Source organism: Parasteatoda tepidariorum, chromosome 10 (assembly GCF_043381705.1).
Source record: "Parasteatoda tepidariorum isolate YZ-2023 chromosome 10, CAS_Ptep_4.0, whole genome shotgun sequence".
Lineage (NCBI taxonomy): Eukaryota > Metazoa > Arthropoda > Arachnida > Araneae > Theridiidae > Parasteatoda > Parasteatoda tepidariorum.
The window spans coordinates 1140008-1263830 of record NC_092213.1 but is presented as its reverse complement, the minus strand read 5'-3'; the positions used below and the strand labels follow the sequence as shown (position 1 = coordinate 1263830).

At 28.1% G+C, this 123823-nt stretch overlaps 1 protein-coding gene and 1 long non-coding RNA gene across 7 annotated transcripts; one reads left to right on the top strand and one right to left on the bottom strand.

The window, feature by feature from the left end:
• Positions 1–17716: 17716 nt before the first annotated feature.
• On the top strand, positions 17717–85691 carry LOC107439050 (adenylate cyclase type 5). Of its 6 annotated transcripts, none has more exons than XM_043049398.2 (19): positions 17717–17905; positions 20621–20732; positions 25747–26511; positions 28106–28255; positions 28855–28976; positions 30749–30988; positions 35133–35291; positions 38145–38384; positions 39632–39773; positions 40437–40534; positions 46748–46832; positions 48810–48938; positions 49817–49933; positions 51575–51738; positions 56487–56733; positions 62245–62391; positions 65463–65667; positions 68112–68236; positions 72345–85691. In XM_043049398.2, the coding sequence occupies exons 3-19, from the start codon at positions 25882–25884 to the stop codon at positions 72507–72509; spliced, it is 3165 nt and encodes a 1054-aa protein (XP_042905332.1). In that variant the 5' UTR covers positions 17717–17905; positions 20621–20732; positions 25747–25881; the 3' UTR covers positions 72510–85691. The 6 variants fall into 6 exon arrangements, with proteins under 6 accessions (XP_042905332.1, XP_042905325.1, XP_071043210.1 ...); XM_043049391.2 differs by having other exon boundaries at positions 39626–39773; XM_071187109.1 differs by having other exon boundaries at positions 17717–18034.
• A 15098-nt stretch (positions 85692–100789) lies between these two features.
• LOC139426934 (uncharacterized) lies at positions 100790–103533 on the bottom strand. Its single transcript, XR_011638058.1, has 2 exons — positions 103187–103533; positions 100790–101287 (listed from the first exon to the last, which is right to left on the bottom strand). It is a non-coding gene; the product is annotated as an uncharacterized lncRNA (long non-coding RNA).
• Positions 103534–123823: the final 20290 nt, after the last annotated feature.

Genomic DNA, 123823 nt, shown 5'->3' with positions numbered 1-123823 from the left:
TATAGAGCAAAGGATGTAAAATAAATATATATATATATACATAGATAGATAGATACAGTCAAACCCCGCTATAGTGGACCGTGTGTGGACCCAACAATATGTCCACTGTAAGCGATAGTTCACTATAAGCAAAGTTTTTGAAATATTTTTTTTGCATATGATAATTGAATTTTTGAAAAAAGGGATTTTGATTTTACGTAATTTGTTTTTAAAAAAAAGTATTAACAAATTAAATTAATAAAAAATCAATCTTCAAAGAGATTACTTAGCTAAAAATTATGAATTATATTTTGAGAAAGAAATTAATAATAAGCTAATTTTACATTGAACATTATATGATTTTGAAAAGAGTTCATCTACTTTATTATCTGCAATATGAAAAAAATCGAAGATTTTCTGATTTATATTTTCAATAGAGAAAAAATATATTATTTAAGGTATATTTATATTTTAAAATAATAATAAATAAGTGAACAATTTTTCTTCTTCAGATTTTCAGTCATTTCCAAGAAGTTCCCCTTATTTGTTGGAGCATGTTTTTGTTTTTGACTGGAATACATTGAATACTAGATATCAATTCTTTAAGAAATTATTTCCTTTTTCTAAAAGAGCACTCTAGTTTTACTACAAGTATCCCCACTTACCAACTACTTTAAATATCGTCATTTGCATTGTTCCCTATGAAACAATTTTGATTCAAAAGATGTTCCAATTTTCCTTCTTTCATCCGGTGTTGTTTCTCAAGAGCTGATTTCCATCTATCTGATGCCCTTGTTTAACAGTAAAAGACAGTTTTTAAAATCCTTAAAACTGTTGTATCTGGAAGTCGAATTAACAAAAATATTATAAAAGAATCTTAATGTTAACATTTGCGTTGTGTTAGTTTTTACAATTAATGTATCTTCATTTACCAGTCACAACAAAGTAAATAAGACTTATAAGCTAAATTAAAATAACTAATACAATTACTATTCTTGATAAAACAAATTGTAATTGACTGAAAAGTAAACATAGTTTAAAATGAAGGACTCACAGCCACTATGCATATTCCAGATTAAATACATTTATTTTAAAGAAATTAAACATAACTCAAATTAGATTACATTTAAATGAATGGTAGTTGCTGCCAAACAATTTCACATTTCAAGTCTAATAATTAATCCCAAAATTCACATTATTAAATATTATAATATAAATTTATGGATTATGACACATTAAAAAAAAGAAAGAGAAAAAAAAACTTATCCTAATCAGACCATGGTTCGAGCGCCTGGCCGGCCACCCTCGACCCTACATGTAGCTATTCTCCTCACCAGCTACAAACTCGACAGTCAAGCAGGGAATGCCAAAAGAAAAGAATGCATCTGTTTTTCCCGCTCATGTATTCCTCCGCTCTAAAAGGCGGCGCTGCAATTGTCCACCAATTCACACCTGTGAGATGATCCACTTTCAAGTAGGGGAAGCATTTAGATGGGGTTATTGAGCATAGTAAAAATGAAAATTAATTAAAATAAGGAATGAAATTATTAAAATTAGAAACATGGTGCCCAAAAGAAAAATAAATTGTGCCCATAACTAATTAACAGAAGTAATACAACCTTTAGTAATAAATCATGTTAAAAAGACATACAAACATAACAAAAAAAATTTTTAAATCTTGTTCAATATATCGTATTTTTGGTCTTACTCTAGCTCCGTAATGCTTGGCCGTAAAATTCTTTTCGATTTTTCTGTTTTCTTTCTTTCTGTATTTTAATGAATTTCAGAACATCTGGTTCTTTATAGTTCTATTGCAAGTATGAAGTCCTTCTTCTAAGCCAAATATCATCATTCCTTTAAGAATATTTCCCCTTCAAAAATGGCTTCATCTTTTTAAGTCTATGTAGTACATGTTTCGGAAGCATAAATTAGTATAAATTGGAACATTTATGAAGTATTTACTTAGTTTTGCTGTTGATCAAGTCCGATCTACATATTTCTTTAAGTCATAAAAACATGTATTCGATGCAATAGTTCTTTTTCGCATCTCTTCCAATTTTTATTTTGGGCAATTTACTTCGTACATTTAGTTATAGATAACTTTTATCAACTCGAATTAAAGCATTAATTCAGTAATCATTTATAAAGCTTATTGTTTATTTTCAAGAGGAAATATAAGACATTCTACGTGAGAAAAAAAAAAGATTTTTTTTTCCAATTCTCTTTTTTCAAAATCATTCTAAATATACGATTTTCCGTCGTAACTACAGCCGAACCGAAAGAATAAAAAATCTTATTCGAAATAATAATTAATTATATGCAAATATAATTCATGAAATGTCCCGGAGATAATCTTTAACTCCTTTGATGTTCGATAAATAAAAACCAGCGAAATCTTCGACTCTATTTTACATATTTTTTAAAGCTTAAGGATAAACCCTTCAAAAAAATTATTTGCAATATTCCGTCTCCTCAGAGGATCCATTCTTAAAAACCTCATAAAATAGAGAAATCGATTATAATATTTGAATATATTAACTTTTATGAAGCGTGTCAAAAGTTAACAATTCTCTCCAGAATTTAATTTTAATTCTTTGTAAGAATAGACAGAATTCCTGGTATTTAAAATCCTTTTCCACTGAAACTCTGTTATTGAATTTTTAAGTGGGCAGAAGAATTCTAATGTGAATCATTGTTCATTGTGAAAAATGTTAAAATCGTTGTTTGAGGATAAAAAAAAAATAACTTAAGCATTTTAGTGGAAGCGAAGCTAGTTATTTTTGCTTTGTTTTTTCACGTACTTTGAATAAAATTTTTTATTTTACATCCCTTTAATTGTCTAAAAAACTAAAGAGTGGATTGTCATAAAACTGATGAAATTTCTTTCCTCACGTTATCAACAAGGCACTGAATCAAACTGAGCTATAAGTTGGTCAGAAATGAAAGGTTCAATATATATANTATTTATATAAAAATTATATATATATATATTATAGTTAATGTATATGAGTTAAATTGATGAATTAATGGAATTTATAAAATTCTTTATAATAATTTTATTTTTTAGTTCTATGAAAAGCTTAAATGTTAATTAATGAAGTATGCCGTTTGTTAATGAAGACAAAAATGCATTTTGCAAATTAGATTACGATTTATTTTAAATATTTTAATGACTCTCTATTTTTTTGTTCTTAAATTAATTTCAATATTGAGTATAATACGTATAACCGTATTGACGTGAATGACATGCAATAATCCTTATCCTTTTAAACTAATTGACGAATAAAATTCGAAACAGCTTTAATAATGTCGATTTCTTTTATTTTCTCTGTTTAAAATAGAATTTATTATATGAGAGAGTGAAACAAACAAGTAAATAAAAGCTTAACAAAAATGCTTTTTACGTATTATAGAGCAAAGGATGTAAAATAAAAGATTTGGATTTGATTCGAAAATTTCACTTTTCTACATAAATGCAAGATATGAAAGAATTTCGGTACACTAACATGAGTTTACTTAATATAATAAATTTGTATTCAAATGAAGCATAAAAACTCAAAACAATAAATCACTAATTATTATTCATTCATACAAAAAATATAATCATACGAAAGTAAATAATTGAACAAAGACACTACATAATATTCCATTGAGTGTCAGCTATTCACATCTACTGATTCTACTAACTATTTTCGTTTAAGTGTTGCTAGAAGGGTGCAGGTGGGGCCGGGAGAGAAACGTGTCGTTATGACGCCAAAGTGAATAGAGTCCTTAAATATGGTTCAAAATGAACCATTCATATGAACTAAGACACTGTTTTATGTTTTTGTTTTAATTAAGCTTATAAATTTAGGCAAATTGCATAATAATTGAGAGCTAGATTTTAGTTTTAATGGTGCTTAATAAGTAACGCATGAGAGAGTTGTATTCAATCAAAGAAGATGAATCAGAAATATTTCACTGATTTAACCCAAATTCTCTTTTAACTCCTATATACTACCTTCATCTCCAACCACTTCATTACAATGCTTTCCCTTTTCTTTGGTTTTTATACATTTTAAGAGAACATTATATATTTTACATTTATACATTGTGTTTATTAGAATAAACGTAAAACTTTTTATGTCTAAAAAAAAAAAATTTTAATAATAGTAAAATTCTTTAAATTATTTATCTCCAAAAGAAATTTTCACGTAGCATTGAATACATTGCAAATGATTTTATCCAGACAAGAACATTTTTCTGTTGAACTGATTTTATTGGTGAATAAATATTTATGTCTCGATCGGTTGAATCTAAAAATATGCAAATTTAACAATACAAAAACGTTAAAATTTTGTGAAGTAATAAATACATAATTTGAGTGATATTCTTACATTTTTGGCTCATTTTACACATAATAGAATTTCGGTCCAATTTCGAAAATTCTAAATCTGTGGGTAAAAAAAGATTGTAAATTTATCCAATAGTGAATAATGTTTCTGTTATGTTTTTCTTCATCCAATATATAATTTTTTAGACCGTCGTTTCTGAACTGATTTCTTCGGAATTAGTTTTCTTTTTGAGATTCATTCAGAATGAACGAAGAAGGTTTTTTTTTTTTTTTTAATTAATTTATCTTTCAGGCCTACTTTGAAATCTCTTAAAATTTTTTTTTTTTTTTTTTTTAATAAGTGACCCCAATATTTTATTTAATTATATTAGAATAGTGATGAAGAATAACTTGGAAAATAAAATATTCGCAAGCACTTATTTTGGACAGTAAAATGTTCCTTAATTAGCTTTCAATGCAAATTGTTTTATTAGGTTAAAATATAATAGTTATGAGAATAGTTATAATTAAAAAATAAAGTTTTAATCAGCTGCCATTAAAACAAAATGTGAGTTTGGTTATTATCCCAATGGCAATATCTTTCAATATATTTCAGTATAGAAAGTAAATTAATTTGTATATAGGACAAAATATTTCTTTTGGTGGCATGGATAAACTATATGAGTAACTGTTTACGTTACAGTTACTGTTTTAACTTGTAATAGTACTTTATGAAACTCATTTATACAAAATATATTTCAAGTAAAAAATTACTTTTTTATAAATATTTATAATTTTTATCTCATAATTTACTAATGATTGGAGAAAAAAATTATAGTAAGGCATATATAAATGTTTATACCAATTTAATTTACATAATTTTAAAAGACAAAATCTGATAATTGAAGTAAATCAATCGAATGATTCCCGAAAACTTAGAAGAAAAAACTAAAAAAAAACTTAATATGACAACTTGATGGAGTGACACACAGACAAGGAAATTTACGTTAAAGTAGCCACATGCTCAACCGCTTTTCTGCCTAAAACTATTGGAACCCTATTTTCCCAAGAGCTGCTATCCACCATTTTTTGAGGGTCGTTGAAGAAAATATATGTTTATTTTAGGCCAGTAGTTAAGGTTTCAACGAGGAAAAAGTTGCCAGAAAGGTTTTTTTTTTTAAACCGCTTCGGTAATATCTCAATATGCCAATCGTTAATTGTTCCCCCTCCGATAAAGGGAAGAACAAAACGGTAAAGTAGCAAGTTCTCTGCAGAGATTAGAAGAAGGGTTTAGTAAGAGCTTTATCAATTTACGGTCAGCAGCACGCGATTGCAGGAAGTCAAGTTCGGAGTTTAAGGAATAAGAGCAAAAATTTTCTGATAATTAGGGTGATTAGAAATAACATGAGGGGGCAAAGAGATGGCAAAACGATAAACAGAGGAGAAAAAATGATCAAAGTATTTCCCATTTGCTATAAAATTACTGATATCCTCTCCCGTGCCGATTTTTAGTACTTTGTAGGCCTGTTAACAAAATCAAATCTCTTAAAGATCCTATTAGCTTTGGTAATATACCACATTCCTTGTCAAGTACTACATCGGCTTCAGGAACACGATGGATATGTCCGTTACCAGAAAATCCTCAATTGCTGCACATAGTTGAAATCTTGGGCATAAATTAAATGTCAAAATCACATCATCATCAATTACTTAAATCACATCAGCTCAACTTGAATCTTACCCTGTAATCTTGTTTTATTCTTATAAATGCTGATTCCCTTGTTAGCGACATTACTTCCTCTCTTCCGTGTGGAAATACATTTTACCCTGATTTGCCCTTCTCGGCCACTGTAGTTTTTCTTGTTCTGATTTTCACCTTTTTTTTTCCCTTTCTCTTTCGGCTACTGTGGTTTTTCTAGCTTTTCCTCTCACCTTTATTTTTTCCTTTTTCAATGGCAACTCTACGTTTTTTATTTCAAATTACTTTTGTTTCTTCTCATTTACTTTTAGCAAGTCTTGAAAATGGGCTTCAATTTTGGAGCACTTGACACATGTCGACTATTATTTCCTATTCATGTAATTTTGAAGCGAATGAAGTTTTTTATCGAATAATAATTTAAACTCTTCTCTCCTGTTACCGATTTCTTACTGTTCAGAAAAAAAAGGGGAAAAAAAACATAAATCTTATCCTGTTTGTGTTTATTGCAATGTCATTATACGGGTGTGCTATTTTTCTTATGAGATGTGTGTTTGTGTTAAAATACAGTTGTTTTTGTACCAAAAGGTTTTATTTTGGGAATCCTTCATTAATTTGACACTGCAAAAAATTTGTCAGTATGCCTAGTGTCTTTCTCATACATTCATGATGCGAGATTTTAAAATCATTTTCGTCAATTCCCTAAAATGTCCTTTTTTATTTGTTGAATACTGCTGGTCATTCTATCATAGCTCTTTAATTTTATCTTTTTGTTCCACCTTAGACTAAATTTCAGCGGTACCTATCTGTTCAATGTCAACCTGACCATTTAACCTATGCTTAGTTTTGTCTTACCGCATTCCTTAAGCGTTTTCCGTAACTTTCATTAATTATGTACTTTAGTTTTTATCTTCTTTTATTATTATTTTTTATATTAGTTTTTATTTTCTACATATTACTTCTTTAATTAACTTTTAACAATAGGACTAGCAATTTTTTTTCTAGATTTATGGGGGGGAAATAATACTATTTGAAATGAGAATTTTTTTGCAGTTGTATAAAATGAAAGGAAATAAAAGAGAAGACGAATATTCAACATAAAATGGGAAAAAATTCCCAACACAAAATGTTTATTATGAGAGAAAATTATTATTTCTTTTAATCTAAATTTTGCTATGAGTGAAAATTTTTATTTATTTTTTATCAATTTGAATATGATAGTCACTAAATCGCAAATGCGAAAAAATATGGGAAAAAGAATAAAAGTATGAACCAGCCATTTAAAATTTTTCAACCGTTGGAACAGATTCAGGCAGATCGTTTCTCATAATATAATGAACTATGTTTGGGAATTTGAGTAGGTGTTTGAAACTTTCGTAAATGTTTTCATTAATTTTAAACCTTCACGTTCTATTAATTAAAGACTGGCGACGTAATTACGAAAGGCACTTTTTTTATTATCAGGATCAGAAATTTCATTTAACAAGTTCATTAATCCTACGAAACTTGGTGAATAAAGTGAAATTTTGTCTCACTTTATATTAATGGAAGGCATTCGCGTATATGGAAATTACTCCGATGGGATAACATTTCCCAGAATACATTATATATTGCGTACATGAAATTATATAATAAATCTATGCCAAAAGATACGCAGTAAAGTTGTTACATAGATTAAAATGTTGTTGATTACTAGTAATGAAAACAAAGACTTAATTCATTTCAATCATAATTACAACAATCAAATTTAGGGTTATTATATCAATCGTAGTCGGATGTAATCTACGATTATATTCTACGATTAATCATTCTATTATACTACATTCGTAATAAGTCATACTAATAATAAGTCATTTTTGATAGTGACAGAGAACCACGGGGGGTAATAATTCCTTTGTGGGAGTCAGCGTTCCCACAAAGGAATTATTTTCTGGGGTCGATGGGTGATAATTATTGAAAATAGGCACCTCTAGAATGTTCCAGGGATATCCTATAAGCACCATCTGTTAAAACGAATTGAAATGGTTAAATTTTCCAGTCTGGATGACGTACTATTACGTTGAGAAAGATCTTGCAACCCACTCTCTCTTGGAATCTGTGTATAAAAGACAGGACCCATTTTTCATGGTGTATATGCTAGTAAAACTACGGCCCGATTGGCCAAGTCCCAAAACCCCCGGTGGAAACCGGACTGAAGAAATCTCTTCCTTAAAGAATTTGCAATAAGATGTTGAAAAAAAATGAAAAGAAACCAATTTGTTTGCCGTCCATAGATATGACTTATTTTTTCTACAACTGAGATCTCTTAATCTTATCTTTGATACTGTTTGTTTTCGGGGTTTCAAAATGAATTTTAAAATAAATTTCGTTCAATAAGAAGAAGGGACGATTGAAAAGAAAACGTTTTCTCTCTGCTGATAGAGGGAGCAAGTGAGTAGATTATTGAACTTGTTATTCCCTTGGATGCGATGAGAAGCAAGAAGATACATTTTATTTCACTTCCATGAGACGCAAATAGAAAAAGATGCAAGTACAATACTACTGTCTGAAAATTCGATTTATCAGTAACTATTCGACTGATTTCGCTCAAATTTTGTATTTTTCCAAGTCAAATTACATTCTTTAAAATGATATAAAAAATTTTGCGATTAATACTAAATATTTAATAAACGTTATTTTTCGCGTGGAATCATCTTCGGATAAACGAATTCTATAATTCTGTGCAAACATTTTTCAATTAGTTGAAAAAGTTCTCGAGATATGGCGAAATACACAAAAAGTGAAATTAACGTTAAGAGGTCCAAATTTCGGACCGTTTTCCTGACGTAACTATGGCGACCCTATTTCAAGGATTGCCCGGCTACTCTCTATATTTTGAGGGTCAGAAATCTGAATCAGTAGAACAAAAGATATGTTTATTCCGAGAAAATACGTTTTTGTGTCTCATTTCGTTACTTAAAATATCGTCTGCACAAATTAATTAGCATATTTGAGCTCACCCTCTCGAGCAGGTTTCGCAAAGATGGGAATTGCTGCAAAATTTTTAATTGTAAGAAAATGCCTCGCTTTGCTAATTATAATCATAAAATGCAATCATTTCAATACACAGGGGTTGGACAAAATAATAGAAACACTTCTATACTATCACATGTTTTGATCTTTCTTAAAAAATACTTAGATAACTGTTTTATAAATCTAGAAGTATTTAGGTTAAGTGATTTCTCAGAATCATCAATGAATTTTTAACTTTTAGAGGTTTGAGGGATCGACAATAAGCTACCAACGGAAAAAAGGTGTTTTTGAACACCCTGTGCCAAAAAATGTCACAATAAATTTGCAACTTGTATCAATTATGTTCGTTATTAAATTCAATAATTGAGCTAAATTTCGTATACCTAGCTTAAATACTTGCGGAGATATGGACATTTTCATCAACAAAAAGAACTAATTTTTTAGTCTTTACTTTTTCTATTTTTTTTTTTTTTTTTTTTTTGCTATAACTTTAAAAATGTTCAATAAAATTAAACAAAATTTTTTGAGCAATTTGAACTTAAATACAAAATTATTGCTGTAAAATTTGAGAAATTTCTTTTTAAAAAAAAACTGTGCGATCAATTAAAATAATTCTTTTATAATGCACATGAGCGGGAAAAGTTTGAATTTTTTTTTTAAATTTTATAGTGAACTATATTTGGCCACGAATGAAAAAAAGTCCGATTTGAATATCTTAAAAATTAAAAATTCTTATGCAGTTTTCGTATTTATTAACAGAAAGCTCAAAATGATTAAGGGTTACCATAAAATAAGATTTATTAAATATGACACACCAGCATTGTTATGGATCATACCCAATAAAAACACCTCTTCTTTCTCGTATTTTCTTTTCTTATACAATCATATTTCGGCGTATGAACGTTTATTGTAAGATTTTATCATGTTTTTATTTAATTTTCTCTAATGACATGAAATAATTTATGTAGAAAACCCCTTATCATTTCGAGCTTTTTCTTAAAAAGTACGAAACCTACTCAGAAAATTATTTGAAACTTTTTAAATTTTTTAAGATATTCAAATCAAGCTTTTTTCATTGGTTGTCTAATACGTTTCACTACAAAATTATGAAGGATAAAAAAAAAGTTTCCACGCATGTGCATCACAAAAGAACTATTTTAATCACGTATATATTGCACAATTTTCTACGAATTTTTTTTTTAAATTTTAAAGCAAAAATTTTGCAATTAATATTAAATTTCTCTAAAAATTTTGTTTAAATTTATTGAATATTTTAATAGCAAAAAAAATTTAATACAAGAAAAATAGGTTTTTTTTAAATAAAAACGTCCATATCTCCGTAAATATTTCAGCTAGGCTTATAAAATATCGCGCAATCTTTGCATATAATAACCAAAGTAATTGTTACAAATTAGTAATTTATTGCTACATGTTTTGGCATAGAATGTTCAAGCACACTATTTTCCGTTTTTAATTTATTGTCGGTCTCTCAAACCTCTAAGTTTTAAACTTTAAAGCTTTAAACCTAAAAGCTTTAAATTTTATTGATATGTATGAGAAATCGCATGACCGATCGATGTGTATGAGAATCGTATGAGAAATAGCACTTATGAAGTTATAAAATTATTCTTTAAGTATTTCTGGAGAAATAAGAAAGAGTGGATTAGTATAGAAGTGTTTCCATTATTTTGTCCACCCCCTGTACTTTGATAGATATTATTTTAACACATAGGAAAACATTTTTAAAATCAAAAAAAAAATTTTCGTTAAGAGAAATTTTAACAAAATACAGACTTTGCTTTCTAAAAATATTTTGAAAAAGTTAATTTTGAAATAAAAAAAAAGGAAAAAAAAAATTTTCAGCCCCTATTTTAGATATTAGGCCCTTAGAATTTTCCGAACCTCTGATAAACCCATCAGGATTTGTTAAAATACATCAAAGATACATATTGTATACATATCCCATATTTCAAAATGAATATTATGATATTTTTAAAGGTAGAATGCGAAAATAAATGCTTCAGTTAAGAAAACTTGTCCGTAATGAGTATTTTAAAAGTATCAACCAAAATATCTTCATTTTATTTAAAGGTTTCTATTATAGACTGACCTCTTTCCATCTACTGTATCCTTTCGAAAAAAAAGTACATATTTGAAAATAAATTTTAGAACATTAAGCCCATAATCTATCATTTAGAATACCAGTTGAAAGCCAAAATACAATACCAGTTATACTTTCATGACTAGAAGGAATACATTTTCTGATTTGAGATGAGTTCAGTTCAAACTGTGTGAACTGACTGAATAGTAGAAATAGTTTCTATTCAAACAATTCAATGAAAAGAAATAAAAAGAGACTTTCTAATATTTTAAATTTAATAAAATTGTCACTTGAAGTTATATTTTACATTTTAAGGAGAACCAAAAATGTGTTTCATTTAATACTTGCTTATTATTAAGTAAAAATTTTGTTTCATATAAAAGAAGGTTGCTTCAATTACGCAGTGAACATATACTGAAATTAATTATTTATCCACGGAATCTGAATGAATATTGTAGGTTTGTCATCTGCGAAAAATTCATATCCTTGCTGACATTTGTACGGAATTCAGCTAAATTTTAGCGATTACGATGGCTCAATTAAGTCAATCAAAAGCCCGTATTTTTGTAAACATACCGCATTTTGTGACGCGTAAAAAAAAAAAACAAGCTTTTGATTGGCCAAATTTATCCACCGTAATTGCGAAAATTTAGCTGAGTTACGCCCTAGAAAGCCACAGATTTATGAAAAATAGATTTTTTTGTGTGTGTGTTCATTCGATAGATTAATGAGGAAGCTAACATAAAACTGACGGATTTTACACTGTACTGATATTTTGCTTTAAAAAAATTTTTAATAAAGAAAGAAACCAAAAATAAACTCTCCGTTCGATTCAGGGGCCCCCTCTGATGTGGGGTCCGGGGCAACTGCCCCGTAAGCCCTTGCCTTAGTCAGGCTCAGTCCATAACATATTATACTTTGTATTTAACAAAAAATCATTTCAGTAGCTTTATCATTCTGCATTTAGAAGGCAGGAAATAAAAATATTATTTTCTTTTATTAATCTCTTTGGTTATAATCAAGCAATATTTTTGGTCTGTTTGTATATATTTAGTGTATATAAGTATGCATTTAGAATTTTAAAAGAAATCTTTTTATATCTGTGTAAAATTTGATCGATTCATGAAAAAACTAAATTATTCCCGTGCAAATTTGGGGGTTTTCATGAAGAAAAAAAAAATCCATTCGTGCAGGGTTTTTTGCGAATCTTGCCCTCGAACCATTAAGATTGAGCCCCCTAAAACGTAAAGATACGATCATTAGATCAAAAATTATTAAAAATGATCCTCTTCTCTTTTTAACATACTATTCCTTGAATTTTATTTAGTTTCAAAACATGAAAACAAGCATTAAAGCATTATTCTTCTCCACAAATAAACAAATATTTATAAATAGAATCCTTTATCAGTTTGAAAATATTATGGATTGTTTGCTTACTTATGGTTATAACATAACTATTAACATGAATCTCAGGTGTATTAATTTTTATTAAAATGCTGCAGTGAGATTTCAGCTTAGGAAAATATAACTATGCTATGCTATATTACAATACTATATTAGTATGTATTCAATTGAAACGAAACTAATCTTTTTGGAACTACGAGCTGTGTAAGGAAATTTATTTTTTCGGTAGAATTCAGAGTAAAAATTATTTATTTAAACTGCATTCCCTCCCTAATTTATGAAATAAAACTATTTTGTAACAAGTCACTGAGAGAGTATTAAGACGAATTCGATTTAGGCTCAATAGGACAGATATAGATAATAAATATTGTGAAATTATTTAAGCATTATCCAGAGATATGTATACAAATTAATTATTTTTATCACGCAGATAAAAATGCCTGACGCAGGTTTTGAAGATTGCAGATCCTTGACTTTCGGTGCTTGATTATCAATAATCTAAAACTGGCAATGGACGATTTCCTAAAGCTCACTAAAATTAGAATTTTCGGAATCGAAAGTAATTCAAGAAAGGTGTGAATGAGTGTGAGCTTGGTGTGAAGAATTCTCCGTTATTGGTGTTCGGATTTAACTACACCATTTAATGTGTATATGAGAGCTTGGTTTAATGTAAACTTGAAATAAACATTTGTCTTGTTAGCATTTATCTGAAAGTTTCGTGCGCGATTTTGTAGTGGTGTTCAATACTGATGCTTTTTTCTCCCCGTACGAAGAACAGCTATAGTTGATTATAAAACGCACCCCATTCATAAACTTGGTTTCGTGTAAGACAGAATCTTGCAATCGAACTTCCGCTGACGCCTAAATCTCTTTGTTTGGATGACAATGAAATCGTTACAATCTGAATTTCTGGTAATATTTTCGACGATTCGAATGAATCGTTAATCACAATTTTAAAAAATTTTTGACAATCTAGTTTGTTTAAATTTTAATTAGAACATTGAACTGGATGCGATGGAAATTTTAATCGTTTCTTCACTGCTTCAAGCAGAATTTATATCACCATTTCATCATCGAATAGAATTCATCTGAATTCAATATTTCGTCCACTTTCAGACTTGTTCGAGTGCTGAAATTTTGATTTGTGTGAATAATGCCACTGCAAATACAATTACTTCCTAACAGTACGAGCAAAATATATCGACATTTTATCACTGAATGAAATTTCGCTCACTTTCCAAACTCAACAAACTAACAAAACAAAAAAATGAATAAACAAAAATTAAAAAAATTAAAGTTTTTTAAGTGGAATAAAAAAAAGAGGAAATAATTCTATTTTTGTGGCACTTAAAATTAAAAACGCATCGTTTCATTAAAAAACTTAAATCATCAAAGAAAATTTCCACACACCTCTTACAACGTCTGTCGTTTTTCCCCAAATGGATTTTGCAGCAGACGTTTTTTCTGTCTAGCTGCTAGTCAGCCTTCCAACATTCTGCTAATTGCAAGTTTCCATTGTTTCATAGTCAATAAAATTTATTTTTATTTTATCGCCAAAGTAGATTTATAGTAAGTCAAAATTTTGACCGTTCTTCATTTGCATATACTTTAATTGGAACTCAGATAAGGGGACATTATTTTGATAGCTTCCTAACCTCTAAAAGCTGTCATTTTATCGCCAATCGAAATTTCGACCTCTTTCCGACTATCTAGTATGATCAACCATAGCTTTGTGCCTGCTGACAATACAAGTTTAATCCACTTTTTGACCACTACAAGCAGAATTTGTAATTACATACTTATTTTGAAATTGTTTTTCCTTTTATTTTTCTTCGAATAAATTTAATTGAAGAATTTTGAGCAATACAGCGATGAATCTTATTTTTTTCCAAAGCTTACATTTTTACATCAAACTTTACCTTAATGTTGTTCACAGGTAGGTACTTAACAAGCTCCTAAAATTTCTACTAAAAATGCACAAAAACATTTTTTTCTTGTAAGGAAATCGTGTTTTTTTTTTATCTTAATAATGTCCACCTGCACAATTTGAAAATGCAGCTTATTTTAAAAATGTGGCTCATCCTCAAGCATTTTAAATAACAATATTTTGCTTATAAAATTGTTGTAGTAATTATAACTAACTTATTTTCATCTGCACGAATATTAGCAAAATTATGTTGTTAATATGAATTCAGACTATGATAATATGCATGACTATCAATAAATTGCCAAAAGCAATTCAGTAACAGTGGATCAAATTTTTTGGTGTACAAAATATTTGTAATATGTTCAAATTGTTCTTGTAAGTAATTTAGGTGATATCATTAGGAATATTGAATAAATTAAAATTCAAAATAATGCTATCTATATGAATTAAGCATAAGTACGAAATAATATTATTAATGTAAATTCAATATTAGTGCAAAGCTAAAGTGATTGTCCCTTTTCGTAAAAGCATTTCACTTTTTATCGATCAAGTAATATGTCTACATTTTTTTTTTCTCCCGAGAATATACGCATATAGAATTTCCGAAGCAACATAGCTTTTGGGTGCTCTAAAATTAGAAAGCTATATTTAGCTTTGTTTCTTACAGAAAATATCCATTTAAAATATATATTGCCAAATTTAAAGGTTAAATGTAAAGAAATACCTTTGAAAACGATCACCCTTAGCAACGCAAAGCATTTATTATCTAGGTTTTGTCCCTTCATTTAAGAGACCCGCTTTCTAACCAAAATCTGCTTCTTTAAAAAAAAAATTTTAAATTACAACAATAAGATTTCAAAGTATTGAGGTTACTAAAATTAAGGTCTCGACGTTTCCAATAATCTTTTTTAAAGAATTACTCTTTAACAAAAAAAAAACATTCAAAACAAATGTAGTTCAATGATTTCTTTTAAAATTGATGTTTGTATAAATGCATTATAAAACAGTACATTAATTTTTCCATAGAGAAAGTTGAATATCTGATATAATTTAATTTTATTAAAGAAAAAAGTGCATTTTTCAATTAATATATTATTCGAAGATTTTGTTATTTAATTAAGTTCTTATTCCACTAACGTAAGGAATAATTAAGTTATCATCAACAAATAAAAACTCAAAGAATAAAATTCGTTACCAAAAAGCCAGAATTTCTGCTGAAAAAGGTTCTGCCTTTTTTTGCAAGGAAAAAAGTCGGTTTATCTTATAAGAGCCGTTCATTAAATATTACGTAAGGTCTCCTACTTTGTAAGAAGAAATTACACTTTCCTTCCCATGCTTACGTAAAAAAAGTCGCAGCACTCATTTTGTAAAATTTTGGCTCGCATATTCTTTAGAAAATTTTTGTGTGATCTTTCTGTGGTTAAAGCTTTTGGCCTATAAAATTTCTTGAACTTTTTTAACTTTTTGATTCCTCAAATGTAACTTTTATTTCAAATGGGAATATCTGAATTTAATCTGAATTTAATTAATTTTAATTTTTAATTCACATTAAATTAATTTTATATCTGAATTTAATTTTCTTCGAATTATTTGGTACTTTTTTTTATTATTTTTACTTTGGTGGCCGCAATCTGGGAAATAACGGTTCCAATAGTTGAGTTAGAAAAGCGATCGACAGTTAATTTCACTTTCGACATGACTCGGAAAGGCTTTAAATTAATCAAAAACTTTTGCCCGCAATTGCAAAATTTATTTATCGAAATATAATTTTATATAAAAAATAGATTTTAATAATTATTTATCAAATTTTTTATTACTTTAATGAAAAAAAGGTTCTAAACATTGTTGAATTGTAAGGTAAGCAAATTTTTACTTCATATTAAATTTTGTAATAAATACTAAATGACAAAATACAAAATTTGATCAAAATCGTTCACTTTTTCTGAGTGAATGAAAAATGAAGGTTAAAAAAGGAGCAGATTTCAAATTTTATAACTCAGAAACTATTCGGCCGATTTTGCTTAAATTTTGTATTCTGTCATTTAAAATGCCATAGTTTAAAATAATGTAAAATTTTGCATACCTTACAATTTTTAATTTTTTTCTACCCCATGACATAAAAGGAATAATAAATAATTGTTTTATTTTCAAGATATTATCCTTGAATAAACGAATTTTATAATTGAGTGCAAAATTTATTTGATTCGCTTAAAAAGTTCTCGATATATGGTGAAATACGCGAAAACTAAAATTAACTTCAAACGGCCTAAATTTTTGAGACCCAATTTTTCAGCTAATCTCATATTTTGATAGTCATACATTCAAATCAGTCGATAAAAAATTAAGTTATTTCAGAGGAAGTACGTTTTTGTGTCTGATTCCGTAACTTAATTAGTAGTTAGTTAATTGGTAGTTAGTTATTTAGTAGTTAGTTAATTAGTGGCTAGATAATTAGTGTAATTAAGGTCACCGCTTTTCACCATTAAGATCGGGGGGGGGGGGAATATGACAATCTAAAGTTCCATGATAAATCATCAAGAAAAAAATCCTTATAAAAGTCATTAAGACTTGTCCATCATCTGCGGGAACACATTGCCTCACCAAAGGGCACATATGCCCCACAACGCGCTGTCTCCATCTCTTCCCTAAATTATCCAGTTTATTTATTTTTTGTTGATGAAAATAGGACATAAGTCTAAAAAGTCATTAAAAATTATCTACCATAGGAGAGTACACATTTCCCTTCAAGAGAGCAAAGGCCCTTATAAAAAAAAACCAACTATCTCTACACCCCCCCCCCTCCTAACACACATTTTCACATGATTAAAATCCAATCTACATAGCCTATTTTTTTTCTTCTTAAAATTATTATTTTCTTATAAAAAGTCACTAAAATGATCTATCATGTGAATAAGGCATTTCTACACCAATCAAAAAAATAAATGTCCCCTAAAAAAACCACTAGGTCTACCTCAACCCCCCCCCCCCNCCAGACAAGACTGAAACTAAAAATCCAAGCTATCCAGCAGCTTAATTTTTTCATTAATATAATCTTTTTTTTTTCTGATAAAAAACAATAAAAATACTCCTTCCTAGGAAGACATACGCTCTCATTCCCTTTCAATGCACCCTCCCCTCAAAGCCACCTGTTGTCTTCGCTCCTGACCCTCCCACTCTTTCACTGACGTAAGTTAAAGTCCAAGCTATATCATTTAGCAGTGGCGACAACTCCGTGAATCTGCGGATCCGAAGCAAAATGAATTCTGTAATGCGACATCTGTCGAAGTTCACAAAACTACCGCAAGAGGAGCTCCATCTATTAGATTGATAGTTGCGCGCAACGAGATCCAATAGGATAAGCAAACGATAAGAACAGTTCACAGTGTCGGAGTTATCAGGTGGTTGGTCGGTTTCGCCGAAACGGGAAAAAAAGGAGAATGTTTATCGTGGTTAGCCTATCGGATATTCAGTGTGGTGTGTAGCAACTGGTCATTTATTGGGGAGGGGGGGAAATTGCATTTTAATGTTTTTTTGTTATGTAAACAAACTATTTCTTCTCGATTTTCCTTTCAAGCATGATAAATCGGGAGTGCAAATCCTTTGGTAAAGCTTACTTATTATTTGAGGAAAGTCATTCATAAAATTATTAACACATGTGGATTGTGCATAATAATATCAAAATATTTCGCGGAAGGAAATCTTCCGTGTTGACTTAATTCTGAATAATATTATTGAAGTTTTGTTTTATTTTATAATGAAGACGATCAATATCATTTTATTATTCATAATTTAATTAGAGCCGTTATTATTTATTTACACGTTGTTTTTTGAAGTGGCGACTGCTCTCCGGACATTATTTTTAACTGATATAATTTTAAAGGCACTTTAAATACGAAAAGAATTATTAAAAAAGCGGTTTGTTAACACACTCATTAATGCAGTAAATGTATGAATAATTAAACAATCTCACTTATTAATGTAGAAGGTACATATGCACTGTTTTTTCAGTCTTTTATTATCCTGTGCTCTATGCATGTTTTGTTCCTGGTTTCTTGATGATTTTTTAAAAATTGTACATTTTGTAGTGTAGACAAGCTCAAGTTTTTATGCAACATATACTTATCATTAGTGTTATGAATAAAATAAATTCTTAAATTTATTTTCTAGAAGGCTTTTAATTTACAGTTAGTTATTTTCTTTCCTGTTGTAAAAACTCTAAATTTTTCAAAATCATTATTTTATCATTGTTTAAATCTTTTAGTGAAACTAAAAAATAGCTGCATAGAACAAAAGTATATATACAAGAGAAAAAAAATTATTAAAATTTTACTAAAATAAAAATAAAAAAAAACTTCTTTTTTACCCCCTTTTACTTACTTCTTCCTTTTATTTAAAAAGATATAATAAAGATTCTAGTAAAACTTGAAATATGTGCTTGTATATGCCATTGTAATGTTTATCTGAAAAAAAGAAAAGCATAGTTTTCTGAAGGATATTTAATTTTTTTTTTTTTTTTTTTAATTAATTGAAAATTATGAGAATGGGTTGTTTTTTTTTTTAAATATAACTTTTAGCGTCAATATCAATATAAATCATTTTTGAATTATTTAATCCTTTTAAAAAATTTCTTATTTTAGAAAATTGTAAGAATTTTATAGCATTCTTCGATTAAGACTTTAGGTAAAGGCTTTGAATTTTTATTGTTTTATAGTAATGAGTGAGTATTGTTCTTGAGGTAATATAATGAGGATTTAGACAATTATAGTATTTAATACTTTAAATTTAATAGTGTTTCTCACAATTAGTAAGTATTTCAAACACTTAAAATTTTATTAGTAAACATGTCATCACTTTAACAAACTTGCTTACAAAGTTAAACATCAAAAACAAATTTTGAAATTTAGTAAAGGTAAATAGAAATAACATTCTTTAATGAAATATAATCTGTAGTATAATGTGTTTTAAATTTGTTGATTATGAGTTATTTGCAAAATTCACTTTTTGGCATAGAAATTTGATTAAAAAAATTCTAGCTGGATTATTGTCTATTGACTTTTTGTCATAACATTAGAAATAACTCTTAATTGATGATTAAATTTTAATATTGTGTTCAATAAAAAATATTAGGTGAATTACTATTTGTTTACTTTTGGACATGGAAAAAAAATTTTAAATTGAGGAAATTTTAATGTTATAACTAAAAGGCAATTATAGACGATTTGCTATTTATTGATTTTTGACAATAATTACCAAATCATCAAAGTTAATAATGAAATTATAATATTGCACTTAATAGGCGATTTTACGTAGTTGTTGCCATGAAAAAAGAAATAATGAAGTTTTAACATAAAGGTTAGTTGGAAGACGAATTACTGTTTGTTACATATACCCAATAGTTTGAATTAAAATAAACTCTGCTCTATGAACTATGTTGCTAGAGTGGTTCTGAAAAAGATGTTAGTATTGTTATTTTAATTATTAGCTTATTATGTAATTATAATATGAATTTGGTTGTTCAAGGAGAAGTGAATTTCATTAGTTTTGTTTGTTCAACATCCGGAAATTGTTATTTTTTAGAGTAACAATTTATAAAGCCATCAAAATATTAAAATAAATCAAAATATCAATTTATCTCCTTTTTTTTCCCTACATAGTTTTGAAAATTTTGTATTATTGAGTAAACATACATTTTGGATGTATGCTAAAATTGTCATAAAGTTTTGGTCACAACCAGGTTTTAACAGAGAAGGCATTTTTTTTTTCTTTCTAAAAATAAATAAACAACTTTGAAGACTGAGTGCATAAACCGAGGAGTTTCTGTTTAAAATTTTTTGTTGTTTGACACAGGCAGGCACACATGAAAAGTGTGTGCAAAAACTGGTGTTCAGTTTGTACACATTTTTATCAGTTCTCAAAATTTTAAAAAAGTTAATTGCCTGAAAATTTAAATATCCAATATTTTTACATCTTGAGTTTATTTTAAAATAAAAACATTACTTCTTAAATTAATGGATATATTTTAGGTTTTCATGTTAAAATTAACTTTAAACCATACAATTATAAGCCACACTATTACTCATGGTAAAATTTTTTGTATCCAATTTTTATTGTTTTAGAAATTAATAACATGAAGTAGTTTGTGCAGACATCATTATTATGTCATCATAATTTATTTATTGACATTTTCAGTGATTTTCTTCTGAATTGGAAAGATATGTGGCATATCATAAAAAAGACAATTGTGGTAATCTGACATCTTAGAACAACAATAGACTAGAAAGGAAAGAAATGAATATAAAATGTAAGCTTTATTTGTTTATAATTATTTATAGTTTTCGATATCGGAACTTTTAAAATAAGAACTATCAATTTTTCTACTAAGCAATCAAAAAGAGGTCTGTATCAATGTTTATTGAATGAACATTGATTGTTTTTGGAAACATAGTTTATGTATCTTCTATAATTATCTAATTGACACACTTGTAGCAGAACTGTCCTTTCTGCATCAATTTAAATATCTAATAAATTGAACTAAAAAAATTAGTTAGTGATGTAAGTCTAAATAGTATCTTTTATTAAATATCATGACTATTAATATGACTATTAATATTATACTTTAGCGTAGCATTAATAGCTTTTTTTAAAATCACTCTCTTACATACTGTCAAAAATTCATTCTGACAATAAGTTTAAATTCCAGATACAGGTAAAACATCTGCCCATTTTTATCTCTTTTTTTGGCCTTGCTTTAAATTGTAATTTTGTTTGTTAACAATAACTATGTGATAATCAAGTTTGAGATTTTCTCCAGAAGAAAAGATTTCTTCCAGGCCACCTGAAACTAAGAATAACTTATATTAATTTTTTGGCCTTGAATATTAAAAGAGATTAATATATTACCAGAAAGTTGAAAGTTTTTCGTATCTACTTAAAAAAAATAATAATAAGTACTTTAGTGTAATTGTTTTAGTTTTATGCAGAATTTTAAAATCTGTATGTAATATGCTGTAAAAGTTTGTGCATTCATACTTAATACTATATATATGATTTGTTGGTTTGATTATATTATTAAAATTAGGTTTCACTATGCGCTTTTTTTTATAAAACAGTGAAAGAAACTACAATTGTTTTAATTTCTCAAGAAATTTATGAAATTTATATTTCTTTTGGATTGTTGCTTTTTGATTTTCTTTTATTTAAAAATGTTCTGTTAAATAGCTTACTTTTATTATTCAAACTCTTAATTATGTATATATATATATATACAGTATTTATTTTTCANTCATTTTCAAACATATATATATATATTGTAGAGAAAACATGGAAAAATTACTGAACAATGAAGAAAGAGAATAAGAAAAATAATATAAAAAATCCGGGAGAAAAAACTGGTAAAGGGAAAGAAAAATTAATTTTCTAAATTCTGGGAAATAGACGATATAATCTTTACATCAGCTCATGCAATTATATCTGCAGAAAGGAGTGCTTTCTAATACTGTATCAATGTAGCCAAAGCAAAATATATCAATACAATAGTGTGAGGAGCACTCAAAAAAATTTACAGCAAATAAAATAGAACACATTAAGTAAAAATATGACGTAAAAGCAGAAAATAAAATATAAGGATATAAAATATAAGGGCATAAAAATGTTTTAGACCCGTATAACATGCCATAATGTTTACAAACGAACTAAAACACTTCACAAATGCATCATTTTTAAGAAATGATGCAAGAACAAATTTAAACACATTTTGATTGCCCCAAAACTCAAATAAAGCATTTTTTAACTATGCGTAATTAAAAAAAGAAAATCATTTGAGATGCTAACCAAATGTAATCCTCAAATAATAAACTAATCATCAAAACGATGGAAGTTAATTAAAATAATTAAACTAAATAAACATAAAGGCATAACAAATATAAACAAAAATCAAAAGATAAGAATTATTTTGTCAAATTAAACAGTTATTAAAACATCTTTCAATGCCCTACCTAAATTTACCTAAAATTTTCATTGGAACGTAGAAAAATAGATTTCAGTTCCCTTTTTAAGTTTTTTTGATGATAAACTATTCTAATTATTGGTGTTTTCATGATAATCAATTACTATTTGTAGAAAAAAAAATGCACACTTTATACAATAGAGTATATTTATTTTAAAAAGTATATAAGTTGATGTTGTTTATTCTTAGCTTTTTTTAATACAATTTATAAAAAGTTAGTTTCATGTGGGCCCCATGAGTGCCTGGGGCCCACGGGCACTGCCCGGGTGTGCCCATGCATATAGTACTGCCAGTAGCGAATTCAAATGAACTTACATGAACGAGAAATTTTTCAAGAATGATTTTAAATATTTTCGTAACAAGATTGCCAGATTACAAAATATGAAAACAGAAGTGCAAATTGAGGTAAAAGCGTCAATAGAGGAGTTTTGTTTTATAATGCGATCTTACTGCAGTAGGGAAGGGCGTTTCATTTGTTAGTTACCAAGGATGGTCCCGAAAATGGATGTGCGCTAGGTAATATTATACTGGATAATTTAAAGAAGTTGACAATTAATAATTTTAGAAAATCAACTTTTATTAAGAGTAAAATAAAATAGAAAAAGAAAGAAACATGAATTCCCTGTTTTGCACATGATTTTAGCCATAGATTTGCCCGAAATAAATTTGCACATGGTAAAAATTATATAAATTAGCAAAGAGGTTTTTTAGTACATTTATTTACAATAATATACTATTAACTCAATGATTTTATATGTTATATAATTACTTTTGTTGGGTATCTATTGTTTTTTATCAAATTTTGAATGAGTTTGTCGATTTGTTTTTTGGATAAATAAACATTACTACATATTCTTTTGATTCTATTCATTTGATTAAAAATGGTATTTAAATAAATGATATTAGAATCATTAGAATTCCAAGTAATTAGTTTATTTATAATAAAATTAAAATAATTTCTTTTATCGTTTAAATCTACAAAGCAGATATTTTGAACTTTTATAATACCCAAATCCAAAAAATTGTAATTAATATTATCATCATGATTATGAAGCAAGACTAATTCCTCGGGGTAAATATTATTTAATAAAATAGTATAATCTTGAAAAAATTAAAGAGAATTAAATCATCAATAAATCTAAAAACAAATTTAATATTAAGAGTATAATTTTTTTCATAATGCAAAAATAGGTTAGCTAAGCGAGATGAAAAATTAGATCCTTGTGGTATTCCATCAATTTGAAGAAAAATATCTTTTCCATTGTAAGGATAATTATTAAAAAGACAAAAATTCATTAGAATTTCCCAATAATCAAAGTCGCAATTAAGGACATTTTTAAAATCCTAGTAATTAATTGTATTTATTTATTGTGCTATATATATATATGTGAAATAATTTTCTATTAATATTTTTTTAATTATACCCATTTAGTTTATGTGTGTTTAAATACAAGTGTAATAAACCACTCTAGCCTCAGTTATTTTAACATTTTAATTACGAAAAATAATACAAAAACAACACAAAACAAACATCACTTTTATACATCCACTCAAATTAAACGTTCGAGATAAAGTGCATAGAGGATCATGGGTGAAGTTTATCACTAGCGCAGTCTTGCAGACAAACCAGGCATTACACAAGTGCTTTTAAAACATATTAAATTTGTAGTTAGTGTATGTCAAAAGAAGGAAAACTTGTTCAACTCGAGTAAATTAAAATAATTGTTTATTTATTTTTCAGCAATGTTTTCTAGTATAAACTTCATTGGATATCTAATTGACAAATTGCCTTCCTGTTTTTAAAAATAATCAATAAAATGCATAAAAATAACTACGATTTTATTTATTAAAAAATTGCTTTAAAACATGGCATGAAAATCATTTATTTAGTTAAATTTACTTTTCAGTTTTGTTTTTTACTATCTGTATGGTAATAAGAAATATAATATTCCATATTTTTTGATTTTATTACTGTTGGATTTTTCGTACTAGAATTGTTATTTGCAAGCAGTAAAGTAATTTTACCAGAATTTTTTTTTTCTCTGTGCTCTGCATGTAAGGAACAGGATGTGCTAACTCTGCTTTTACAATCACATTGGAACTAAACAGTTGTTCAGAATATATATATATACAGGGTTATTCATAATTCCCTCTGGGGTTTCGAAGCGTTATAGTAAAAAAAAAAAAAAAATGAAGAAGACGAATATGAATAAGTGAAAGATATGAAATTATTCCGAAACTATTAAAGTTTTACTTACATACATTACAGGTGTTCTATGTGTGAACCCTTGGTCACACGGCATGCATCAAAGCGATAGTCTAGTTCCTGCCCAGAGGGAATTATGAATAACCCTGTGTATATATATATGGGGGGTTGTACAAAATAATGGAAACACTTCTATACTAAATATTTTTTTCATATATTTTCAAGAAATTTTTAGAGAATAATTTTAAAACTTTATAAATGTTTAAGTCATGCAATTTCTCATACATACCAATAAAATGTAAAGCTTTTAGACGTTTGATTTGGTAATAAATTGTGATTGAAAAAGAATGTTTTTGAACACTCTACTCCAAAAATATACAGTGATAAGCTTGTAAAAAAATAAGAAATTACTCTAAAAATTTTTTTTTTAAATAACAATTATTTTTTTAAATTATTGCTTTTTAAAATAAAATTTAAAGAAAAATATGAATGAATATTTTCTTTCATTTTCAAACTTCCTAAGTGCATAAACTTGTAATCTCTTTTTGCCAGGAACTTTCTAACAATTCTAAGTTAAATGATTTATAATTTAAAATTTGCTGAAAAGATTACTAACAAATTTCACAAAAATTGGAAGAAGGTGTATGCTCTTCTTCTTTCTATGATTTTGCTCTACATGTTTCATTAGTTATAAATGGTTGACATAAAAGGAGCAATAAATTGTCCTAATGTTGTTCACAGGCTAAGTCGTAGAAAGTCATCAGAGGCTTCAAGATGAGGGGGGTTATACTTAAGCAAGTGCGAGGGATGAAATGATGATGCCACATAATTTTAACCATTTTAGTACGTAATATTTGCTATTTTAGTTATAAAAATAAATTAAGTATTACTACTGCATTTTATTCCTACTTTCATTAGTAAATATAAAAAATTAAACTTGAATTTAAATTTCTAAAAATCCAATTTAAACCAAATAAATCTGATTTTTTTAAAATCATGTTTTCTAACCTTAATTGCCTAGTGCCTTAAACAAATTACAAATGGTTAAACTTCATCAAATAAATATCACTATTAATTCTTAATAAAATGTATTTTTACTTGCAGAGCCTCAGAATGATTGCAACTGCAAACCTACTCCATCAACTAGGGTGTGTTTTAAAGAAGGAATTCCAGAACCAGAATAAGCCTAAATATTACTTAAAATGAAAAAAATAGTTCTTCCAAGCCTTGCTCTATGGGATGACATTTAGTTCATCGAACCATAACAAAATGGCTTCATCTGGCAGTTCTGTCAGTGAGGTATCGGTGAAAGGGAGCCGACTCTCCAACCAGAAACGACTCTCCATGTGGAACTGCCACAGATACTGTATCAGTGCTTTTCGACTGCCTCGCTTCAAGAATCTTGAAGTAGAAATCTTGTATCAGCGATACTTCCTCCACCTCAACCAAAGAAACTTGACTGCTCTTTTAGGAATCGTGTGTGCAATTGGCTGCATCATGCTGATATTTAACTATATTTTAAGTGACCATCGATCTCTCACCCACGGGATAACATTTGGAGTTATAGTGACATTAAATCTGATAATGGCCATTTTAAGTACTCAGTCATTTTTTAACCAAATTTACTTATTCACATTCTCATACACGGTTATGCTTTCGTTTTTCATCACCATCATATTAGTCGTCATTGACTCTCCGGTTCCCAGTGCCATGTCAAGTATTTGGTGTACTGTACTTTTTGTTTATTTTGGTTACACCTTACTCCCTGTCCGTATGCCTGAATGTTTGTTGAGTGGAATCATGTTGTCTATGGTGCAACTTATATCATATACAATGGTAAATGATACAGACCCATTTATATGGAAGCAGGTAAGATCTTTAGTTTTTTCTTGTCTTCTTTTGAAATGCCCACATCTATTACTGATTTTCTATGGTATCTATAGATTTTTCTATGATATTTATGAATTTTCTATGTATTTTCTGTTATTTCTATAGATTTTCTGTAATTTTTAAAAGTTTTTACAATTTTAAGATTTTAAAAATAGTTGAAAGGTGTGAAATTTCCTACTTTACAAGCTAAGTAGAATAAAATTACATTTGGTGAATAAGATGGAGAAACCCATTTTGTCATACTTTTCTCAAACAAAAATATCCTGAATAACTTATTTTTATATCACTTTTCTTTCTGAAAAAAGTCGCAAATTGGAATTTTCTTAGATCACAAGTCAAATACTTAGCTGTTTTGGATTAATTCCATTCTATGGGTGACTTTTCAAAAATTTTATCCTTTTTGAATTCCTCTAATCGTATTACCGATAATGGAGGTATTATAGTAATTGCAATCAATTAAGAAATTTAAAATACTCAAGAAAGCTAATATTAGACTATCTTCTTGCATTTAATTTTGAGTGACAGCAAATGCCATATTTAATACAATTTTAAAATTTTATGCAAATTTTTATTTTTAAAATTTATTGCATTTTTGAAACACTCCCTATTTTCATATATAATGCTATAAAGTAATGTTTTATTATGTTTTTATTTATTTTTGAAAATGAAGAAGACTATATGAGATTTAATTTTATTTTGGGAAATGTTACTTGTTGAATGTCAATCAAATGTTTCATTTTGGATTTCAGTACTATTCACTTCACTACTATATACTTTTGTTAAGTGTTTTTTCAAAAATCATTGACATTAATTTTATTTATACTTTGAAACTTCGAAAAAAGTTCAGTTTGCAGAAATTAAATTCTGTTATAATTTTTAATTTTACAAATTAAACAGGGCTCGTAGTTGTCCTGATATTCTTGATAAAGATTTTTCTTCTTCCAATTTTTGCCCTGATAATATGGATTTTTGTGTGTGCTTAGAACACACCAATTTCTAAGAATACACATGCAAATTTACAAGAAATGGTTTGAAGAATTAAAGGATTTGGATTTTCAATCCAATATCTTTTTATTTAATTGATAATTTTAGTAGGTATCGCAAAATTGAATTGTTCTAATTTGGGGACCTTCTACTGATAATACACGTGATTCAAGGGGCGGATCATATGTATTAACACAATTGATCACAAACATGGTAAAAGGAAAATTCAAGCAGCCCTGAAGAAATTTTTGGTTCAATATAAAGCAAAAAATTTTTAGTAAATTTTTTATTGTAGAAAAAAATTTTGTTTTCAAAATTTTTCAATGTAATCAAACTGTTAGTGAAATAAAAAAAAAATCAAGTAAATAAAAAGTCCCGATATTTTTAATATAATATTATGACTTGGATATTGAGTATTTATTAAAGAATATCTGATAAAATTTGTATCTTTAAAAAAAAGTTAAAGATAGAAAATTTTGGATTAAAATTTAGTCAAATTTCTTATGATTTTACTCTAAAACTAACATTTCTTTTTAAGGTATTGGCATATTAAAATAAATGTTTCATTAGTTTTCGTTTATTTTTCCAGTTAATAGCAAGTTTAATACTGTTTGTGGCTGTCAATGTAGCAGGTATATTTTCGCATTTTCCAAGCAAATCTTCCCAAAGAGAAGCTTTTATGGAAACAAGACAATGTGTCGAGGCTCGGCTGAACATTCAAAGAGAAAATCAGCAACAGGTGAAAATTTTATTTTAAAAAATATAATTTTGTTGTATCTAAATTAGCAACACTTGACTTGTACTTAAGGGGATTAATCTGTTCTTTCTTGTACTGTTTTATTTTTTTAGATACTCTTGTTTCATAAATTATGTAAAATACAGATTTGAACTTCATAGTATTCCATTTAATCCTAATTTAAGTTTGGTAATTAATTTTAATTTTTTTTTTTTTTTTTTTTTTTTTTTTTTTNCTAATTTAAGTTTGGTAATTAATTTTAATTTTTTTTTTTTTTTTTTGATTATTTGACTTTTATTTTTTTTAAATATTTTGAAGTGTTAGATTGTAGGATAAAAATGTAGTGACAAAACTAGATTCAAACGTCCAAAACTAGATCCAAACATGCAAATGAAATGCATTTGAATAAACATAAGTATTTATTTTGATCTCTAAAACAGACTTAAATAACGCATATAAATATTATCCCGCCTTATGGTATCAAAGTAATATTAATTGTTCTTTACATGTGTATCATCATTCTTAAGGACTTTATTTGATATGTTTATTAAAAAAGTATAACTGTCAGTTTTAATTGTTTTTCTCATTATTTTTATTTTTAGGAGCGACTACTGTTATCTGTGTTGCCACGTCATGTTGCTATGGAAATGAAAGCTGATATAGCCAAGAAACCTGAAGACACCATGTTCCATAAAATATACATTCAGAGACATGAAAATGTTAGGTAACAACTGTAATAAATAATTTATATTTTGTTGTTGTTGAATTTTTAACTTTGAGAATGATTGAATGTTTTCATAGCCATATTAAGATTAAAATTTTGAACCCTATGGTATTACAGTCTAGAATGGATGTCAACCGTAGGGTGAATTTTTTTCTTCAAATATGTGTTTCTTCTATTCATGCAAAAATAAAAAATAGCATAAATTGTTTTTAAGTTTTGCAACTCAATTCAATATTGTCTTTTATTTTCTAAAGAAGTCATTATTTTCTATCTAAATCTTTTACTGTTTTTAAAACTAGAAAAAAATCATTCTAACAACAACATATGAAACAAGGAATGTATAAGATAAATTTTAATTTCGTATACAATAATGATTTAACTTAATAGTTACCTAAAGTTCTTTTTTAAAAAAAAAAGAATGAAAGATGGTTTAAAAAGTAAAGAAGGACTCTTGCTAAATGCTCAATTCTTGAATTAAATTTATTGAAAAATGCTGAATTCTGGCCTGTTGCACATAAATAATTAAACAAAAAGGTTTCTTTTAATGTAAAGTTATATTAAATTGAAGATATTGCAGTTAATTTAACTTTATAGTTGCTAGTATTTAGTAATGTAGTTTTTAAATTTTACTGACCATAAAATTTTCTGCATCTTTAACCCTTTCGTGACGGGAAGCGTGAAAGCTTTACCGCTGAGTCTGGCAGTCTCTCTCGCGTGTGTCGGAGAGACACACGCGAGAGGGCCGGAGGGTTTTTGCTGTTAAGCCTAATTCCATGAAATTACCGAAATATCAACGCGTTGTTTAATATTGTTATTGAGTATTTAAATGACATATGCTTTATCTATATTTCTATGGATACTTTATTTACTTAAGTTATTTCTTGTTTAAATATATATTTTACACATTTTATTTTCATTATGTACTTATCATTTAATAACATCATTAATAATGTTAATTACTATTATTATTATTTTTTTTTTTTATATTTTGGCAAATATTCATTTTATTGCATTTAAATGTATTGAAATAAAGGTGAAAAAAATTTTACTCATCAGTAAACAAGTTCAGGGAGAATATTCCGGTTAAAAAAATTTATATTCTAAAATGTTTACTGCGCTTAAAATTTCTGATGTGCCTCAAACGCTAAGTAATCAAAGTAAATAATAAAGTTGCATTTACCAGTATTTAATAAGAACAAAATTTTTATATAAAGTTGCTTTTATTTAATTTCATGAGGTTTGTAAAATTTTTAATATTAAATGAGATTATTTTTCTTTATAACTCTGTTTTATATAGCCTGGTAAGCAAGGAAACCAATCTAAGAGCAAATAATTATGTTCAAGCAATAAAAAAAAATGGAATTCACTCACTCTTTATTTGAATAAAGACTCTTTTAAAGATATTACAACTTCTCTTACTGTTAAACTTTGACAAAAACATATCCCTTTTTGCGCATAAGTATCTGATGGTACAAAAAAAAGTTGTTTTTTTTTTTTTAAATTCTACTTCATATTTATTTAAGTTGATTATGTTAAAAGCATTGACATTCCAATAACTGCAATATTGTTTCTTTGAATATTGAAAGTGTATAAAATCTTCTGCAATTTAAAAAATGGGGGTAAATTTTCAATTTTCATTGTTCATTCTGTTTCAATTTTCATTGATTTAATTTTTAGATACATTTAAAAAAATTCTATTTAACATGCTTGGTAAAGCATGTTTTTACATTTTATAAAATATTATATGTTTATTGTATTTGATTGTTTTTCAGTATTTTGTTTGCTGATATTTGTGGCTTTACTAGTCTTTCATCTCAATGTACAGCAGAGGAAGTTGTAAAAATATTAAATGAGCTTTTTGCACGGTTTGACAAACTTGCTTCAGAGAATCATTGCTTGAGAATCAAACTTCTGGGAGACTGTTACTACTGCGTAAGTGGGCTTCCGGAACCTCGTCCTGACCATGCTCAATGCTGTGTGGAAATGGGCCTCGACATGATTGAAGCTATAGCGTATGAAAACTCCTTCATTTTGCTAAATGCGCACAATCTTGAAAATTGAAATAAATTTCTAATGGCACTTGCACTGTAAAAAATTTTTTTAATTCATCTTTACACTGAAAATGGTGGCTACTTATTTGTACCAAAAATGCAACTAGAGTGTTCAAATACTAAGGGCAGGTCTTGGTGTCTCAAGGGAATGTTCCTTTATCATATTTTTGTACTTACTTTTGGTGTAAAGTAGTTTCCACTATTTTCGGTGTCCTGTATCACCGAAATTGATAATAACAATAAGATGGTACACATTAAGAATCTGTTTATTAACTCGTTTTTAACATGTGAAGTAAGAACAGTTACTTAAGGACGCCAATACACACTGTAATAAAATTAATTTGTAAATCTAGGGACAGTATTGGCTTTACAAAACAGAAGTAGATGAAAGTTATTTAGTGCAATTGACTTATGTGTTTCATGTGACTTTATTAGGAATTCAATCCAATTCGATACCAATCTGTGAAAGTTTCCACTCTATAGCTATAGTTTTATTTATTTCCTTGAGGAGGTTTATATCGAGCTGAATTTAGTTTAACAGCTTAGTTTTAAAACATTGGTTTTCTGTGATTGCTTGAATTGCAGAAATGGAGTCTACCAAAATGACATATAAAACATAATTGCGACATTGACATAGCAATTGACATGTAAAACATAATTAAGCATACATGAAACATTTGTAACAGTAAGCTTTTGTTTCTGTAAATGTGCAAAATAACAACAAACTCACGCTTTCTTCTCTTGAGGGTAAACAATCTGCTGCGGATACCCAAATTACACAAAATTTGAAGTTTTTGGAAGCAAAAATAATTTACGAATGGTGTGAATGTGTTTGACTTTGGTGTGAGCATTTTCCATTGCTGGTGTTTAAATTTAACTATACCTTCTTTTGAAAGTATATTTATGATTGCTGTATTCGGTGTTGACTTGAAATCAAATGTTTCTTTACCCTCTTTTTTGTGTTCTTCATTGCCAAATATGGATAAATATTACAACACATTGCTTATAGTGTAGAAATATTTAAGGATTTTTTTTTGAGGCCATGTAAAATAGGTAAAATTTTTGAAAAAGAAAAGAATTAATCCAAATTTTTATTTTTAAATTATCCATAATTTATGTGTTTTAAGTTTTTTGAAATCAAATGTTAACAAAACCAGTATTACTGTCACAAAAACAGGCTTGTTGAAATGTATACTTCTTAATTTCTTTAGCTAACAACTGCAATTTTTGATTTATAAAATTTTGGAACATAAAATTTTAAATAACACAAGCCTGCGAGGTTGAAGTTTTTGAAAAATACAAGAGAAGTTATTGTTGATTCATATGTTATTTTATGTGCTGATTTCGAAAATGACCTTCATTTTCCCCCATCACGTCAGGATTTTTTGTAAAATTGATATAGATGTCTTTACTGAAATCCTATTTGGAAAGGAATTCTCTCAAGCAATTTTGCATGTACTATCTAGTAACTGTTGTCTTTAGTCATTTTGATCAATGTAAAATTGTATCTTGTGAAGGTAAATTGATTTTTGAGCGATCGGCTAATTTCTTATAGGTTAATAACACTGTTGCCAGATAGCACAAGTCACCTCTTTTCGATAGAAAAACAACAAGTTCCTTGAGTTTAAGCTTTTTACATCAGTTTCTAGAAGAAAATCACCAACATACAATTTTAATTTATTTTTATTAGGGTAACTTACGTAAAATTGACCGAGATTAGCAAATATTGTCATATTAATCGCAAAATCTTTATCCTTCATGAGTTTGTGGATATCTGGACCATTAAAGATTCCCTCCTTCAACTTGGCTTGGGATAAACATGGAAACTTTTTGCACAGCTGTTTGAAACAATCACCATCTTTAGAAACTGCCTTGACAAACTGCTTCATTACACAGAATTTTATATGTAACAATTCTTTTTTTGGATTAACTAAGCTGTTTTGAATAGCATTCTTGGTGCCTGGGTCAAGATTTTGTCTTTTTAGCCATTCTTTTTTGACCCAATCTTGAGTCTTGTCACAGCTGTCCCACTCACAAATGAAACATGGGAACTTTGTAAATCTACCTTTTTGACCAAGAAGCATGGAGATAACTTTCAAATCATAGTAAATGGTCCAACTGTGGTCGACATATTTTATTTTGTCCAAGACGAGAGTCAGGTTTTCATAGCATTCTTTTAAATATACCGAGTGACCAACTGCTACAGATGCATACTAGCTCCCATGATGAAGAACTGCAGCTTTGAGGCTTATTTTAGATGAAACTGTAAACGGCCTCCACTCATCTTTATCGTAGATGACACTAAATTTCATCAATCCAGGAACATCAGAACAATATACCAAGTTCTCCTCTTCATCAAAGTACTTAATAAATTCTTTTTTTCAAAAGATGTTCCTTTGGGCAATTAGTCAGTTTCTTTCAGTCTGGGGCCTAACAATTCAGCTGCCGCTTTCAAAAGGCCCAGATCTCTAGTCAGATGATTAAGTTCAACCTGAGAGAAGGGCTAAGGTGAACCAGGTACAGATGGCATTTATTCGATATTAGAGCCTTGAACTTCTGAATGTTCTGAGTCTGAAGAGATGGCTGGCAATTCAGTTTCTAGGCACTTCTGGTCCATAAGGATGGGGGCGTATGACCTATGGAATGTTATCAGGATAAGATATTAGCCTTTAATTTTTCCGGTTATACCCAAGAACATGTCAGGAATGAAAATAACAATCATCAAAGTGGTTTATAGGTTTCCTTCATGTCATGGGAATTCCAAATCATAAAGTACTTTTCTTTCCTCAGAGCCATAAGCGTAGATTATTGAGACACTGTGCACAAACTTTATGAGAAGCCCGCGATTTGTCCTGATCTTCGAGTTTCATAGCAAAATACGCAGGATAAAGTTGTCTTACATAGTCTGTAATGCTCCTCATGGGATTTTTAATGAAACTATATTAGCCATCGTGTTTCACGAAACACAGAGAAAAGCAGGCGTTAAAAATGCTTCCGAAAAAATTTACCCTGATTATGCTTGCTATTGTTCCTGAGACGTCAGCAAAGCGAGATTCTCTCGACGCTATCGTTAGATAGATATTGCGACCGAGGGAGGAACGGTGGCAGGAAGATGTCATAGAGGGGTACTTTTATTAGATTTAACCAAAGTAGAATGCTGGTCAGGCAAAAAGGGAAGAAATTCAAAAACTAAAAAAAAAAATTTTGGTAAATGTTCATAAAAATTCCAGTAAAATTTAATTTTTCAAGAAAACGGGACGTGATAGAAATTTTTCATTCCAGCACATATTTCACTCATTTGATCCCTTAATGGTATAAAGTTCTTGAGATATATATATTTCTTTGCATATTTCTTGGGAGCATTTTAAGAAAATTAAAAAATTTTTACAGATACTTGAATAATTTATTTAACCAACGATCCCAATGTTAAAGAAAATCTGTATGAATTATTGATTTTAGTTAATAATTGAAAAAAATTTTATTTTATGGTACACAAATTTTTTCATTGTTTTTCACATATGTAATTTTAAATAACAACTCTTGAGGTTCAATTGACTAATTTTTAAAAATTTTAAATAGTTAAAAAATATTAGTTTTTGGAAATTTTATTACTAGTTATATTTATAACTAGATTGATAGTTCATTTTTTGCTGAGATGTGGAAAAAACAATAGTAAAATTAACTCAATGGATAGTATTTGGTGGGCTGAATGCTTAAGTGTTTGAATATTCAAACAAAATCTCATGCATCCTTGTTCAAATATATATATATACCACATAGCAAACAGAAAAATATGGTACCTATTAAACTAGTGATAAAAGTTTTTTTATTGCTTAAAGATTAAAAAGTTTTTCAAAATGCATTTCTCTCTTGGAGGTTTATCTTCCTCATGATTTCTGCAATCCTAATGTTGCCTTATAATTTTTTCCAATACTTCTAAACTTTTCAAAATACCACCATTTTTATGTAAACAGTTTGTAATAACATATAAACATTAAAATGAGTTACCTATTAAATTACATCTATAAACAGTTTATTGTTTTCATGCGTTATATAATGTGTTAGGAAAGCTTAAAAATTGATTACTGTGTTTTTTGCTGCTTAGATTAGTGCGTGAAGTGACTGGTGTTGATGTAAATATGCGAGTAGGAATTCATACCGGTAGAGTCCACTGTGGTGTTTTGGGGTTAAGGAAATGGCAGTTCGATGTATGGTCTAATGATGTCACGCTAGCTAACTATATGGAGGCTGGAGGAATTCCAGGGTAATTTATTTCTTGCATTGTTTAATACTGAATTTTTGAGTGATTATTAAATTTAGTTTTAAAAAAGTTCCCTATTGTACTCATTGAAAACATTTTAAACGACTGAAAATCATCCTTGTATATTTTTCACCTTTGTAATTTATAAATCTAAAAATCTCTTAAATTTTTATTTTCAAATATTTCTAACAGCATTGAATATGTTTTTCTATGAAGTCTTCTTCACATTTTAGCAGGGTTCGTTGATTTAAATCAGCTTGATTTAAATCACGATTTTAATCATAATTTAAATCAAATGATTTTTTTTTTTAAAAATCATTGATTAAAATCAACTAATTTTTTTAATATATATTGATTTTAAAAGTTAGAAAACAGTGTTTTAAATTATTGATACTTTTATTATTTTCTTTTCTTAGTTTTAATATTTATTTTAAATAAATTGTTGCATTAATTCATTTTAGTTAACGAAATTACTTTCTTTCTTGGTGTGTGTTAAATTCCAACACATTTGAAATTAAATTTTTAAAAATCTTTTGATTCTTGAGATTGAAAGTACAGATTAAAGTAAACATTTATAGATGTCTTAATATAGACTTGCATAGCTGTAGAAAGTAATTAATAAACATTAATTTTTTTCAAAAAATAATGTTAATTAAAATTCTACCTTTTGAATGAAAAAGCGTGGAATTAAAATCTACATTAAATTTTATAGGTGGAAAAGGTATATTTCTAAAGCTTGAGGTTATATTAAAGAGAAATTACCCTAATATGCCAACAATCGAAAGAAGAAAAAAAAAAGACTGATGAATTCAGATATTTTTTTCCTGATATAGTGTCATTCTTCCCTTTCAAACTCTTTCAAAGTCTATTTGAAACAGTAGGGTTATTAACTGTTTTTTTTTTCTCGTAATATGTTTACAAGTATCTTTGACATAATCTGATTTTCTATAAAGAAATTTTGTGAAAAACAATTCCGATGAGTACATAGATTTTTTTAAAAATTTTTTTAAAACTTAACTTATCTATTTTGATATAGAATTCAAATGGAATATTTTAATACAAAAATATGTAGATTAAATATTTATTTATTTTTTGATGAATGACTACATTTATAAACACCATCTGTTAGATTTATTTTGTCATTATAAAAATCAACAGGGTAAAAAAAATCAAAATTTTAAATTTAAATTATGGTTTGTTAATTGAAACTTTGTTTTAATGGTTAAAGTTACAGGGGTCTGTCCAAGCCAAATTTACTACCGTTTAGCGGTACCTTCACAAATTCAACTTGAGGAAAAACGGTAGAATAATTTCACAAAACTCTTTTTTCCTAATTTTTTTTTTTTGTGTGTCTCGTAAGAAATGATAAATCCATATTTTTACCATATTTGTGTTGATTTTTTAATCTAATTTTTACAAATTATTTATTAATTAATTATTAATTCTGAGAGGTACCCTCTCAGAAAAATCTAGACAGACCCCTGAAGTATTCTTTAAATTATCTATTTCATCTAGTCTTTAAATTTCAATCATGCATTTGTTTCAAAATGGTTGCTATGCATTCAAAGCTATGCATTATAATGAAAAATTATTTTAGTAAGTTATAGCTTCTAAAATATTATTATAATATAGTTTTAATATTAATTTAATTTTGATTAAACATTTATAAAGTTTTTTTAATCATAAATTAAAGCTCTTACAGTGTATTTGAATTTTAAAAAAAAAGTCTGATTTGTTTGATTTATTTTTAAAAAATGAAAAAATCACGAACCCTGCATTTTAGCCAATAAATATATGTCCGACTTAATTTAACATATTCTGATACTTCCCTTTCAGCAGCTCAATTTCAATTTAAGAGTCTCTTATTGTTACTTTTTCATGTACGTGAAACTAAAAGATCAGTGCAATTATATTACGTAACTTTTAATCAAAAAAAAAAAAGTGTTTCTAAAATTTTGAAATATATTTATTCCAGTTTGTCACTTTTATGATATAAAGATATTGTTTCTTATAAAGTTAGGTAAAAAAAAAGAAAATCATGTATGCTCTATCATTTTTGAGATTTTCTATAAAGACCATTGGTGCAGATATTTCACCACTCAAAGGGGGATTTTTGTATTCAATGTGTGTACTGACAGGTTCTATTTGCTGTTTTGGGAACATTTCAGGTTTCCTGGGCTACATAACTTCTGATTACTGAGGAATTGCTTTTCTATAGATTGGATTTGAAAACACAACTACAGTTAAGTGCCGATTCGCCATTCACTTTTAAATAAAATACAAGTTTCTAATATATATTTAATTTTTGTAAGTCAAAAAGTTTCTTGTACCTTTGACCAGTCTCTGTGTTGTGCCTTGAATCAGTCCAAGTTATATGTAATGGGTTCCGCTTGCACAAGCAAATTTTCCTTTGAACTTTCCTTCATACAATAAGTAAAAAATTTTATGTTCTTAGTTAAACTGTAAATTTGTAAACATTTGAATAAAATATTCTTTGCAATCCCATTTATGATTCACTTGGTTGATTTTAAATTATTTTGATTACTTTAAATAAAAAGTTTTAATTGCATGATTATCCAAATTCAATCAAGAAACTAGTTTTAAAGAGAAAACCTCAAAATGAACATTATCTAAAGAATAACTCTCATAGGCTCAACTTACAGTACCTTAAACCAGTTTAAAAAAGAAATCCGAAATATCTGATTATGCTCTATCATTATGTTTTTCCTGCAAGATTTCTATATTATTGCTTTCTGCACGGAAAATTGAATCAAGGTCAAAAATAGAAAACTTTCTCCTTTTTTCTATTCTTAATATAAATGTATTGTGATTACATTTCTTTTGTGTTTATCACAGGCATGTGCACATCACAGGAGAAACACTGAAATTTCTGAACAATGACTATGAAGTGGACCCTGGCTGTGGAGGGGAACGCCATAAGTATTTGAGGGATCACAACATCGAAACATACCTAATCATCCCCGATGAAAAGAAGCGTATAAGCTCTGTTCGCCCTCCTCAATACACAACACCTAATAATGTCTCCAAAGAAATGCGGATGATGGGACATTCTGACATGCACAAATTTGACAGCAGGTTAAGTTTTTTTTAATTTTTTTTACCTCTTTATATAAAATTATTTTAGAGTGCACAGTTTCTTTCTTTTTCTGTAATACAAATGCTGTGAACAGAGCCAATATAAAATAGTGAGTTCCCAACCTTTTTTGGACTTCATGGTGGATCAAAAAAGTTTCAACACCCCTTACATAAGAAAAGGAATAAATTGTCTCATTTTAAACCTTTTAATATTTTTGCTATAATGAATGCACTTCAATAGTAATGTCCTTAAGTTATTAAAAAAATACTTTATTCCCTAATATTAAATTATTTTAAAAATTTAGGAAGCACCTAAATTATGCAAATAAATAAGCTTAAAAATATGTTTTCAAAGCATTTTTATGAGAAGACTATTGAATGAGAGAAAAGTTAGTGGAAACTTAAATACTTTTAAAGTTCTCAAATAATGAATGTAGGACACTTTTTTAGCAAAAAAATTATCTTTAATTTTAGTTAAAGATCATATTATTCTTTCAAATGAAATTAACTGAAGCCGCAAAGGCACAAATATTTTAAATTCATCTGGAAATCGTTGTGCCATTCGATTTTAAAATTTGTGAGGTAGGTATTATAGTATTTTGTGTGCTTTAAAAAAGTGTTTTAATTACAAATATATATGCTAAAATAGAAATCTAAGGTACCAAACTTTATAAATTTATGAATTTTAATGTGTACTCAATAATAAATTCTTACTTACTTTATAAACAACCCACTAAATTAAGTTTTTGAAAGATATTACTTTAGGAGCCGCATGATTCCTCTATTTATATAAGGTCTTAAGATGAAAGATTTGCTCTTAAAATATTGCCATGGATTTAGAGCAAATGCTTCAGTCACCAACTAGGAACCACAAAATTCATGCAAATGAAGGACAGTGTTTCTGGTATCAGTACACACACAGTGAACAAAATCATTGAAAACCAAAATTTCAAACTTTAAGAAGGTATGAAAATAATTAGGTATTAGTGCTAAAACAATAAGTTGTACTTCTTTGAAATTTTTATGTAATGTAACTCAACTTCAATACTTATTGTACTTTTCTTTAATTCAAATTTCTGATAAATTCAACACTTTGTATTTCCTCTTAGTTTGAATAAAAAAGTATTGATACACTTACAAAAAAATATTTCATAGTTTGCATCTAAATATAAATTTAAATAAAATATAATTAATATAAATGTAAGTAAAAAATCAATGTCATAAATATTAAATATTTTCAGCTACAGACGTAGAGAATATAAAAATCCTCAAGAAGAAGTGAATGACTATTTGTCCCGTGCCATTGATGCTCGCAGCATTGACCGATTGAGGGATGAGCACTGTCGACCTTTTACCAACTCATTTCATAAGAAGGATATCGAAGAAAAAGTGAGTATACTTATACAGTTTCAACTGTATAAGGGTGCGTTTTCTATTTTTTATTACTATAAATAAAAATATGCTACGTGATTTAATTATTTTTGTTTTTGGAGAAATATTTATAAGGTCCACAAATTTTGTAAATTTAAAACCTTTTTTTTTTTTTAGAATACAATTGATTTTTTAATCACTAGTTATCATTTCCTGAATTTCCATCTTTAATTTTGTACCTCTTGAATTCATATTTAACTATGAAACTAAAGTTTTTTATTTCAAGTGTAACTTAGCTTTTAAGTTATTAAAATTTTTATAAATACAATCTTATAAAAGATTTTTAATAATATATATATTTGTTTTTTACAAATTTTAAGAAATAGTGGGAAAGTACTTTTCTTTCTGTTAAGAATAGAGTTATTTTAATTTTATGTTATTATTTCAGTGTTTAAACTAAACTTTGTTCAGAGAATATATTAGAAAGTACACTCTGAAAAGTGGTGAAATTATTTGAAAGTCATGTTGCAAACATGAGTGTACAAATTTAAGTATTTGTTAAAGTTATAGGATATATATTTTTAAAGACAAGGTGGTACTATCCAGCTTGCAAATTTTTATCTTTTGGTTATTTTCTGATGATTTTTCATTGTTTCCCTTTACCCCTTTTTTTTTTTGCAGTATATGAAGGAGGGAGATAAAATGTTGTCAACATATTTCATTTGTTCAGGATTCATGCAGCTTTTTATTATTATAATTCAACTAATCATTTTACCAATGTGAGTATATGCATTCTCTTTCTTTTAATCCTTCAATATAAAGGCAGAAAGAAATTTACAGTAGCTATTTTAAGAAATAATGTTATAATACATATAACTGTTAATTAGGGCTCGAAATATCTTAACATTTTTGTTCGGCCATGTAAGAGTGCTTTGTAGACCAACGTGTGCTACTGGCCATAATCTGCAAAATATTTGCCTGACTGAAACTTGTACCTGGCAGAATATTTTTTACCATTATATATTAATAAAAAGATAGGAATTATCTATGTAAAAAAATGACATAAACAGTAGTATATCTTCATCAGCAAATACTATCTTCATCCTGTTACTTAAAAACTATACTAACTTTTATTTCTAATATTTTCTTATCTACAAAAAATTGGGGTTAACATTTTTTTAATGCATCTTTTTCCTTGGTGACTTTTTTCACCTCAATCTGACATCTCAAAATTTCAACTGCTGTTAATTGATATTTTATGATATTTCTAATTGAATATACATAACGGCGCACCAGAATATAAGGGTAAAAAATTCCGGTTTGATCAAAATTTTTATATGCTTTGCTTTAAACTCTTTTCAATATTTATTAATGTTTTATTTTAATGAACTGATTTACTATTTGGGTAGTCTTATACAAAAATTTATTAATTCAAATATTAGATATCTAAGCATCTGATGGTACAAAAAAGGGATTTTTATTCTATTTTGTATTTATTTAAGTTGATTATTTTAAAACATTGACATTCCAATAACAATGTTGAACTTATTTACTGCTTGGGTAGTTTTATACAAAAATTTCCTTGCCAAGCAAGCACCCATTGAATAGCATGGGTGAAAACCAGTTTTTGTTGTGCAAGAAAACAACTTAGTAGTACCCCAACCGAGTTGTGAGTTGATAGTTAATAGGTTAAAATAACAGTTTTTCCTATTTCTCAAATCTCTAAATTCTAATTTTTACTGACTTGAGAAATGCAGGTACTTTATTTTCACATAGTACTTGATTATGAAGAAATAAACAAAATACGAACATGACTAGAAAAAAAATCGTAAATTAGGTAAAAATAAGAATTCAAATGTTTTTGTGTGCAGGTCTTCACCGAACCAAACATTGGCGTCGTAAGATAAAATTTATTGGAGGGGACCACCCTACACTGCCATTATATATATATACTTTCCATACCTGAAAGTTGAAGGAACGCTAAAAAAAAAATTTGAGAAAGCGAGTTTTCAAGATAAAAAATCAGAATTAAACATGTTCTAAAAAGTAGAAAAATATATTCTAAAAGATTACACTAAAAAGTACAGTCATGAAACATGAAAATAACTACTGATAAGTATGTAAGTAATGATAGTTGACTATATATAATTCTAAGCACAATAATTATAATTTTATTTTTAAAAGTAAGGCAAAACTAATTATACATTGTAGAAAAAAATTGGTTTATAATAAATTTACATTGTGATTTTTCCAAAAAAATTCATTTTCTATTTGAAAAATTCAACGTAGCGAGGTTTTGAGAAGAAACTCTTTGACATTGTAATTCAAATTAACATTAAGTGGATGTATAACACCAAAGGGAGGAATATTTTTTCGACATAATAAGTTTTTTAAGATATTGTGAGTATACCATATATACAGTTTTTTGCGAAATATGCTATTGTTAAAAAAAAAAATTCAAGGGATACTAATCTTTTGTTGTTTTTTTTAAAAAAAAATCACATATATGTATTCCTAACAGCTATACAAAAATTAGTATTTTTTAAATTTTTCTGGGAAGATAACATAGCTGTATGGTTTTTTTTTTCCAAAAAGAATTTATTAGATTAAAGAATGCCATAGTAACATTTACTTAAATTTGATAGAGTAAGAATTTTGAGGGATGTGATTCCCTGCGGATTTCCGCTTTTTTTTCTGATTTTTCCCGCTAATTTCCGCGAAAAAATTTTTTAGAACAAGTTCAAATATTTTATGAAGAATTTAATTTTCCACGGAGCGAAAGTATTGAAGTCCTCATTCCTCCCACTGAAGCTTCTCTAAAAATCATTTCCTTGGAAAAAACCGGTTTACCTTTATACAGGGATGAGATTTTTTCGCTTTTGCCTTTCGAATTTCAGCCTTTTTTATCCAAAAATCCCGATTCTCTAGAAGGTTCGTTTATTTATAAATATCCCGCTTTTTTTTTTTTTTTTTTTGTAGAATTCAGACGTTTAAATAAAATAATTGTATTATTTACGATTTTCAAAGGTAAACAGAAAATTCAAACTACGTCCTAGCTGCTAACCCTTCCGCATTTTTACCTATTTTAGCTATTTTCTCCCCTTTTACACACAGAAAATGAGATTTTTCGTATTTTTATTTGTCCGCCCGACAGCTCATATTTTCGCAATTCAAACAATTGACCCTGTTGTCTAGCATGAAGGCAAACGATAACATAAAATTAAAAAAATAGAGGTGGATATGCGGTGAAAATATTTATTTGCTTATTCAATTAATCTTGTAAATGTTTATTTATTATGTCTAAACAAAAACAATACAAACAAGCCTTTTAGAAATCCCAAGTCCAGAATCTGCAAATATCTCAATTCTTATCCACGCGATTTTAATATCAATCATCGATTTTCGTATTTCCCTGATTTAAAAGTTGCGCATTGCGATTCTTATTCAGGCGGCTTAAATATTGTATATTGCGATTCTTATTTACGAGATTTAAAAATCCAATATCGCGATTTCTATTTACGTGCTTTTAAAACCCTATGTAGCGATTCGTATTCACGCCAGCTTAAAATCCAATGTCGTGATTCGTTTGTGCGGTTGTAATATCAAACTTCGATTTTCGTATTTATACGTGCTTTAAAAATTAGACATTGTGATTTGTATTCGCGCGATTTAAAAATTATGCATCATGATTCCTATTTACGTGATCTAAAAATTACGCTTCATGATTTGTATTTTCGCATTTTTTAAAATTCGATATAGAGTTTCATATTCACGTGATTTAAAAGCCTCATATCGAGATTNAAAATTTTCGATTTTAATTAAAGACTCTGACTAATGAAGGTAAATCCAATTATAATTTTACATACACAATCGCTTTGTAAGGGTATACTAACAGAAAAATAATCAAAACATATTATTTTTTAAGTGATGAAATTGCACCAAATATTGTTCAACAAATTAGATGCTCAGTTCCAGGAGGATATACATTTGATATCTAAAACTTGATCATTCTATTGCAAAATAACTAAAATCTAACTTTAATGCATCAGAAAATGTTAAAAATAACATCTTCATATTTAAGGTTGATCTTAGTATAGAGTAACTGGTATTCAATAAGGCCTATGAATTTTAAGAATGGGACAGCAGGAGTGGAAATGCTTTAATTAAGATATTTAATATGGTGAACTTAGAAAAAATATTCCTATTTATCTTATCAAAATTTTATTTCAGTCTATTATTTGAAAAAAAAAAAAGAAAGTTATTTCAATAATATTTATTAGCCCCTTATTTAACCTGGGCTTTGAACATGTCATTTCTTGCTAGTTAAAGTTGAAAATCAGTAAGAAAAGCAATCTATTTCTATCCCAAACTTTCATATGACAAGAATAAGGCGAAATTAATAATATCAACAAAAAGAAACTTCCAAAGTTACTGAGTGTTTAAAAAAAGTTAACAATGAAAGTTCCAAATGGAGTGGCTTGTTCGTATATCCGGGTTTGCTTTTAATTTTTCTTCTAATATATCAGTTTTAAGAATTTTTAATCTGAGCGAGTAGTTAAAAAAAGTGACACTATTATAATAAAAAGTTACATATGCTTCACTATTTAGGGCAAAAATCCTTTATTAAAACAAATATAAAAAACAGGATATAAGACATTTGAATGAAAAACATGCACATAATATGAAATTGAGCTAATTCAATGACTAGTTTCCTTGTTGTGATGAGAACACGCCGTCGACATATGAGTTACAGCAATAGGAAATCAAGAATATTATTTCTTGACACTGAAGAAGAAAAAAATTTTTAAAATTATAAACATTTTAGAAAAAAAAATTACCCATGTAAAAATGGCAATTTTAAGTTAAATTCTGCAGAAGTAAAATATTTTAATAAAAAACTGCAGTTCTATAGTGTGAAAGAGAACATTTTCAAGATAAAAAGACCCCTATCAATCATATCAGTGATAAAATAATGCATAAAATATAAAAATGGTTAGAAGAGTAACGATTATTGTTTTTTCTGAAACAAATTGAAAACTAAACTGATCATTACAACTGCATTGTGAGCCTTCAAAGGCTAATATTATGACTTCTGAAAAATAACCATGTGTGTATATATATATATATATATATTTATTCTCGGATTTCCTCTTTTTTACTTTCTGACTACTCTCATCCCTGGAATTTTAAAAGTTTCTTCATGCGGTCTACACAAACTAGTGTTTCGTTTGAGAAAAATAACCAATTTTAATGATTTTTGTTCTACTGTAAAAATAATCAGCTGAAATAAATTCTTAGCTTTTTTTTTGCACATTTCACATATTTAAACTCAAATTAGTAGTCGTTTGTATCATATATTATAAAAGTGGTTAAAATATAAAATTCAAACTGTTACCTAATATTAACATCTAAATTTTTAAGATTTCCAATTTAAATCTTTATCAATATAAAATTCAAAATTTGTTCTATAATATTAGCCGATTTTTCAATTAAGAATTTCCAGTTTTGAATATTTCGTAAAAAAGTCAGAAATGAATCAACTCAAATTTCTTATTTTCAGTGGTAATCCATTAACCACTGAGATTTGGAAAATGATCTGTGTAAGCAATTCTGGAGTTGGCCAGCATAATGCAGAGTCATTTAAATTTATAAATGCCAAAAGGCTTGTATGTTGATGATATCTTTTTCTTAAAATATGACATAAATAAATACATATGCCTCTAAATCAAAATTATTTCCTAACAGAAGCATTCAATGCATAGTTACAAAAAATTTAAACATCTTGATGTATCTTCATCTGTAAGGTAAAGGGTGGAAAGATAAAGCAAACTATGTCTGACACACAAATAAAAAAAGTTATAACTGGGCAATCTTTTAATCGTCCGCCTCGAGAATACTTAAAGAAGGGAAGTCGCCAAAATTATAGACCAGTGTGTTGCATTCTTGAGAGAAAAAAGTCTTATATGTGAAATTTCAATTCTTGGGAACTATTTGACCTATTCAATTAAAATTTTGTATTTTATAACTTACTATTACTACTTTAAGATTATGTAAAAATTTTATCCCTTACAATTCTAAATAGTTTTACTAATATCGTATAAATAATAAAATGTAACAAAGAATAATTTTAAATTATTATGTATGAGGAATTATCTTCAGAAAATTCAGAATCAGTAAATGTTATATTTGCTTCAAAATACGCAAAAAATAATAATAAAATTAATAAGAGGCCCGAACTTTTGTCTGCTTTTCTGACTAAACTGTTTGGGTTTTTTTTTTTTTTTGGTTTTTTTTCACATTGCAATTACCTCTCCTATTTTGATAAATTTGATTTCATTTATTGCTCATTTGAGAAAAAAGGTTAAAGTGGCATTAACAATTATATTATTTATTGTAGACATTTATTTAGTTATTTTTTGATGCAGTTAATTTTTTTTGACATGTATTTTCTTTTTACAAGTATTTTTGCTTTTTTTTATACAGTAAATATTTTTATACAATATTTTTTATGTAAAAAAAAAAAAAATCATTTTTTAATGGAAAGTAAAACAGATGTAATTTTTTTTTCAAAATGTCGGGTTCTAACTCCCTAAATATTGCGGGGGTCTGGACCCTCCCTCCCGGTTGCAACATCCATGAAACCAAATGTGAGTAGTCACATTATAATAAGTGGTAATGCAAAATTGGTTCAAAGGAATGCTATGTTTTCAGATATGTACGTAGGCACCATTCTCATGTTCATAGATTTAAGTTAGAAATAGGAATGTGTGTTTTTGTTCTTTTTTTATCTCTAATTAGAGGAATATTTATTTATAAAAACTGTTTTTTTATTTTAAATGACACATTCAGTGGGATAATCTAGTTGCTTTCTGCAACATTAAACTGGTTTTCAATGCTTGGTATGAAACTTTGTATTAAATTGGCCTTAGAAAAGCAGTTTGAAGAGAATTAACTAAGAAAACGCTATTATTTAGCAGTATTCTATTTTTCAGACATTGGTTGCAGTTGATGTTTGAGTTTTGTTGCGGAATCCTATTACTTTTTATTATCATCACCATTGAAGCTCCCAAAAGTTCTGTAAGTTCTTTTTTCATGTTCAGTTTAATAAATGTAATGCTTACTTAATTGGTATTAAAAACATTAGTAAATTAATGCTTTTGCAAATATAGTTGTGACATAAATTCTCCTTATAATTATGCATTCATTGTGCATTATTTGTAATCTAGTTTTTGTAAATCATAATTAATCAAATTCTTTTTCTTTAGGAGAGAATGTGTTTTTTTTTTCAGTTCAATCTCTAATCTTCTATTAAATCTGGTTCTCGATGTAACTATACATTCTTCATTAAAAGCCAAATTGCGCAGGCATTAATTATTTGATCTTTTGTAAATAGCACTTGGTCATAACTCAGGCTAGCTTCCTCTTTAATTCTTCGACAAAATTATTGTATGAAAAAAATTTTTTTTAAAGGATAATAGTAAAATATATTAAAAAGAAATGTACATTTTCTTGTGTCTTTTTTACGTACAGACTTATTTATTTGTGTACAGTGCACCACAACAAAATTGAATCACCCTGAATATTTTTAGATCTAATGATCGGATCTTCACATTCTAGGACTCAATGGTTCAAGGGATTATCCTCAAATATGCTAATTAATTAGTGCAGACAATATTTTAAGTTACGAATTCAGACACACATACGTACTTTCTCTGAATAATCATACCTTTTTTTTCTTCGTACGGATTTGGATTTCTGACCACCAAAATATTGGTAGCCGCAGTCCGGGAAATAGGGTTCACATACTTCGGTCAGAAGAGCGATCCAAAGTTTGGAGCTCATAATGTTAATTTTATTTTTTGTGTATTTTGTCATATTTCAGGAACTTTTTAAGTGAATTGAGAAATTTTTGTGCACAGTTAAAAAATTTATCTATCTAAAGATAAGTCTATGCCAAAAATGACAATCATTAGATCAGAAGTTATTAAGAGTGGTCTGTTTTTTTTTGTTTTTTTTAAATTTTTTTCTCCTCCTTGTACATTTTTAGAATTGCCGTATAACTGATTTTCCATTATTTCTTCAACTTTACTTCAGGCTTGAAATACAGATGATATTTGGAAAACTATGAAATATTAAAACAAAAGTAATTCAAATTTTCCCCTTGTATGTTTCTTTTTAATTTATGAGCAAATGGCTTGTCTTAAGTAATTTTTCCATAAATTGGACCTGAATCTTCTTTTTTTATTATAAAAGTACACTATTGAAAGTTGTTAAAAGTTCATTTTTTGATATTTTTAATTAACAAAGTATTTTAATTAACAAAGTACTCCTTAATTTTAAAAAGTGCTCCAACAATATTATGTAAACACAATAAGGAAATCAAACAGCATTATAAACTGAGTCAAACAAAATAATAAGGGAAAGTCCATAACCGTGTCTGAGGATCATGCATCCTGTGTTTCCATATAGAATTTTTTTTAGTGGTATTATTATTATTATTATTGTAAATAATTTTGTTTCATAAATTTTAACTTAACAAAATTCTTTAATAATGTTTTTAAATTTCAACGTAGTTTTGTGTTCCCTTTGCCTAATGTGAGGTTCGCTTAGAATTGTGTAAGGTTCTAATAATGTCGATTATACTTTTTATTTTTATTTAAATGCAAAAGTTATTATAAATATTTATATTTTAGGTAAAATTATTATAACATTTTTTTATTATTTAATATTAGAATATAGTTGAAACTCAGAACTATCAATAAAAAATTATGAAAAATCCTGGAAATGTTTATTATTATTAGACATTCATTTGGACATTCAATAGGTACTGCCCGTCTCTGCATCTTTAGAGTGTCTCTCTCTCTGAACCAACAATTCTCATTTTCTCTCTCTGTGAAAAATGAGCTACCCTAAAAAAATTCAATCTGTGTCAGCATCCTTGTGTTTAGTCATGCTGATATCACTTTAAGCAAAATTAATTTTGTAATAAGATCTGATTTAATTTTGAATGAAAAAATGTATTAATGCAATTACAAAAATTTCATTTCATTTTAGGTGGCAAAGCAAATCCTCCCTCTATCTTGCCTGCAAGTAATTGAGAAAGTCACGAAAAATAGATATAATAGCCAAATTCTAGCCATAGTTGTTGTTGTTATCATATTTACAAGTACTTTTGTACCTTTAGTAAGTAGGAATTTGATTTTTTAAATTAATTTAGCTATTATCTTTTGATGCAACCGAAATCAGTTAATAAAATGTTATATTTTTGATATATTCTGTTTAAAGTTATGGCTAAATCTATTTAATAATTTTTCTGTGACCGTTTTTTGTAGATTTATTAGCATATATAATTCTGTAAGTAGACGTGTAGCAAAATATCCTGTTAAAGTTATGACCAGAACATGTTATTCCTTAGATAAAAATGCTCATTCTTCTAATATTAAAATGAAAACAAATTTTTTTTAGAAAAATTTCTTTTAAATAACTTTATGTGATTCTATATGAGCAAAAGGTGCTTGATTCTTACATCAAAACTTAAATGCTTCATCATAAACCTTTTCTGTATGAGAAAAGTTCCTAAGCTTCTAATGAATTTTTGAATATCTCTCTTTCTTATACCTTGAAACTTCAGCAAGGCTCTTCTTGCCTAGAATGTTGCTGAGATCGCTTATATCGTTGCCAAGTTGGCCACAGTCTCACGCCCGATGAGAGAACCTTTTCCTTGCCTGTAATTTGTTATTATAGGCTTTTAAATTGTCTAAAGATTCCAAGCTAAAATTTAGATTTTAGGGAAAATGGTGCATTGTAAACAAACAAAAGAAAATATCTGCAGATTTGGTTATTTTCATAGTTAGAAACATAGATTTTCATCTAAAGAACGTTTTTTGTGCTGCACTGAGTAATCTAATTTAAAATAATGTGCTTGCGGTATACTAGAATTATAAAAACATTTCATTTATTAAAAATTACGTACAACTTCAAAGTCCATTTGGTTTTTTTTTTTTTTTTTTTTTATGCATACATCTTTATTCTGGAAATTTAGATTTGATGTTATTTTGCAGGCTGCTCTTGATGCGACAGAAACTACTAAATGCTGGTCATCATATCTTAATCTTACCATGAATTTTACCATTCATCCTGATATTTGCCAAAATACAGTCTTAGATGCATTCCCATATGTAAGTACACACTTCTGAAATCACAAAAATTTTTATCTAGGCAAATACAATATTTCAAAAGTATAGTTGTTACTAATGTTTTAAATATTAATAATATTAAATTGTATTTCTTTATTTTATTTATTAAACAAGTCCTCAAATATTAGGATTCGAAAATAATTCTCTCAGCTCTTGGAGGGATCAATACCGATATTCTGACTTCATGAAAAATATTTTAAAAATTAACTTTTATCATTTTTAAAAGAGCATTTTAAGGTGGAATGCCCTCATGCCAATTTCACCTATTATAAAACAAACTCTGATGAAACAGTTCATAGCTTGGACAAATTCCTGAAGTGAATTCTGCTTCAAACAGAAATTGTTCTGTATCATACGCCACAGTTTTGAGTGTTTTTCATTCAACAAATTGAACAGTATATTTCACTGCATAATAATGAAACATAACGCAATGCATACAGGGTTGCGTTCGCCCTACATTTTCTATTTTTGAAAAAATTTTCATGAAGTATCCTATATTTGCCCTGTACTTAAAAAAAAACAGTGTTTTGTCCTATATTTTATTTCTAATATAAAGTTTCTTTCGGCATTTATTTATTTTGATTTTCTGGTTGTGAGAAATATTTTGAATCAATATTCGTAATGTTTTATATTAACTCAAACTAACTACTCCCACGTTTTCCCCCCAGTGTTAAGTACTTTTTCACTAAATGCTGTTTTTGTTCATTTTTCAGTTTATCATATTTTTTTTATTTCTGTAATTTTTCATATTCATTAAAAATTTATTAAAAAAACAAAGATCTGTGTAGAGTATCATATTTTGACTCACACGAAATAACAAAGCTAACTGCCATGGATATACAAAAGCAAAATAATTACATTGAAACATAAAATTAGTACAGTTAGTAAATTGACTAAAACTGCCTCTATAGTATTTTTATTGATTTTTCTTTTTACCTTTTCTTAAACTGCTTACTTGAATGTAATATTAAAAGGTGTGACTCCTGCTTCCATAAAATGGCCCCCATGTCAAAACAGTTCCCCACCACTGAGACAGGAAATCAAGTTGGGTTTTATTGACTGCATAATTTGAAAATATTTCTCTTGTGTATTTTTACATTTTTTATCCAATGTGCACTTTTGATTCAATTCTTGAAAATTAGTTCAGCCCCTGTTAAGTTATCAGTTAGTTAGCCCCCATATCAAAACAGTTCCCCACCACTGAGACAGGAGATCAGGTTGGGTTTTATTGACTGCATAATTAGAAAATATTTCTCTTGTGTATTTTTGCATTTTTTATCCAATGTGCACTTTTGATTCAATTCTTGAAAATTAGTTCAGCCCCTGTTAAGTTATCAGTTAGTTAGCCCCCATATCAAAACAGTTCTCCACCACTGAGACAGAAGATCAGGTTGAGTTTTATTGACTGCATAATTAGAAAATATTTCTCTTGTGTATTTTTGCATTTTTTATCAATTCTTCACTCAATTTATCACTTTTGATTCAATTCTTGAGATTTCAGACACTGTATAGTAACCAAGGATATAATTCCTTTATCTAACTGAAAACAAAAACATTTAATTGAAATTTGAAATTTTTTTAATTGTTAGACAATTATCTAATTTATTGAATTGATTTCTACAGAACATAACTTTCTGCATGATGCTCGTGATGTCTTCATGCGGTGCCTTTCTCGTCCTATCGACCGTTCAGAAACTTGTCACTTTATTATCCGCTTCATTTGTCTTCTGCATACTCGTCCTCCTCACTCATGTCGAGCTTATCGATCTTTTCGACTTAGTGCACAGGTAAATCATTTTCTCAGTCAGTACAGATCAAAGAAATATATTAAAGCTATAGATTTGACAAAATGCATCACTAAGTTTAAGAAGGATCTTGTCTTAAGATTTTAATTTTAGAGGGGTCAAAAGATAATACCAAAAAAAAATTGGAGAATGAATTGTATTTCATGTTATTGAAAACTAGCATTTTGTTTCAAAAAGTTTGCATAAATTCAATTTTTAAAAACAGCATTTTTTTTATTAAAAATAATTTTGTATTTATATTTGGAGAGAACTGAACCCCTAATACTTATTTTTCGTTTTTATTTTATTTGTGTTTTTTATTATTATTATTTATTCAGTATCACCTATGAAGATCTACATTTTAAAAGATGTTTATGCATTTTAGCACTTTTTTTTTTCTTAAAAAGAACTTTTAAATTAAGTCTACAATAAATTCTGTTTGCTTATTAGAGATAAAAAATATTTGTATTTAAAAAAAAAGTTTCCTTTTTTTTTTGTTGAAAATTTTAACCTTTGATCTAGTATATTAATAGATAGTGGAAAAAATAAGCTTCAGGGCTGTGAAAAAATGACACTAATATAATTTAATAATGTTAAAGGATTATATGAACGATTCCCATTCTAAAGAAGTTAGATTCTTTTTCATTGACATAAAAATTGTTGGACAATCTAGTCCTATAACATCTGAAATAAAAATGTTAGTAAGTAGGAAAAAATAGTTATAAAAGTAATTGATAAGACTAGAAACATAAAGAATACAGCTTTAATTTAAAACATAGGAAACCTCAATACATATTAACTTTGCTTAGTAATAAATATGTTACCGTGCATGACGGAAATCAAGAGAATGCCGACTTTCACCAGTGAATGTCAACAATCACATTGTCGCTTTCGTGAATGTCCAAAATATTTGTTACATCGAATTTGATATTAATTTATTTTTTGATATTATTATTAATATTTTAATCTGCATTGTCGCTGAGGATAGATTTGGAGAAACATCAGTGTTTGGAGTACCGGTTAAACGCATACTTGGCAGTGGCACTTGACTTTAAAAAAACATTGATGTAGGGCAGTGGCACTGAACCTTAAAAAAACATTGTTGTAGGGCATACCGGGCAAATGTATGCCAGTCAGTGGCACTTAACTTGACCTAGTATATATTTCGGACATTTACCACAGTGACATATATATATATATATTAAAATAATCTACTTACAAGTGTTCAGATAATTACAAATACATTCTGTTTTGTGTTCCAATAGTAGTTAGATTTAGAATATCAAAATATAAACTTTTAAATGTAATACTGAATAGCTAAAAAGAATTTTTTTTAAAGTTTTAACTGTGTTTTTATTTATTTAAAATTTTAAATTGGAAGTTTATTTGGCCTTTTTGTATACCCTTTTAACTCTTATTAAGAATTGAATAATTTAGAATAACTGCCTAATTGCATTAAGTTATAATTTTAAGAATTGCCTTAAGTTATAATTTTAATAAGTGAATTTTGTAATTTTGATTTTTTTTGTCAATTTTTATTTATAAAATTGCGAGTAATAAGAGCTTGGTTACTTAACAAAATAAAAAGCAATTTTTAAGCATTATAGAAATTTGCAATTTCAGTTTTGACATCTCTTACTTTTCGAATCATTGTATAAATATAGTAGTTGATAAAAAGAAGTTCAACAATAAAACTTCTTCCCCAGTTAAAAGTTGAACTGAAATTTTACTGATCTGTTTGGATGAAAAGCGGTCGCATGCACAAGATATGCGAATATGGAAATTATGTGGCATTTAAAAAATGCCCCCAAGGCCACTTTCTACCTATTTCTAAAACATGCACAATTTAGATGAAATGTACAAATCATATTTTAAAAAATATAAAATGAACAATATTTTTTTTATCACTAAAGCAATATATATATATATATATATATATATATATAATATGGAGAATTTTCTCAAAACATTAGCTTTTGACTAAAACAATTACAAAAATATAATTAACTTAATGTTGTTAGTTTTCATTTGTTATCTCATAAAAAATGTTGTCACTGCTTCCTTTCTTGAATGCTTTAAAAGCACATAAAGAAAGTATTCAATCTTTTTCTCTGAACTCAGAATTAATAAGTTAAGATAAGAAAACATATTAAATAATATTTAATTGAAAACTTATTTATTTATTTTTTAAAAAAAATAGATCTTGAATTTTTAAAAATATACTAAGAATTTGCATAAAAATATCTTTGTATCACTTATATTTTTATATTACCTTTAGTAAGACCACATTTTGTAAGCTAACACATAATTTAAAACCAAACTCTTGTTTATTTTTTTAAAATGTGTTTTTGCGTAGGGGGCAGTAACTACAATAAAAGGACAGTGTCAGTAATAACAATAAACAGGAAAAACACACCTTTTTTCTGTAAAAAAAAAAGGAAAAAAATCAAAATATATTTTTTAACTACACCTGATGTTCTATGATGGAAAAATATCAATATTGTTTATTTTGCATTTTAAAATATGATTTGTATATTTCATCTGAATTGTGTATGTTTTAGAAATGGGTAGAAAAAATTATGTGCCATTTAAAAAATGGCTTGGTGGCATCTTTTAAATGCCACATAATTTCAATATTCGCATATCTTGTGCGTGCAACTGCTTTTCCTCCTAACAGACCAGTAAAATTTCTGTTAACTTTTTACTGGGGAAGAAGTTTTATTGTAGATCTTCTTTTTATCAACTATATTTATACAATGATTCGAAAATTAAGAGACGTCAAAACTGAAATTGCAAATTTCTATAATACTTAAAAATTGCTTTTTATTTTTTAAGTAAACAAATAAACTTCCAATTTAAAATTTTAAGTAAATAAATAAATAAAAATGTAGTTGAAACTTTTAAAAAAAATTCTTTTTAGCTATTCAGTTTTACATTTTAAAGTTTATATTTGGATATTCTAAATCTAACTACTGTTGGAACACAAAACATAATGTATTTGTAATTATCTGAACACTTGTAAGTAGATTATTTTAACTTAATCTCAATAATATTCCTAACAGTTTGCTCTTAAGTATTAAAATTTTGTATTCTTCTTTTTACTAATACTATTCTTTTTGTTAGATAATAATATTCCTTTATTATTGTTTGGAATCTGACCAAAAATTAACTAAATATGTAATAATATAACCAAATGAATCAAACATAATAAAAGTTTTTCGAATAGTTAAGTGATTATAGACCCTTAGATAATTACTATAATCTTGAGAGCTACCTTGCAAAAAAAGGGATTATTTCAAGTTTTGTTTGAGACAGGCTCAGTGTGACCCCCTAAAGTACACGACACACTTCTAGTTGGTTATCCATTTCCTCTAAATCATGCTCATTGATAGAGGCTGTGATACACCATTTAAGCTCCTCTAGATAAACAGGGTGGGGGAAGACCTTGTTTTTTACATACCCCTGCTGGAAGAATTCACAAAATGTTAGGACAGGACTTCTGGATGGCCATTGAGTAAGTGGTAATCCGTGGTTTGTCCAATTCTTCGATGAGGGAGATATTCATCAATGTAACTCGCAGATAGGCTGACTAGTGTGGTTGTGCACCATCAAATCGTTATTCTACCACAGTGGCATCAGCCAAAGTGTTAAGGTGTTGAAAAAAAGTAGCTTCCGTGACACTTTCCTCTTGAAAAAAAAAGGGGGCAAGCACTTTTTCTGGGCATTGCACAGAACATATTTACCTCAGGGGATTCTCTGTCCTCAAATGTGGGCGTTTTGCTTGTTTATCTTCCCGCTGACGTGAAATGTTGCGTCATCGGTAAAAACTATGCAGAATTAATCACTCTGGATGGATTTGATTCAGATACCTTAACACTCATTTGGGGGAAACAGATTGCCGGCGAGATATGTATCATATGCCTGAAGGGTCACCTATCAGCAACTGTTTCTTACAAAACTCTAAATAATCTCATATAATTTTGTTGCAGGTAGCATATTATATCTTACATTGTTCTTGATTTATAGTGTATTGAAACTGTATACTTCTTAATGAATCACCCTGTATACAAACTTGGTCAAAAACTGAGATCTTAGTTAAGTGTAATCATGAAATTTTGCGCATGAACTTTAGAAGCCATTACCTTTATAGATTGTGTTTAATGTGCAAAAGTAAACGTAAAAATGTCTTTTAACTCAATACTACAGTACAGAACCCGTTATCGGGAAATCAGAAAACCGGAAAACCAAAAAACCGTAACGAAATTCAATAAGTTTTCCCGCCATTTTTTTAAAAAAAAATTTTATTCCTCATAAGATTTTAGGATTTTTCTTTCTTTTTTGAAAGATGTTCCCCTTACCATCATTTTGGAAATAATGATTAGTGTATTACTTAATCGTTTTTTCTTCTTTTTAAGATTATTTCAAAAAAAAAAATTTTTTTTTTGTTGGGTTTAACAATAAAAAAACGGTTTTTTGTAGCGACTCAGAAAACCGGAAAAATCAGTTATCCGGCAGTTCCCGATCATTCCGGATAATCAGTTCCCTACTGTATATATTTCTGTTTATAAAGTTACACAAACTTATTGTTGCTTTTTTTATCAAATTACATTTTTTAACAGCTGTTATTGATTTTTTTTAAGCCGATGAGTAAACAGTTAGCTCTTGTACAGTTTAACTAAACTTCCAATTCAGTGCAAATTTTGTTCTTGTGCAAGAACTAAATATTACATTTTAATGCTTCTCAAAATTAGTCCTGAAGGTACTGGAGTACCATCCAAATACTGCCTCACCATAATGCTGTTGCTGTTTGTGGGTGCTCTTGTTGTTCATGGTCATCAAGCAGAAGCTACTTCACGCCTGGATTTCTTGTGGAAACTTCAGGCTCTGGAAGAGAAGGAAGATATGGAACACCTACAAGCATACAACCGAAAGCTTCTTGCCAACATACTTCCGGCTCATGTTGCTGAATATTTTTTAACTGGCGATCGGAAAAATGAGGTAACTGCACATTTCATAAACACTTCAGGGGGTTGTCATTTGTTTATTTTTGTTGATTGGGTGAGCAGAAGAGCATGACTAATTCTTGCATAAGATTCTAAAATCTCCTTATTTTCAAATTTTATTTTTAAAAAATTTTTTTAAAACTATTTATAAATTTGAAATAAAAATTTAATTTTTTAGAAAGTGGAAAGAAATTTCTTTAAAGAGTTTCACAATTTTATAAAATTACATTTTTCAAACATAATCCTATAATTTCAAAAGTAAATTACTTCAGTAAAAATCAAAATTGATGCAAAAAAATGAGGGGAATGTTAAGACTTTCTTGCAAAAGCATGGGACAGGGTTCTAAGTTTTACAAATTTAAAAAATAAATAAATATGCCTTTCTTTCTTAAAATATAAATTATCAAAGGACAAAATTATTATTAGTGTGTATCATATTAATTTTAAAAAAAGTTTGAAGTACTGAGTTTTTGTGAAATTGCTGATAAACAATGAAAGAAAGGCTTTAATTTTCATCAAACTATTTATATTCAGGGCATCCAGCCAATCTAGATATTGTTTAATTTCCACTAATTTCTAAAAAATGTCTACAAAGGTCGGGGGTAAAAAAATATGGGTTTAAACTGGGTTATTTAAAACAATATGTTAAACGATATTTTGAGCCTTTAGCTAAACTATTCCAAAGTATTTCATTTAACTACATAATCTATTAAACTATTAATTAATATTTTGAATAAAAATTTTAAAAAATTCACTTTTGCTCCTTAAATATGCTAATATAATTATAAAAAAAAAAACTTAAAAATATGCTTTTATGTCACTTTACAACTCCACTTAACATGCAAATAATCATTTACATTTTGTTTTAGACTGAATTGCCCCTTGCTTATCTGCAATACTACAATACTTCTGTATTATTTATTTGGTGTCAATATTTAGCTGTATGCAATTTATAATTATAATATTAATTAAATTTTATGAAATGTATATTTCTTGTTTTTTTTCTTTTCATTCCTTTAAGTCAATAAAATTTAGTAGTATTTAACAGGATGCATGGAATTTTTAAAAAGTTCTTAAAAGTGCTTATTTTCGATTTTCATTTTTTAAAGCCCTTAACGGTGCATTTTTAATTGGGTCTTTTTGAAAAGTGCTTAATTTTCCCTTTTCCAAAATGAAATTTTTCTTTTACCCTGTTGAATTTCGCTACGAATTATGCTAAAAGACATTGTTCTATTCAACGTTTTCACAATTAATTCAACCCCAATCTATTTCGGCGTATCGTCAGTCCGTAGCGCATTAAAACACCATTCAATTTACATGATTCAAAAAATTTGACAATTATAAAAAACAATGCCGATTTTTTTTTTTTTTTTACATGACGGTTAAAACTAGGTAAAACCGTCAATTGTCAAAAACTCAAAGTGCTTAAAAATAATATTTGAGTGCTTAAAAGGTGCTTATTTTTTGTTGAATAATTTGGCTACTCACCCTGTTTAATATATTTAAGGCAATAGTATTTTAACATATTTAAGGCAATGTATAATATACACAGGGTTCATACGCACCTGAAATATAGGGAAAACTGGGAATTGTCAGAGAAAACGAGATGCGGAAGAAAAAGTCAGGAGGGAAAGTAATTTTACCGCAAAACCTTGAATCTTCAGGAAATTTAAGCAGACAATAAAAACCTAAAGGCAGACAATTATTTCATGAAACAGATTGCAAATTTCTTTTTTTACGAGTGATACATTTCTAATTCTGTTAAAATTTTGTTTGCAATAAATTTTGTACTCAATAAGTTAGTTCTTATTCATAAGTTTTAAGACAAAAATATTTTTTTGAATTCAGTAGTTCTTAATATATCTCTGGGTTTTAATATTTATATTAGTGCTTCTTTTAACTATCACTTTCGTGTGATTTTATTAAGTGTATTCTTGGTTAATAAGTTTTCCTTATGCTTTATCATTTTCTTTTTTTCCTTATAATTAGGTATAAAATATATTGTTTTTTAATCATTACTGTGGTTTTATTTATTTTATTATAATTTTGCTTAATTTCAATTAATGAATAACTTTAATTAACTTAAAAATTTGTTACTTCATTTTTTGATTTATTATTTGGCATTATTAAAAAAAATTTATTAATTTTACAATTTTAATTTATATTTTCTATCTGTATACCCATCTTATTTATGGTTTCACTTTTTTTTAAATAAAAAATCTTAGCACGTTGCATTTTTATAGTTTTTTCCTCTTCTATTTTTAAAAATGTTCTTGATTAAATATGATTTATTTTCAATCAAATGCAGGTTATTTGTATATATATATATTTTAGAATGACTTAGTTGTTGAAAAAATGTTTTTGTTATTTTATTGGTTAATAAGTTCTACTCAGTGTTTTCATCATAGAAAAGAAATGGGTGAGAATTTTTGACCCTTTCTCAAAATCATGGTGAGATTTCAGAAAGTTAAGTGAGATTTCTAAAAACTAAAAAAAACACAAATAGAATTGAAAAAGAAAATCATTTCTCTTATAATAATACATTTTTAACGTCTTCTATATTTTAAAGCATTGAATATTTTTGCTGCATCATCATAGAAGATTTTGCCTTTACTAGGTATTTGTCCATCTTACATTAGTGCATAAAAAATTTGAATGTCTTACATGAGAAAACCTTACCTGAGGTAAACACGTGGTTGCAGAGAAATGTGTTCTGAAAAGGGTTGTGTTCCTTTGTTCGAAAGGGTTCTGAACAATACTGGTAAATAGGGAAGCTAGATAATGGGACAAATGTTGAAAATAATGAAAGATCCAGGAAGAAAAATTAAACGGATTTTATTCTCAATAGCGTAATTCGAAGCTTTTTTCAAAATGCGTGAAATTCGTGAATTTTGAAATTGATTTATAGAATGCGTGAATTTCTCGCGGTAATTTTTTAATTGAGAAAAGAAAAAAATATGCGAGATTCTCGCGCTGTAGTGAAAACACTGTCTACTTTAATTTTTTTGTTTTCTGGCAGTTTTGTTTCATATTTTACGATAATTTGATAATCTACATAATAGCTAAGGATTATAAATGTTACGTTCTTATGGTTGATTTATTATTTTGTTCGTCTCTTGATAAAAAGCATTATTTTTCAGTTATTCTAATTGACTTAATATGATAACTATCGATTAATTTTAATTAGTCCTTTTTAGAATGGTTTTATAATTGAAGTTTAAAAATTTTTTTTTGTTTTCTTTTTAAATGAGTATCTCTCAGTTAAATTTTACAATCTTATTGATCTTTCTCATACAATAAATTTTTTATTGATGCTAATATATTGGGTTTGGGTATATATATTTTTTTTCTTTAGCCCACTAATATGTCTGCAATTTGCTTATCAACATCAGCATTAAATAAAATTAATTATTGTAAATGATTTTTTGTTAAAATTGTTTTTTTAATACAAAAAAATTGAGTTTTTAAGTATTACAAAAAAGAATAAAATCATAATTTAATACGAATTTGTTTTCACTGATTTAAAAAATGTAACAGAAAAGGTTTTAAACATAAACCAAAAAGTGAAGCATTAATTATAGACAGGCACATCATTGCAATTTATGCTTTTGATAGTAACAAGTCAAATGTGTCTTAAAAAAGATATGAAAAATTTCTATAACTTTTTATTTCATTTGTTTAATAATTACATTATTTAACTCATTTGAAAATAATGCAAAAATGAATTTGTTTGTGTTGTGTTTTACTTTTATGGGTGTTTTTGCGGGAAATCTATAATATATAAAGATTTAAAAATTATGTATTTATATTTATTTAAAAAGAAATGCAGATTTCCATTAGTTTTTGAACTTAAAAGTTGAAGATTTTTATAAAAAAATTTAATATTTCCGCATTAAGTTCTATTCCAACAAAAACTATTTTATATAGATAATAAAAATTAAACTTTTAAAAAGAATCCATTTTGTTTAAACCACATTGGTTTAAATCAGCCTATCCTGACAGAGGTGTTAACTATGGTATCTTTGATTCATTTTTATAGATAAGATATATTTTAATACTAATGAAAAATACAATTTTCCTACTGTTTTTTACACTTAATTTTTTTAATAACAAGTTACTTTTATTTAATAATATCCTGGTTATCATAAATTAAGAAAAATCACCAAAAATGTATGTAACTCAAAAAGTTATGCATAGAATTTTATGATTTGGTACACATAATAATGTATAAATTATGTATGAAATCATATGTGTCAGTTTTGAGTAGAAAAGTACCTTCAGTATGAAGTGTGATCCCCTCTACCAGCAATAAAACATAACTTTCAAATATGTGGTCTGCTAGTTCTGTTAGAAGTGTGATCCATTATTCTTGCAAAGCAGTTGCAAAAGTTTAAGGAGAAGGGTTGAGACTCATCTTCCTAAAGTATCGATAAAGTTCGAGTCTTGTAATCGAGCTGTCCAGTCGATGCGCTGAATCCCTTCCTGCTGAAGATTGTGAGCCCTGTGTGATTTTGCAGTATTGTTTTGTAGCACAAAATCATCACCTATTGCACCAGCATAAAGGATGTCATGTCTATGCACATGAGCACATTGAAAGACATGTAGGTTTATGCATCCTCTAAGAGATACCATCTTACACACTTGCATCTCTTTCACAGATGATGAATGATAGTGGGTTCTCTCCAAATCAAACAATGCCTACTATCATCTGTGAAGTGAATCCAATCATCAGTGGGCATGTATCTGCGCTTACCGCAAAGGTTCCCTTCTATGGTGTGGCGAGATTAGCACAAACAAACCATGTTCACGAAGCCACACAGTAGAAGTTGACGCCATTCTGCAGTGAGAGAGGCTCTGAGCTAACTCAGAGTTGCGATTCTATTCCTTTGTGCACGTAATGATAAATATCCGTGATCGAGGCTCATTGCAGTGTATTTAGTTCCATGCGCTACTTTATTAATTTATTCATGTTTTGAATTTATGATATTTACAGGCTTTTCCGTCTCTCATGTCTGGACAAATGACGCTACTGAATAAAATACAAATAATGGTACAAAAATAAACATATTATAGTTTTGATTCCGCAACTTTTTCCCGTGTTGAAACACAGAACATTCACATTTTGTTTTCTACACGAAGAAAAATTCTTATTTAAAAACTAAATTATAGTATGTTCGTTTTTGTGCTATTATTTGTGTTATATTCATATTTTTTTAGCTTTATTCATTTGTAGCACAAAGTATACCTTATCCTCCTTTTGGAAATGAAAACGCTATAGCATGTTCATTTTTATGCTTTTTGTGCTCGATTCATGTTTTTTAGCTTTATTCATTTGTAACAAAGTATACCCTATCTTCTTTTTGGACACAAAAATTAAATTATATGTTCATTTTTGTGCTCTATTCATGTTTTTTAGCTTTATTCATTTTTTGTACAAGTTAAATTCTTTTAGAAATAACATTGTTCTTTGAGGACAGTTGTATGTAATTTATTATGATTTTTTTAGGATTTGTATCATGAGCAGTGTGAAAGTGTGGCAGTCATGTTTGCTTCCATTCCTAACTTTAGTGAGTTTTATATGGAACTCGAAGCTAACAACGAAGGGGTCGAATGTTTGAGGCTTTTGAATGAAATCATTGCTGATTTTGACGAAGTGAGCTCAAAAATAATTTTTCTAAAATTAGTCTCATTGAGACATGAATAGATTTCATAAATATCTGATAATAAAACTGTATAATAAAATATGTAGTACAAATAATTCTTTATGCTTTAAAATTTTACTTGAGAACCTGTTTTGAAAATTTTGTAGACCCCTTTAATTGTTTATAAAATACTTTTATAGTGTATAATTATAGTGCTTACAAAATAAATTTCAGATATGTTAAGAACTAATTTGAATAATAAACCAACTCCAAACAATTAAGTTATTCTCTCTTTCCTGTTTATTTTTATCTTGTTTTAAAGCAATGGCAACTCTACCTGAGTGAGAATATAAAATATATGACAAGATAGGAAAAAGAATCACAAAGTAAATGAAAGCAGTGTTGTCTCACTATTCATATAAACCAGATGGTTTTTGTTGTGTCCCTCAATTCTTTTAATTCATTTAAAAATTCAATAGTTTAAAAATAGATTAACTATTATATTTACATCAATAATGATAATTTAAATTAAAAAAGGCATTAGTGGTTCAACAGCCATGAATTAGTAAGAGAATTAATAGTTTAAGAGGTTAAGGAAAGGTCCTTTACTTACAAAACAGTTAATTTTTTTAATGGCATTTTAAATGCATAGAAACATTAGGATGCTGTTTCCATTTGAAAAATATTTTATTTGAATTCATGTAGAATAAAGTGTTATATATTTGCATACTTTACGACTGTAACGTGTTTTAAACTTATCGTTTTTAGTGTTTTCAAAATGTTACTCATTCTTTTTCATTTATCTATAAATAAGGTGAGAATAAGAGATAAACGTTGGGTTAACCAATTAGATTACTAATTCTAATTAGTTAAAGTTTGAGGATTGGTTCTTCTTTGCTTGATTGGTTAAAGTTCTGAGATTTTCAATTTTAACCTACTAAAACTCAATCTAATCAATTCAAGCCAGTTTGAGCCAAAAGAAAACAACAACAATCTGAGCATCTGGTTAACTTTAAAACATCAGAATACCAATAACCTTAAAAAAAACTATTGTAGGGATTTCTAATATGCTTCAAGACTCGTAGGCTTTATATATAGGAAAGGGTTGTTGTTAATAATGTTAATCTTACCAAAAGTATACCTCTTTGATCATTGAGCTTTAACCAACTAGGATTCTTTAGACCTTTTTTTTGTGTATATTTTGGCCCAGTTAAGAGTTTAAAAATAGAACTGTTGGTGATTATGCGGATTTCAACCCACAAAGGATTGGTTGACCCCTCGTAAACCAGTTGAAACCTGCATTTTATGTTTGTCTTTCATTCTTGTTTTATTTGTAACATATACGCGTAATTTTAAGAAATATAAAGCATGCCTATCGATTTAAAAATTTTGACCCAAAATAGAAAAAATATAGATTTGTCTTAAGCTCTATTATTTATAGTATAGCCTCTTAGTTTTAGTTAAAGTTATTTATGACAGAGTGCGAAAATAAGTGGTTTAGAAGCAATTTTTTTTAATAAGTAGAAAAGGGAGGCTAGTGTTGATATTTCTTATAAATTTGTTTTAAAAAATAAAATTAAAACTATATTTAATGTAATTTTTAGGTCTTGAAGTATCTTTTTAACAATAATTTGAATGATCACCTGCATTCTAGTTTATACCTGGAATTACGAAGTTGTTTACTTTTTCCATTTAAATAAAAGGCTGATTTTGCCCACAAGTGGACAAACTATGGGGGGGCTAGTGTGGACAAACTAGATACTTATTAAATAGTCATTTATTACATCTCAGAATGGTATATTTAAAGCCAAAATAAAACCTATTTCTATCTAATCTTTTTTGAGAATGAGTATTGTCATCTTTTAATTAAAATACTAATTTGTAATGGAGAATTTTATTTCAATAAGAAAGATGTTTTAAATACAAATCAATGCATCTGAAAATCATTATTCAATTTGATTTATTTGAAAGCACAAAACCAATATAAAGTAGAATCGAATTGAATAATCATAGTTTTAACTTGATTATGAAATGGTTCTAATGGACAACACCCTCACCAAAACAATGAAAATAACTTTCAAAAGAGAAGACGTTTGCTGATATTCTGTTTTAGTTTAATGTGTGGCAAAAATTCTTCATCTATGTTGAATTTTATTCTTTTAACGAACTTGATAAAATATCTTCCTTTAAATTTTCTTAAAGCCTTTAAAGAGTGAATTAATATAAATATTTTGTGATAAAAAAATTTTTTTTTACTTAATATTGAAACCACTAATTGCAAAGGTCTACAAAATAATGCTGATTTAGAAAATAAATAATATCACAAGTTGAATAGGGTCAAAGTGAATACTTCCACACGTTTATGAATCGTTAATTGAAAGCATGCAGAGCAAGTGCCAAAATAGGTTTAAAAATTTTCACCTTTTGTTGAAATTTGTTAATGAAAGAGTTACTTTTGTACTAAAAATTTCTATCGGAGTATTCACAGTCTGATTATGCAACTGCAGTGTTTAGCAATCTCTCACAGATGACTGATAAATTAAAAAGAGATCCATCTCCTATACTAGCTAGATGAAGAAGATCTTTGAAAAGTTTTCAAATAATTTAATTGATTTGAATTTAGTGCAAAGACATTTTAATTATTCAGTGTGCTGACCTGAACAAACATCTTTTAATATAACTTTATAAAAAAATACATAAATTAACAAATAATAATGAGAGTAGACTTTTACTGATAAATAAATTGAATTGTTTTCGAAGCAATGCAAAGGCTTATTGAAATTTTCAGCAATGGGCCACAAGTCTTCAACCTATTCGCAGAGAGGTAGTGTAAATAACAATATCGCGCAATCGTTTTCCTTGCTGGCAGATCGTTTGCTTGACATTGTAAAAAGGCCACACAAAAAATATCTGTAAACTAAGAGATATATTATAAAATATATTATAATTGAAATGATAGTCAAAAAGAAATGAAATCATAAATTAAAAAGATAATAATTATCTTCTATGAAGCAATAACTTTGTCCAAGTTTTTTTTTGTCAAACCCTGTATTGTAATCTAAAAACTTATTTTGTGTTTTAGATTTTAGAAGAAGATCAGTTTACATGCATTGAAAAGATAAAAACTACAGGTTACACATACATGGCAGCATCTGGTCTTACTTCTAGTACTGTTGATCTTACCAACTACAACCATGTTACTAAAATGGCTGATTTTGCATTGAGATTAAAGGATCAATTGGATTATGTCAACATGCACTCATTCAATAACTTCAAGATTAGAGTGGGTGAGTGCATTTCTTTTCACTTAACTAGAATGCTAATAAAAATAATTTCTTCTTTATAAAAAATCTGTTTCTAATAAATATATANGTGCATAGATATATATATATATTTTACTTAGATCAGTTTTCTTACTTTTATTTAAATAATTTTTTTTAATATCAGTAAAATTATTTTAAATATTTATTTAATTAAGCAGCAAATGTTTAAAATTGAAATTTTGAAAATAATACCGCTAGTGTGCTATGTATATTTTTGTTGTATATTTAATATTTTTGTTTCAAATAATAGCGTTATTATCGTACTTTAAAGCACTAATTCCCAAATGGCTCCAAATTATTCTCATTCAGTTTGGTTGTTCTCAATGCGTTAGAGTCGCATTAATGAACTGGAAATTTTTAGTGATAATTCAAAAACAGTACTGGATGTTCTACACTACCATAATGTAGACCAGGAAGTAATGATAGTAATAACCCAGCTTATGCACCGCACTGACAAATGCGCTAGCTTTGTGTAAATTCTGACTTTAAAACCACTTTAGGCATTACATTGGAGTGGATTCTGTCGAGAACCAGATCAGACTCTTATCACTGGAAATCAAACCCTGACATTGCCCATCATACCAACCAGGCATCTAAAGTGAAATTTAAAAATTATTATAGACATATAGCTCCAATTTCGACTTCTAATTAGAACACCTTTTTTTTAGAAAAAAAAACAGCATGCCTAAGTTAATCATTGTACGTAGGAATGTGAATCTATTTAGGAAAATTTTTATTATTATTTTGGAAAAAATTTTATCATGAAAATGTATTTAGGTTCATAAAATTTAACTTTCGTCATGAAACCCTTAATACGTTAAATGTTTTATCATCTATATTTTATATGGTTATTTAAAAAAATGTTCTAGATTTTATGGAGACTCTGTAACTACTGCATGTTGAAGTCTTCTTTCTTGGGGCTCTTTTTCACTGATATCTTCTCTGATGAATGTTGTCAGAACATATTTCAACATATAGACATGTATCAAAAGATCTGTAATAGTTAATGTAATTTTAAATTATTAATAGTGTACTGTGTATTTTTTTTTTATTTTAAGAAAAAATTATTTCTGATATTATTTCATGCTTCTGAAATTATTTATCTTGTCAATTCGAAGAAAATGTGAACTAAGTGCTTGCAAAAATATGTTCATAACTAACTAAAGACTGTATTTTCCTTGTTAAATTTAGAATCTTATTAAGTAGGACATCAAATTAATTGGTTCTCATCATACCAAGCAATTGTACCAGTGCACCAATTGAACTTGAAATTAAGAAACAAAAAAATGGTCACCATTGACCATGTTCTCATGAACCTGAGAAGTTTAAAGTTGTGGGGAAAGTAAAAATCGACATGCCAACCTTCGTTTATCAAAAGGTACCACAAGATTGAATTGAGATAACATGTCAGTGAATTGATGTTTAGTAGTCATAGTGGTAGTTACGCCACAATACTCCTCCACCAGAATTTAATCAGGGATAGAATTCGACGAAAGGATATCAATAGTTGCCGTACTTGCGGAAGAGCTGTATTAAGTTCATCAGATTTTTGAGCGCTTGTGGTGAGGGCCGTATTAAGTTCACTGCTGTGTGTATGGTAGTGTTGCTATTAGCAGTCGAGTGTGCGGGATTCCATTGTGAGTAGATGAGACTGAGAAACAACAATGAGAGAAGGACGATGACACAAATAGCAGATCAATGTGGGCAATCCATTAAAGTAGGCCTGAACGTATCACGTCTGAAGGTAACCAATATGGAAAAGATAGACTATGTCAACCTTCATCTGTCAAAAGGTACCTCAAGATTGAATCTAGTTAGCATGTCATGTTTTATAGTCGTAGTGGTAGTTAAGCCACAAAGTAATCCCTATTGAATCCTGTAAAGTAACAGGATAAAAGTCTAAAACGTAAAAAAAGTTGACAAAAGATTATCATAAGTCAATTTCAATCAGCAAGACTTGAATGGAGACAAAACATTTTGCCACAAATAAAGTTATATTGAGAGCAATGATAGGGAACATATGTGTGTATAGTAACAGTTTATAAATTTTGTTAGCATCTATTTTAAATCTAGGTTACCCTATGCTATTCAAAAATATGATGATGGAAGCTTTATAAAATTATAAACTAAGATTGTTAACATCGGAGTAAGAGTATATATTGAATACTAAATTTTATTTTACTGCAGTTATGTTAAATATTTTAAATATATTATGAAAAATTCCAAAGGTAATGTAGTTACCTGAGTACCACATTGTTAATAGTTTTAACTAGTTTTTATTACTTATCACATTGAAAACCAGCTTAAAATATCAAAAAACCAACATTAATGACTGTATAGAAAGTTTTAATTTTTCGCAGTTGATGTTAGGGAGCTGTGAAAGGTACTTTATTGTGATTGATTTGCAGGTTTGAATGTGGGACCAGTTGTGGCTGGAGTGATTGGTGCAAAGAAACCTCAATATGACATTTGGGGAAATGCTGTAAACGTTGCCAGCAGAATGGACAGCACTGGAGAACTAGGAAAAATTCAGGTACGATTCTTTTAAATATTGAACAATGTTTTTTTTTTCAATATTTTGCTTATTAAAATAAAAATTTTAAATAAGAAAAACATAATGCTATGCTGATTGTAGTGAAGTATCTTTTATTTAAAATTAATTTATATTTATTTAATTATATAAATCTTTTCTCTATTTATCATACAGTATCTGAGGGTTATTCTCTACATTATGAGAGAACTTATTCTCTTATATTTATTTTTGTTTCTTTCTATGGGTTATAAACTATAAGTCTTGCAAGTGGTATATGCAAATTAATTGGTATTTCAGTAAAATATATATATATATATATATATTAAAAGCATTTTTCAAGCTTGTGTCTTTGTATTAAATGTAAAACACTAAAGCATATAGTTATATTAAATCTTATCTATATTAAATNCAGAGAGAATGTTCACTTTTACAAATGTAATTCAAATTCTATTAATAACTGTTAGTTTTTGTTAATGCTGTTTTTTTTATAATATTTATTTATTTATTTTTGCATGTATAATTAGTTACTTTTACTCAGTTTTTTTTAATTTTTTAATATTATTTACTTATGATAAACATAACTACGAATAATTTATTATTGTTGATGTAATTAAGGAATAAAGTATGAGAATGATTAGGTGGGGAAAAAAAGCCAATGAATTTGTAATATGCAAGTCAACAAATAGAGAAATTGAAAATCAGTATATAATTTCTAGTTGTGATAGTTGCTGTCTCCAATTTTTTGCTCTTATTATGTATTTAATATTCTTTTTAAATACTCCTTTCTTTTTGCCTTGTAATGCTTATTTAAAAAACGTGCTTTTAAATATCACTGAATACTCTTAAAAGACCGTTTGAAGACATTTCTTTTAAGTCTTTGTAAAATTCATGTGAATTTTTAAAAAAAATTCATTTAACTAAGCTGATTTTATATCAAACAAACCAGTCTGCTGTTTGAGAGTTTGTGGTCATGAGTTCGATTTAATTATTTTGTTGATTGGGGAAACTCAGCAACAAATTTTGAGTTCTTCCAGAAACTGTCCCCCATTAACTGTGCGCTGTAGTTAAACTTCTGAGGTAAATCATTTTGCAGCACACCTAAGAAAATCTCTTAAAAAAAACCTTAGATTTTCTTCAACTTATTGTGATTGATTATATGTTATTATTTCTTTATTTTCAAATTTTGATTTTGAAACTGAGCAACTTCAAGCATTTTTTTCTGTTATAATTATTTTTAAACTCATTTTTTAAATTTTCTGTTCATTGTTGAAAGATATGTCAGACTTGAGCCTCTTGTAAGTAAAAAGAGCTTAAGAGCCCTGCTTTAATAATAATATGATAATGTTTAAATTTTTTTTTAATTTGATTTCTATGAACAAAAATGTAAAAAATACTGCCTTTAAATGTCCTACATAAGACCTATTACTGCATTTATCGCTGTAAATAAAATATAAAGCAGAGTTTTTGAATTTTCAATGCCGAAAAAAAAATTTTAATAAAAAAAAATCAAAAGTTTTTTATTAAAAAAATTCTTTTGAGTTTTACTGACATGGAGCTTTCGAGTGTTATAAAAATGCTTGACCCAAATGTCCCATTTACCCTATCCACATAATATATTTCTTTTATTTTTTGGCTTTAAGTTTTCCTGGCCCCTTCCATTGTATATTGTATAAGTCCTCGTCTTTAGGAGCCCCATTATATTAATGGCCTAAAGAAGAATAAGGATTTAATAAGAAATCCAACTACTAAAAATATATTACCTAAAACTATTCTTTCACATAAAATTTTTTTTCTTTCTATTTTTTATTTAATTCTTACGAATGATATCACTGAAGAATGAAACAGTGTTTTGGCATTCTAAAATTCTGCAGTCATGTTTTACTAAATTACAAAAAATATATTTAAACCTGAAAAAAAGTACCTATCTAAAATAATGTAATAGAACATAAATAATTACAGAAATTTATTGGGGGAAAAAAAGCTTCAAAGCTCTTCACGCAATTGCCGCAGGTCTCCTTTCTCTCGAGTTGGCTTTGCTGACAGCCAACTAAACAACTGTTGCTTATATGCAGCTAGGTGCAAATTAAAGATGTCATGGCTAAAAATCCTCATTTTGGTGTTTTATGTTTTGAACAAAAGGGTACAATCTCTTTCACTATCTATGTTATCAGTCCATAAAAAATAAAAAAATTAAGAGTCATTCGTTCCTGTTGAAAGCGAAACCATCATTGAATGCTCAGAGGGTTAAGGCTACAAACTAAGTGTAAATAAAGAATTGATTAAAAGTATTATACATTGACTGATTTTCTGGAAAGCAAAAATTGAAAATACTTAGGGAATTAAGTGCCATAGAAAGTTGCCTTCCTCTTCTACCAGCATTATAGCTAATTCATTTGTCTCAAGGCATCTTAATCTACTTGAGGGCCAGTACGAGACAAGGGGTTCCGGCCCACTTAATGTTCCTTCCCTTGCCATTTCTGTGTTTTTTTTTTTCATCTAGATATTGAAATTTGAAGAAAAAAAACTCTAAATATCTAAAACATTCCTTGTAATGATTCTTATTTCTATTTTATAAATTTTTGCCTAACCTTTAGCCTCTTTTCAAACATTTTCTTCTTTTTTTTTTTTTCTTTTTTTTTCAAGGTAGAAATTATTTGAAAAGCTTTCTCAAATTGTATTGCGTGGAATTAGTAAGCACAGAAATCCTTATTCATTCATTTATTTGCTTACCAAACTTTACACTTGTAATACATTATTGCATAATTATTAAAATACAGTCGGACCTCTATTTAACAAAATCACTAAATACCAATAATAAGCTCGTTATATGGAAAATTCGTTAAATAGAAAATCTCCTTTTAAAATACTTAAGCAACACAAAACAGGTTTTAAATTCTTAAACACTAGACATAATTAAAATAACAATTGATACACTTTTATCTTGTAAACTAGTATCTACTATTTATCATATAAATCTTAACCATAAAAGAAATCTGCATGGAAAGCAAGAATAGAGCAAAACATTATGTAAAACCAGTGAAGGAACAAATGTTTCTTTACTGGGTTCATTTCTCAGNTGCTACGGATGAAATCCGTTAATTTGAAGTGAGTTTTTCGTTTGAAGTGCAAACAAAAAGGGAAAGGGAATTTACTGCTTTCTCTAAGATAATTTTTAGACAAAACAGTAATACATTTCATAAAGCAGTGGCTTCGAAAATTAATTCATGGTCATTTCCCCCATTAATTGCTTTAACAAGTTTAAAATGTTCCAAAATATTTTTGAAAATAGGGAAAGTGGATCTCAATGAAAAGTTCGTTAAATAGAAAATTCACTTCGCTGTATGGAAGTTATTTTACGAAGAAATTTCCAAAATGCTCTTGGTTCCTCGAAAAAATTCGTAAAATAGAGAAATTCGTAGAATGGAAGTTCGTTAAATAGAAGTCCGACTGTATTTACATAAATAATTGAATTCAAAGATAAAATTAAAACTTAAAAAGTTTTTCACTAATTCATCAGAAAATTGTGAGATCTCTTGTAAATAAATTCTTAATAATTTTTAAATACTTAATAAGTATTTGAAATTCCTGATTTTTCTGTCCCTGGAAATAATAAATAATTTTCTAAACTAAGAAAAGTTATATTTAGGGCCATTGAAATATAAATTCTGTAATAAAAAAGTTAGAACTTGAATGGAATGTCTATCTCCAAATTGACGAATCAAATTTGTATCGGAACTGAATCAGTAAGGGACCAAAATGGCAAGGGAATGAAGCGGCAAAGCAGCGAGTCCGAAATGTTGCGTACTGTGCCAGTATTATCCTTCCCCACACTGCTCTACTTCTTTTCCACACCGACTGTGAGTAGTCTACTTCTCTTACTTTTCTTCTCTAGTTTGTGAAAAATTATTTTTTAACTAGGTTATTGTTGCCCTATATAAGGATATGCTATCTCATCTGTTAAATTTTAATTGTATTCACTGTATTTGGTTCTCTAAATTTGACGTACAACCCAAACTTGAATCTTAAGCTGTTGCCTTATAGAAATGTATAACTTTTGAATAATACTCAGTATTGTATATCAGTATAATACTTAGTAATGTTGTTTCAGGTCACCCATGATATGTATCTGATTTTGAAGGAGCATGGTTACCCCCTTGAATGTCGTGGATATATCAGTGTCAAAGGAAAGGGAGAGATGCTGACCTATTATTTGACTGGATATGGAGTTAATCAACAAAAAAACAAGCTTCCAACTAAAACTTCCAACATCTGAGGTCTTCCCTGGCATGTGAAATAAAATTTTAAAAAATTCTATTAAACTGCATTTTAATAATGTACTCTCTGCAGTCGAATTCCTCACAAAAATCTTTTTTTTTTTTTTTTTTTGGTATAAAATGTTTTGATTAGAATTTTTTATCCTTATGGAGAGTTCAGCCATACTTATTATTTACCAAATAAAAGGAAATGAGAAAACCACTATGTAGAACTGCCAAATTCAGTTCCATTATAAATGTATGATCAGTACTCTGGAAAGAAAAGAAAAATCTTAGTTTCAGCAATATTTTTTTAAGATTTAAATTTAGAAAAGTATTAAATAATTATTCTGAAATCTAAGTTAAAAAATCATTTGATTTAAATCCTGAGCAGCAGTGTTTCCATATTATTGCATCATTATACTTTACAACTTTTAAAACAACTATTTTAAGTAAGATGGGGCTCATTTCTATATACATCTTTGGCATTGATTACCAAAATGATCCTATTTTTTTGGCAGAAGACATAACCATAAATCTTTTATATTAGCATAATTGTATGGCAACTATTACCATAATAAATGGATGTGGCATTGATTTGGAGTGATTGTTCTGAGATATTCGACTGCAGCCTCACTTCGCCAAAGAATTCCATTTAGAAAGAAATCAGGTTGTGATAATCTTATTGCTGTGTCAATTATAGAACATTCTATCATTTCTTATTTTAAAAAAAAGACTGAAACTTAGTTATGAGATTTGTAATTTATTGATGACCATTATTTTTATAACTTATTATGTTTTAAAATAAGCTTCTTTTTAAGTTTAATTTTCCTGTAGCACATTTTCTTTCTATTTTTGTATTTGTTTTTAGCTGTCAATTTTTTCTAACTCTGTTTCATACTTATTTATATATCTTGTTATTAAATGTTAGCAAGACTATCAGGTGGTCTTTGGTTAAGAATTCCACTTCTGCAAGGCCTGATCATTGAGTTTAGGGTGAGACTTTTCTATAAAATTTATTTATTTACAAAAAATATATGAATGGTGAAATATTGATTGTGTTAGGGTTGTGAATACGATGAACTTGACTTAGTCTGTGCCTGACTTCCACTTCAGATAATTTATTTATATATTAAATAACTTATGTTTAGAAAAAAAATGAATTTATTGTCTCAAGGTTAAAAATAAGATGAGTCAGAACCAGACTTTCAGATAAAATCATTTATTGCTCAGCTAGATTAACTCATATTTAATGATTAAATAAGACAATTTGAAATGCTACTCAATTAAAGAATTATTGCTTGAGTTTGAAAGGCGAGCGTTAAATAGAATTAAGTTTTGTAATTAGAGCACTCAAGCTGTAGCTTATATTTTTTTTAGACAAAAACAAAAAATAGCTCTGAGGTAGGGTCTGCCCTTCAGAGAATATCAATGAATTTTTCACTATAATAGACTCTTAGTAATATGGATTAATCAGGACAATCAACTACTTGGTTTACTGAGAACTCATTTAAGCACCTTCATTAAAGATTACATTTAAATAAATGCTTTAGATGCTATTTCATGATGCAGATACAAATACATTTAAAAAATTCTAATGAACATAGGTTCTGGCAAGTGCTCAGATTTAAAGTTTTTGAGCTCAGAGCTCAAAAATTTACTCAAACTCATCTCTTGCTCCTTACATACTCTTTACCTAGCCCACTCTTCACTCTAAATCAGGCCTTTCATTTTTGTTTGTTTAAATTGCTAACTGATTATGTATAAATTGACAGAGTATTTGAGAACGAACTTAGTAAAAATCTATCTATGCTTCCGTATCAGATCTATTTGCTGTTATAGCAATTTTTAACGAAAAATATTTCATAGTTCTTGTGCAAAGCTTTTAGTGTTTGAATGCATTCATTAATACTATTCTGAAATGAATTTGACTAGTCATAATATCCATTCATTATTCTTGTATTCCCTTTTTAGCTGCTCCTTTAATCAAAAAATTGTGCTCTTTACAGATTTTTTATAAAAGCACGTGCTTTGCTTCTGTTTCGAGCACTGTTTTAAAAATGTATGTATGTATCAGTTCAATATCAAGTTATAAAAGTTTACTCTCACATAGGGATGCCAATGATTTCATATTTTATTATTCAACTGTATGATATATTTAATTTTAAATTATTTTTAGCACTTTTTTTCACAAGTTGAGAAATTATTGTTGATGAAACTGTCATCATTTAATCACTTCCATTTCAAATACTGCCGAAATTATATTATCAAGATAGCATTTTATATTAAATGTGTTCATGACAGCCTTAAAATTACTGTGTCTTAATTCCACTGATTTAAAAAAAAATTGAATTTTCAGGGATTAATCACATTTATTTTCTTTGATAATCGAAGTTTTAAGCTTCATTTTAATGACTAATTTTTAAAAAAATAACTATGTACAGCAGCATTTTAAATCAAATGTCATCTAGGTTTATCTGTTTAATATCATCTAATGTTTAAATCAATGTCAAGGGAATCAAATTTTGGAATTTTTAATTTAATGTTCTTAATTTTTCTAAGGGAATAAAATAAATTTTCCTAAATATGTCATTGAAAGTTAAGTTTTATTTCGATGTTCTACAACCAGTTAAAAAATATTGTATTATTTGCTGAATGTTTCTTATTAAATCAAATTTCAGTAGAATGTTCCTTATTGAGTTTTATTTAAGAGGAATGTTCCACATTTAGTCAAAATTCATAGAATGTTAATTGTGGTGTTTTATTTCAATGGAATGTTCCTCTGTCCAAAGAATATATGTCAAAATTAAATTAAACCTATTTCAATGAAACAATAGAATATTTCATTTTTGGTTGTGTTGTAAAATTGGTATCCCTATTGATTGTGCATTTTCTATTAATTATTTAATTCTCTATTTCTAAGTGTTGATAGATAAGTAGAAGTAGGTAAATTTCAAAAGATTAGAGATCTCGATGACAGTGAGTGTTCCATTCTTGTAGTATATTATTCCTGCATTGTTTACATATGCCTGGAACATAATTGTTATTTTTTTTATTTGATTCCTTTTGTATTTCATGAAACTTGTCCATTTTCAACTACTGATGCGATAGTTTTTATATTTGGCCCTCTCAATTAGTTTTCCATTGTCTTCGAAAGAATATCTTCCAATCTGTGCATTTCTTTTCTGTTTAAGAAAAGTTGTGTGTATAAAGTAATTTCAGACTGAAATGCCCCAATACGAGCTTATTCATTGCTGGTCTATGAATAGATTGATGAATTACAGGGTATGTATTTACCCAACTTTAGATAATTTATACCAGAATATATTTCATAAACCAGGGCTTATGGACAATATAGCAGTTTTTTGAATACCTATACATACATTTAACAAACAACAGCTGAAAGTTTTGAATTAAACAGGGTTGTCTGAAAATAACAGTAGCTAGACCTTGTTATTAGAAAACTACTGGATTAGTATAGCAAAAGTGCACATGGAAGAAAGTGATACAGGAAAGAACTTGTGTAGTAATAATATTTTTAACAAAAATTAATATCCACAAAAAAAAACAAAATATTTAATTTGAAAGCCCTGTTTAAGTTTAGAAAAAATTGTTTTAATATTAAGAAATAATGAATGTAATCATATGTAAGGTAATACTAATAATATAATCATCTTAAAATATTTAGAAATTTTTTGTAACAAATAAACTCAAAATTCATTTCATTTTTTAATCTATAAAATGCTAAATTTTTTTCTTTTTGTGTAAGAAATTTGTCTGCTTTATTTTTTACTATAAATTTTTTTTTAGTTTTCAAAATAAGAAAAAATCAAGAGAACCTGTAATAATTTCAAGAATATTTGGAAATTTTTTGTATCAAATTAAGTCTAACTTTTCTCTATTTTTCTTTTAATTACAAAAACATATCTTATGTTTGGTGCAGTTTAATCCCCTGTTTTTTAATAATAATGTTCCTAATACCTCCTGTTATTTTTGTCACCCTATAAATAATATGTAAAATTTTAATATCATAAATTCAGCATTAGGGACGTTTTTTAAAAATTTTAAATAATCCCGATTGTCAGATATAAGTTTGATTTGGTGACCCTTTTTTGTCTTTAGTATGTATATTCTGTCGCATTTTTCAAAATCTGTAGATTACAAGTATCAAGTTTTTTTTAATTAAGTATTTTAAAAGGAGTGGATAAAGACATCTAAAATAAAAAATTTATTTAAAAAATCTTATATCTATCTTTAAATGATTCCTCGCAATCTATAAATAATGAATTTGTAGTAGCATGAGATACATTTTTTATGGGTATTTTGTTGAGTGGTAGAAATTTTATTTAGTATCTTTACCTAAAATTTTCCTTTCTGCAACTCTAATTCTACCACTAAAGTAATAGTATTAATTGCATTTATTGAATAAAGTTTCTCATTAATGTGCATTTTACACTAGGCAAGTTTAGAAATTCTGTGATCTATTATTTTTTTATGAATTAAAAGCAAGTTTCTTGATTAAATTGAAATGTACTTTGAGAGCTTATTTAGATTAGATCAGTTCCAATAAGAAAATTTGAAGCAAGTTAGTTTCACAATACGATTACAGTCATCACTCAATATGATGACCCCTCTTGTCATACTAAAAAGGATTCTAAAAGGTCGCTTTATCGTGAAAGTACAAAAATGACATGAATAGTTTCTCATATCTAATAAATGCTTCCAGAAACTTTATTTCAACTAAGACACACACATTTCTTGAAATTTACAATTCATTGTATCCTATGAAGAAAAAAAATTTACAAACATTAGGTTAAGAAAGTTTTAAATTTAATGAATGCCAATTTTTGTTTGGAGATGCTTCTTTGTTTATCAATAATTAGTTAATTGTTAATTAATTGTTAAATTAAGTTAATTGTTTATCAAGTAATTTCCCTAATTTTAAAACGAAAGATTACAACCATTTAGAATTAGTAGCGTCAGAGGAATAATTTTTTTGAAATCAAATTAAAGCATTTTGTTTTGAAAGTGTAAAAATGTATTTGTTTTTGAAGACATTTTATTGTAAATGAAACTAAATTTTGATTAATTGTTCAAATAAATGGCTTTGTTCGAACATTCTAAAAGGACGTTAAAATGACATTTCATCTATAAAACAGCAAATGAAACTTTTTGTATTGGTCATTATAATGCTGCAATAGGGGTCGTTCTAAAGAGGGGAGACTGTATTTATTTTATAAATAAACAAATTTTAGTAATTTATTCTAAAATGTTTCATACTTAAGATTTTTATAATAATGTTTAGGTTATAAAGTAAATTCAGTTCTTGTTGATTATGTTCATCAAGATTTTACTACATCAAATTTGTTTTATTTGACAGGTATTCTCCTGTTTCTTGACATAAAATAAATAAAAATGTGCTAGAAAATTGCATTTTAAAAGGAATATATATATATATAAGTCTCTATTTTCTAATATTCTTATGGTAAGAAATTCTCAAAACGCTTTAAAGGTTTAAAGCAGAAAAATTTTGTCAAATTAGCTGTGATATTCAATATTAATTCTTTTTTCTTTTTTTAAATTTAATTGCACTTTTTACATATTTTTCTTAATATATTTGTTGAAACAAATATGCTTTTAAAGTGTGGTATATTTGCCTAATAAAACTTTTGTATGCTTGTATATTTCAAAGTCAACTAAAACTTAATGTATTGATTTCTTACAAATATGTTTCAATCAAATTGAATACCTATTAATATATTTCAGTGTTATAAGTGTAGACTATAACTAGCACTGAAATATATTAATAGTAATTAATTATAAGTGTAGACTTTGTTTCATTGAAATTTTGATTTTTAAAAAAAATGAATGCACTAAAAAGCTGAAAACCAAACTCTAAATTTTTAAAGGTTGCTGTCATTATTAAAACCTAACTTGTGATTTTTATTTTCCTGTGCCTAAATCATATTGAACTTACAAAAAGTGTTATTTTATAAAATTTCATGTAATTATTTTTTATAAGGAAGTAATTATTTTCTTCTTATCTCCACTTCAGCTTCCATTGGCCCAGCAAAAACACTTTCCACAACTTTCTCTTCTTTTTTTTAATTTAGAAATGACATCATTACAATATGAACAATCAGCATCTGATGTGTTTTTATCCTCTTCATAGGAATAACCATCAATCAAGGACTTGGTTTTTTATTTTATTTATTAAACTGTTTTGTTACATTGGTTTTTCACACAATTCCCTTTTTTTTTAAGTCATTGCAAAGCAACATTCTCTTACTTGATAGCAAATTTTTTTAATATTCTTTTTTCTTTTCTTCATCCTGATATTCTAAATTGACTTTACAAGAAGATATTACCTACGTATAGTACCTGGCATGGTACCTGGGCATAGGGTAACTGGTTGTACCCCATCTTGCTGTACTTGATCTTCTGTCAAGAGGAGAGGTTATTAAAAGAAAGCAGAACCATGCTTCTACTGGACTCAATCCTTATTACTCTTTGGAGTATGAATTCCTTAGTAAGCATATTATAGGCTGGGGTAAAAATAATTTTTTTATAACCAATATTTTAGGATATTTAAAAATAAAAAAAACATTTGAGAGTTGACACAATGAACAACAATAATACACCAATATAGCAGCTTTTTATTTCTTACCTATTAGAATGTAACTCTCTTTGATAGAACTCATTTTGCCAGTCTCACTCTCCCATATACTACATGTGCTCCTGACTATCCAGTCTAGAGTGACATATGGCTAGATAGGACAATTTTCTTCTCCCATACAATTAAAAACGCATATTTAATATTGAATTTAACATTTGATTTATTATTTTTAATAGTAGCATAAACGTTTTAAGATAAATGCAAAAGTACTCACGTTTATTAATAAATAACAAAAATGAGACAATTTATGACAAATGTACCTAATTTTTTCCTCCTTTCTTTCCCACAATAACAAATGGTCACTTCCATTTTTCCTCTTTTTTTTTTAATGTACTGGTAATTACTAGGCCAGATTACAGGCTGCCTACTGTATAAGGGGGAAAAACTTTTTTCTTGCCCCACGAGCATGGTCAAATAATGTTTTATTTCATTCCTAATTTCTAGTCTAATATTATTTCGAAAGGTTGTTGTGGCTCAAAGCTGCAGAATAAATTTATTTATTTTACGATTAAATTGCTCATATTTAAGTCATGCTGAAAAGCTCTTAATTTTAAAGTATATTGGCATTTGTATGGTTGTCAAAATGCTTTCATTGATCTCTAATTAAATACTTCTCTTTATTTATGTTTCATTTGATTTGCTATTGAGATCCTGTAATGGATGGGAGTTTATTTTGATTGACATGTTTGTTTTAAACAACGAGATCATTTTACGTCATCGTAATGAAGCTTGAGTGCTTTAAGTAATTTTATAATTTTTTTTAAGAAATAGATGTAACCCATATGCAGTATTTCAAACCAAAGTACCCTTTCTAAAAGGTACCTCTATTGATTTTGAAATGTAATAGTAACAAGTTTCTATATCCGGAATGGAATCTTGATGTATCCTCTGTTTATGTTATGTTTGCGTGAAGATATTCTAAAGTTTTATGGGTGTAGTTGTGAGGAGGGAGGGGTTGTAGGAATTCTAGAAAGTTTTTTACTGAGATTTTGCAATTCATAAGAATTTTATATATTCTAAACAGTCATGAATATCAAGACATAAATAATGCCCTGTTTTGAGTGTTTTCAGCTATAGTTAAATGGATTGAATGGTGGGCAGATTCTAAAAAGTTTAATTGCAGTATAAGATGGAATATTTTTTAAGCTTAAATGTGAAAATAAATTCGAAGCAGTAACCGCGAAATCCCCTTTGACTTCGAGTATCACCTATGCTTAGCTCCGTACAGTTAATCAGCCATATACTTGTGTTCGAATCTAATGCTGTTCTTATCAAGGAATTATTTAGTTAATCAATCTATATAATTGCAGTAATGTATCAATAAATAATTTACTCTTTAAGCAGTAGAGGAAAAGATCAACATAGTGCGTTCTCTGAATACTTGTTATTCACATGAATCACCAGTTGTAGGAACTTCTAGCTATGAAAGCGTTTATCTCAATATCTTGTTTTAAAACTTAACCAACTTTTGAAACACGATGCTGTTAAATCTTGATATTACAAATAGAGAGATTGAAAACTTCGTGATATTGAAAATAAAATATTTTAATTGAATATTGAAAATTCTTATAACAATTCAGTTCAAATAATAACTGTGCCGCCATTTTAAAAGTTGTATAACATGTATTTACTTTTTTAAAAAAATTTATTTCAAATTATATTACCTTTTATTTTTTTCTATTGATTTCATGCTTTGCAGAAGTGAGTGCCTGATTCCTCATTTTCTTCTTCTGATAATTCTCTTGATTTTTGTAACCTCTTTTAATATTTCCGATTCTTTCCAGTCTTAAGAATGAGTATTCTTATCATGTATCCTACAACATTCTTTATTGAATGGGTAATACAGGCAACTTCTCAATCTCTTTCTTATTAGGGTTTAAAGAAATGATTCATAAAATTATTTTTAAAGAAAATTTTGGTAATAAAAAATATTTTTTGAAATCAAGGGTTCCGAGAAATGTATTAGACTAAAAGAAGTTAGTAGCATAGGAAATGCGTAATGATTTAATATTTTTGTGATTTCAAAAAAGTCGTGATATCGGGGTTTGACAGCAGGGGTAGAAATTTAAAAAAAAAATTACTGGTCCATAGGACCAGTAACTAAAACATTTTACTAGTCCGCACAAAACTTTACTGGTCCGTCTACGCGTTCCTATTAGCTGCAAATAAAAAAAAAATTTAAAATTTTTGATTGAAAAAATCATGATTTTTTTTTTAAAAAAATCATAAATTTTTGATTTAAATCGCAATTTTTTTTATTAATATTAATTTTCTATAAAAAAATTTTAAAAAAATTGTGAATAAGCTCTAAAATAGTTTTAAGTAAGATCGTTTAAGTTTCGTAAGATCGAGAATAGATCGGCTGCGAGAATAGATTAACGGAGATCGGCTGCGGCGGACCACTGTTTATTATTTTATGCTGGTCCGACTCCGATTTTAGTGGTCACGGACCACCGTTAATTTTGAGCCCTGGACAGTATTGTTTTAAATGTTGCTTTCTGTATACATTGCTTCAACAAATGCATGTTTTGCTCTACTTTAGCATACATAGCACTGAATCTTATAATTATTAAATAGATATAAAAGCAGAGCTCATAGAATCGGTTTATAGCATGAGTAAAACAAAATGATTAATATATGCCTAAAACTTTTATATCATAGCAACAATCAATCTAAATATTATCAATTCTAATCACAGAAATCATTGAAATTATAATTGTTATGTTTCGACTGATTCAAATTTGACAATCATTTTTTAACCGAAAAAAAAATCTTATTAAAATACTTGTTTGGTTTATTGATAGCAAAACTTAATAACACGGAATCTAATAGTCCTGCAATTGTGAATTATGATGGCTAAGAAATTGTACTATCTGGTACAAATTCTTTCATACGAAACCTTTTTAAAAATAAAAAATAAAATCTGAATAATAAATTGACACTTTTTTCAATTGCAAAACTCTTGTTTGATTGGGTTTTTTTTTTTTCAGATAATAAAATTCTAGTGTGATATTTCTCTTTTATATTATAAATTATTTAAATCAAATTTTAGTCATCAAGAGCAAGTAAAATATTAATTCAAAACTCATATGAGTTTCTCCACATAATGACCGGACTTTTTTATATTATAAAATTAATCATAATAAAATCTAAAAGAGAGTTTTAATTAATAAAATGATTATGATTTGATTGTTGAAAAAATTTGTAAAGTAGGTTAAATTTGTGTTTTCCCTTAATTGCTCCAAAGGTCCATGTCTGCAAATGAAGATTGTGAGACACATTTAAATCGTCGAAGCAGCTTCATTATTTTCTCCACTAAATTTAAAATAATAAGTGAAATTACTGTAAAACTTTTTATTTTAGTGTAGACAGACTTAGGATACTTTTAATGACTGGAATCTATTTTTGTAATCTTTGATTCTTATGGTGCTGAGATTCAACAGTGATTTTATGAAAATCAGATTTATAGCTATTATCGTTCCTGATTCTATTCACTTCGTATCTTGTGATAAGAAAAGCAGTGTATTAATGTAATCCTTCTCCTATCCAAAGATTATATTCATCTGATTTATAGAGTTTAGTACTCATTTAAGTTCACTATCAGCATTTATCTGATTTCTAAATTTTTGATTTTAAAATATCCTATAAAATTTAATTTATACTCCGATAATCATTTAAATTCTGTAAATATTCATCTGAGTTCTAAATTTTTGATTAGTTTATCCAATTATCTGAAATGTTTAATAGAGTTTAGTAATGTACTAGTAATTTAGTTCTAGAATCTATTAATAATTCGTCTAATCTAGTACCTGAATTCCAAAATTTTATTAATAGTTATCTGAATACCAAATCTTTGGTTCAAAACCAAGAATTTAACGTAAATTTTAGTTTTTTAAAAAAATTGATTTTATTTAATTTTATCCTTGAGGATCTCATCTTCGATCTCTTTGAACTGTGGTAGAATGTTTTCAATGTGTTTCTATGATAACCTGCTTCTTGAAGTGTAATTATTTTTCAGTTCTCTTTTTTATATATAACATTTATTGAACATCAGTGGAAGACAGCTTTCATTTATATACCAACAATCATGAATATTTTCTGAAATAAATTATGCTACTTATATGTATGTGTACAAATTTCACAGAAATTTTTGGTGACCATTATTAGAAAGTTTCTTAGTATTGTCCCTTATTTTTTAAAATGAGATATTTCAAAAGCTATGTTCTATTTTTTTCTCTTGATAAAAAGATAATGTGCAGTAACCAGAGCCGGATTATACCTTTCGTAGGCCCTAGGCATAGCCGTTTTTGCGCCCTCCCCTCCTTCCCCCACTCCTCCCCTCTTTTCAAAATATATGCTAAAATTTTCTTACATATTTTTTTTTTACATTTTTATTAATATGTATTTTAATTTATAAATTACATTAATTTACAATATGTCTATTGAATACGACATTTTACATAGTTTGGAATTCGACAGCATAATACAAGATTTCGTTGAATCCAAAAATCACAAAAAAGTAATATATTAGATCATAAGATTCTGCAAAATAATTTATTACCGAAAAATATTATATTTTTATTTGTATCTTCATAATTTTGTGCAAAATACACTTGTTGTTTTTAAAGCTAAATTATTTTTGTCAACAAATTTTTTTCTTCCAAATTTTTCGTGGGCCCTAGGCACGTGCCTAGTGTGCCTATAGGTTAATCTGGCCCTGGTAGTAACAATTCACTGTTAAAGTAAATAGGTTACATTAACTGTTAAAATTAATGTAAATAAGCTTTTGTGGAAGGAAAAGTAATAGTCCCTTAAATAACTTATGATCTAAATTTAAATTAAAAAATGCATAATGTGTAAGAAATCTTATGAGTAGTTTAAAAAAACTTAAAAATACATATTTTATGAAAATTATTTATTTTTTAAATTGATAATAGTTTTTTAAAATTATTATGAATTGTTAACTAAATTTTAGATTTCCACCTAATAGTTTGCATTACGTTTAAAGTTTTTAAACAAGTTCTCTGGATTTAAACTTGGTTTATAAATCTAGCCAAAACACACCTGATTTTGCATTTTTTATTATATTTTTAAGTTGTGATTACCAGTACTACTATTTTTAAGGATGTTAAATCTATGACTATAGAAATATGAGTAATCTTTATTTGGCAAAAGTATTTTTTTGTATAACTGATTTTTCGAAACAGTAGTTTCTTCTTCCTAGTATGGGTATCTTCTACCATTAAATATGAAACTTGATGTGTGAAAATCCGATAATTAGATCAAAAGGAATTCAAGATGTTCATGTTTCTGATTTTGTTGGTGTTTAAGTTTTTAAAAAAAAAATTTGAAGAAAACAACAACAAAAAAACTTTATTTTGTGCTAAAACAGTTTTTTAAACTAAAAAATTTCCCAAAATGATGATCAGTTTAAAATTTTAACGTTCTCTTTTTGTTCCAAGTGTCAGCTATTTATAGCAATTTATGCCAGTAATTTACTCATAGGAAGTTATGATTTATAGAATGCTTCTTAATTCGTTGAAGATCTAGAATTTTTTTTTCTCTCTATGGCTGTCACAAAATGAGCTGCCTGTCAAATTCATCTCATGATGGCTAGACATTAGATGAATTTTTATTGCTATTATTTATTTGTTTACTTTTATCTGTTTTTGTTTATTTAAAAAAATCGGTTATTTTTTTTTTTTTTATAATTAACCAAATTTTATTCAAAGCTATTTTTAAAAAAAAAAAAAAATTCTCCTAGGTTTGTAAACTAAACTTTAGTAAAAATTGAACAAAAAATCTAATAAGAAGTAAAAATGACAATTTGTTATTAAATGTCTTTCTTTAGGCTTAGCATTTTTTAGAAACATTATAAGTTTCATAACTTTATTATAAATAGTTACATATACAATATAGATCAACTTTCATTTGATGTCCACTTTATACTTCCATACACAAATGTGGATGCCACGTAAGGTTTTGGTAATTAATTAACAATGAGAGGATTCAGATTTTATATTAAGATGGTATACAGTTTTTCTTTGCATATTTTTGTACATTTTTTTTATTCTGTATTATACATAAGTCAGAAGGTGCTAACAAAAAAGCCGTATAGTTTATTATTATAGTATTAACACCTATACATCTTAAGAAGAAATCATTAGGGGAGGGAAATGTGTATTCATACCTTTTGAAATATCTCTCAGTAGTGCATTGTATGTTCATAGCTTCATGTAGTTGCCACTGCTGTTCTTACGTAAATGCATTGTAATTTTTTGTACTTGTACGCTCACTAACTGCATGATGCTGCCAACTGTGTATAAAAACTGCTTATTTAATGTTGCACAGTTGAAAACCCTTGTGATAAAATTTCCAAAACAATTTGTCGAACTATTTGCATTGTAAAAACAACACAGAGATTATTATATATACACATAATATATATACATATATAAAGTATACATATGGTTAAAAAAAAATATTTATTATCCATGTTATCAAAATAAATATCTGTTGTGATTAAGTTGTCTTGTATTGACTGTTCTTTTCATAGAATACACCCGACTTATTTAAGTTTGTTTGTTTTTTCACTTAATCTAAACTAGAGCCTTACTCTAGGCAGTCAATTTTCCAAAAATATAAAGCACTGCTAATAATAGCATCTCATTAAAAATAATAGATACTTTATCCTTGTTTCAGGGTATAAATAATATCTGTAGGTGCTGACACTCTTAGGGGGCTTATTTTCTTAGGTAAACACTGGGAATCAGGAGGACCTTTCCTCCCCCTTCTCTACTTGCTTTTTTCCTTTTCTCATTTCCCTCACCCAGGGACTAACTGGTGAGGGCTTTTCGTCTGTTCGATTATCCATAACAGCCACCGAGAGTCAAGGACTCTCAGTAGATTGTGACGTCATCTAGCTAGCGAACCATAGGATAACGCGGTATTCAGATTTGTATTAAGAGAAAACTATAATAAATAGTTCAAACTTTTGAGCGACGTGAAATATTTTTGCTTTAGCTAATTTAATAGCACTTAAAAAATTTTTTAAGTGGTATTTTTTAGTTTTTTATTAGACTAATTCAATGTTATTTATCACATTATAACTCACTAAAATGAACAAGTAGAACTGTTTGATGCTTTTCATGAAGCAATTTTATATGTATTTTATGATAGAAAATGATTTAATAAGAATTTTTTTCTTTTAATTTTAAATCCTGATTCATCGTAACTATTTTTAATATCAAAAGAATAAACCTAATTTAACTATATAATTTATTATTTTCTTATATGTAATCAATAGAGCCCGGATTTTGATGACCTAAAAAATCTCAACTAATGTCCTTAAAAAGTGCAACAAATGCCCTTAAAAAGGGCAAAAAATGCCCTTAAAAAACGCAAAAATTGCTCAAATGCCTTAAATAAAGTAAAAATATTGAATTAAGCAAATGTTTTGCTCTTTAAAATTATTATGAGTCATTTAAAAAATATAAAACAATGCAATACTTGTTGTACGTTCATTAAAGTTTAAAAAATATGTTTTATATCCTAAAATAACAAAAAAAGAAAAATATATTGACACCAAAATATTTTTATTTTGTATAGAAACTTTAATGGATATAACAACTTCCATTTCAGAATATTACTAAATATCAGAATTACATTGGATTATTAAATGTTTTTTGATAATTTGAAATGTAAACGAGCGTCTCTTGTCTGAAAGTAATCAAAATCCGGGCCTTAGTAATCAAATATTAGATTTAATCATATATTTCAAAATAAGAAATGATATATTTCAATAAGTCAACCAGGGTTGGGTTTTTGACGTCAAAAAGTGGTTTTTGACATGACAAGGGTATAATACTGGTTTAAACCGTCAAAAATGTCAAAAACTGAAGTTTGCCAAGAAAATATATAAACTTCAAAACTACCAACAGTTGCCATGCATTATATTGAAATTTAATTATACTATAGGTAATCAGCAGGTTTTAAAATATTTTTTAATTAAAATTAAAGTAAAATAACAGATTTAAAATCTCAGAAATTTATATTCAAATGCATGTGCAGAAAAATTTTGCACAAAAATTGTTTAAATATTTATATTTAAAAAAAAAATTTTTTTTTTGATACTTAAGAAAATTAAAAGTTTATTACTATGCATTTTTGACATATAAGGAACATATAACTAATATTTATAAGGAACTTACAAGTTATGTTGTATAAATACAAACTTGATACAAGTGTATGAAAAAAAATTTTAATGTTATACCGAATATCTTTATTATCCAGTATGTTAATTTGAATTTAAAAGTAGTTATATTTATGAATAATGATAAATATAATTCATATTGTTTATTATATTTATTTATAATTATTACACTTATCATTTTAAAACAATTTTTATCTCTTAATTTTTTTTTCTCCACTTGTATTAAGAATACAAATAATGCATATCTTGAAAGCAAGAAGTAATTATTCAACAGCTGAATATTTAGATATTCAACAAAACTATATAGTATTCAGCAAAATGAAATTCACAAGTATTTGGATAAACTAAATTTTCAGCATAGTAAATGAATAGGCTGAATATACTGTAAATCGACACTAACTACTCTGTGTATTTAACAGAAAGCACTTAAATTTGTATTGTCTTATGTTAAAAAGATTATTAAGAAGATTTAAAAGAATATTAAAAAGATTTTTCTTTAAAAGAAGATGTCTAATGTACAAAACTGCTAATGTTTATCTTTAAAAATGTCTAATTTTTAGTATAATCTATACTATACACTAAATTTGGTTATAAATAAATTTCTTAATAATATCACTGCAGATTTTCAATAACACATGAAAATGAATACATAATATTACAAAAGATGTGAGCTTTCAAAAGTACAAGATTTTGGTTACTATTCAAAATATAAGTGTTTCTTCAAAATTTTAAATTTATTTTTTCTAGAACATATTTAGAAACACTATCCTTTATAAAAAAATATATAAATTTTATGTATTAATTAAATTTCACATATAAATATAGGTTTTTGACAGTGAGGTTTTTGACGTGACGGTTTAAACCGTCAAAAACTGTCACATGTCAAAAACCTGCCAACCCTAAAGTCAACAAATACGAGATAAATAGAAAAATGTTATATTAATGCAGAAAAGGTTTTATATTAATGCAGAAAAGGAAAAGATATAATTTTATTGACACATAAAATTTTTATTTTAAAATACTTTCTAAACAATTCTTTCAGAATCCTATGATATACATTTAAATTCCAAGCGGAAATAATATAAACATAAATACTGCAATTATTTACAAATAAACAACGCATATAATATTTAAATAGCACAAAATAATTTAGCTAAGTAATAATTAAATTATAAGTAATTTAGCAAAGTATTTTGATCATTAAGATTGTAAAAATTTGAAGTAGTATTTTCAAATCTTATGTTTTTCTAACATATAATAAATTTATTGATGACAATCTTTCTTATAAGATTTGTTAAAAAAAATATCCCAAAATAGAGATTCCTCTTGAAAATTTTAAGTATAATATAGTATTATTTTGAGCAGAAATTGTTCGATAATTAAAAAAATTTACTCACTGAAAAGGGCAAGAAAATATTTAATGTTTCTTATGAACTGCATCTGAAATTGTCTACAAGGTTTTGTTAAATCGTAATTTTTAAAAAAAAAAGAAAATTACGATAGAAAAATAGAAAAGCATTTAAAATAATTTTCCCTGCTACTCAATAAGATACATCTCATTAACACTAGAAAGACTGAAATACCTATATTGCCTAAAAGCAGTCAAAATGACTGCATTGTGAAAGAATAACTAATGTATAAAGAAATATGTTTAAAATTAATTTGTGATATTATTTTTAGTTATATAACAAGTTATTTAAAAATATTAACAGTAAAAAAAATATGCTGTGAAAAAAGTCACAAAATTCTAAGAAATTGTGTCATCATTGTTTTTCTAATTGAAATTAAAAAGCAGTCAAAATTACTTCTTTGGGCAATCTAGTGTTAATTAACATATTTTATATAATATATATTTCAATGAATATGTATACATGTGTATAAACTTATATATTATTGTTTTAAAGCTTGTTTACATATACTCTTCCAGACTTATAAAATAAACATAAAAATGAGAACAACACATTTAATCTGGAGCAAACTCAAAATTTATTTATCCTTAGCACTTATTAAACGCACTATTTTATGAAGTATATTAGGCTGATTCTAAAAAAAATTGTTACTTAAACAGAACTCAGATTCAAATAACATGCAAACACCAAAAAAGCATACACGTGAAAAAATTTTCGTTTTTGCTTTAAAAATTATTGCTTTTTTGTCAAAAAACGCACAAAAAGTTATAAAAATTGTAGACAGAAAGATAAATATATTTTTCAGAGTGTCATTTGAAAATTTTATTCAAGCAATAAATTATTTTTCAACACTTTTCACAATCTTTGGTTAATGTGACGCATTAAAATTATATTACAATATTTAATAACAAATTATAAAGTAGTGAAAAATTATTTAAGGCATCAGCATAAGATAACACAAAAACAATTTATTTGTATTCGAAAGATTCATACCATATGAAGCACGAACAACAGTTTCATTAATATTCTTTTAAATAATAAAGTACAAAAATTAAAATGGCTAATAATGAATTAACTTCCTTTTTTATTAATATAATTTAATGTATCGGATTTTTTTTAGCTTTCACGTATGAATATTTATGAAATTTTACTCATATGATCGTATGCATGATGCTGCCAACGTTAAGAAAAAATAAGCTTCAAATGCCAATCAACATTGTTATTAATTTTTCTTTCTTTAAAAAATATAACTGAAGCTTTTTTAGTTTTTTTAAATGATAAAAATGTTAACTCTTTAATAACATCTGATATTTGTTTATATATATATTTAATCACGACAATGTTTAAATTTGTTTTATTTCATGTCTAATAGTTTTGCTAAAGTACGAATGTTTTGCTAGTTTTATATTGTAATGTTCGCTAATTATAAACAATACCTACAATTTAATTCTCAAATTATTAATTAGATTATTTCATAGTCTAATTAAAAAGCTTATTTTAAAGTTTGCAAAAGATGGAATATTAAAACATAAAAGATAAATAACACTTACTTGACTATTAACAGTTATTTAATAACTGTCTCGTTTGATGGAATTAACGTTTATCAATTTTTGTTTCATTTCCTCCCTTTTCGGAAACCGAAATACAGATAATACTTTAGGCTCATTTTTGTAGTTCCCTTTACATCTTAGCACTACACACGCATATGGCATTGTTAAAAGCTGTAAAATAATGCAACATATATAAATTTTGGTTTAAAACGACATATCCGACGGATAAACGAGACTGCTATTCAATAAAGAACAAGTATTTGAAATTGGCGGCTAATCGCATATCAGTTAATCACCACTGTATGTGACGTCACTAAAAGACCTTGGTCATCTCAACGGCCTTATTTTTCGGTGGCTATAGATCAGGGGTTTACAACTTTTATGAGGCCAGGGGCCACAATTAAAAACACAAATCAAATGGCGGGCCGCAACTTTATCAAAATTTTATGTAGGACTCTTTTATGTTTGATGGAACTTTAAATATTACTGCCAGATTTTTACCAAGTTGTACAAAACAAAAGTATTGAATTACAAATTAAAATAAGAAGTAGATTTTTAAAAATACTTAATTGTTATTAATAATATTTTTAAAAATATTAAATAGTAAACATTCGGGTTACAGTAACTTTAATGTGCACCTATGTATTGAACAATTAATGTGCAACAGATATCTAATTGTTAGACGTAAAACTTTAAAAAGGTTGGTATTAAAAGTAGCACACAAAATGTTTAATGAGAAAATTGAGGTTTGTCTGCTACAACCACCAGAGAATAGATATTTACATTTTAAATTTACAAGTGTGTGTGTAAATATTTTCGTCCAAAATGAGTGGTTTCAAAAAGTTAAATCGGAGAATTTCTTTGAGCTCTTCTGGGAAAAGAAGCCTCTGTGAGAAATTTTAGTTCCGGCGATCTCTTAGTACAAGCATCATCCAAAAAGAAAGCTCTTACTGTAAAAAAAAAATGCTCATTTACACTCAAATATCTTTCATGGTATAATATCGCAAGCGGGACTTATTGGTGATCCAGACGTAATGTCTCTCAGTTAAAAGCCTGGCATCATGAAAAAGATCTTGAAATTTCTCATCCATCCGTTTCTGATGTTTTACAGAGAAGAAGGATGCTGTGGCATTACATCCATCCATGACGAGTTGATTTTTGATGACCTCATTTTAATCAAAACCTAAACTAATTGCAATGTCCATTATCTCTTGAAATTGTCGTAGTACATGTTATAAATAAAATCTCAGAGATATTAAGAAATGGTTTCATAGATGATAATTTAACATAAGGTGGTGCAGCACTTTGAACCTCATCATATTTCCTCTCAACTGACCTTTCGCCTTTCATTGTCAATCTCATTACAGACAGGTTGTTGCCGTATCCAATTCACCTTAACATCTCCATTGCAATCTATTCCGTATATTTACACCCGCATGATCCCATCTCATAAACTGATTAATTTGGTGCCATTTATTATGTTGGGAGATTTTAATGGTCATACTGTACTGTTGGGTAGTCCTTACGCAATAGCCTGAGGGCGTCATCCTTGATCATAATCTCTGTCTACTGAATCACTTTCATGTACCTACACGGACATTGATTTAACTTTATGTTCCCCTACACCTTTCAGTTTGCTGATGATCTTCATAATAGTGATTACTTTTCTACTTTTAATATTACTACCAGACATTTTTGTACTTATCATCGTTCAGATTTCCTCCCAACTTGTTGAAGTAACACATGGTATGATGAAAGATGACATCAATGCAGTGGATGCTTGCATTCTAAAAATATCTCTTCCCCTTGGTGGATTGCTGAATGTTCCAAAACTCACAAACCGCAGTATGGAATATCCGTCGCTATCCAACAAACTCTTAACTTCGTGATTCAGGCGCCAAAGTCAACAGGACCCTTGAAAGCTTTGCGTTTAAAAAAGGCGAATGATATATACCGATAATTCCATCCTCCGGTATTGGAAAGAAACAGTATTACATGCTCTGACCCTGTAGATGAGATTAACATTTCGCAGGAAATTTTCGCACCTGGCTCCAATGTTGAAAACTGCAACCCAGTTTTCTAAGCTCACAAGCTGAACGACATACTCGACAGTAGTTTCAGAACAGTAAAGATTTTACCTTGTAAAGATTACAGCGAGGACGAGCTAAAGTTCACAATACTAGCCTCGACTTTGATGGTATATCATGTGGCATACTTGGCCATTTGACTTCTGCATCCCTACAGAATGTGCTGTTACTTTTTAACAGGTTACGGACGCAACAGATATATTCATAAATTTGGAGACAGGCTGTTGTCATATCAATATTGAAGACAAAAAAAAATCCGACTGAGCCTCTCTCGTCAGCAATTTCAGCTTCAATTTTTAGTGACAATCTCAACGTCTCATGCTGAGGCACTGAATAATTGAGCGTGAACTGCAACTGGCAGTGAAAAAAATATCAGAATGGTGGAACCAAAATTTTCACGCTCTTTCACCCGCCAAAAGTTCATGTATTCATTTTGGTAAACTACGCAGGCTATTCCTGTTATTCATATTCACAATGTACCCATCATTGCGGAGGAATCATTTGCGATCATAAACTTACATTTCTACCTCACATGAAATAGTTGCGTAAATAACGGTGTTAGAAAGTTCTGAATACTGCGTTACGGGTCCTTTCGAATATATTTTAGGATACAAAACACATTGCATTGCTGCGAATTTACAAGACGCTTCACATCTTGATTATGCTTGCACAGTATATGTCACTGCTGCCGTATTTCATTTAAAGCTATCGGAAATTGGACATGATGCTGCTATGCATATTTGCAGAGTATTTCGTCCTTCAGCAGTTAAGAGCCTAGATGTTGTCGGCCACCAATTACCTCCTAATTTACTCCGCTCTCCCTGGCGTCATGGCTTCTACTTCACACTTGAGTTGGGTAACTCAAGTATCATCAACTTGCAACTGATTCGAATCAGTGATTTTATCAAAATAGATTTAAATTATGATGAAGTATTATTTCTTATGGTAATAACGTGGACCAATACCACATCCCCTCAGTCCCATCGCAGGCTGATCAAAGTGGTCCCTCACACTGACCTCAGCGCCAATGATGCTTGACTTCTGTGATCTGCTGGGAACCGTGTCTGAACGATCAGTCCACTGTGAGGCATTTGTTGGATGAAGCCCATTTTCCTAACATCTTCTAATTTTTACGTACTATTATACTGCATATAACTGATTTTACCTAATTTCATTCACTTTGTATTTTATTATACCTCCGTATCATAGTAACCGATGTTGAGCAGTTTTAATGTTTTATATGATTTTATTCATTTTGTATGCATTTGTGTGTTATGCACCGTTCTAACAATTTCAAGTACTTACCGCATGGAGAGGAGAACCGCAGAAATCTCCCACAGCTAGTCTGACGGCAAGGGAACTCTAATCCATGTTCCGTCTACCACTGAGGATATTTTATGTCAGCACTGTAGCGTGCAAGCAGGGTGCGAAATTCGTATCGACCAGCCATAGCTGGGATTCGATCCCGGTTCACCTCATTGGAAGGCGAACGCACTATCCCCTGAGCCATCGCGGCTCAATGTTATTTATTAAAAAGTCTCGTATTACTAACAAATTAAATGCTAACTTTACGAATGTGTTAAGTTTTATAGAAATTGTGCTAAACCAAGAAATAAGCCATCTATAAGACCCTGCATTGTGTATATTTTATTTCCTTAATAACCAGGGCTAGAATGTTGATAATTAAAGCATTTTTTTTAAATTTATTGTTTGGTTATTTTTTCCTTCATAGGAAAAATAAATGAGTCCATTATTCGGGTTTTTTATTCTGATCATTTTTTTTCACTTACTAGATTATTTTTCCTTTTTTTTAATAATTTTTTAATTCGGAATAATATTTTTCATGAGTTTATTTTGCTTGTAAATTAATTTTTTTTGTAAATATTTAGTTGAATCTCGTTATGTTAAAAATCCTCCCAAAGCAAGTGTTGATATTAACTGTTTTTCAAGGTATAAAAAACAATGATAATACAATCCAATTCTATTATTCTTGAAGATCGTAACGTAACTGTCAGGTGTTTAATTGCATTTTAAAATATTTATAAACTGCATATTTTTTAATTATCTTATTTTGCTAATAAAATTATAATGCAAGTTACGATTTATAATTTTTTTACTATAAAAAGATTAGACATAACATGTTTTAAAAAATTCGAGGTATTATTTTAAGGTCATTTTTTAAGGCTTTTATGAGCTTTTTTAAAGGATCATTTTTAAGATTTTTTACATTATCAACATCCTAGTCCTGCTTATTGTTGTTTTTAGAAATAAATTGGTTTATAAAGAGGAAAACAATAACTTAGAGCAGTTCGGTGTATAAGTTTCATTAATGAATAATTCGTGAATATGTAAGTTCCTATATATAGTAAATTGATTTTTTAAGGAAAAAAAAAAGAAAAGTAAAAATCGATATACCAGTCAAAAATATTTAGAATTATTTTTCAATAAATGGGGAGAAAATTATGAAGGTTAAAAATAAAGTAACTTAAGAGAAATAAAAAAAAATCCTCCCACCCCACGGCAGGAACGATGACTTGTAGTCTAGTTAAAAAAACGGTAGAAAGAGTATTGGTACGATCTAGCACGAAAGTTTTTAGCTCTATACTGCCGTGGCTACCACTACACACTTATTAATAGTTAAAACATATATTTACTTGTGAAAGATACATGTAAGTCGATACTGTTAGTGTAAATAGAGATAGCTCACTCCTTTCAAAAATGAAATGCACCGACAGTAGATTATTTTTTCTGGATATTTGCAACCTTTTAAGGGGCTTATAATAACTATCTTAGTGTTAAATGGAAAGGTGAAATTAATAATTATATTTTAACCAACCCTAATAAAAGTAAGTATCAAAATAGAAATTCTGAAATTGAATACTTAATACATAATTACGAAAAGCTTCAGAAAATTCCAATTTATTCCGCGCATTTTATTATTTTCAATTTTCGAACGACATCTTATCCACCTGCCTGAAATAAGTATTAAAAATATATTTAAATAGTACATTTTAAATTCAACGCTTAAATAAATTCAAGATAAAAAAAAAATGATTAAAATAAATCGTAACTTACTTTACTAAATGAACGTCTGTCTTCATTAACACACGACATCCTTAACGATTAGCATTTTGTAGGACTAAAATAATAATAGAATTAAACATAATTCAATTAAAAATAATAATAGAAAACTAGTAAAGTTTTTTGCCATGGCTGATGCTGAAACCATTTGGATGGAAAGTTTTGCCTTTTTGTCTCGTTTTGAAGAAGAAATAAAAAATATGTCGCCTTTTTTTACATACTCCAGCATTAAAATGGAAATTATTTGTTTTTTGTGGTTTAAACTGATTATTAAATGTATATAATATCTGCATAGTTTTCAAAAATTTCTCTATCAAATTTCACATTTCTTCAAAAACATAATCGCTAGTTTAGTATAGAATAAGTAAGGAATAAGCATAAGATAAACAAATTATTATTTATGAGTCTTATAATTTAATTCATGTAAGTTTTTGTCTCCCGTTAATTTAACATGAAATGAAAGATAGTTTGTTAAATAAAAGTTAATATATATGTTTTTTTAGAATTAAAAAAATTATAATAAAACTTTTTCTTAAAGTCTAGTTGACTTTTACTTATGACTTGAAACCTCGTGGATCCACTTATTTGAGAAAGAAACATTTCAAAGTACCGTTTTGAATGTGTTCCGATTTCGTGTATGAGTAATGCCGCAACTTTATTCCACATCGAACAATTGCTTGGAGTGTTCTCCTCTGACAGTCTATCAACCACTCTATTAACGAATGCAAATTTGTCCTCCCCTTAATCCCTGCAGATCGTTAGCGGCTTAGTCCCTTCTCATGCACGTGGTTAGGATATTCTAAGAATGCCTTGCGCCAACACTTTCGGTCGCATGCACGGACCCCATTGTCCCATCCCTCGACTCACGCGTCCCTCCCCTACTGTCAAAGTAAAAAGATTTTCAACAGTCGAATATGAATTGAGATGTGAAAAAAAAAAAATTGTGTGAAAACTCCTTTCGTAGTTTAAATGAAATATAACACTTTTTTTCAATAAGGTTACTTTATACCCGTTTCTTTCGACTACAAGTTAACTTATGAGAAATAATTGTAAAGTATGGTAATAAATATAAGGGCCAAGAACGCCTCCTGATACTTAAGAGTCCCCTTCAGACAGAAAAGCAATCCAAGTTGAATTCCTTATTTATTCAGTTACTAATTAATGCTTGTGTATACTTTTTATTGGCTGAAATGAGTTCTGTTAAATCTAGTTACAAAATTTTGAGGTATTATGTTTAAAAACTTGAACTTTTGAAATGTTTTATTTGTTCCCATAAAATTGGCTAACCAGGTTTAATAAAACTCATTTCAATGAATAAAAAAGCAAAATGCATCCATATGTATCAATTAATTACTGTAACAAATAATTAAGGAGAGTGGAATAATTTTTGCTGTTTAATTAGATCACGAATTATACAATTATTGTTACAAATTTACATTAAACATTAAGAAAAAAGTTTAGAGCATTATTTCATTTCATGTCTCGCGTCGAACTGTCTGTTTTGGCTCCGGTGTGTTCCAAGGAAGTTCATCTGTTCCTGGTTATGAAGACGTCTCTTCGAGTAGACACCAGAGCCTGACTGAGGCAGAGGCATACGGGCAGTTGCTCCGGACCCCCACATCAGAGGGGGCCTCCAAATCCAATAGAAAGTTTATTTTACCTTTCCATCTTTTTGAACTTTTTTTTAAACAAAATATCATTACAGTGTGAAATTCGTAAGCTTTATGTTAGCTTCTTCATTAATCTATCGTATGAACAGGGGTATTCTAGGGTAGAATTCTGCTAATTTCCGCAATTACGGTGGACAAATTTGGTCAATGAAAAGCCTGTATTTTTACAAATTGCAAAATGTCGACCAGGTGGCCGAGTGGTTAGCGTGCCTGACTGCTGAGCCGATAATTGTGGGTTCGAATCCCGCTCAGGGCATGGATGTTTCTCTCTCTCTCTCTCTCTCTCTCTCTGTGCTGATCTCTCTCTCTGTTCTATGTCCTTTCTTCTGTGTGAATGTGACCCGCCCTTTAAACTGGTTTGTGGTTGTGTGACGTGGGTGACGCTGCTCCACCGCCGTGGCTTGGCCATAGAAGAGAGTAGCAATTCTGGCATTTCTGAGGTCAATGGGAAATAGACCCAAGTGCCTGCCATTAACCAAAAAAAAAACATAACGCAAAATTTATATACCTCCATAAAGCCCCGGGCCTCTATTAGGCTACGTCTGGCCCTGGTAGACACAGACTTTGGAGATAACTGTTCCAGTTGATTCAACACATGGACGAAGAGCAGATGCATGGTAAGTGGGTCAGCAGGATTTACTACTTCATAAGAAGTTGTGATTACATAGGGTCCATCAGGGCGAGTTTGGTAGTTCTTTCTTTTTCTTTATTGCTCACTGGATGTTACCCAAACAAGATCTCCAGTTGCATAATAAGGAACACTTCTCCTTCCTTTGTCGTATCTCGTTTCTGTACTACAATATCTTTTATTGCATTGAAATTATTTTCAAATTTTCGTGCTCTACAAAATTATCATTGTTTATGATTGGCTTAATATCATGTTTTATGTCGCCCAAAGTTCCTTGCTAAATTGCAAGAAAGCAGTACAATGGGATGTTGTGTCACATTTTGAAGAATTTAAAGCAAAGCGTAAGGATGGTAGTTTTTCTGACCATGTGGTGTGGTCGTCATCCACTAGGATGGCAACTCTGGGCTTTAAATCGCTATTTTACCTCTCAACTGGATTAGCTGGCTGGCAACAGGCAGACCGGTATGAGTACTTGAGTAATATCCAGCAAATGATATAGTTGTTGCATCACCGCACTAACGAATTGTGATCCGTTATTACTAATAAGTCGGCTGGGAAACCCATATCGTAAAAATAGTTCTTCGTGAAGAGTTAAAACACATTTCTTTGCAGAGGCATTTTTAAGAAAGCTTTACGCACTTTGTACTTGCGTCCTCTACAATAAATATCCATTTTTCGCCCTTCGAGGTTTTACGTAGAGGACCAAAGAGGTCAATCACGAGTGTTTCAAATATTTGTGAATATATAGGGGTTCTCAGAAGTACTGGTGGCATTTGATTACGTGGTTTATACCTTGTGCACTATCTACAATTTTTAATATAATCTGTTATTATTTCCGCATTCCTGGGAAATAGTAAAGTAAGGTGATTTCGTTGTAAGTGCCTTCAGCACCATAATGTCCAGCTGTCCGTGGTATTCTTTCGAAATTCTTTCTCGTTCCTGAACCGGAATGACAAGTTGAGCTTCTTTTGACTTCGAGTCAAAGGAATATCGATATAGAATTCTTTGACACATAATACCCAAGTAGCACCTAATATTCGATAACATCAGAAAAGCGGCAAAATCTAACGTTATATTGCACAACTTCTAATATTAGAAAGATACAAGAGGTCGCTGTTTGCTCTGCATTATATAATATTAGATTCTATGCAAACTAATATTATCTAGCGTTCGCCATAGTATTATTCTGCATTAGTTTTGATGCTATATAATATTAGATTTTGTATTTTCTGATATTATTTTGCTTTGCTTTTTATTTTTTTGGAGTAAGCAAGAGGAAGATATGGATAGTAGTAGAATAATTCGGCGATACAATTTTACTTAATTTTCTGTATTGTTGTGAAGCAGTAAAGCATAGAACAATAGTTTTATGTCATTCCATGCATTATTTACTTAGCAATACAGAAATACTAAATAAAATTATATTAGCGAATTCTGCTACCTTCCTTTTTTCTCCTCCTTACTCCAAAGTATATCTTATGTTCAGCTGATTTTTTTTAATATTTCAAACTTAATAAGAAAATAATATTTTATTGCAACTTTTATTGATATTTTTTTCTTTTATTCATACAATAGGTTTCTGACAAATTTTATATCATTAATAATTTTCAAGTCTTTAATTTTAAAATGTACTCTTAAATTTTTAAAAAAAACTGGGCCTATTTAATCAAAATCTCAATTTAATTTGTCAGTTTGTAATATATACATTTTTTAAATGTGTAACTTAAGCCATTTGTAATTTCACAATTATCATTCATTATTTATATTCTGAAATTATATAATAAAAACCACACTATATAATTATAAAGTATTATATTTACATGTGAACTGAGTGGAAATTTAAACTTAAAATTTTTTTCCCTTATAATATTAAAATTGTTCAATTTTTAAGTGGACATTTCTTGTAATAATTAGCACAATAAGGAACAAAATTTAAAAATATTCAAATTACTTACTTCAACAAATTTACACATATTTTTTCCCCTTCTTTTTTCACTGGAATTGCTAAATGGAAAAATACTTACGTAACTTTATTCTTTTAGTATTTGAAATTTTATTTAGCAAAACACCTAAAAACAAAACTTCAAAGCAAGGTAGAAATTTTTCCAGGGAATTAAACCATGAAAATAACTAATATCATGAAAATTGCTAATATTTTTTTATAATGTTAAAATAACTTTTATGGGCACATCAGAAATTTTCATCAATTCGATAATTATTCAAAGGTGTTATGTTCTATTAAAATAACTATCTTTGCAAAAAATTTACATAACATTTTAATTTCAAAACTGTCGGTAAATATTATGTGTTATCTATAATAAATTTGCACAAACTTATAATTGCATACCAGAATGAGACGAAAAATTAATAAAATTTTTTACATTATCTTTTAAAAGTTGCCTATTAATGATCAAAATTTGACTACAATCAACTACTCTTTTGAGAAAGTTACTATAACAAAATAGATTTTTGATTAAGACAATTCCATTCCTCGTTTTTCTCTGATTATATAGTATGCGTTATGAAGAATTAGCCTTAAAAAAACATATATTATGCATTTAAAAAAGTTGCTCTTGCAAAGAACCTTATATATAAAAATTTAAACCAGATTCTTCTCTAAGTTGATTTAAATTTTCTGTTTTTACAATAATATAAATAAATGTTTTGCTAAATTTTAAATATTAAGCCAAAGAAATTTTTACTATTATCATTATTTTACAATTACATTAATTTAAACATCATAAAAATATATACACATTTCTTATCTCAAATTTGAACTACAAAATTGAAGTAATAAATACAATGCTAGTAGTATAATTGCTCATATATTAGAGTTGATGTTTAACGATGATGTTAAAATAAAATTGCTTCTGATATCTTCAAAATTTCTTGAATTTTCATAATACTTAAACATAACTATAATGACTAGAATAAATTACACAATGCAGTAGTTAAGAATAAAAAAATTAATAAAATCATGACAAACATTTCACCACTTAATTATTTTATTTTAAAACAAAACACAATATAAATATAACTTCACTCAACTATAAAAGCAATACATTCTTACCATCATTGTTTAATATAAGCTTATCGATATTCTTTTGTTAAAATATAAGTTAAGAACACGTATTTGTAATTAAATAAAATAATTTTTATTTCAAAAAGCAACAGTAGGACCATGAGTTATGATTTTAATTATTATTATTTTTAAATTAAAAAAAATTCCAAAACTTTACAGTCATTTCATACAGTTTAAAGTTTTTCTTCAATTCAATTTTTTGTTTTTGTGCAATTGAACGATATTTGATGCACCTTTCTTCAAACTTTCATCTCCGGCAGATTTAAAGAGAACCTCCAGTCGTTTTGTTTTCTGTCAGGATTGAACATATGGCTCCCAGTTTTCTAACAGAATATACAGCACCCAATTTCAAAAATGAATGGCTCCTTCCAGGTAGATAAGCTTGTTTATCCAGCAGACGAAGCTAAAATTATAAGAGAGAAAAGCTAACTTTACATTGAAAACACTAAATTTAAACCTCTACATTACTTTATATTGAAAACATTAAATTAGTTAAAGTAAATTTAAAACTATTAAGCATTGAATATTTCTTTAAAACTTAAATCATTTCATTTGAAAATGTTTACAATTTAATGGGTAGATTTCCGTAACAATACCTGCACCAAAAAATCTCAGTATCACCGAGCAAGAATGGAAAAATATTTAACTTATAACCGCTTTCAAATAATAATTTTATTCTTTCCTAATTATTATTATTTTTTTTTAAAAAAAAACACGAAATTATAGTTTAAGATGCTTAAGCCCTTTTCAATTGAAGTGAATATTTAAGTATATATACAAATACAAAAATATATCAAATTCAATACTTTTTAATTTTTTTGAAGATTAAGTACAATGACACTTAACTATTAAAATATTTTTGTACATTGTATAAGCTCATAGAGCCAATGTTCACATTTTTTTTAAAAAACTTCATAAATAAAAATTTTAACACCTTTTAAGCACTGTTCTTCATTTAACGTAAATACACTTTGAATGGACCATATTTTTGCTTATTTTTTTAACTATTTGCTATCATTTATAAATTAATATAATTAATCATATATCAAAAACATCTGTCTATATAAAAATAAAGATATTTAACTCATCATTTTACAATATATATTAAACAGGAAATTCAAATAATGTAACAACAGTGTTCGACTTGTGAATAAAATTTTAAACATTCTAAACAGCAATGGTTTTAACTAAAAAGTAGTCGATTAATTAATAATAATTTTAACATGGCAAATTTGCTTACTAAAAATTTATTTTTATCTTTATCATTGCAATGAAAAAAAATTCAAACTGCAAAACTCTTTGTGACAAGCCAACAAAAAAAGTGGCGAAAAGTGTTAAGTAAAGAATTGCTTATTTTCTTCCCTTGCTTATTTTAAAATTCGATTTATGTAAAAGAACATCAATGTAAAAAGATATTATGAGAATTCAAAATCATCAATTCATGGTTGAAAAAATCATGTAAAAGGAGAATTCTCTAACAATTCACATATTTCAAAGTTGTAAATATATATTAAATATAGTTCGCCCCTCCCCCCGAATATGTTTACATAACGTTTTTTAAAAGTCAGTATGCATACCCAACATTTGTCAAATATTTTTTTTTCTTATAGTTTAACTAAATTTTTACAGCATTAGATTATTTCTAATAGGAACTTATTTAAAATATATAATTTAATCAAAGCTCTACATTCACCATAATCACCATTTTGAACAGACCATATTATTGTTTATTTTTTAATCATTTACAAATTAATATAAATAATGATGCATCAAAAGCATACAGATTAGTCTATATTCAAATAAAAATCGGTCCATATTTAAATAAAAATGTTTAATTCATTGTTGTACAATATTTTAAACATGAGTTTTTAATATATATTAAAATTTCTTGAAGATGAAGAGCTACATCTGAAATTGTAAAAGAAAATTAAATTTACAATGGAAAAACCAAATTTAAAATTATTATACAGTGAATATTTATTTTAAACTTAAATTATTTAATTTGAAAATGTTTTTAAAAAATTGTAATATCTTTTACAATGAAATTCAATGAATAAATTGCGGTATCAGTACTTGCATCAAAAAATCTTGGTAGAGCCACACGAAAAGCAAAAGTAACAGAGTGGGAAGGAGATTAACAAAAGAGTTTAGCTCATAAACACTCTCAAGTAAACTATGATATGTTTAAAAAAAAAAAAAAAATTCAAACTGCAAAACTTTTTAACCCCTTTTATTAGACCTGAAAATAAATACTCACTATGTGGAATGCAACAAAAAAAGTGTGAAATAAACAATTGCTTACTTTCGTCCATTGCTTATTTTAAAAATAGTAGATTTCCTTGAAGATGAAAAGCTATACTGAAATTTAAAAAGAAAAGAAATTAAATTTTGAAATGAAAAGAAAAGAAACAAATTTAAAACAATTTAACATTGAGTATTTATTTGAAACTTTAATTATTTAATTTGAAAATGATTTTAAGAAATTGAAATATTCTTTACAACAAAATTAAATGGTAAATTCCGGTATCGATACCAGCGTAAAAAAAATTTCGTTAGTGTCACACAAAAAATAACTCAGTGGGAAGGAGATCAACTAAAAGAATTTAGCTCATAAGCACTCCCAAGTAAAGTATCATATATTTAAAAATAAAAAAATGTAATCAAATTGCAAAACCTTTCAACTTCCTTTATTAGACCAGAAAATAACTACTCGCTATGTGGCAAATCAACAAAAAGAGTGCCGAAAAATATTAAATAAACAAATGCTTATTTTAAAAATTGTATAAGTACATCAATATAAAAAGATACTATAAGAATTTAAATTCATCAATTTATGGTTAAAAAAACCATGTAGGAGAATTCTTCAACAATTCAAATATTTCAAAGTTGTAATATATATATATATATTATTATTATTGTAATATATATATGCACATTTTTTTAAAACTTCATAAATAAAAATTTTAACACCTTTTAAAGCACCGTTCTTCATTTAACGTAAACACACTTTGAATAGACCATAGTGTTGCTTATTTTTTAACTATTTGCTATCATTTATAAATTAATATAATTAATCATATATCAAAAACATCTGTCTATATTAATGAAATGAAAATAAAGATATTTAACTCATCCTTTTACAATATATTAAACAGGAAATTAAAATAATGTAACAACAGTGTTCTGCTTGTGAATAAAATTTCAAACATTCTAAAATTCAATGGTTTTAACTAAAAAGTAGTCGATTAATTAATAATTATTTTAACATGGCAAATTTGTTAACTAAAAATTTATTTTTATCTTTATCATTGCAATGAAAAAAAATTCAAACTGCAAAACTCTTTGTGACAAGCCAACAAAAAAAATGGCGAAAAGTGTTAAATAAGCAATTGCTTATTTTCTTAAATTGCTTATTTTAAAATTCGTTTAATGTAAAAGAACATCACTGTAAAAAGATACGATGAGAATTCAAAATCATCAATTCATGGTTGAAAAAATCATGTAGAAGGAGAATTCTCTAAGAATTCACATATTTCAAAGTTGTAAATATATATTAAATATAGTTCGCCCCTCCCCCCAAATATGTTTACATGACGCTTTTTAAAAGTCAGTATGCATAACATTAATTTTTTTATTGCTTAATCAAATTTTTAGCCTCAGATTATATCTAAAAGAAATTTATTTAAAAACTTTATTAAATAATAATTATTTATTAGACTAATTATTATCATAATAATTATTTAATAAATATTTATTAAACTAAAAGAAACATTACAGAATAGGACAAACTCGAAAGGTATAACCCCGGGCAAACATATACATATTTTTGTTAAAAAAAATTGCAAGTTTAAAATCTATTTGGCGATTGCACTTGGCGGGACAGATCACGATACTGAAATATCCCCAAGAAATTTAAATAAAAATGTTTAATTCTTTGTTTTACAATATTTTAGACATGAAATTTTAATACTGTAACAATATTGTTTGTATTGAACGTTTAACATTCTAGAATGTAATGGTTTAAACTGAGCTAAAAGTAGCAGATCATTAATTTTCTAATTGTTTTAACTTGGCTAATTTGTTTACAGACAATTATTTTTATCTTTTTCACTGTTGCAGAAAAGCTTTGTCACAGTCGAATTACTTCGCAAACGTTGTTTTAAAAGCATATTTTGAACTAATTACATTACTTATTATTTATAGCTAGACAGTAAGTTAACAGAGAAGTCAACTACTATGTGCGAACAATAATGATCACAATTCATAATATTCACTGACTTTAACAGATACATGATCTATCACATACAGATACTAAAGCAAAAACATTACTTACATCTTTAACGTTTCATGTAACTATCATTGAAATGTATAAAGTTTTCAAATAATTACTAAATTATAAATACCTTATGTAATTGAAAAGAAAGCAGCCAAGCTCTAATGGCGTTGTAAACTAACGTACAGAAGAAACAACAGTTGAAAAAGTTTTTCGAGTTCAATCATTCGCAAACTACCACTAATATTATTTTTCGCTTTCTTTGCATTGGCTAAAAAGGATTAATATTTAATTTATCGTTTTCTTTCATAAATAAATGTTTATTTATTAATAATATGTTAAAACCTTTCGCAAAAAAGTGGCGCTGGACCAAAAATAATGAAATAGATAATAATTTTGAAAGTTCGAATGTTAGATCGAATACTATTTAATTTTATATAATATTAGCTCTAATATTAGAAGATAGGATTCAAGAGTATTGCGTTTTCTAGCACGGCAGTATTATATTGCATCTTTCTAATATTAGATCATATCTTTTTGCTACCTGGGTATAACCGCGGTTTGTCCAACTAGCAAAATTTTAGTCTTTGACGACATTTTCAAAAGAGTCAATAACTTATATATATTTTTTTAAGGCGTCATCTTTAGTTGTTCAGCTCAGATATCATGAGCTTCCTTGGTTGGTAAATCAATAATGACAGCACACACGACACAAATACTATTGTCATTTTTGCAGACAGGACGGGATAGCGTGTTCGCGATAACATTTGCTTTTCCTGGAATATATTGTACCTCTAGATTATATGCTTGTATTTTCAAAGCCCATCTTGCAAGTTGAGTAACCTGCACCAAATATTCCTTTTATCATGACATTTAAAATTGCCGTTATACTTGAAATACCCAGACTGTGAATTCTGATTTCTTCAAAACGAGAAGATGACAAATTTGTAGATGGATTGCAACTGGAACATTTAGATTTTATGTGTCCAACCTTTCCACACCCATTGGGCATCTTCCATTCTTGTTCTTTTTCAAATTTTGTTCCATCACACTCTGTAAAAAACGTTTTCCTGAACAGCCCAGCCCGTCTTTTCTTTCATCATAATTTTTTCTTCGGGAGGAAGAAATTGTGCTTTTATTTAGTTTATTACGTAAGGTGTCATAAATGTCTAATTTCTCAACTAATTCTGCAGGTGAATTCAGATCTGACCATAAAATTTTCTTTCATGTTGGCAGGAACTCTTTTCTTTATCTGGTTGGCAATGGTAAGTTTTCTTAAGTCATCAAATTTGGATACATTTAGTTTAGAAAGCTAATTTTCGAAGTAACTAGTTAGTTCAAAGTAATAATCACGGCAAGTGCTCTGCGGACTTTTGCGATGCAAAACAAAAAGTTTCTATATTTATAAGCAGTAAGTTTGTTTCAAGAGCATTTCTTTCATTTTCTGGTAGTCTCTTGATTCGTTATCCGATTCTCTGGCAATAAGCTTTAAGACTTCAGTTGGTAATGTTCCCACTAAATACGGGACCCAAGTGGGTTCCGTAACTTTTAAAAAATTAAGCTGTCTTTCAAATAAATTTAGAAATAAGGCTATATCATTATCTTTAGAATCAAATTTAGGTAATATGTTTTTCAACTCTAAATGTCGATCTTACCACTTCCGCAGGAACATGGATTAGAGGTGTGGGCTGAGAAATCTTGTCAATTTCAAGTTGCAGATCTAGACCTGTCCAATTCATTACTTCGTTCTTCTTCTTTCTCTCTGGCTAATTTTATTTCCGCTGTCTCTTTTTCATCTTGCTTTTCGAGTCTTTTTCTCAATTATATTCGTCAACATATTCGTTAACTAACTCTTCGTCATAATGTTTGTGGACGCCATGAGATAAATTCTTTAAACTGTCTTAAATGTTGATAATTACCTTCAGATAATGTCCAATTCATTTCTATACCATTATAATTTATAATATATTAAAATATAACTCATAATAAATATTAGCAATTTATACTCATTTTTCAAGAAAAGAAAACTTTTATAAAAAATATTTTTAAATTATATAAAAAAAAAAAAAAAAAAAAAAAAAAAAAAAAAAAAAAATGAATTTATGGAAACTAAATTGAACTAACTTTTATATGCTAGATATGCAGAATTTACCAAATCTTCCTAAATGCAAAAAATACTTCCATTTTCATGACTCTATCGTTAAATGAATGTAAAAATCTTTTTTTTTTTTTCTTCATAAAATATTTACCATTTCCTGTTAAAAATTTTATAAAAAGAATTAGAGTTAGAGAATTAATTTTGGAGTTATAAATCGTCAAATGGATGCCCCCTATGCTGCACGTTAATGCGTCGTTCAACAGCATAGGGGGCATCCATTAGAAAAACTATCATCGCAGAGAAAATGAATTAGAATTGCACAGTTAGAAATGTCAACTAAATGTGTGTCTGCTGACACGCATAATGAAGGGAGTAGGCGGTCTCTCTAAGAGAGTGGGTGTGGTTTGTCAGCTGCAGCCTATCGATTGGGGACACTGCATCAAACACTGTCTCCAACAGATGCAGCAGCGTAGGTGTGCTGCTGCTGTTAAGACATTCTTATTTTAAGATATCAGTGGAACTGCTTGAGTGTTGTTCAAAAATAAATAATGTTAAAGAGATATAAAAAGCTCATTTGAAATTTATTGTGGGGGGGGGATCACTTTGGGCACTTTTTCTTAAGGAATCCATGTTTTTAAAATGCATGTAGTGTCGCACATGCTAAACAATGCATTGAAAATTCTTACACATTCCTTTCACTTATAAAAGTCAAACTGTAAAATTTCCTGAATAAATAAATAAAGAAGTTATAAAGCTTTTACAAACTTCACAATTTTGTTGAGAAGTGCCTCATGCTAAATTTTATTACAGAGTCTCTACGGGGGTACCTTTCAAGAAAATGGCATGTCTTATGTTCTTCTCTTCTTGTGGGACTTATGATAGTTAGTACTCTAGTAGAGCTTTTATTGTGCACTATTCCTATCTTCTTCTTTTACTTCAAATGTATTTCGCTTTTTCTTCTTCTTTATTTTTTCTTCTTCTTTATTTTTTCTTCATAAGTTATAATTATTGTGTCTTCGCTTTTGCTGCAAAACGAATTCAAATAAATGCTTTTGAAAATAACTACAAAATTAACTTAGTTCTAATTTATATATTTTGATTTTATGATATACGTTCATTTTTAAGCCTACACTATTGGTCTTTGATATTCAGAATAATAATTTTCAAATAAAAGTACAATAAAAGCTCGATTACGGCATATTACGAAAAGTCCGTTATCACGACCCACCGTCAACATGCTGATTGTATTAAAGATACAAAAATTGTACGTTTACTGGCCCCTGGAGACACGGTGTCTTTTTTCAGCGCTAAAGGAAATCACCTTCCAATCAATCTAATCAGGAAATCAATCTAAAGGAGACATCTTCCTAACACAAATAACTTCCAAATAAAAAAAATTTCAAGTATACACTTATTTGTAGTTATTTAGATTCAAGCGAAACAGTTATTTATCATTTAAAATTTTTTAATTTACAAAATCAATAATTGATACATTTTTCAATAGAAATGAAAAAAAAAACTTTTTTTTTAAACTGCTTTTTTGGATTTCAGTTCAAATATAATTTCCATAATCTTGAAGATTTTTCAGCAGACTGTTTTTAAAAATTAAAAAAAAACATTAAAAGATATTTTTGCTTGTCATTAGAGCGTCAGAAAAAAAAAAGTATATAAAAAGGATAGAGGGCCGTAAATGCTGGCTAAGTTATCCTCTTCCAAATAAAAGGAAGTTCTTCAGAAATCCTGCCACACACTTTTAATTCTAGGTAATTTGTTAAATAGCTTTTGCGAATTCGTTATCGATAATATGTCATGAAGAAAAAAAAAATGCGGAAGAGTGATGTTAACATAATCGTTATGTGAGAATAGAAATATTAATTTTATGAGTTATAAATACATGTTAATAGAACTCAGATCCATTTTCTTATCAATACAGGTCAGTTTGAAAAACGAAACTGACGACTTTTCCAGTTAAAGTGTGATACAAAACAAATCATTCAAGATTTATTCAAATAATTGTGTCAATTCACTGAAACATATTTTAAAATTATCTAACGAGCAGCTTATGAAATGTAGGTTACAGTTCCGTACCTAAGCGGTAACAACATTTATTAATTTTTTTAACGCAATGAATAAACTATATAATTCTCTATTTAAGAATAAAGATAATAATTGTTTGAAGGTATTCAGAATTGTGTTCCGATTCCATCATTTTAACAGAACTAAATTTTTACGAAACAATCAAACTTGGGGCGTTAAAAACGAAAGAGTCTCGTTCTGCCATGACGTCAATTGTACGTTCTTATTTCTTTTCTCGATAAACTTACTTTGAAAATCAGCATTCACTGCTCTTATCAAATGACGTCACTTCATTTTTCTTTTCTTTTTGACGACGAAACTGGTGACGATTTCGAAAAATTTTTGTAAACATTTCTACTTTTCATAAAAAAGTGGAACTATATTATTCAGTCTAGAATTGTAGGTAAAAGCGGTGTACCCTATATATTTAATTTAAATCATAATAGTTGCTTGTAACAAAAAAAAGAGGTAAACATGTCTTTTTTAAATTTTTAGTATGTTGATAGCTATTTTAACACTAAATATGTGTGCAATTGTATATGCTTATAGCGTGCACAATTATATCTGCATCCGTGAATTGCCGCTATAACGGACTTTTACCGTAATTAAATTCTTTAATTCCGCTGTTTAAATGAAATTTCATAAAAAAATTTCAGAGTAAAAAAGAAAAATTTTTTTCAAAAGTTTGTTAGTTGTATTAAGATCAACTCTTTTTTAGTCAATAAAATGAGTATAATAACTCAAGACTTCTAATACACCAAAGATTTAAAACAATACTGGTGAATAAGCATCCAGTTTTCTTTTCATTATTTTAGTTGCAAGAATTAAAAATAATACTTATCTTAATCAGACAGAGAACCAAAAGGCAGGAAATGAAGAAGAACAATTTTGTGCTCATATTTAAGCCATACTATTAATTTCAAAGATAAAATTTAAGATGTTCTACCCTATCTCATTTTTTACTTCATAATAAATTTCTTATTCTAGCAATTTTCCATCAAAAATTTTTGAGCCCCTTTTTTTCTAACCTCAAATTTTAACACAAAAGAAAATTTTTCCTTGAAACTACACTGCAAAAAATAAAAATTTCGATAATAAATAAGTATCGGTACTTTTCAGCGTAAAATCCTTTTTAACCCTACAATTTTAAAGAACGAAAATTCTATACGCCGTAATTCTTATTCATTATAAAATCACTGTAGTTAAATAAATATTATTGTAAAAATTATGGCTTTAAATTTTAAGGTAAAAGTAATTTGATTTTTAAAACCCCTTTTCTTGATGGAGAGGTGGGTGAGATTTCCAAAATTGTACCTATTGTAAAGAATTAACTATAAACTTAAACATTTTTGCTTAAAAATTAATCTAATTTATAAATTTTGAGTTTAATTTATAAATTTTGGGGTCCAAACTTTGGAATGTCCCGACCAAACTATTGGGAGTATATTTCCCAGATCGCGACTACCCCCTATACTTTTGGGGGTGGAATCCGTCGAAAAAAAAGGTATTTTTATTCAGAGAAAGTACGTTTTTGTGTCTGATTTCGTAGCTTAACTGCATTTATTAACCATCTGCATTTATTTATAAGCATATTTGATGTCACCCCCTCGAGCCATTAAGATTGAATCATAGATCCGATCATTAGATCAAAAGTTATTCAGGGTGGCGCACTGTTCATATTTTAGTCTTCATTTTATCATATTGCAAATAGAAAAAAAATTAAATAATTAGTGCTTATATAATGCAATGCTTATAACTTATTTTTCAATTTAACCACAACTTGCTGTACCTATAAGTTGAAAAGATTAATTCAAATTTGATTTTTTTTTTAAACATGTTCGTTTTATCGTGGATTAAACATCAAAACCAGTCTAAAATATCGCTGCATGCATCTATATTTATTGTGAACATTATGACAAAATCGTTTTAGTTAGATATACAACAAGTAGGAAAAACCTAGTGTTGAGTAAATTGTGTTTAAAGTTTTGTGAACAGTAATCCATCTAAATATATAAAATTGTGCAGTTAACTATAATGCGTGCATTACATGCTTCTCCTCCATCAGTCTCAAGGGTTAGTCGATATTCTTTGGCTGCTGGGCCTACATTTATTTGTAGTTTTTCCAAAACTGTTCCTTTGCAATATTCATCGAATAGTATTACATCTAAATAAATTTAAACTATTTAACGTCATTAGTTTTTGTTCTTACATACTTTAAAGAAATCATGTATCTTTTACTAAAATGTTTTGATAGGAGAGAGAATCACTAATTCTTTGTCACAGTGATCGACATATTATGTTCTAACTTTTTGCATTTTTACGAAGTATTTTGGTACAACAATCTTAAAAAGATTAACTATTGAAAATTGCAATAATATTTTTTTCATTTTGTTTTCAATATATTAGATACTGTGTTCCTTCTTAATGTCGAAACAAGTAAAGATTTTCTTTTCTAAATTTTATGTTTCTAGGTCTATTTATAAATCAATACAAAATTAATTTCAAATAATATTATGATAAATCAAAACTAATATGGTATATCTAATTCAAAGCTTTCAAATAGAGATCGATTTTAAGTTCTTCAAATGCAGTCGCTCCCATTTAATAGCATATCGGATGATCGAATATCCCGCTTATATGAATAAAATTTAATGGAACCAAATCATTTCATATGAAACTAATGTTCCCCGTTTAAAAGGTTATTTGTTGTTTCTTGCCCCCGCTTAATTGCATAAAAAAGTGGTACTGAAACGAAATTTTTTTATTTTATTTTTGAGAAATGTTTCACCAGCTAAAATGGAATTTCCCTTTTTCAGTTAAGATAAGGATACAATAGGTGGTCATTTCAATAGGGACTTCTTATTCATTAGTAGGTGTTTGGGGGTAAAGTTGAAAAATTAGTCCCTGCCAGTTTATAAATGATGTAAACGAAGGGGGTTTTACCCCTCTGATTTTCTTCACACATCATTTAGAACGTTAAAAAGAGATAGAGTGATTTGTCTTGTGGTCAAGAAAAAGTTTCAAAAACCTAACACACTAGTAAACAGAGTGCCTTTCTCTTTAATAGAATAGTTGCTTAATCCAGTAAAAAACTTTGAGTTGGTTGCAAGTTGAGAGAGAAAAGGAATGATTTAAATTAATCGGATAAAAGCAAAACAATGAATCTTAGAAACAATAAATTTTAAAAAGTCCTTAATTAAAATAGCGCGTTAATTTGCAATTTCTCAAGTTCCAGAGATTAAAAAAAAATTTATAAGTAAAAAAAAATCCGAAAGTTTTTGAAAGGAATACGCAAAAGTCATGAAAAATTTAGTACAAACTAAAAGGGAATATCTAATTTTTATAAATTAATGAATTAAACTGGTATAAAAAAACAGTCTTCAATTATAACTTTTTTCGAAAGGGATCAAATAATATTTTAGTACCTACATTATACTTTTCACTAACATTGATTTATTTTTATGTAACTTTAAATGACATTTATATTTTACACTAACAGTTTTATTGATCATAAAAAAGAGTTTACTTAATCAAAATGCTATACTATGCATTAAATACCATTAAAAAGTAAAATTTCGAAGAGAAAAAATCAGAATTTAAGATAGAATATTGCACTTCCCTTTTAATCGAATAACTCGCTTAATTGCATAGATTTGGCAGGAACCGATGGTATTCCTTTAAGCGGGGTTCATTATATATGTAGAATTTCAGTGAAATGAGAATATTTCGAAGCTTTAAAAAATTATTGATAAATAAATTAAGCAAGTATTGTGTCTTTCCGGATATGAAAAGTTTTAAAAAAATTTCAATACACACAAAAAAATAAGCTTCAGTTTTTAAATAAAATTGAAGAAATTTTTTTTTTAAAGTTTTACTTGACAAAGCAACTCTTACAATAAAAATTGTCTTTACATTACAATATTATAATGTGTTACCAAAAATTGTTCTTGATTTGTTTTTATTCTATAAAATAGCAGTAAAGTTAATAAAAAGAAATTTTATATGAAAACAAAAAATAAACATATGAAGCTTCTCGATAGTTCTTTTTCTTTCTGCATTTATCTGAAAATGACCTAAAGTAGTAAACAAATTTCATGAGGAATAAAGTTCATACTTTCGATTGAATATCAAGACGGGCATACAATTAAAAATATTTCTCAACTTTACAAATTTTTATATAATATAGTAAAATTAATGTTTTTCTTAATGGCTGCATATCTCAAAGAAAAAAAAAAAAGGAGGGGGGAACCTAAGTTCAAATTTATTTCGTTTAGTATAGTTTTTAGAAACTTTACAGAAATAACATCACTTCTCTATAGCCTACCTGACAAGCTAGTTGAAGGCCAGGGTTATACCATAACTTATACCATGGTCATACCATTCTAGTAGGTGTTGGTTATACACACGTAATTTTGATTTGGTGACCCGATGTGCCCGGTTTCTAAGACAATTCATCCGAGAGTGAGTGTTGGCTGAGAGTGGGACACACACCCGCTATACAAGGAGGAGAGAGTTGGGTAAAACCTCAGCAAAATTATTTATATTTTGTAGCTGACAAACACGGAATGTTTGTTGCACGGCGTCTGCGTAAATAGTTTATTTTACTATGTCAGTCAACTCTTCCTTGGATTCTCTTATTTTCAAGCTATCCTTATTTATTGATCATTAGAGTTTTTAAAAAAAGTTCTTTTTATTTCACAAAATTATACGTTTACTAAAAAAGATTCATGCCCTAACAAATGATTTGACCCAATAAGTTGCACTGCTATATTTCGTTTTGATAAACTCTACTTGCGAAGTAAAATCGGGTACTACCCGCTCCGGCACCCCCTTTCCCTCCCCCCTTGGTGTGTGTCATGCTGAGCCCATGAAAGCCTCAGTGCAGCAGAAGAAGAAGATAAGTAAATCTAAAGCTGAACGAAATGTTTTACGGGCCTCAGGACAGAATTTACCGACGGTCCCATTCTCAGAGCACAAACAGACTTATTTTCACATTTCGTAGAGTTTTCGAAGAAACTTTTTACAAAATTGTAGTTTTTATATAGATATAAAGAAGTTATATGCAATTTTCTTTTAAAAAAAAAAAACTATTTTTTTGTAAAGAATTTTGACTGATTCCTCAGCCCCGAGACAATTGTCCCTCTCTTTCCCTTCCCCTGGAATACAGCCTTGACTACATCATATGTAAATTGCACGCATAATTTTCTTAAATTATCAAATAAAATAGAAATGTCTGCTACTTGTTCACTGAAATTATAATATTTCTAAATTTCCCTTATAGTTTATTTGTGTACCCGTTTTCACCCCTCTAGTAAGGTAAAACCGGGTGGTTTCCTTTTTCTAAAATAAAGAATAATCTTTAAAAGAAGTCTATGATTTTTCAAGAACATTTTATTGTATGCAACTAAACCATGAATCTCTTGATTAAATCAGGCAATTTAGCTCCATTAAGTCGAATCTTAGCCACCCTTCACAGAAAAGTCGTTGTGAGCCATCATTTCTTTGATCTAGAATGTCAAATTAAAATAGTATGGGAGAAATGAAATAAAAAAAACTCTAGTTAAATCCAGTTTTTTTTCTCTGCCGTTCCAAATCCTTCAATACTGTATAATCTGAATGCTTAATATAAAAATCTGATAGTTTTAGGAAACAAGGCAAAGACTGGTCTTTGATTATCTCACACTATTTTAGTAATTTGTTTTAGGTGCCCAAATTTAATGCTTCTTAAATAGCACTTATTGTTTAATACATTAAACAACTATTGTTTAAGAGGACGTTCAAAACAAAAAAGGCAATTTTTATTGAATGCTTTTCAAATTTAACTGAACATTGGCACCATTAATAAAAGTCTAAGTTCAAAGTTTGAAAAAGAAGATAATAATAATAATTAATTTTAAAGTTATAGGTGAAAGTATGTTTTTTCATTGTAGATAATTAAAAAGCTCCTGGCGAACGAATTTCAATTGTTTAAAGTAAATTTTAACCTAAATACGCTGTTTATGGGTAATTAAATAAATGTAAGCGGTTATAGTAATCGTATAAAGTTATAACAGGCCTAGGGGTAAAATTTTTATTTTTCACCAAACTTTTCTGCTGAAAATACACCGTAGTTTTATTTGTCTAATTATTAAATAATTATATTAAGGTATTGAGTGAATCAAGTGCACCTAAAATTATACATCAAAGAGTATCTGAAAAAAATTTAATAATAAAACGAAAACTGATGCGCTAGGAACTTCTTAAAATTGCGAGAACATTGAAAAATTCCATAGCGAGAAAAAGCAACTCTGTCAACGAGAAGTGCATATTAATGTATAGATGATGTTCACAAACACAAATTTTTTTTTTTTTTTTTTTTTTTTTTTTTTTTTTTTTTTTTTTTNTTTTTTTAGCTCGATAAGAAAAACTCCGAATTGAACAAGATTAGTTGCTGATTGCTTAGTAAAATGTAAATATTTTTTGTCTCTTAAAAACTAAAAAATGGAATTTTGAAAGATTTTTCTCATTGTGAATATCCTTAATGTACTCGGATTTGAAATAACAAATAGGGTGAATGCCTATTAATTGACAGTCGCCAATTACAAGGTTTAAAATAAATTTTTAAAAATAATGCCTTCTTGTATTGTTTGATTTTTTTGTTATTTTATTTAATGTCGTATTTAAATTCATAGCATGATTCAAAATTGTTTGTGACATAAAATGTTCCATCCAATGGAAGAAGGGGTTCTCCATTCAGTCACGTGTTCGCAGTGAGGGATGGAAAATCGTTTTTCTCCCCACTGAACAGGCACAGTGACAGTGAATTGATATTTTTACAGCTCCTCTTCTCGATGTTAAGCAACAACAATCGGCGGGACCCGGCGTCACGTGGCGAAACAAACCACCACTTCAGCCCTTCTCCGTGCTTATGCAAGAAATAAACGGTTTGCATTTTTTTTTTTTTTTTTTATCCTAATGTTAACGAAAAGTTTCAAAGAACTCTTACTAATCGAAATTCGCTAGGAATACTAAAGAAGCATTCGTTTACCCATTAATATAGGATAATTATTATTATTGATCCCTTTTTCAAATACAATATTATCACAAAATTTTTATCAACGGTCTAATGTAAAGAATAAATGGTCCTGGATGAGGGTTTGAAAAATTTCGACATTTTTATATTCCCTAAAAGGCATGTTAGTCTATAAAATTTAAATTCCAGATTTTTTTCCCCCGATTGAAAAAACACAATTGATCTGAATTTTAAACTCTATGAAAACAATTTGTTTAAATTTAAGTAAGGATCAAAATTTTAGAATTAAGTTTTTATTTTCACTATAGACTGGAATAAGCATAAATTACGGTTTTCAATATACTTTTAAAAAAAATATTCCAACCAAAAAGGCTAATTGTGAACTTTCTTGATGTTAACTAAGCCATTGTAACTCACACACACAAATTTTAATAGTGTTTCTCATTTAATAACGTTTTTTTTTCTTCTTTTTTTTTTTTTTTTACAAATAAATAGAGGAGTACAAAGTTTAAGCGGTTACTTCATAATATACTTCTTATAACTGTCGTTGAACAGCCGACCCATTTTTGGGTTTTGGACTTCTCATGTTCAACTCCGTAGCCTTGTCATTTTGAACCCTATCCAGACGACAAGGGAGCTCCTGGATCCAGTATAGGGAGACATTTGCTTTTGTGAAGGGCTTTTTGATGGAACTAACCCACATTTGCGTTACACGGAGAGGAAAATCGCAAAACCTCCCACATTTAGTCTGACGGCAAGGGAACTCTGACTCATGTTCCGGCTACCACTGAGGATATTTTACGTCAGCACTGCAGTCGGTGCAAGCAGGGAGCGAAATTCGTATCGACCCGCCATAGCTGGGATTCGGACCCAGTTCACCTCATTGGGAGGCGAACGCTCTATCCCCTGAGCCACCACGGCTCATGATAACATACTTAATAAATATACAGAAATCGACAGTGTGAAGGATTTTTAGAAAAAATAATTTAGTATTTTGTCTAAAGAAAGTAACGCGCGTTTGTTTTAACACTTTTAATTTATTTGTCCAATTTATTTATTTATTGAAATGACTTTTAAGAAGCATTTAATTAGTTTCTGATTTTTTTATGAAATATTTCTGCAACGAAATGCCATTTTCTTACAAGGGAAATATAAGATTGTCCAAAAAACTTAACGCACGCAAAGCCAATAGTTTTCTTCCTAAATTTGATGTATTATGAAGTCATTCTGGTCCACTTATTGCACCAGTCGTATCTTGTTTTAGTGTTATTTAAATAAAAAAATAAATAATTATACTGAATGCGTAGTGAGTGCATATAACAGATAAATTTCAATAGAAATCACATTTGATCATTCTTTACGTTATTGTTCCCCATATTTTGAGAATCTCATGTGAATACATTTTCTTTCTACTTTAAAACGATTTATCTCAAAATCAGTTAAAGCTAATTAGCATAAAAAGCAATACAATAAAATATAAAAAATTGTATGAAAAAACTTTTAACTTATTTTTGCACATTAATAGCGAAAGCGCTGTGGACTAGTCAAAATGCTGGCATTTTCTTCTTTTTTTTTTTTTTAATCAAGACATTTTTGTATTGAATAGCAATATTTCAAAGTATATCAAAGATATTTATGTTTTGATAAAAATGCATGCATATGAAATATGAAAGTAAATTCAAACACTTTAAAATAAACATTTGAATCGATCTGGTCTACCTAAATTCGGTAAATAGTATCGGTGAATATTTAGTGAATATTCTCTATGTACTGCGCGAGTTTAACTCTGTTTTTCGAAGCCCTGTCGTCAAGGAAAATAAGAAAGCAATAATTTAAGTGCCTTACACTTGAAGCAATGCGATGATTCTAAACTATATCTATAATCTCGTCAAGAAGAAATATCTGGGAACAGACATTAACTTAAATTTTTTTTAAAAGTTTGTAAACCCATTTGGGGACATTTTTTCACCTGGATGAAAATTATCAAAATCACAGTCTCAGTTTTTAAAATTGTTTATGAGCCCAAGTAATGCAGTAAGTTTTTAAATATTAAAAAATTTAATACGCTCTTTTCATTCTTACAAAACTTGCCTCCCTATCGAAGCCATTTTAAAAATAAGGGCTGGCTTTAGATCTAACAGTCATGAGGAACAAACTCACAGCAGTTATAAAAATAGCATATTATTTACAAAAAAGCATAATTTCATTTTACGACGGAGCCTTCGAAAAACAACCTTAAATTTTGTAATGTTTATTTACTGTGATGCGTCATCATAAGGCTTTTTTCAAAGTTTCTTTTCGTCTTGCTTGATTTTCCGTATCGGTACGGAAAATCGGAAATTCTTTTTACTGTTCCCCTAAATCAATCAGTACATTTTCTCCATTAAATTTGCTTTTTAGTAGGTGACGCATTTTTCATTATTTTAATGACTGTTCATTTTAATTTACTTAGTTTACAAGAAACAAGTTTTTAAAGCAAAACCATAAACACGTTGTTGTTTCAGATAACACTAAAAAATACTACTTCGATGCCCTCTCATATTATTCGCGTATATCACCGAGTTAGTAAAAAGTAATTAAACAGTGCGTGCAATGAACTCAGTAACAGTTAAATTTAGGAGAATTCTAAACAATGCGAAAAATTCATTTGTCAAACAGCTCCCACCAATGGACAAAATACAATTATAAAACGATTTTTGGGATTGAAGATTAATATTGCTCCTCGTAGATGATGAACTAATTTCAAGATCCTATGATTCTGAAGAGATTCGACAAGCAAAAATACTGAAGAAAAGTGGGGGTAAAAACTATCAGAGGGTTCCAACTACTAATTCTGTAAGGAATGCATATACAGTTTAAATATTAAGACAATCGATAAAAATTTGTCTGACGGACTTAACCTCGAGGCTTTTGAAGTGTTCTGGGTGAGCAGAAGGAGAATTACGGGGGGGGGGATTTTATATTCGAGTTCTTATAAATTTTAGAATATTAAATAACCTTTAAACCCAAAAACGTGGTTTACATCTCTAAAATTTCATATTGTATATCTAAAACAGTAGAAAGAGGAATTTATTTATTATTTTCGGCTCTAGAGTAGAATCGGAGGTCCCTTGGTTTGGCGATAGTTTCAGTTCAGTTTTTCTGAAATCCCATTACCATGATATACTTTTCGGTCTTTGCTTTCAATGACGTTACTTTCGGGATACCGCAATGTTTGTTTATGATTATGCTATTGGTTCTTGGTTTATTTACATATTCGTTTCTATTCAAATCGCCAAAAAATGAGAGGGGCCCCCGTTTGCAAACTATTACCTTATTTTCTTTCCAACATTTATTACTATTTGTTCTTCTGTATAATTAAATTCCTATTTTGTTATTCTAAGAAATCTTAAAATAACATAAAAAATAAGTAGGGTGTTATAAATTAGCCACATGGTTTAAACATTTTATTCTATGGAAACTGCTATAGTTAAACAATTCTAGCATGAAATTCATTAAATTAGAAGAGAAAAATTTTTTTTTTCGTTCTTCTTAATTTCAGTTTGAAAGTTTTCCGATAAATAGCATTGCACGCATTTTCTCTACATATTTTTTTTCTTCTGTTTTCTTGTATAAAAATGTCGTTCTTCGATTCTGTCGTGCTATAGTGATTGAGAAAATATTGAATGTAATTTTCATTCATCAAAAGATTTTGAAAATTTGCGATGGGATTTTTAAATATTTTTCTTTATCCACAGTGGGGGAAAACTCTGAGATAAAATGAATATGCTGAAAGATTCTTTTTCACAGTCTTTCTGTTATAAAATTTTAAAAATCATCATTATAATTTAAAACATTATGAACTTAGAAAGTAAATTTTATTTGATTAAAAATTCAGAAATTAGGATCGCATATATGCAATTACTTTCCTATATTGAAAATTCTTTTCTATATTGACTTTTCTATATTTTAGCCAAGGACAAGACCACCGACAATGCTATTACAGAAAATTTTCTCCATGTGCAAACAGTAAAATATTTGTAATGGTATTTTAAAAATTTCTTATAATTCAGAAAAATATTTTTACTTACGCGCAATAGAAATTTTCTCAAATAATATCAATAGTTTATCAAACTTACTGAACTAAAAGTTTTTAGCATCGAGTTTAAAATTTTTAATATTTAAATTTTAAAAAAAAATTGCATAAGTATTATGCGTAAGCTCTATTGTTTTATTATTTCCTTTATGTTTCAGATCCATAATTTTCTTTAATGCGAGTTATGCCATGTAACCACATTAGTAGTTCATCATAGCATTAAATTTAACTATGTGTTTAAATGTTAAGTTCAAACTATGTTTTTAACTATTAAACTGAGCGTTTGAATTTAACTCAAGTTCTGGTTATAAGGATAATCAATATGACACATAAAAAAAAATAACACGCATAAGAAAAGAACTCACGAAGTAAAATTTTGTAATCTTTTAAACGAAAAAGTTTTAAATTTAAAAAAAAAGAATATAATTATGCCACATTTTATGTAACTATACTAAAATATATATTATAATTTATTCGAAAGTAGTTGTAATTTTTTAGAATTAAAAAAGCGTGCAAGTGTCTTCCTTAACCTCCCCCCCCCCCTATGGTTTAACTTGGCAAAAACTAAGGAGTGAAACTCAAACTTTTACGGCAATCAGGATAAGAACCGATACCAATTTTAATAAATCACTAAATACTGAAATATGATTTTTCGAGCCCTTATTGTAACTTAAAAAGGCAGAACGGGGAAAAGCAGCTTTAAAGTTTCATATTTCAGAATCCTTCTCCACCAGCCAATCTGCACGTGCGTTGGTTGGCCGCAATCGATGATGCGAAAAATAGTCGGCATCACGCTCAATTTGCCTTTCGAGAGAATCGTGGGAAACAAATCCTCCCCTTCATCCGACACGCTATCTCTTTTAAGAAATAATTTTTGGCAACAATCGCATCAACGCTCAATTCATTAGATTGGGATGGATATACAATATGTTATACTGGTGGAAAGAATCTGTGTTATTCCTATGGGAATAGTAGTTATTGCATTGTAGAACAGAATTTATGTTTAAAACGGTTAAAAAAAATTGATGGAAATTCTAAATTTTAGTGACGCATGAGAAAAACTTCAAAAGTGGTTTAAAGAATTCATTCAACTTCAAATTTTTAATGCAAAACGCAATGCAAAGTGTACAATGTGAGAAGTAAAAGAGTAAACACCCTGAAAAACTTTTGATCTGATCGGATTTTCACGTTCTAGGACTTAATGGTTTCGAAAGCTCACCAAGTAGTGAATCAAGTAGTGAAGACGATTTTTTAAGTTGCAAAATCAAACAAAATAAATACTTTATCTCAATAAACTTACCTTTTTTAATGAATTTAGATTTTTAACGCTGAAATGAATAGGATTTGATCCTTAGTTTGATTAATGGGCTGCAACTATCAAAATTTTTAACAATTATTTACCAGTTTTTAAAAAATAATTCAAATAACTGCCTGTTCGTGTTTGCTGACTCGAATATTCGATTAAACGTGTTTTATAATTTTGGGCAAATATTTTTCAATCCAATTAAATTCCTGAGAATTACGCAAAAAAGGAAATTAAGGGGGCCAAATTTTCGATAGCTCTTCTGATTATAGCTTAGTAGTCAAGAATTCAAATCTGTCAAAAAAATGCTCGATTTTTCTTTGTGTGTCTGTTTTTGTGCTTTAATAGTTAACAGTAATTAATTAGTATATTTGAGGTCGACTTTTTAAGTCATTAAGATTTGCATTTGGTTTTAAAAATGCGATCAAAAAAAAAATAAAAGTAATTCCCAGTACTGTGTTTTTTTTAATTTATTTTTATATTTCCTTTATTTATTTATGTATTTAATTTAAATTTTTTTTCCCGTCCCTTCATCATAAAAAGAATCACAATTCCTATTATTCTTAGCGAGAGAGAAAAAAATTCATCGAGGATACGATTTACAAATGGTTCATTTTGAAAATAATTTTCATATTTTCATTCATGCACTGTAATTTCTGAATAAATAAGAATACATAATTTTGTTTGGAAGAATGATGAGTACAAGAATACGAGGTGTTCAAAGAGTGATGATCACAATCAGTCAGAATAAACAACATTCATCTGAAAATGTGAGATGGAAAAGAAAAGGATGAGCAGTAAGAGAACGCCTGCTTAGTGAAACGACCAGACATTGCTTTTCCGAACAGATAAATAAGCCGCAGCAGGTGCCTCCCCTGGCCTCTCAGGTCTCCCGATTTGTCCTGCACAGTATAGTTTTTTTTTTCTTTCCTGGGAACATTAAAAAAGCGTGGTTCTTAAACAAAAATGTTTTCAAACATTTTGATTTAAGTATTGAAGTTAGCATAAATATCTCTGATTTGTAGAATAGGATACACATTTTTATTTTTATAAGGAAAAAATAAAAAATAGAACTTAAGGGGCGAAATTCAGTTCTTAAGAATATATGGAAATTCAATATGCAGGATATTGCGTGTTCTTTATCTATAGTTCTAAAACCTTTGCCTCACGTGAAGTGAAAAGTGACACTTTTGGGACCACAAGGTAATACTTCAGATAAATAAATAAAACGTTATTGAAATATATCGACAATCACTGGACTAAAAACTTTATAATGTACTTAATTAGCAGTGAAAACAAGTTGAAAGGCGAATATAAGAAATATCTTTGAGTTTCATCAGGTTTTGATTTTGATTTTACTGTCTTCCTCCCACGTGATTCAATAGAGGTTTTGTTTCTCACGCACTTGAATATTAATTTGCGATCTCAAATGAATGCAAATTTCTTTGATCATAACTTAGGCGAGAATTCTGAAAGTATGGCATATTAAGGACGGTGATTGCGAAGCACTTTGTATATAAGAAATGGATAAAAATTATGTCGCTGCGTCATGTTCATACACTAAAACAAATTCTGGATTAAATAACGGTAAGAAGAACTGTCACCCTACTCCCATTTTACGTAAAACCCTCTTTACTTTAAATTCCATTTTTACCTTAAAATATCATACCGTAATTTTTACAGTAAAATTTATTTAGTCTTAGTATTTCAGTTATTTTATGTTAAATATTGTTGCAAAAATTACGGTATATGATATGCAGTTTTTTATGATTAAAATAGATTTTATGATAAAAGTAACGGCACCCGAAATACCAGTACTTTTTACCGTAACTTGATCTGGAATATTTGTTGTTGTTGTTGACATATGCCTGTTTAGGCAGAGGGGGTGTGATTGTTCTTGTTTTCCAGTGGCGTCATCTATGGCCAAGAATTCGACTTCTGCCTCACCATACGTCTCACCCGTTTATAGGGCGGACTAGGGGCCATGTCTGATACATAAAGGGGAAAAATTAATATATTGTGATTGTATAGACAAAATATTAATCCTCCTGTGTTTTGTTGTCTGAAATTTAGAAAAACAAACATTAATGTTAGAACTATGT

What these genes read in the sequence shown, in the direction of transcription:
- LOC107439050 (XM_043049391.2), top strand. Translation starts at nt 25,882, where the DNA reads ATGACATTTAGTTCATCGAACCATAACAAAATGGCTTCATCTGGCAGT. An exon ending in CTGGCGATCGGAAAAATGAG is followed by an intron (nt 56,734 to 62,244) that starts GTAACTGCACAT and finishes TGATTTTTTTAG; the next exon opens with GATTTGTATCATGAGCAGTG. An exon ending in GAGAACTAGGAAAAATTCAG is followed by an intron (nt 68,237 to 72,344) that starts GTACGATTCTTT and finishes ATGTTGTTTCAG; the next exon opens with GTCACCCATGATATGTATCT.